Consider the following 125,926-nt stretch of genomic DNA (forward strand, 5'->3'; position numbering starts at 1 on the left):
CATAAACCAAACCCAGATGGCCTGAGTGATGAGCAAGCACTCTTTAACCTCTTATCTTTCCCGCTTGGAGTTTCATCATCATGCTAAGTGCCTCCTATCCTTGCACTAGTCTAATAATTACTTTCTCCAAAAGGTTGAGGTGTGATTCAGAAGCAGAAAGGTGACTCCTCACATCAGATTGAGTTACCGTCTGTCTCTCACACACACACATGCACATTAGCTGCAAGTTGCCAAATAGCTTCCAAGTTTGAAAAACACAGCTGGCACCCAGCTTAGAAAATATGATGGCAGCCACCAGCCGGCAGGTAGGTGCCCCAGGATGGGGAGCTGCCTCTGCAGAGACAGGCGGCTGCAACTCATGTTTAAACTGCTTTTCTCCAGAACTAGAGCTCTGTGGTTTATTTTTTTTCTAACTATATATATATATAAAATACTATATATGACACTCTAAAATGCTATAGAAATGTAGTGCTTTTATGTATGAATGTTAGATGTCATCACTACACACATTAAAAAGCAGTATTGTGTCAAAGCTGAGGAGGCTGTGCGGAGAACCACTAAGTGCCACCATTTCATGTGCATGCGGGTGGTTTAGTCAGGAGAGAAAAATGGAAATGTCAGGAGGAATGAGTGATGGGGGCTGCCGGCACCCAGCAGAGCCCCAGACGCAGCCTCAGTGTGCTAGGGGGAGAGCAGTGTATTCTCTGCTTCATCTGCACTAATTTAGTCTCCATGATGGGTGTAAAATGAGAAAAAATGGAGATAGCTGGGTTAAGGCATCAGCTTGGCTCCCATAGAGTATAGGTAGAAATGCTTCAGCATAGCTAATACTTGTGAAACCTTTCAAAGACGTGAACGAGATGCTAAGTAGGTTTATTAGTACGCTCCCTCAGGATGCAGTAATGTACCTGCTTGCAGGCATCTCCACTCACACACGGCACCCCTGAACCGCTGATTCCTGCTGTGACCGCACTGTCACCTGTAAAGGGTCCTGGTGCCCCAGGGAGGCAACTCCTCGCGGGAAGCCACTGAAAGTCCCTGGAGACCTTGGGATGGGTGGAGGTGGCCTGCCTGTCCCATGAGGAGAGGAAACTGCCACCCTGCTCTGATCACAAGCAGTTCTTTAACAGACAAGGCATCCATACACAGATGTCTTGGAGCCACCAGAGACTTGTACCTGAGCAGCATGAGGGGTGGTCACAGCCACAGCCACTGCTGGGGACACTGCTGTCAGTGGTGGCAGCAGCAAAATACAGGTGGCAGTAATCGTGTTTTGGAGCATGGTGTTTGCCTGCCACTTTATGTGAAAAATGTGTCTATTTGGGCTCAGTCTCTCACACACGTGCATGTAGATTCACATACACATACAAAGCACTCTTCCCAGCACAGGGGAGGAAGCAAGATGTGGCTACAAGAAAAGTGAAATGGCAGAGTTCCCCAGGGGTGCACTCTCACATACCTGTGGTCCCTGTGACACTGTCATGGAAGTGTCACCTTTTGAATTTGGAGATTTTGGATTACAAAGAAAGCTTCATAACTGAGCTGGAGATTTATCTCTAAAACCAAACGTTAATGCTGTTCCATTAGCCAAAATACAGCCATGCCACTAGGCTGGGCTTCTACCCCCCAAGCCAGCCAGGGGTGTCCCCAAAGCCTCAACCAGGAAGGTGGCTGTCCATGCAGCACTCCCCTGCCACTGCCTCCTCTGGAGATCCTGGGGTCCAGGAGCCTGCTCTGCTGCCAAAAGGTGACAGAAGAGGCCAAGACGTGCACAGCCCCTTCTCTGAATGAGCAATAATTCAGTTGAAGAAATGTTTTATGTACTTTTTTGTATTTCCAGTGGGGAGAACTGGCTGGCATAGCAGCAGGGGAGCTCTGAGGTGGATATGGAGACGTTGGAGCTGGGTGCTCCAAGCTTCCCCACTGGGTTTCCCATGTCTCTTTGGGATGCTGCCTGGAGAGGCAGCCCCAGGGCATGGCCCTCTCTCCCCTCCCCTCAGGTGCTGCAGTACCACAGGGACCCTCCTTCCCCACCACCTGGCTGCAGGGAGGAGGAGGATTTCACACAGGAACTTCATGTTTTACCTGCTCTATAGAGTTAACTGTGCTTATTTGCTTTCAGACTTTGTTTCATTAATGTTATAGGCAGCTCTTAGGAATGCAGCTGCTGCTGCAGGGAGGGATGGTGCTCGTCTGAGCCTGGCCACATTTTGTGCTGGGCATCACTGTGGGAAACACCATGCTTGGTCTCAAAAGCAGCATGCAAATAACAGGAGCAGCAAAGCACAGCAGTCTCGGCTAACAAGCATATATGTGTCTCGCATTGGGCAGGAGCTGCATCCAACCCTGAGATCAGGCTCCTCCTCGCCAAGAGTTCACGCTGCCAATAATGCTCTTAAGAGGAGAGTGATTATGGTTCATGCGTCTCAGCCTCGAGGCAGCTATGACTGAACCAAAACCATGCACTAAATCAATTTAAATAGATCAATGCTAACTTGTGCAAGCACATGCATATGATTTATCTATACACTGACATGTTTCCAAGATTTTCAGTCCTTGGCAGCCGAGCCTCCCTGTGTGAATGCAGCTTTCCTAGCAAAGCTGTTTAGTTTTTTTTTATTATTATTATTATTATTATTTTATTATTTTTTATTTTTATTTTTTTTACTCTTAACACCTGAGCGCTGGGGATGAGCCCGCTCCCCTGCCCATTGACAGGGACTTGGCACGTGCTTGGTGAAAGCGCGGGACAGCAGCAGGATGCTGTGCGTCCATGGTGGGGTTGGTTCAGTATCAACACCGTGGGTGAGGTTTTGGGGTGCAGAGCAGTGTTTGGTTAGTGCAGCCCCCCCTTATCAGCAATAACACACACCACTGTTAAGCACCTCCCTTCAGGTATGCTTATGGCTGCAAGAAAGGTTGTATTCAAACAACTATTTTGGCAAAAGAGAAATCAAACTCCAAGCCTAACTAACTGAAGCAATTATATTGCTACCAAACCCCAGTGAAATCAGGTTAGAACAGCCTACTGCAGCTCAGCTTGAACCGAGGCTTGCCAGGATTTGGCCAAATCAGTCTGCTTCAAAGGCGTGGCTGCACAGATTTCACACTACCTTAATTAAGAGGTTTCAGATCAAGGTGACAGTTAAATCACTGTAAGATGTCATGTAGGCACAAAATTATTATAATTGAACACGTAAGAAACAGAGGTAAATATTTTAGCTATATTAACATTGGTCATGTAATAAACTATTCTACAAAGTATAACGGTTATTAGAGCTGAAGAGAAATATTTCATTGCAAATAGTATTTAACTATTTGTTCTGAAAAGAAAAGCTCTGAAAAGAAGCTTGCATGATCAAAAACTTGCTTATTTTTTCTCCAGTAACATTAATTAGTTTAATGAAAATGTATTTTCTCCCTACAACCCATGACTTCCTCAAATTCATAGGAATATTTTGGCTACAACTTACTAATTGCTACATGGTAAACAAGGGTATAGCCATGTATGTGAAACAATAGTGGTAGAGTTAATATTTAGCTGGGAAAGCTAATAAAATGAAACCGACCCACTGATGGACATTTATGATCTGGAAAGACAGAGCTGGAATGTACCCATAAAAGCATATGACAATTCTCCATCTCACAGTGTTGCCTAACACAAGCTTTATCAGGACTCATGTCCACTGCTTCCCCAACATGGGGTCCTTTCTCCCCAGGTTTGTCACCTGATGGCCTCTTTCCTACCCTCCTCCATAAGCAGGCAAGCTTTTCCTGAATGTCCCAACACCCTGAAGAAGGCTAGAAGTCCATAAAATTGTCTTAGGAAAAGGAAAGCTTTCTTCTTTCATTTAGTTTGGAAAGGTTATTCTGAACTTTTTGCTTTGAGAAGGTATTTCTAAAGTGGTGAAACCCTACTGCTAAGAAATGCCATTAACTGCTGGTGCTCAGGATTATACAGATCCTAATACTGACAGGGCAATTGATGATTTCTTTATGGGTACCAGGTCCTGGCGCTCAGAAAGAACCATTCTCTCTCTCTCTCTCTCTCTCCCTCTCTTTTTTTTTTTTCCCCTCTCCAGGTCTCTATCTAATAGTGTTTTAGACAAACTCTGTTCGCCTTTTCTTAAGGAGAATTTATTATCTATTTTTAGTGAACTACAGGTAATTATATCAAAGTTTGTACAAAAGGTAACTCTCCCAGATCAAGATATAAGGCCTAACTTTGCCAGCTTCACAAGATGGTTGTGTTTTGCCTGGAACGCCAGATTTATCTCACGTAATTCATATTTCAGATATCTTCAAACATTTTCCCTGCTTTGGTTAAGCTATTGACACACGTAATGCTTTTCTGGATTGAAGCAGAAAATTCCTGAGTAGAGAGGGTGCCAGATTAAAAAGCTGTTTTTTAAAAATACTTAATATTATTAGGCTATTAAAAGTGAATGAATCTGGCAGTTTAATTGCTATTTCATAATACTCCATGTTTACTTTTTGGATTTTGCCTAGATTATGTAAACAGACATCAGGTTAATTTTTACTTGCAGCTGAACTTTTTTCAGTCATTGCCAATCCTGGCTCACTTGCCTTAACACAGTATTTCAGTATGAGCATTTGTAAGCACAATAAAGATTGTTAAAAGGAAAGAAAAACAACATTTCCACTAATCACATTTTTTTTTTCCAAAAGCTCATACTGACACTAAATTTTGTGCTGCATGTCCTTGCAATGTTTGATTACACAGGGCAGTAAGATTAGAAAGATAGCCAACAGAAACTAACTTTCAAATTAAAGAAAAAATATTCAGAACAATGTCTTTTCTGTGCATTTGGAGTTTAATTTTTCACCTTGACTTCTGTGACAATTGAGTCAGAGCCTATGAAGGCTTATTTATTTATTTATTTATTTATTTATTTATTCCTCTGAAAAAGATGTGATATTTTAAAATCAGAGCTCTCCCAGACATTAAGCAAAAACCTCTTATCGAAGACTAACTGCATCTGTAGCAATCCTACATTATCTTACGTCTGTGCAGTCGCCAGCAATCTCATCCCACACCACCAAAAATACTCGCAAAAAATGTTAGTGGTGTTTATCATGACCAGGGAGAATAAATATGAAGAGCATGACAATTAAAGAGGATTAAGATTGCTTTTGCAGAGACACTGCTGAACAATGCCTTTTACTCATATTACATATTTGTAGCAGAGCATTATCATTTGCTGGACTTCTTTGTGGCTGCATGTCTTTATCTAATGGAATGCTACTAACTATTTCCTTCTTGGATGGATACCATGGGACATTATACCGGGACATTACTCTGTAACTAAGGATGCCCCATGAATAGCAGAGTACTTAGACATTTAGTCTTCCTCCATATTACTTGCTTCTTGCATCAGGTTTCAATAACCAATAACTAAATTATTCATCTGCTTCATTTGCTCAAGTGCAGAGCTGTGGATTCTCGTACTGAGTCTAGACACGTTGGAAAACTGGCGCAAACTGAGTAAACATTTGCTGAATCCACTCTGCTTTCCACCTTGTATAACCGAGGGGCTGAAGAAGGAAGGGTTATAAAAATAAATGTTGACATTAACCCATCTGTTAGCTTCTCTCACCCAAGCAACATCACCAGCTAGACTGTTGGGGTGAGTCAGAAGAACAGGGGTGTAGCTAATAGTCATGTTCTTCAAGTCTTTGCTTCCAAAAACAAAATTGTGCGGCACTAAATAATAATAATAACAATAATAAGGTTTTCAAAGAAGCTTTATTCATTTGAAAACATCTTCCCAAACCTATTCATTTCTGGCTGAGGAAGGCCAAATATCTCTGATGCAGAATAACTGTAAAACTGGACAAAGAGACATTGTAGAACAATGGTTGGACCTGAAATTTGACGGCACTGAATGTAAAACTAGCAAAATTGGTAAAAAAAAAAAAAAAAAAAAAAAAAAAACAACTTCATAATTTGACATGACCTTGTATACTCTGTTAGCAACAAGATGTTCTCTCTGTTCGGATAAGAAAATTGTGTGTGTGTCACAAAGAAACATTTTGAGCATTGCTGTGCTCGTTAGTCTCCATATTTATGGATCTGTCAACTCTACCACTGTGAACATCAGTGCTAAAGATTAGATCTCTGCTGTCAAGTGTGTCTGTGGAGTGAAATGCCACCAGCAACCTCCACAGACAGAGCTTGAGGGCAGTATCTCTTTCTAAAACAGTTTGAATTGGTTCAGCATTTTTTTTAAGGTTAAGCAAAGTACAACAGAAAGAAAAATTAGACTGTTCAGGTTCTCAAAAATATCACGATGTTTTTGGGTTGCTATGATCAAAGTTAATTTAAGGTATATTTACAAGCTATAAGTAAAGGGTTGCTTCAAGACAGGCCAGCATCTTTTGTCAAAACAATCTGAAATGGTTTTATTGAGGCTGAGGTTCAGACTGGTCTGCATGCATGTGCTTGGGAATGGAGCCCCAGACATGCAAGTGTAAGAACCCTTTTGGAGGACTGGGATGGAGTAAAACAGCCACTGGGACATCCCAGTTAAGACCAGTTGCCGTTAGTTAACTGGTGAGAAAGTCGAGTTGGAGCACTGACCAGGCATGATGGAGCAGCTGTCCCTGCCAGAGCTGGGCACAAGAGCCCTGACCTCTCATTGCAAACCAGAGCAGTGCTGCAGGGAAATGGAGCTTGGAAATGCAGCCTGAGAGCTGCCAGGAGCATCCCTCTCCCCTTCTCCAAAGCTCTGCGAGCTGCTGTGGGCAGACCCCAAGACTCCTGGGTGCTTTGCAGGCACCAGGCTCCACCATGGGGTGGGAAGGAGTTATTTTAGGAAGCTGCTTAAGCATAACTATGGTTCAGCTGGGGCCGTGGATCACATCATCTTTAACTATCAGTATAAGTATAGTTATAACCATCACACGCATCTCCCAGTCAGTGGTCTGCATTTACTCTTTCGTGCAGTATTATCCTGCAGCCACAAAGATATCACATAACTAAACTTCTCTTACATCACACAGAAACCAGTTCTTGTAAAAACTAGAGGCCCTTCTCCTCCCCTCCCCCATAAAAATTCCCAAAGCTAAAAAACAAACAAAAAGACACAGCTGAGTGCAGTGCAGGCGTCAGACGCTCCCAAGCCTCACAAGGACACTATGTGAGAAGAAACATGCTCACATGAGAATAATTCAACACCTAAAGTGCCACCAATGCTGTACCCAGTTCTGTGCTGGAGAATGGGAGCACGAGAGAGCAGGTTTTGGGGAGAGGGCAATCTTTTCCCAAAGGGAATTTCTGTCTCTGCACCACCAAATACTACATCCTTCCCTGTGTTTTTACTGATAGCTTTAAATATGGTCAAGAGAAGAAAGAAATAAACAGTGCCACAGGGCCACCCAAGCCTCCATTTGCTTGAAAGGGTTCAGAGAGTCACGAGAAAAACCTCTTGGGACAGAGGAGCAATCTGAATATGCTTGATACTGCAGTGTGGATGTCTAGACAGAAAAAAATTATCAATTAGCTAGCTTCAAGCCACATCTCACATTACTTTTTGGGTATGGCAGGTGGTTACATTATTGCATGCTTTGGGGTAAATGGACGATGGATTTGAAATTAATGTGCAAAGCAGTTTAATCAGATCTGGTGCTCACTGAAATAGAAATTAAAATGACAAAATCATAAGAAGAGATGGAGGGTGGTTAGAACCCTAGAAGACATTACCGCTTTGTTCATTGCCAGGTTTATTTCCTGACACCACAAAAGTACAAACTGGAGTAGACTCCAGATATATTTATTGTTTCTGGAAATTGGATTGAAAATAGGTAGTAAGATAGATAAAATACTAGAACATCCCTTCATTACCTCAGAAATATATTGGCCACTACATAACAGAGCAAAACACAACCTACAAAATAGGAAGCTATTTCATAAGCATCCATGAAGGGCTCACACTGTGCAAACACATACAGGGGACTAGCCCATCACTGCTAGTATGTACTCAAAAACAAGCAAACAAAAGGATAACTCAAAATCTTTGTCTTTCTGGTGTGCCTAGCACTACAGACTTGAAAAGAACAGAATATTTTTAAAAGGCAGCCTTCCTCGAAAAAGGCATAACTTATCTTTGTATGAATTGGGTAACTCTGCTACGTGAGGACAGGAGCCCCAGCCCTGGCGGGGAGTGCCCCGTCACTGTCTGTTTGGGAGCAGAAGATTTAGGTCGGTACTGGCTACTTGTGAGAGCAAATGTGATACAACCCACCTGGGTTTTGCTAGCAGCCTTGCTAACTGCCCGTGTTGGTAACGCAGCTGCTCGCCAGCAGCCAGACGCGGTGCCTGGTGGTATTTACTGAGCTTCTGCACCACGCGGCTTAAATGCGAGTCAAGGTCTGAGACTTGGGAGCAGAGTTATACAAAACAACTGTGTTTGAGCTTTGCCAGAGGGCTCATATTCTGCTGACAGGATGGTTTTTTATGCCACGATCACAAGACGATGCTCGAATCTGAACAGCCACATGCAGCAGTGCTTTACAGCTCCTGAATCAACAAGAAATATGCTATGGAGGAGCTCCTGTGGTGAGGAGTTCTGTCCTCCTGAGAGGGCTGCTGACATGCCTGGGGTATGCAGTGTGTCCCTGCAGAAAAAGCAGCCACGCTTTGATAAATCTTGGTCCCCACATGTGCTCCGGGTCTGAGCCTACGTGCTTTGACCCCACCTCAGATAAGCCCCATGTGCTCAGCTTTGTCACCAGAAGGACATCTTGAGAGTGCTCACTGCATTTGTGGAAGACCTATCATCAACAAGAGCACTATCTTCAGCCTGTAGTCGGAGCCAGGCCAGATAAATCAGATAAAAATGCTGATTTCTGTCAGCATCATCTCCATCTGATTTCTGTCAGCATTATCTCCATCCTCTCCCCACCATGAGCGAGGAGGACTCAGCCTACAGACTGCTGAAAGACTGCAGGTGCACAGGCCAAATGACAGCTCCTGGTTTTGGCCTAAAAGTGCCTGTTGATACAACTAAAGCCATGCATCAGAATAAATAAAAGATTTGGGATTATCTTGCATTGGTTTTGCAAACCGAGTAATACATTTTTGAAAAAATCTATGGAATACTTCTTTTCCCCTAACTCCTTAATCCTCATTGGTACCTCATTGCTCCTACTGATTTTCTTTGCTTCTCTACCTGCCCTTTGCTTCCTCTGTCTTTTGAGTCCTTAACCTCCAACCCCACCCCCCTGCTGATTGCAGATCTCTCTTTGGCTTTCTCGTCTTAATTTCCCTTTTCTGTCATGTTTATGAGATGCACAAAAGTTGATTTCCAGCTGAGAAAGGCATCCCACAGAGGGAAAGATAACCAGGGAAACATTTCTTCCCATTTATTTTGAGTAGCTGCTTTCACTGCTGCAGACTGTCACTAGAGGTGAAAGGGGTGCAAGTCCAATCCCTGACATGTAAAGCGGATGTGGGATACATACATGGGAGGCCAAGTGACCAAGCAGAAAACTCTGGTTAATGCTGATCTTCAGTACTTTGAAGTCACCTGCTCTCTAGTACAATCACCTTTCTTTTCTGCTACTGTACATCTTTCCCAATCATCTTCCTCACCAAATCTTACTTTGCCAGCCTGTTCTAAAATAAAGAGATTTTTTAAATTTATGCACCCTTTGCTTTCACATCATGCTCTTTCAGCACTATGTCATTTAGATCTGTGCTCGAAAAAACTGTGGCTCTTCTGCATTCTGGCATCCCATTACTAATTCTGGTGGAGCTAGACATTTCTGTAAACATGGCTGGGAAATGGATATTGTGCTTTGTTCCAATTGCCATAACAGACTTCTTCATGACCTCTGGCATGCCACTCAAACGATGTGTCTCAGTTTCATCAGATCGGGATTTTCAGACTTTCCTTTCTTGCTTTTTATTTGAGGGAACCGGAGTTTTAAAAGACAAGGGGGGAATACATTATTATTATTATTTTTATCCTTTGCCTGCCCCTCTGTTTTTCCTGCTGCCTCGCTTCCATGCAGCTGTTGAACATTTAAGAAAAACATGTCTCCCACTGAGCAAGTTCCCTACAAATGTGAATTGAGCTTCAGGCAAGAGGAAATGTGAGTCCTGAGGTCACTCCTGAAATAAAGCCCTCGCCTGGCTGCACATAATTCTGTTGTTGTGTTTTAGGCATGGTTTAAGAAAAAAATATTGCATATTTCCCACAAACAGCATAAAGAGAAATGAATGCTGGTGATCATGAGATGATCATAAGATCTTTAAAATCTTGTTATGTCTTTCTGGTATTTTCAGTTGTGCTTTTAGAGTCTGCTGCTTAGATCCAAACAGAAAGTGGGGGAGGTGGGATTAGGGAAAGAAGATGACCTGCTGGTGCAAATCAGAGTGAATAGAGAGGCCTCCGCGTCCTCTACACTGCTGGTTTGAGAAGACAGAACTCTTTTTCCACGTTCAAGATACACCCCCTGTTCACAGGGGAGCAATATTTCTGTCAGATATGAAAGCAGTTTCTAATCTGCTCTGACCTTGGTGAGAAATTCAAGTCCAAATGTAGTAACATAGAAGCTGACAGGTCAGCCTGAAGAATTTGACGTGGGGGAGGCTTTCTTGTTGTCTTTCTTTCTTCCTTTCTTTCACTTCAAATGTTATCAAGGATCACTTCAAGTGCTGTGGCAGCATGGCTAGCCATAGAAATGACACCAGCTGTGTCATTGTTCCTGCTATTACAAGGAAGGTGCACGAAGCATTTACGGGACCAGCTGAGAATCTGCTACTATTGCCAGAAATGGTTAAAGAGGGAGACCTATCAAGAGAAGCATTTTACCTTTTCCTGTACTAAAACTGCAAAAGTTTATTTAAATTTTACACACATACATGACTCTTTACAAAAAGACTTCTGGCTCTACCCCAATGGCTTTGTATTTTTTGTTTTCTGAGCTGAAGATGAATACAATGACCCACACAAAGACCATAGGTAATTCTCACCATCCCTGAAGGTTTCTGATTGCCAGGTGTATCAATGCCCTCTGGTACAATGACTAAGACAAAACTTGACTGTGGAAATGATCTATGCTTTTTCTACTTCCCGCTTTCTTCCCGCGTCAGTAATCTTCTTATGTGCCTTGACAACAAAAGGGCTGGAAAGGTTTTGAGTTAGAGTCCCAGCTCAGGAATTATTCACAAGCCTGAAACATGATGGTTATCTTTCAGGCTATCTTTCTTCCAGTTATTTTTCTGGAATCAAGTTTATTTTTGATCACTGACAGGTTAAAAGCTTTTGGTTAAGATTTGGGTGCTTCTTTGTACTTTGTCAGTCAAGCAATGAGCCTAACATTTCTACTCACTGCTCATGACAAAATATATAAATTATGAATAGCTAAGGCCTATTTGTTATTTGTACTGTTGGAGAAACAGCTCATAGACTGAACCCCATTATCTTCAGTATTGTGCCTACCAGACAGAACAAAAGTGCTCTCCAGCCACTAGAGAATTTACAATTTAATTATGAAACAATGTGAAGAACAGATCTCACAGCTTCCCTCCACTCAGAGACCACCCAAGGACCACTGGGTGGCTCTGCCTGCCCAGATGGAAAGGTTCACGTGTTAAGTGGGTGGCCTGGAAACCCAGCTGCTGCCCAGGAGTTGTCCCTCTGGTGGGATCTTCTGCATCCAGAGGTGATGGTGGGACCCTGTGCCACCAGCATGGGGCTAAAGGAAAACAGGAGGCAGCAGCACGAGCTCCCTGTGCCTGCTGCATGGAAGCGGGAGGGCTCCTGGTGAAGAAATAGCGCTAGGGCTCAGAGGTAAAGTCTGGTAAACCTGCACTAAATTCATATGGACTGATACAGGAACGTGAGGAAATGAGGAAATAAGGTTGCTCAGCATGCCAGGCAGTGATCGTAGATCAGCCACATCACGGCGGCTGTCCCATTTTCTGTAGATGGCATGTCAAAGGCATGATTTAATGAAGGACTTGAAGGACGTTTCGTCCAGCACAAGGCAAAGCACAGTTTCTTGTTTGAAAATCTCAAAAGCAGACGAAGGAGGCAGGTAGCCATGACTGTCAGCAATACTGAAAGACAGATTATAAATATGGTGGGGTTAGATGAGGAAAGCTCTTGAAAGCAAAGACAAGTAAATTGTGCTCGATGGAGAGCCAGAGGAATGCTGCAAAGAGAAAGGTCAAGGTAATGGGCTGGGAAAATCATCCCTGCAGCAGCGCTCTGGGTGGGCAGTGGCAGAGCAGCACAGTTCTTGTTTGGGCCAGAGGAAGAATGTGACAGTACTGAGACATGATCCCGGTAGTCTGCACGTTTCCTTCTAAAGTTGCTTTCCTGCTCTGTTTGCTGGCTTTATGATCCAGAAAGCATCTTGGTGCTTCCCACCTACAGCGACAGAAGTATTCCTGGGAGTGGAGTACAGAGGAAGGATTTCATGGCCTACACAGTCCCACTGAGAAAATGTCTCTCTGCTTGTCCAAGAGCCATGAAACTTGATGAGAAATGGCCTGAGGGGCAGGTAGTCTCTCTGGGGTGATAGGGTGAAGAACAATTTCATGTCCTACTTCCTATTTATGGGACAGGGCTCCTGAGAGAGGAGGTGGCTGCCTGGGTGGTGGGCAGAGCTGGATGCCTCTCAGGGCGGTGGTGGCGGCCACACATCTCAGGAGGGGAGCTGGGGACACACGGGCTTGGCAGAAACTGTTGGGTGACAGGCAGAGGATGGGCATCTTGGGGCTTCACCCAAGCTTGTGGAGGGTGGGGACTCCCTCAGCAGCGGAGGCTGGAAGTGCATCGCCGCAGGCACTGGCAATAGGTGAGGAGGAGCAGGAGCTCGCCTGAACAAAGTCCTGAGCAACCTCATCTAAGGTTGAAGCTAGCCCTGTTTTGAACAAGAAGGTGACCTCCAGAGGTCTCTTCCAACCTAAATTATTCTCTGAGTTCACTCTAAATTAAAATTTAATTTTCAGAGTGGTGTCCCAGCACCTGCTGCCTCTGAACCCTGACATTCTTCCCAGCTGCCATGACAACACCAGCGGTGCCAAGGGGTTTCCGAACAGTCACCGCTCTCAGTCCCAGTCCTCAGAGGTTTCCTCCTGAGGACAAAACAGCAGGGAAGTCACTCACCTGTTGCTGGGACAATGGGGCAATGGCATTACAGAGAGCTGCTCTGCCTCCTTATCTCTGTCCCCTGGGCATTCCTTCCCTGATGAGGAATTTCCTCAGAGCGCTGACTGAAAGGCTCTGTGGGTCAGATGCGTTTATCTATGCAGCAGATAAAAGGCTGCAAGGGAGGACACATTCCTTCCCCTTTGCCACTGTCACTTGGGCTTGCCTGCAAGCTGGGCTCCACACTGGTGCTCCAGGGTCCATGCATCTGCACACCGCATTATTTATTCTGCTGTGCTGCACAATTGCCAAACTAAGACTAGGGAACCAAACTACAGCCTGGGTCTAGCCTTCCCCCATTCACAGGAAAGTATTATAGGAACAGTATGAAATGGATTCCTTTGAGCTTTTTTCTTCTCACAAAAAAAAAAAAAAAAAAAAAAAAAAAAAAGCAGTCATAATAGTGAACTTTTATTTTTCTTTATGAAGCCAAGCTTTTTTTTTTTTTTTTCTTTCCTCTACTGAAGAATAACTTTTCAGCCACTGTCTCTTTTAAGCGTGGACTCCAAAACATTGTCTCCTGGGAACCCCAATATTTTGATAAGAACAGATCAGAGGGCTGTCCAGCAGCCAGAGCTCTTACAGGGCTGAGACCGCACCATTTGGGCAGTGACCTGGCCATGCTGTGCATCTCTTCAATAAAACTCCCAAGGAGGTGCACTTCTGAAGTCTTCTGCCCTGTCCCATGCCCCTGTGAAGATCTGCTTTCAGGCAGGTGATGACGATTGGACTACTGAAGCTTAACATGTTTGTCAAAGTCCTTCTGTGAAGAGCAGGATAAATGAGGAAAGGGTGAGGAGAGAAACTAAACCACAGCTGGGGACAGCTCTCCCAAAATGGCTCCAGCATGTTGAGCAGTGGCATCTGGGACCAGCCACTGTGTGCGAACGTGCACTGGGTGACACACTTCTTATTCAAATTGTATGGCTTTTACTTAAATCATCAAATTCAAGACTGAAAGTCATCTTCTGCTACTAATGCTATTTTTTTTAATGGAACTCGTATATATATAATATATATATATACCTATGAGTCTTTACCCATTAATAGGTCTTTTCTGATATAGATCTGCATTGGAATTAGAGGCTGTTTGTGTTTTTGTTGTTTGTTTGTTTGTTACATTTTTAGTTTTGTATATCAGCATGATTTTCTGGGGTATTTTAGCTCCTGAGAAGTAAGGAAAGGATAATTTTGAAAGTTTTATTCCTTTGCCCTTCATTGTTTCTTCCTATGGCTTCATCAAGGTTGCTTGCAAGCAAACTATTTTCACATGGCTATTTTTGTCATTTTCTTCCTTCTACACACATTGTCAGTATTTTGTTAGGCTGATACATATTAGCTCCTTAGGGATATGCATTTATTTCTAAGAGCATCCTGGGATTTCCTATCAAAACTGGCCAAAAAGGGGTGTGGGGTGGGGGAAGCTGAAGATAAATACAGCTGAGGTGAAATCAGAGTACTACATTCTCTATCCAGATCTAAGGTATGTTCTCAAGAGCTTCCCATTTCAAGAACACTTATATGATATGTTTCCACTTAGCTTTTATGCCAAAAATATCCCAGTGTGGCTCCCGCTGATAAAAGCAGCAGGGGTGTCGGTGTGAACAGGGCTCCAGGCAGCTGCCCGGACTTCCTGCCATGCTCCTGCACAAACCTGCGGCCAGACACCCTGGGCCAGAGATGGGGAGCCCATGAGAGCCAGGTGGCTCCGTTCCCCATTGCAGACACAGGGGACCAGCCCTCCCAGGCATCCCGCTGCTCCTCAGGCACAGACAGTGTGGGTGGCAGTGGCAGAGCTCATGGGCAGCATCACTTGCAGGGACACAGAGTCAAGACCACAAGGAGTGGGAGGGGAAAATCACAGATGGGACAAAAGATGGCAAGAAAATATTTCATCAGCACTGGCTGAGTCCACTGGTTCATGTCTTCTTTACAAATACATCTGCACTGGTGACATCAGTTATAAACCTATTTAGAGAAGTAAAAAAAAAATAAAAAATGAAGGAATTTAGCCTCATCCACAGACTGTCTTAAATCTTATTATGAAATTTACTCAGAGTTCAAAGAATTTTAAAGCAGTTACATGTTAAGGACAATGCTAAAAGATTGTCGAGCCATTCTGAAGCATTCTGGTCTGGTTAAAGGTCTGGGCAATAACCCTTCTAGCACGTGGAAGATAACGAATCACAGGACAACACACACCAGAGCCAGACCTGTCATTCATCATGATTCCTTCTGTATAGACTGGGTACAAAACATGGTGAAAGGCTAAAAGAGAACTGACCAGCCTCTGAGCCCAGGTAGAGGACAGATCTCTTGAAGTCCCTGTGCTATATTTACCACAGGAATGGCGGAACTATAGAAACAAATCAGCAACAGAAGAAAAAAGGAAAAAAAAAAAGAAAAAAAAAAAAAAAAAAGGAAATGAGACACTACCCCATTGCTGTCTGTGCCACAGGTTTGCACAAAGTTGCTGGTTTGGAAGGGGAGGAAGTTAAATGTGTATGCGCAAGTCATTCTGCACTGCTCAGCCTTAAAACCAGAAAAGAGCATGCTTTATTTTGTGATACTGAAATTCCATTAAAAAGGAGGAAATCCAAACTTGGAAAATGATTGGGGTATAGGCACTGAGGTGCTCTCACACTGCTGCAGATTGCAGCCTTGCAGTCCATGTTGCAGGGGGTGCAGTCATGAGCAGAAGGCCTCCAGAGCACTTTCAGGTGGGGAAAAGCAGGTTGCATCCTAGCTGCTCTCAAAAGAAGCATTTGGTGGTCATTCAGCACTGGAAAGAGAAATGGTGTGGCAGCTGAAGGCAGGGAGAAAGGCCGGCTGGTTGGGGAATGGAGGTGCTGCTGGAGTTTATCCTCTTCCACCGCAGGAACATCCTTTGAAGGACGATGGTGAGGAGAGGCTGGGAATGGTTGTGGGTGCTGGATGCTGGGTGCCTATGGGAAAGTTCCTCTTCAGAGGCACTGTTAGATGCTGAGGGATGCTCAGACATAACCATTCAGTGGCTCTTCTCTCTGGAGCTGCTGGGCATCTTGTCTGATGAAGGCTTTTCTTCTGCCCGCTCACCTGAACCACCAGGAACAACTCAGATGGCACACAGGGGCCATGACACACCACAGGCCCAGCTGATGGCCCCGTACACGTACACGGTGCTATGGGCAGAGGCACATCAAGAGCCTGAGAGCAAGCTTTGCCCTGGTAGCAGGGAGACAGAAACGTGCGCTGCAAAATAGTCCTCAGAGGCTTTCCCGTGTGGTTCTGTGAGTTGCTGTAGGCCTGTCTCTGCATATATACTGGCATATATTTGCTAGTATTTCACTGCAGAAAAGATCCCGTAGGCCCACTCTGGAATATATCTGTATCTGCTGCTCTTCTCAGTGCAGAGGTGCAACACGAGCAATAGATGCAAGAAGGGCTTGGCGGCTCTGGGCTCAGAGGCCGTGTGGAGGCTGGAGCATGTTCAAAATGGCTCCTGCAGCGAGGATTCGAGTGCTTTGCTCTCCAGGGTGCAGCTCCCCTGCTTGGATCTTGGGGATAGCCATGACTTTGGGCAGGCTTCACTCCCACCCCCCTGAACCAACTGGCCACACAACCAGATTTCCATCCCTTCTTATTTTTCCTGAGCTCCCTTAAAACACCAATTTCCTATGGATGAGGGGGAAAAAAAGATAAACAATTAAAACTGTTGGGCAGATAAGTGGCTTTAGGACAATGTGGTCCTGCTGTGACACACATCTATAGGGAATCTGAGGAGGAGTGGGACTAATCAGCATGGGAAGGGGTGCTGGTTCTGCCTGCACCATCCGTGACAGCAGTTCTGTTCTGCTGAAGGCTCTGGTAGGTTCTCGTACTGGCTGAAGGGAGTTGCTGCAGTGGCTTTGTCACTCAATGACTTGGTATGGCTTGATTGCTTTAGGAAAAAAAAAAATGACCATGTGCAGAGATCAGACAATTTGTAGAATGGATTTTTTTAAGATAATTATGTCTTTTTTAATTTTCTTCCCTGAATGAAGCAGTGTCTTGATGAGAGCGGATTGTTTTAATTTTTCTAATGGAAATCGTATATGGCTGCTGAGTACCTGATATCTGATTTGAACTACGAACCCCACAGAGGGTGGGTGGATTTGAAGCACATGGATCCACTTGGCGCATGGCGGTTGGTGTGCTTTACTGTGTGTCATTTCCCGGGGGATACTTTTGGACCGGAGCATTCCTATGTATGCGTTGGTCCTGCTCCTGTGTCGGGTCAGGAGAGAGACTACCGCGTTGCTTGCTTTGCTTGTCGTTTAATCTGGCAAGAATTAATACCTGAAGAAGAAAAAAAAAAAAGGAAAAAAAAAAAAAAAGGAAAAAAAAGACATTTGTTGTTGTTTTTTTCTCCCCCCACCCCGAGGCGGCCTGAGGCACAGGACCCCGCTCGTTTTGCATCGGCTGCAGCCAGGATGCGCCCCCGGCTTCCCGCACAGGGCCCGGCACGGCGGCGGTCGAGCCCAGGGCGCCGCCGGCCCGGGGGTCCCCGGGGACGGGCAGGAGAGGAGCCCCCCGGCGGTGCGGGGCAGCGCGGCCGGGCGGGGGCCCGACTCCCCCCGAGGGCGGCGGCTCGGTGCCGGTGCCGGTCCCTGTGCGGTCCCGGTGCGGGCGGGGGGCCAGAAGCGCTGAGTCAGCGTCGAGGGGCGGCCGCCGAGGAGCGGGGTCCGGGGGTCGCCCCCGCCCCGAGCGGCCCCGGCGGTGCCCGGCAGAGAGGGGCCGGACCCCGGCGGCGGGGCGGCGGCGGGCAGGGCGCTGCCCCCCCCGGCGCTCCTTATCAGCCCGGCTCGATGCTGCAAGGCGTGTCTGGGGCTCTGCTCATGTGATGGAGCAAGAGGCAGACGGGCGGGGGGACCAGGGGCGGAGGTGATTTTCCTCCCTCTCTCTTTTTTTTTTTTTTTTTCTTCCTCCCTTTTCCCTCCCTCCCCTCGCTCCCTAAAGGAGTTCGCGGACAGCCGGGCTCCTTCATTCCCGGCTGCGCCGCCGCCGCCCCCCGAGCCCCCTCCCGCCGCACGGCCCGGCCCGGCCGCGGGGCAGCGCCATGGGCGCCGGCAGCTCCACCGAGCCGGGGGGCGACGGCGCCGCCGGGACCCCCGGCAGCCCCCCAGCGCCGGCGGGGGAAGCGGCGGCGGAGACCGCCAAGGTAAGGCAGGGGGCGGCCGGGGACGGGGGACGAGGGGAAAGGGAGGAGGGGGGTAGGGACGGGCGGTGGCGGCTCCCCCGGTGCGGGGAAAGTTTCCTGCGGCCCCTCGGGCACCTGCCGCGGCCGGCGGGGGGGCTCCGGGCCGGGACTGCGCCACGGGCAGCGCCGCAGTCATAAAACGGGGCGGCGGGGGCCGGGGGCGAGGGCGGGGGGCGCCGCTTTTGTGTGTGGCCGCGGGGGCTGCGGGGGGAGCGGGGCCGCGCCCAGCCGGGGGGAGAGGGCAGGGGCTGCGCCAGCAGGGCTGGCTGCGGCGGTACCCGGCGCTCCGCAGCCGCTGCGCTCCGCAGCCTTTTTTTTTTTATTGTTATTATTTCTTAATTTTCCCTTTCTCCCCCCCCCCTCTTTTTTTTTTTTTTTTTTTTTTTTTCCCCCCTCCCTCCCATCTCTCCCGAGGGTGCGGTGGGAGGCGCGTCGAGGCGCAGCCCAGCCTAGCCCAGCCCGCCCGCGGGGGCTGCAGCGCGGAGCCCTCCCCGCGCTGCCCCAACTTCGTCCCGCCGGCCTCCGCCCCGGGAGGGTCCCCCCTTTCTCCCGACCCTTCCCCCGACCCTTCCCCCGGCATCTCCGCAGCCCCCCCGGGGCTGGATGCACGGCGGCGGGCGGTGGCGCTGCCCGCCTTGGGCGCTCCCCGGTGCCGCGGCGCACCGGAGCGGGGGGCAGCCCCTAAAAGCGGGCTGGGGGGGGGCCGGGTCCGCGCTATTTTAAACGGAGCCGCCGAAAGAATTGAAAGAAATTCTTTTAAAACATGTCTGGGGGTTAAAAATAGATTATGAATGAACCCATTTATCCCTCTGGAATAGGCGTGTTTAGGGGATTCTGGGACTGAAAGGGAGGTTATGTCCACCGGCGTGTTTACACAGCATCGCCGTGGGGTCAGACGTGGGTTTGTTAGGGGGGGAATAACGCGGCGTTATACCCAGGCTGCTCGGAGTTTGGGTCCCCGGAGCACGGCTACTCAGAAGTTTCTCTGAGCTGGCGTGTGGGTGTGTTAGAGCTTGAGAACTGGTTATGACTTTGTTTCTTTGACCTTGTGGTTCAGATTTAACTTTCAAGTTGAATTTCCCATAGTTCCTGGCATCCCCTAGACCTCCTTGTGCGTGTTTTGACAGATTTGAAAACCACATTGAGAATGAGCTTTAAATTAACTGAGATTTATTTTATTTTCTTTTTAACCAAATAAGCGTGAGGGATTGGTGTTGGCTAACAAAATATTTAGCAGTTACATTGAGTGGTTCTAGAACTCGGATGCTGAAATCTAGGCGGCGGTGAATTTACAGAGGGCAAGCATTTGGTTACCATGATTGTTTTAAAATGAAGATAATGTGACTCTCAAGAAGGGACATAATGTTCATAGCCGTGTTTATCCAGTTGTGAGAACCAAGACAAAAAAGAGAACATCGCCGATGTTGTTCTCGACTACAGACTATTATTGTTTTTAATGCTGTGGTTTATATCTTCCACTCTTTAGGAATCATGCTTTCGAATAATTAAATTTTGTTATTTAAGTCGAACTGGTTAAAGGTGGGGAATTTTTTGCATTTCACTGCTGTAAGAAGTTGTATTACTGCCGCTTTTCTAAACCAGCCATTTTTGTCTTCCATTACATTAAATAAAAAGAAAAGGAAGCTTTTATGAACTTTAGCCCTGCTATTTTTTTTTTTTTTTTTTGTATCTCACTTAATCTGTTCTTACTCCAGTGAGAGAGCTTCATGTGGACTTGAGACATAATTTTTCATAGTTAGCCCTTTGAATTTGAAAATCACCAGATCATGCTATGCCCCTGGAGAAATCTATCAATGAGCTAATGTGTTTGCAGAATATGCAATAGAGCCATTTTAAAGGATGGTCATCTTTCTTATGCTTTTCAAGTTAAAATGCTCATCACTACCCTCTCTTTTAGAATAAAAACTCTGAAAACTGGCTTCAGTGTAGTCTAATGTGAGTGAGCCTTGGCAAAAATCAATTACAGACGAATTGTCTAGGCAACTGTTCTAATGTGTAATGTAAAATCTCAGCAGTTGTACTTCTTAGTCACTTAAAATTCCTCAAAATATTTAATCAAGTGTCTTTTGTAACAGTTGTATTTTGTACAAGATGAAAACCTGTTTGCTTTTTCTTCCAGAAAGACCAAATTTACAGTCTTCAAGTCGCGTCATTATCCCCCTGTGACTCTTTGGCCAGATACCAGTTCCTGAGGTGCCCTAGTTACTGGAAGGGGGGTCCAGAAACTGTGTTTCTCACTGCTGCAGCCTGGGAGATGTCAGATGCCCTGTTAAGCACTTGGGCTGCAGTGCTAAAGATGCTTGGGAGCCTTGGGCATGTTGGCTTGGAAGCACTGCAGGTTAAACATAGGCTCTAGGAGCCAGGACCTCAGGTGTTCGCCCCATCCTTTCACAGGTTGCTGCTGACTTATACCTGCAGCAGCTCCAGAGTTTCCATCCCAACACGTCAGTGGGACTTGAAATTGGTGGTGTGGTTTCTTGTTTTTTGCTTGCTATAACAGATCCTTATCGTGCATAGCCACCCTGCTGTGGGAAGCCCCCTCTGCAGGGAGTGGGACGTAGCTGGAGATACCAACCCCTCCACATGTCTGAACCAAATCCATCCGACCTGTGAATCAACATCCAATGTCCTGCTGAAATCTGTGGGCAGGGTGTGGTCCCACAGAGGGTTGATCTGATCTAGATATTTCCTGACTGTTTCGGCAGCAATACTTCTTCCCATCCTCTTCTTCCTCCCCCGTCCCTCTTTCCTGCCTTGCCCCATATGATGCAGCCCCGCCTCACACTGTGCCTGGTGCTCACCGTACATTTCCATAAGCCAAACAAACTGGCTAAGTCTTCAGGCCAGTCTTGATGCTGGGCTAGTTCCCTGATGGATTCATTTGCCTCATACAATGTCCAGGTGAGACCTAAAGCCAGGCCAAGGCAAGCACCTGTGGCAGGCAGCCAGGAGGGGAAATGAAAACATCGACACTGGTGGCAGTGAGCTGGTAGACCATGGCTGAGATCTCCCTGCCACTCTGTCCTGAGTAACACTGAGGACTGAAGCTTGGTCTGAGAAGGAGTTAACAGATTTCAATAATAATAGTGCTAGAAATAGGAGCAGGATCTCTTTAGAGAGAGCAGACAAAGTTCAGCTGTCCCAGGCTAGCAAAAGCTTTGAGATGTCTGCTGGCATGGGTCCTGTACTTCTGCCTCCTCTCCAGCCTGGGTGCCTGCAGCTTCTCTGGGCTGTTTCTGGCACTCAGCAAACTCATTCAGTGAGTTAACCCCATAGGAAGCTGTTCAGCTTCTTCGGCAGGACTGATTTTTGCCAATTTGTCAAGGTCCAGTGGGTGGAGGGAGCAGACCAGGCCTGGGTGACACCTCCCTGGGTGGCAGCGAATGGCTAGATTGGTGCTGTCACCTTCACCTTGTGTGCTCATCTCTGCTCATAGCAGTGATGCCTCTCTCTCCCAGCCTCCCATTCTGATGTTGAGAGCCAAAAGAGAGACTGGGAAGAGGTGAGGTGCTGGCCTGCTGTCCCTCAGGGCGGTGCCCTCTGGGGCCCTGTGGGGAGGGAAGCAACTACGAGCTGCAGGGTCTGCAAGGAAAGCCGCGTCATGCTATGAACATCCGAGCCAGAACAAGTGTGATCCACCCCGTTTTTATCTTACTTAGAAGTCCAGGGCACCAATTTAAATACAGGTACTTTTCTGTGGCCCTGCTGAGAAAGCAGAGAGCTGTGTAGGAACAGCTACCTGCCACTACGTGGGGAAACTTTTAAAGGTAGGATGCAGGGGAGGAAAAAAAAAAAAAAAGCCTGGCAGAGCAACAAGCTATTCTTGCAGCAAAATAGAGGTTTGGCAAAGATAGCCTTCTGCGGGAATTTTGATGGCTTGAAAATTTTGTGTGGTGAATTCCTGGCTTGCTCCCATGCTAGGGCCCCTGCTCAAGAGCAGCGATCATTCAAGCCGTGTTTTCTGGATAATTCCTATTTCTGAGTAGTAACTTGATTACGCTACCTGCCTTGTAATGAGAGCAAGTGTCTGCTAGACAGTAAATATTTGGAACTGTCTCTTCTAAAGAGGTTACCAGCTGAGATGTCAGAATGTCTTATTGTCTGAATGCATGACAAATAACAGCTGTGACAGACTTACATCTGCTGTTTAAACAACTGTGTGCTGGTGACAGGGCTGAGTCAGCCTGCAAATACAAGCAAGTCGTACATTAGCGATTGTAAAACTCAGCTTAATCAAGTACCAGAGGAAAGTCCCTAAACAGCATCTCTAAGAGCTCTGGTTAAAAAGCACTTGAGTTTGAAGCCTTTGGTCTGAATGGTGGACGCGGCTGCAGGGCGCTCCCAGTACAGTGGGGGCTGATCCCTTCCGAGTCCTCTTCAGATCTGGAAGGAAGACGGTCATGTCGTTTTGTGGTGATGTTTGGAGTTGGGCCCATGCCTGCAGAGTGGCTTGAGAGAAAGCATAAAGGCGCTTAATTGAAAAAATGCACAATGGAAATTGATGCCATGGATCTACTGAAAGTGTGAAATAGCCCTCTAATCATCTAGGAGATAAGAGGGAGGTGGTAGAGGGAGTGTCCAGGCACTTTGAAGGCCAGGGAAGGCAATTAGCTTGTGTTTGATGTGACAGAGAAGCTAAAGAGATGCAGTGAGGAGCAATGCGGCCTTTGAAAGTCACTCTGGTTGGAAATGCAAGCCATGTGTTTAGTTACTGAAACAAGAGTAACCTGCTTTGTGCTCTATCCTCCTGACCGTGTTGTGGTGGTGTCCTAGGATTGCTATGCAGAGAGTTGAGAGATGTGAGACTGAGGAAGGAGCTCGTGTTGGTTCTGGCTTAGGGTACAGATCTGAATGGCAGGCTAGAAGGAGGGCTTTCTTCACAACTTGCAAAAAGATCATGGTGATGGTTTGGGAATAAAAACCAGGCTTCATTTTAGCCAAGTGGATTTCAAGGTTAGTCATCCTTAAGGAGACGTCACAACTAAGTCAGAGAGAGTTAGGACAGAAGAGGCAAGATCCAAGAGAGTAAAAGGTAAGGAGAAGGCCCTTGGCTTTGTCTGCAGGAGATATTACCAAGAAATAAGATACTGAAGCTAAGTATGATCTTATGTGCCTTGACAGAAGGCCCTTATTCTGTATCTCCACCTGGAATTTGTAACGTCCCATGAACCTCTAGTCCTTAGCTAATGCAAACCAAGACAAACTGCTGTGAACAAAGAACTAGAATGACCTAAATTCACTTTTTTTTTTTTTTTAATGTTGCTGTTTGAAGATCTTTTTAATGAAGCAGTGTGTGTAAGGAGCTGACCTCTTGAGCTGACCAGCGGTGCTCTAAGCTTCCCAAATTTTTGAAATCCAACTTCAGAAAAAATATTAGAGATGTTTACGTTAGTTTGCTCAGTTGTTCAGACAGCTGGATCTGGCTATTTTAGTAATCTCACGTAGAATCAGTGTAGCGGGATTAACAGAATGAGGCAAAATTAACCCTGGTGCATTTGGGCCTGGTATGAGGAATCCTTGGAATGATTTGGGACTGGTACAAGGAATGTTGGGAATGACGGTGATTCCTGGTGGGGGAAGAAGCTGGGTACTGCTGGCCCCGTGGTGAATAGTGAATGAGCGTATGAAGCATGTTCAAACGTACAACAAGCAGTCAGGGGCCTTCTCTTAATCCACATCTCATGTGGTTCTTTGTGTTATCTTTCTTTATACGTTTATAATGATGTATGCATTTATTGAAGTCTAACGGTTGGGCTCAAAACTACCCAACAAATGGAGCAGAAGCTGCTGTAGGCATGGGCAACAAGCGGTATGCATTTTAGTCTCATTAACTGCGTACCAGCGCTTGGCTTCCACCTTTGCAGTGGGTATGAAGCAAGTCTTTAAAAATTGCTTGCATGATTTATGGCGGTGGCATGACAAGAGCAGAAGTGTTACATCACTGATGGTTCTTTGTTTTGAGAATGATCAAGCTGAAGGACCAGTGAACTGGATAACCAAGTCTTTTCAGTTTCTCCTGCATTTATGAGACAACACATTCATAAGTTAATTCATAACCCAAGGAGGGAGCTATGAGTGAATGCCACAGAAACCTGATAAATACTGATAAATGTACCAATGTAATGTCTCATTACCTGTAGATAAACACAGAGCTAAATAATGAGACTCCCAATATTGTTAATTTTTGTCTTTGAGATTTTCACCCATCTCTCTAAACTTTGACTTTATATTTGTCGAAGCTTTATAATTATTCTCAATGGAATTAAGAACACAGCTGAATAAATTGGACATAATTGGTCTAAACTGTGGTTCAGGTCCCTTCAGAGAAATGAAGCAGTTAATGTGAGTGAAAATTGAAATTAGTTCCTTTCACAAACTAATGCATTGGGACAGACTGCAATGACCCTCATAAAGAGCCTGAGCAAATTTTCTTAGAAAAGTTTTTTTTTTTTTTTTTTAAACTAATTATGCTGTTGTATCCCCTAATGTTACAAATGCCCCAGCCCCTGAAAGTGCATATTTTATTCTCCTTTATATGCATTTTAATTTGTAAAAAAAAAAATAATAAAAAAATACTTTATTGGTTTTGATAATTATTCAATTATTTAAAGTAGGACACTTGATATTAAAATTTAAATTTGCCTTCCTGTGGCCAAGAATCACATCGAATTCTTGTCCTAGAGATTGGGCTAAAACAGTCACTGTTCCCTGGAAGGGCTGGGCTGTACTACAGATCTGGTCAAATTTCAAAATGCTAAATTTTTTGTATATTTACAGCTTTCTTGGTTTTGAATGCTGTGTCCTGCTTTCTAAACTGAATTTATGGACAGCATAAATACTGGTTATAATTCTACCAGCTGATAGTAAAAACAGCTTCTAGTCTTACATCTAGCAGTGTTCATACATTTCCTTCTGTTCTTCACACTGGGAAGTATCATAGCATTTACAGATCTAAAGCATAATCTGCTTTAGTCACTGATTCAGTGATTGCTGGATTTTGGTTATGTATCTCTGGGTTAATACATAGTCACTGTTTTCCTGAATGCATTGTGACTGTAGAATAAATTCAGGACTGGGGAAATATTAGCTATGGTAATAATTAATATTTCCTTGTTACACCGAGGGATCAATTTAAGAAGGAGACAATGGCACTGCATTGGGGTACCTGGTTCCTTTATACCACATCATCCTTACAGAGTCCATAGATTGTAAGTGCCTATTCATGTTGTTAGGCACTTACACAAATGGTAAATTTTAAGTATATGTCTATCTAAGTGCATTTGTCAATATGACTCTAGCTTTGAGATGGTTTGACTAGGGGAAGTTTGAAAAGAAAGGGAAGGAAGTTTTTGAACAAGGTGAGGAGTGCTAAAATATTCAGTGCTGTTGCCTTTCTTGTGAGTTCAAAGAGCTGTTGTTGCTAATTCTGAGGTTGTCACCTCAAAATAACCATCCATGGATGGCTAGCTAAGTGCCCTTAGAGCCAGTAAAGCTAAGGTTGTTCCTGTGTTTGCAGGACTAACAGTCTTAAAAGAATGAATGACTACAATTTATGATATGTATTAAAGGAAAAGTCCTTTAATAAGTTTGTAATGAAGAATCTCAAAGTACTTTTTTTTTTTTTTTAAAAAAAAAGGGTTGTTATTTTCTGTGTCGATTTGTTATTAGTCTTCAACTGTTTTTTACTGTTTGATTAATCCTGTGTGCAATTGTAGAACAACTCAGATTTTACATCCCTTTGTTCGGTTCTGTGGCATTTTTATTTCTTCTGAGTTCCTGTGTTTTAGATTTATGAAAAGGATGATGTGAGAAGTGGGAGCACAATCTGAGTGTTGAGCCATTCCGTATTTCTTCTATTTAATATCTGGTCTCAGCATGTGAAAACTCTGAAGCCAAATTATTCCATCTGTGGTATTGGCAGTAGAGCAGAATGGTGTCCTTTTTCGTGAGGTGGATTATGTGGCTGTGAAAGGCAGCTTTGAGGAGTGCAGCAATGCCAGGTGGAAACAATTTGGCTTAATTAAGGGCTTCTGAACTGGAGATTGAGAGCCCTAATGCAGACTCTTTTGCCTGTGGAAGTAGGTGCAGCGCTTCCCTCAGATCTGACCTGGCACGTGAATAGGTAGTTGAAGGATAAGAGGGAAAGGAAAGCCTTTTGCCTGGCACTTTGCATGTTGATTTGGAATTCCACTGCAGCAGGCTAATTGCTAATAAAAATAAATAAATAGGTCTGCCCATTCAGAAGCTTGTTTTAGTGGCTTTTTGGAAGATACTCATCGAATGTGTCATCTTTCTGATCCCAGTTTGGTGCTTCAAGCGTTTGGATGTTGCATTACATTGGAAAATGGGATGCATCTGTGGTTCCTTCATATAATTAACAGGTCTTCAATGCCAGTAGTTTGGGAATACAGCTGAGTAATAAGAAAATGATATGTAATTAAGGTCTGCTGTCCCACCAGAGGAACTTTAAACTTGCACTTCAGGAGCAGAGATTTGAGATGTGGTTAATTAGTTGAAGCAGCTTCTGTTGGAAGGGAATGTGATCAGTTGGAGAGCTAGTCAATTAAACAAAGTGTAAGGAAGCTTTTTTTTTTATGACCACAATGTATTTCATACTTCTGGAAGGACATTTTTATTTTAAAAGTATCTCCCTTGTTATATGGCAAGCCTATAGACATTCTGGAAGTGATTAAAATGTATCAAATGTAGAAGTTGAGAGCTTTTTCCCTGGTATTGGCACATCTAGGAAAAAAGTTTGAAATGTTATAGTGAGGAATCCTAAAGTATTGCAAACTTCTTTCTCCCCTGTAAAAATAACCTCTACCTAATAACCAAGGCCCCAAAGCTCTAGTTCTAACCCTAGTTTAATTGAATTTCCTCATGGGATTTATATGTACATGTTCAGCTTTCTGTCCCAAATAGTTAATTTTCTTTGCAATTGTACTGTTCATGATCACAAGATAAGCATGTCAGCAGAGGAGCCATACCAAAAGCCAAAATACAGATAGGATTCCTGTGCATATAGGAGGAGTTGTGCCAGACACTTTGAAGAATGAATCTAGCTAATGGAAAGATATTTTTCACATTATCCCGAAGCTTTCCTTCATGCTAGAAGGAATGTTAGAAATGTATTTTTACACAAGGTTATAGGCCATTGTCTGTAAAATGTTCTTCATCCACACATCTCATGCAGTAGAAGAGTACAATAAATAGTCCCAGATTATATCATGTATTTTTTTTTCTCACAGAAGTACTTTGATTTATTAAAGTTAATAACCTTGAGAAGGAGCAATGCTGCACAGAAGTAATTACTTCCCCAAATGCTTGCACGTATATAAGTGAAATGAGAACAAAAGAACAATGTTCTGTGCAAAAAGTGCTGACCTGGTACTGATGTTACGTTTCTTTATCTTTCTCTCTTCTACTACGATCCTTCATCCAATACTTGGCTGCCCAGGTTTTAGATGCAAATTCACCAGTACCTGACGTTAACGAAGACAACTTGGAGCTTGATGCCCCACCGCAGGAGCCCCAGCAGCCAGGAGCTGCCACAACGCCTCAGGAGCTGAATGGGCAGCAGCCAGAGGTGGCTTCACCAATCCAGGAACCTCCTGGACAGCAAGCAGAGGCCCCTGGAACAGATGGTAAGTAAAAATCTGGGTTCAATGGACTGATCTTAGAGGTCTGGATGCAAGGTTGAAATGGGACTCAGCTGGCTGTGTCATAGTGGATGGGGAGTTGCTCAGGTGATCTGTTGGTTACTCAAGTGCTTCCTCTAGGGTGTTTTATTGGGATGCATTTTCTTTATAGCAGAATTTAGGCAACAAATGAGTTGGGGCTGATGCTGTCAGTGGTACAGGATGATATCTTTTCTGCCTTCAAGGCAGCTTCATTTCCGTTAGTGGGAGCCTGCAGTTTGCTACCTGCTTGCTTGCTACCAATTGCTTGAGCATTCACCTGAGGGAACAGTTCATTTTTTTTCTTCCTGTGTTAGGAGTTTATGCTGCATAGGCTTATCCCTTCTTTCATAGGGTAGAAATCCTATTATATTCACTAATGATATTAATATTGATCACAGACTGGCTGAGGTTGGCAGGACTCTCTAGAGGTTACCTGGTCCAACCTCCTGCTTGAGCAGGGCCATCTCAAACAGGGTGCCCAGGAACCATTTGAACTCCTCAGGAGGAAGGGACAGGCTGCTAATCCATTGGCTCTGTTTTGCTTAAAGCTGTCTTTCAAACTGCTTTTAATCAGGCTTGCATTTTGACCCTCCAAATCTTTCTCACAGAAGCCCTGCCCTTGCCAGCCTCTTACTCCTGCCCCTTCCTGGCCCTGGGTGGCATTGGCTGCAGAGGCCCAGCAGCAGGCTGACTTTGGCGTTGGTAGAGGGGTGCTGTAAAACCGATGTGGCATGTTTCATCTTTCACTCACTCCTCTTTAAAACTTTACTCTTGAGAGGATAGGTATAAGAAAGTATACTCACAGTCATGAAGGAGGAGAAAATACCTGATGTTTTGAAGTAGATTTTGTGTTGGCATTCAGCTTTTGGATCAATTAATAGGAAAGGCCTTTAAAAGGGTGTGGTTTCAAGTTAACAATCAAACTAATCTTTATATATAATTATGTGTTGTATCTTTAGTTGTACTGGAATTGTGTTCCTAAGGCGTATAATAAAGGAGAAGTGAGAAGCTCCCTTAGATGTAGATGAAATGCATGATGCTTTATGAACACAGATAGTATTAGGAATTTGTACCTGAATAGATTGCCCCAAAAGGTTTTACTTTCTTTAATCTCTCTCATGTGGTTGCATGATGCTGCTGTTCTATTTGGGATTTATCTTACTGTTGTCAGTGGAACCAAGCCTAGACAGTAGCATAATTTATATGAAAGGGAAACAGTTCCATAGGTTTGATCTTAAAGCATCTTTTTACTTTTTATATATAAAAAAACAAACAAACAAAACCCAACAACACCAAAACACCACCTTTATGGAGGAAATACAGTATGTATTTTCTCGTAGCAATAGCTGAAAATGACATCATCCAAAAGTCAAATAAAAACTGTCTGGTAAAGCACTGAAAAGTTAGTCTTTCAAGTGAAAACTACATTCGGATATCCATAATTGTTCGTATCACTCGTCTGGATCTTTCAGCGTCTGGTCCACATGTCCCTTAGGCAGATGAGTAAAGGTGGGGATGGTATCTTTTAAATGCTCTATGAGGAGAAATCTCTCCATCCAAGGAAATAAATCATCAGTTCTATATTTCTTCCCCAAAGTGACTGTCAATATGCAAAGACGCAAATGATTCACTATGGATTAACAAGTGTTTAATACTCTTTTTTGTTTATGTGGGCTAAATTACCTAGTGCTATTGACTAGCACCTATTGAAGTATCAGTTTGGTCTGGATGTCTAGTGACTGCTTCAAAACCATTTCAGAAGTTGGGAATGAAACAGTGTTTTAAAAGCAATTGTTTCTTACTGCAAAGCTGACGTTTCCTCTCTTAAGGAGGGAAAAAAAGAGCACTTGAATTGAAAGGTATTAAGACAAATACTTCAAAGTATAATTTTTTTTAATTACCAGCAGTGAAGCAATGGAAAGAGAATAGTTAAACTGCATTTTTGCAGCCTGCGAACACTTCCAGAGCCTCGCATGAGGTCTGGTAGCCAGCAATTGGTGCTGGAGCAGGCGAGGGGAGGGATCCAGGTCCTTATGGCACATCACGTGCGCCCAGCCCACCCCCAAGTTGCTTTTTGCTCCCTTAGTTGTGCAGCAAACAGCTGAGGAGGGAATGGTCCACCAAGAGCAGCTGCCAAGTGAGAGTGGCTGTGGGAGCACAGCTTCAGTCTGCCTTTCTCATCAGACGGACAAGGCTTCGTGCACTCTCATTGAGGCAAGAGGCTGCTCTGCTGCACGCTCCCCACACTCAGGCTGCTCCAGAGGAATAAATATCAGGAACTTCATACTGTGAGAAGGAAGTTTCTTATTATTAGTGTAATTTAAAAATGCTGGGGACCATAACAATCACGGGTAAGGCAGTGTGGCATTGCTAAAACGTAAGCACATTCCTTTTTTTTTTTTTTTATTTTATTTATTTTTTCCCCCCTTTCTGCTGGTTGGTGCCTGGCTTTGCATGTGTGACATCTGGTGACTTTGTGCTGCAGCAGTTTTATGACTTGCTGGGGTGGGGCGAGCTGTGGTGTGCATGCTAGAACGCTCCTTGGGCTCTCAGAAGTATTGTTTTACTTTCGATAGATTTCCTGGTGGTGTAGTTGGAGTTAAAAGGTCTGCCTTAAATATTTCATCAGAATGAGAATCATTTCACAGTGAAGGCTGCTGAAATTTTAAAACTTCTTGTCACTTCAATTGCATGCTTGAAGTGGCACTTGTATTGCAAGACTTTTATAAACTAGAGGACGCTTACTTCTTTTTTTTTTCCTGCAGTATTGGACTGTGACATAGGGTCTGAAATCTAGTAGCAACAATCAAGGGCTACAATGCTTTTTATTTCTTGATTAAGAAAAAATATCATAATGCGGTCAAATATCTTAGAGGCTAAATACAGTCAAATGTAAGGAAATGTAGAAGTAGGCATCATTTAGGTATTGTAAAAAATTTTGCATGAGAGAAGTTAAGCTGTTATTCTTTTTTACTAATTATAATGAATCAAAAATCCAGAGGAGATCAACACTGTGGTGTGGAGGTGGGTGTTTGGGTCCCAGTAGGATTCCAGCCTGGGATTTTAAAATCTTGATGTTACATGCATAGGACTCTGCATCTTGTTTAAGAAAGTAGTGCATGAGCCACTGAAGTGGTTGAGCTAACACTATAAACTAACTGGGCTTTCTGAAAAGATATTACTATTTGCAGGATTGAAAAGCTAAAAGGAAAAAATACTTTGCGCTGCTGCTTTTGCACAGGCTTTTTTCTTTATCTGGAAACTAAGTGGTACTACAATTTTTATACTTTAAAAAAAAAGAAAAAAAAAAAAGGTTTTCCGTAAAGGTAACTAATTTGCATCAGAACTTCCCTCAGATTGATGATGTCTCTTGTAATTTACTAAGTCTTTTTTTATTGCCTTGTATGAATATTTGTTTGTTTGCTTTTATCTTATTTGCTGGCATTAGTGAACCAATTCAACAAATAGTGGGGGCTTATTCATGCAAAGTACTCTAGTGTTACAATGCCTACTGACAACAAAGCCTGCAGAAGTCCAGCTCCATTTGGAGCTGACCCTGGGGAGGACTGTACGTGATTTGAATCAGTTAGTAGGGGAGGAGATATCCTACTGCTGTTTACAATAGGGTTTTCATTAAACTCGATGTTTAATGAGCTTATCACATGCTGAGTCTTTTTCCTCAAGGGTTCTCTATTTTTTTATTTCCTTTTATTGTTAGTATTTAAAGGTTAAACTGTTTTTCAATAGCAATTTCTTCGTAGGGTTGCACAGTTTGATCATCTGAGGTTTTCCTTATTAAATAATTCTTGTGGAAACTTGGGTTTTCACTGTAGCACAACTGCTTCTGTAGTACATTTTGCAAGAAGTGCATCTAGCTCATGGTATGCGTTATTCTTTGAAGGGACGGGGTGCATTTCCTTATTGGTAAGCGGGAGTGTATTAAGCTATCATTTGTCTAATTAGTGTAGCTCAAGCTAAAACTCCTTTGTTTGTGTGTGATGTCTGTTATCCTTTATGCAGATGCTTTGACAAAGAAAACTTCCAATCTGTTTCCCATTGTGTGTTTTCATTAGTCATTAGGGGCTCTCAAAAATGTCACAACAACGACTAAGCCATGTTGCTTATCCCTTCCTTGCTCTTAGCAGAGCAGCTATTTTTCTCAAATACCCAAGTGCATCTGTCTTAGGTTTAGTGATTACATTCTATTTTAAAAAGCAAAACAGAGTTGCAGAACATGAGACGCGGATGGTATGGATAACCATGAAATTTCATAAATATTTGCAGCATGCTGGTCTGGTTCACAGGCAGAACAGCTGGACTAGTTTGAGAGCAGTTTATTATTGTGAATTCGTTTAATGAAGAATCTTTAAATACAGTAACTGTATATCCAAGCCACGGTTAATGACCTTTCTGTTAAAAAAGAGAATAATTTTGTTGGGTCTTAACTACTGGTTTTTGAACTTCAGTGCTGTTTTGTGAAACATTGAACTGAATGAAGAAATATCTAAAAACCTTGAATGAATGAAATTTATAACATCCCACGCTGGAATCTGAGAACTTAGTCTCTAGGTTGGAGCAGACAAGTACAGCTAAAGCACAAACTTCTAAAAATAAAAGGTTTATGAGGAATGTTTTAGCATCACAGCGGAAATGATCGTGCTTTCTTTTAGTTTCTTTCAATAGAGGTTATGTGTGATGTCCTTTTCTGGGGACATTGGTTTTGCTTTCTTAAGTCTATGCTATGATAAATTACAGCTGTTTTGTAACTTTTTCCTCCTTTCTTTTTTAAACGAGACACACAAGTATGTGAAAACTTAAGACTTAACTTTGGGTGCCTCCCAAGTACCAGAGAATTGACGACTGAATTTAAGGGGACTTGTTAATGCTTTGACAGAAGAACAGGATTAGAAAGCTCATGAATTGCAATTATGCACTGTGAAATTTATGTGAAATATTTGTAAATCCTTCTGTTTTATTTAATTTTTCTGAAAGAAACCCTTCCCCACAATTAACACTGAGTCTGACCTTAGAAATAATTGAGGGAATAGAATCAGGAGGGAAGAAGTGTGTGCTTTCCATTAGAGAAATATTTATACGTTGAAGCAGAAACATAAATACCATGAGTAGTAGGGAAAGGAAGCAAGAATCTGAAATATTGTCAAAAAGCAGCAGTTGTACAGATTTTGGTACATTAAACTGTGTAGTTAAAAGCAACAACAAAATCCCCACCTTTGTTAAAAAAAAAAATATAACACCTGGATATATTCCTGCTTAATTCTGTTACTACGGGGGGCTTTTTGTTTGATTTACTGAAATTCATCACCTGAAATTTGAGGTCGAAGGAATTAAGGAATAAAGTTCAGTTCTTGCACACTGTGATGAAAACCCAAAAGCACAACTTTTCATTGTTGTTTAAGTTTCACTAATAATCCCCAATAGATGACTTGTTCCAAATAAACCTGTTTAGGGTAGGTTTTCTGTAGCTGTTGTTGTTTCAAACCATGTATTTTAATTACTGCTTCTCCATTTGTATTAGTTCTTGCCTTCAAATATTTCTACTAATAATTAAAGGAATTGTGCCATTAAGGGAAAATGTATTTTATGAACGAAAGCTTGGTGTTAAATGCGAAATATCAAAGACACTCGGTTAAAATTCTTCTTTAAATTACATTCTCCTGTGTCATTGCCACATGAGCTTTAGAGCAGTAGGTGTTCTGCACAAGTTGTATTTGTGGCAAATCCAGGTACAATGGAGGCAAATGATTCTGAAATCGCCTCTTGGCTCTGCGGCTTCAGTTTTCCTTCAGGCTCAAGCAAGCCTACCAAGGATATTGTGTATGTGACTACAAGCAGGATCTGGCCACAAATACTTAAACATCGAATAAAACAAAACAACAACATGAAAAAGTCTTCTGGAGTCTCTCAGTGGCCAGTTGGGTTTGAAACACGGGGCTCAGGGTGTGTGTGACATCCATCTGATAGATTTAGAATGCAGGGAATTTATGGAAAAAATCCAGCACAGCACTGCAAATCCTTAGGGGGAAAAGTCAACCAGCTCCAGATGTTGACATGGTTGACTGCGAGCACATGAAGTGCTGCGGATTTAACTCTTGCAGTCAGAGAGCTGCTTTTCCCTCTGGCGCCTACCAGCAGAGGAACACGTTTGCACTTCAGAAACAGGCGAGATGGTGGGAGCAGTTAAGTCATGCTGCCACAGTGGCTCTCAGCCTGCTAAAACAGGAGTGCTATGAATTCATTTCATTTTTAATGTAACGAGTTAGAAAATAGTCTAAGAATATTAATTTTCCAACATCTGATCAGTATACTGCTCATAAAAATGCAAATAAACTCTCACTGTGGACTAAGCGACTAAAGAAATTTGGGGGATGGGGGGTAGGGACCAAGCACTTCTCATTACCCGAGGCCTTCAATATCATATGTTTCCTTTGGGATAAAGGAGACCACTTGCAGTGATTAAAACACAAACAGCACCTTGATTTAATTTTAAAATATTTGGTAGTTTAACTGGTACATAAGCAGTTAAAATAGAATTTCAGCTCTAGTTCTTAGCCCCAGTGGATTTAAATAGCGAAGTGGATCAATGTTATGATATGACCTATGACTTTTTTTTTATCATTGCCTCTGGATATAGTTTTATTGCACTGTTTTCCTTCATGAGCCCGTAGCTCATGCATCCCTACCCCAGGACAGACCTGAAGAAACTGTGTTCATAAGTGTTTTACTAGGCTTTTTTCTATTAAAAGAAGTATTTTGATGAAGATCTCCTGTGTTTCTTAAAGATACTTTCGAATTCAATAAATTCATTAACAAAGAGCTAGCTGCCCTGCCAAAATACCTGTGGCAGTGATGTGCTGCAATGCTCTGAACAATATCTTGTGTGAGTAACTTCCGAAGTGGAGTTACTCATTGTTTGTTTTGCATTCAGAAGTGCCCTGAAATGTTTGAGCACCAAGAATGTCATTAATAAAACGTCATTAAAGAATCCAACTGCTAAAGAAAGAGCAAGTTCAGCATGTACGGTTGGCTTCTCAGGTCTTCTGTTTACTACATGTATGTGCCCATGGGATGGAGAAGTATCCTTTGTCACCTTGCAGAAGCATCACTTGGGTATGCATCTCCCTGCAGTTTGCCACCAAGCAGTGGCAGCAGCCCCCTGGCAGCACGCAAGGCAGCCATCTGGAATGGCATTGCCCTGCTCAGTGCTGAGGAAACACATCCAAAATGGACTTGGTTGAAAGGGGCTGGTGCAGTGATCTCAATGGGATAGAGCAGAAGGAAGCAGGTGAAGCAGAGACTGGGAACAACAGCAGCGTGTCGCTCGATAGCTGGCATCCAGGCTCTGTGTTACCTTGGGGTGCAATACCCACTGCCTGTGCTACAAGGGAGTGATGCAAGAGTGATGTGTGTAGCATAGCTGCAGCTTTTCTGACTGGTATTAAAAGTACATCTTCACTTTTCTTTATTTTTTTTATTTTTTTATTTTTTTATTTTTTTTTTTACCTTTTGCAGTTTGTTTATAAAAGTATTGCAAGGCGGTGTGTTTGCTGGACCCACAAAGGAGACCTACTTGCTGTCAACCTCCTTTAACGGTTTATAAAAGTTTACCCCAGTGCCTCTAAACTTCTGTGTCCTCTTTATTCTTATGATTCCATTTGCCATCTTACTATATACTCACTGGACATGCAGGTTTTGCAGTAGTTTTTTGGCTCTTTTTGCCTGCAAAGCTTTTAACAGATATCTACTCACTGTCCTAGTATGTTATTCTATTTGTAAATCAATGCATTCATAAGCAAAAAATATCGACTACTTATGATTTTGAAGAGATGCCTTTATAAACTCTTCATTATCTCTTACTTCAGATATAACTCATTCATTTACATTCTGTATCATTCCCCTCTTGCAGTAAACCAGTTTACCTGTAAACCTCTGAAACTCCTCTTAAACACTAAACTTGTGTTCTAGGAATTAACAAAAGAAAAACGAGCAAAAAGAAATGCCGTCTCAACTGTAACTATAAACTTTTTTTCAAAGCTTTTTTTTGTTTGTTTGTTTGTTTTTTTCTGAAATAGTAAATATGCCTTCCCCAGGACTGCTTGCAAGAGAGGAGAGCCCTTACAAAGATGTCTTCAGCTGCTCAGCAGTTGCCCACAGTGATCCATGACTGTCTCTTTACCTCTTCTCTCCTCCCACTGTCTTTCTGCTTCTCCTCTTTCCTGCATAGAGCCAGCATTCCTGGCTGGCTCACAGCCCTGGTTTTTGCTCTACCTTTATCTGAGTCATGTCAGATGGAGACAGAGCGTCCCAGATGTGAGAGGAAGCGTGCTGGCATTAGTGCAGGATTGAGGAGTAACAGGAGGGAGGCTCTATAGACCTTGTTTCTATAGGAGATAGTAAAAGGTTTGGCTCATAAACAAATCTGTGTTTAACATTAAATGATAAGTGTTTAATTTCATAGCTGGTTGACCCAGGGGAAAAACAGACATAAAAACAAAGCAAACAACAACAACAAAAAAAACTTGTAACTTACACAAAGGGAAGAAATATCACCTTCTCCATGCAGGAAAAAAAGAGGAGTTAATATGTTGCTGTATTGAAAACAGTGGTATTTGCAAGCTTTGTTGTCATAGATACATACATACATGTGTATATATAAATATAAACAAATATACATATATGTATATATCTACAGATGTCCCTTTATCTCTCTATATGTATATGGGGTATAGTCTATATATATATGGGGTATACTAAAGATCTAAAGTATGCCTGTTACTAAATATTTTTAAAATGTGATATGTACCCCAGTATTTGAAGAAATGCCTCTGACTTTATGAATCCCTATTGAGCCATGATAAGCTTCCTGTTAAATTACATAGTTTGATGGCAATGACAATGCACTTCTTTCTGGACCTAAGAATAAATGAACATAGATAGCAAAGTGGTTCCTTGCCTTTATCATTACGTGGTCTTAGTGTGCAGCTCTGTAATGTTTGATTCATAAGAGTCCAAGAACATTAGGAAAATAAACACAAAGTGTTTTCTTCCTTTGTTAACCATCTTAAAATGAGAAGTGAGCTCAAATGTGTTGTTGCTGCTTCGAGCTGTGCTTAGAACTTTATTTCCCTTCCCTACCCTGCCAATGACTGAAGTGTTCTTACAGTGAGTTATTTTTGCTTGTGGACTGTACTGATGTTTGCAAGAGGTTTATTACCAATGGAGTAATAATCTTTGCTTCTTCAAATATATACATATTTCTTCTTACCTGGCTCAGGCACAGATTACTCAATTTGAAAATTTCTATCATGGTTTGAAAAGTTCAGGGAGCTAGGGTGTTATCAGAGGTTAGATTTCTAAGAGAATTAGGAGTGAACAATTAAAGTAAATAATTTTAAACAGCTAGATAAGGAGAAAAAAAAAAAACAGCTTATGTCTGTTGAGAAGCAACAACCAGTAGGCTGCTGATAGTGAATATAAACATAATTTGCCCTCCATGTAGCTATTAGAAGGCAGTGTACTTGTAGATTTAGTTTTACTTATTATTTAGTTGTGTTTCAGCCTTACCTTAGCGCATGTTGTGTATACTCTTACAAAGATGCAGTTCTTTCTAAAGAGGTCGTAAGCAAACAGAGGCAGGGAAGCATCTAAACTGGAAGGTACTTCTAGAGCTCAGCTGGTCCAGTCCCTGGCAAAGGAAGGCTCACAGCAGTTAGATCCAACTTGAAGATGGTTCAAATAAAAACAAATTCATTTTGGGGAATGCAGTGATGCATGTACTTTTGAAAGTTGTCTCCTGCATGCCCTTGGGCATCAAAGTAGCACATACACAATGTAAAGATGAGGGCACTGCCTTCTCCCAAGATGTTGCCACTAACATTGGATTATTTTTTTTGGTCCAAAATTCTTTCAAACAAATGTTAAACTTGCATTTAGGCTTATTACAATAGTTTGTTAATAATTTGTAAGAACATGTTACTTATTTGGGGGTATGTAGAGCTTACAGTTTTGTGCTTTTAAATGGATGTGTGCTGGCTTTTTAACTGCTGTATTTCAGGGGGATTAATTTATATGCCAGTCTGTGAATTTAGGCAGCTCATGGCTAGAGGGAGTGATAATGCTTAAATTGTCCCAGCAAGACTGAGAGGCTGGCTGCCAGTGTCCTGAAGGAAAAACTCAAACAGTGCTCAAGAAAGCAGCAATGCAAACACAGACGTGTGAGAACTGGAGGGTAGAATTTTACCTGCTTGCATAGTAACAACTTCGTTATTTTCAGGCGGTGTGGAATTGCTACGTATGAGGTTTCTGTCTGGCAACAGCAGTGATGTGATGTATGGGAGAATTCCAAGGTTCACAATCTTTAAACCAAATACGTTGTAATGTAACTGTTCTGGGCTTTACAGGTTTTCAGAAAAATAGGGAATTTCCCATGGGCATTTTAACATCTTACCATTCTTTTGGGACAGAGCTGTAAAATGAGCTTTCCTTTTCTTGCTGTAATTTTAAGTCAACATTTCTCCACCACTCCCACCCCTCTAGGTTTCCTTCTACCTGGAAAGGATTCTGAGTTTTACTTCAGAAATGATTGCACATGTTGTTCTTTACGTTCTTTGAGTATTGATTGGAGAGAAATTAATTTTTTGTCTCTTAAGTTTGTGTTAAATTCCAAAAGAAGAAAAATACTGCAAAAGAGAGGAAGAGAATGAGCTCTAGAGGTGCATTTGCAAATAAACTTTGAAAGGATATTTACAATGAAGTGAGAAAGGAAAGGAATTACAGTAATCTTAGGTCAGAAAAACTAGTCCTTAAAAATTTTAAGAGAGGCATGCAGATAAAGGAACATGTATGTTTAGGAAAGCTTGATAAAACTGTAGAAAAATAGCGTATATCTGTACCTAAAGGTATAATATAACATTAAATCAAGAAGGAAATTAACTAAATTAACTTTTTTTCCCCCCCTTTTTTTTTTTTTTTTTAAACAGTTGAACAAACAGAACATTCCGGTGTAATTCTGAAGGAAGACACCCAAACTATGGAGACAAGTCCATCTGACTCAAGCACCAAAGATGGTGTAGATGCTGAGAAAGAGGATGCTCATGTAGTTAAACAGTTGCCATCTTTGGAAGAAGATGCAGAAGACCTTGAACAAGCATCTGAGCCACCGTCATATGATCTGGGCTTTAAAAAGGTTTTTAAATTTGTTGGATTCAGATTCACAGTGAAGAAAGAGAAGACAGGAAAATCAGAACCAGTTCAGCTGCTTACTGTAAAAAAGGAAACACAAGTCACTGAAGGAGCTGATGATCAAAAAGAAGTCAGCTCAGAAGAAACAGTGATGCCTGAAGATGCACCCTCTGCAGAAGACAACACCAAAGATGCACTGAAAAATGAAAAAACGGAAGACGAATCTCCTAAAACACCAGAAGCAAATGAGATTAGTTCTCAGTCATCTGCTTTAGCCAATGATACTGCATCACCATTAAGAAAATTTTTTTCTCAGGGATTGGCTGGATTTAGAAAAAAGAAGAGTTTTAGGAAGCCCAAAGAAGATGAACAACCATCTCCTACAAAAGAAGAAGAGCAAGAAAAAGAGGGGGCAACATTAACAACTGAAACCAGTGAAAAGGAGAAATCTGAGTCTGAGAAGCAAGTTGAAGAGAAGAATGTGACAGCAGTAACCATTGAAACGCATGAGAAAGAACAAACAGAAGATGAAAAACAAGAGCCTAAGACTGAAACAGCCATAGGAGTTGATGCAAGTGAGAAGGAAAAGCTACTAGAGCATGATGAGCAGGATGTAGTGACAACTGTTGCTACAGCAAGTGCAAAGGAGGAAAAAGCTGAAGAAGATCAAGAAGGTAAATTAATAGAAGTCACAGAAAATATTGGTAAAAAGGAAGAAAAAACTGAAGAAGGAGAGAAGGAAAGTGAAGTGACAGAGAAACCACTAATAACAATCCCTGTAATCACAGACAGTGTGAATGGAGAACTGAAGGCATCCTCAGAAGTCCTACCTGTAGGAGAAAATCTGGAGTCAACAGGAAAATGTAAAATAAGTGACAGAACTGAAATATCCTCTGAAGAGAAACTTGAAGCAGGATCTTCATTGGCAAGTAGTGAAGAGTTTAAAAAGTCTGAAGGAATAGAAGGAAGTAAACCTGTGTCACTGGTGAAAGAAATGTTTGATGAAAAATCAGAGAAAGCAGAATTGAAAATTTCACCCATGGCAGAAGATGCCACTGAAACACAAGGAGAAGCTCATGATAAAACCACAGAGAAGGCAGCAAGCAAAGGCCATGAGACAGAACTGACTCTGGAGGCTGCTGGATCAAAGTCCTTTTCTACTTCTGAACAGTCATTTGATACCGCAGATGATCAACGATCAGTCAAACCCACTGATGAAGGGCTACAAGGCAAAATTGGTGAAATTGTGACTGATAGTACTAAACCAGGTGAAATAACCACAGAAATAGCTCCTGAAGAAGCAGCTGGAAAGAGGCCTCCAGAAGGTATCACAAATGAAGCTGAACTGCTCTCTTCTCAAGAAAAAACTAAATTACAAGGCAGTCCTTTAAAGAAACTCTTTACGGGTACTGGATTAAAAAAACTGTCTGGAAAGAAGCATAAAGGCAAAAGAGAAGAATCTAAGTTAGGGGAACAGGGAGAACTAACTCAACACTTATCAGATTCCCCAGATAGCCCGGAAGAACAAAAGGTGGAGAGTTCTGCTTCTTCTCCTGAGGAGCTGAATGAAATTCCTTCTTTGGAAAAATCTGCAGATGGAATGCAGGTCTCTGAAAATGAAGATGCTGCAATTTCAGATGTGGAGAGAAAAAGAGAAAGTGTTACGCCTTGGGCATCATTTAAAAAGATGGTGACTCCCAAGAAACGTGTCAGAAGACCTTCTGAAAGTGATAAAGAAGAAGAAATTGATAAGACAAAGAGCACTGCAGTGCCTGCAACTGAAAATGGAGCTGAAGAAAGTCAGGTAGAGTTAAAAGAAAATGGAATAGACCAGAAAACAGAGAAAGTCACAGAAGAGCCCAAAAGAAAGGTTGACACCTCTGTGTCTTGGGAAGCCTTTATATGTGTAGGCTCTTCAAAGAAAAGAGCCAGGAAATCATCATCATCTGATGAAGAAGCTGAGCATAAATTTGGTCAAGATGGCCAAAAAATAGAAGAATCTGGACAGAGCAAAGAAACAGCAACAGATGCAATTCTTACTAGTTCTCAGGAGAGTGATCAAGGACAAGGGAATTCCTCTCCAGAACAAGCTGGAAGCCCATCTGAAGGTGAAGGTATTTCAACATGGGAGTCATTTAAAAGGTTAGTCACTCCAAGAAGGAAATCCAAAACCAGAATGGAAGAGAGAACCGAAGACTCTGTTGTGGGATCTAGCCTGGAACATTCAACATCGGATGGTGAGCCTGGAAAAGATGAATCATGGGTTCCATTTAGAAAACTTATGCCTGGCCGTAGGAAGAAAAAGTCAGATGGAAAGCCAGAACCAACTCATCTTAAACAAGCAAGAGAAGACATGGCAGAAACAGCTGAGGAAGATTCAGATATTCCAGCTGTTGTTCCTTTGTCTGAATATGAAGCAGCAGAGCAAGAGAAAATTGAAGCCCAGAAAGTGAAAGATGCTGAAGCAATGAAAAAACAAACCTCAGAGGAAGAAGGAGCAGAAAAATTAGAAGACACCCTAGAAGTTAAGCAACCCAGTGAAGGGCTGGTACATGCAGTCACTGTTACTGTTGTGGAAGGGGAAAGAGCTGTTACCAGTATTGAAGAAAGGTCACCATCGTGGATATCTGCTGCTCTGACAGAGTGCATTGAGCAGGCAGAAGAAGAGGAAGAGAAAGAAACTGAGAAAGCATTTGAATCAGAAGTTGTTGTAGAACAAGCAGTGGTAGTTGCTAAGACAGCGCCGGAGACGAGAAAGGATCTTAGTGATGATACCACAGCAAGTGAGCTAGAGTTAACCTCAGAGGCAGTGACGGCTCTGGAGGAGACAGCTGAAGCTTCCTGTGCTGAAGAAACAATGGAAGTATCCTTTGCTGAGGAGACAACTGAGATGGTTTCTGCTGTTTCACAGTTGCTAGAAACCCCAGATACTACAGAAGAAGTTACACCAGTACAAGAAGTAGAAGCCACTGAACAAAATTTGAAAGAATTAGAGAAGCAGACGCAAAAAGTTCTTCACGAAGTTGCTGAAAGAGTAAAGTCATCAGAAGTAGCACAGATGGTTAGTGAAAGAACCATGACACCAACTGTAGTTACAACAGTGCAAGAAGTTGAGTCAGAAGTGAAGGATGATGCTACAGATGAGAAAGTTGCAGGTCAGGAAACAGTTTTGCTTGATCAGTCCTTGAAAAGAGAAGAACACACAGAGGATGATGTCCAGCCCCCGGAAAGTGCAGAGAGCATTCAGGACAGAGATAAAATTGAAGAGAGAGGACATGAAGGTTCAGAAAGAAGTGAATTATCTGCTGCAGTGAAAGAAAGCACAGAAGGATATGAAAATGTGGATGTATTGAGAGATGAAAGGCAGTGGCAGGCATGTGAGGAAGAAATTGTAGAAGACCAAGAGATATCTGAAATGCAGAGGACAGTTGAGGAACCTTCATCACAAGATAGCAAAACTGTCACTCCTGAGGAAGAGCCATTAACAAAGCAGGAGCCTTCAGAACAAGAGAAACTGCCCCTAGCAGAGTTAACAGTAGATGAGATGAGAGATGAATGTATTCCAGAAGTCCAGGCTGCAGTAAGTATTACATAAGATACTAAGGTTGATCTGTCAAAGAAAAAATCAGCAAGTGTTAACTTGATTTAGAGTCAGGTTGTGGCAATAGTCCTGTCAAAGACCTTCCTTGTGCAACATGAGGCATCTGAAGTTTGTTTTTAGTGAGACAGACACGGATGTCCAGAAGGAGCAGCCACTGATGCTCATGTGCAGTGATGTGGATGCAATGACTGCAGAAAGGGGGTGGGAGATGGTGTGCATGGATCAGAAGGTGCTGAAAACGATTGCCACTGGGGCTCCTGCACAGCACTCTGTGACTGAAGATATTATATGAAAACATATGATGCAGCTGTGATGCATATGATACCAGACATAGCAGGTGGTATCTTTAGTCATAGGCAGAGATACAGTTGTATCTGAAACACTTCTGCAAAGGCAGGAAAAGAAATGATACCATTATCTCTATGTGTGTACAGAAGTTATTGTGACTGATGCGTTCCTATCTTCTTACCTACGTCTCCACCATCTTTCTGGCTGTCTTGGTTTCAAGTGCTGTCAGCTGTCCCTTGCTTTGAGCTGCCCTTTATTTTCTGAGCTGTGTCCCGACACACTGGATGTGCTGGGATCTTGGTAACCTGCTAATCTCAGTGTCCTTATAACATTCCTCTCCTCCTGGTCACCTCTTCTGGTGCTTTCACCCAGAACATTCTCAGTCTCTCCCTGCTTGTACCCTTCTTTAAGGATCTGTTACGATTCTCCACAGGTGCAGAACGAGACCGAAGATGAAACCTCTGCCTTGGGGCTTCCAGGTGAAGAGCCCGTGAAGCTTGAAGGAGAGGATGAAACTCTCACCGCAGGACCAGTGTGTACAGAAGCAGTTGTCACTGTGGTCCCTGTTGAACCTGAAAGACAAGACAAAATTCCTGAGCTAGACTCACAAGAGCAAACTTGTACTGAAAGAGTTCCTAGCAAGGCACCTGCCCAGGAAGAGGAAAAAGATGCTGCACTCCTTGGAGTAAAAAGCACAGAAGTCATTGCTGTTGAGGTCCCGATGCAGAATGAGGTAGAAACCTGTGCCCTTACCTCTGAAACCACAGCCTCAGAAGCAGCAGAAGCTGCTGAGCAGAGTGTGAGGGATGGGGATGTCAGGCAGATAGTGACAAAAGATCCCGTCCCCATCCTAGAGCCAAAATGCACAGAAACAACTGAAAGCCTCTCCCAGAGCGATGAAGTCAAAGGAGGCAAAATAGAAGATGCCATGCTTAAAACTGAAACACACTCCCCAAGCGGTAAGGCTCTTACTGAGGTCACCCCCCAGACTGAAGGAGACAGCATATCTAATGCAGCATCAGCGTGCCTAGGTATCACTGAAAATGGAAGCACTCCCCTCACTGACATAAGTCCTAAGACAAGTGAAAAACAAAGCAGCTTAGTTGAAGAAAGGTCTGCAGAAACAGCACAAGAACTTGTAGAAACCTTGAACTGTCAAGACCTTCAGAAAGTAGAAAGCATAAATGGGCAATTGATGGAAGGAGCCAAAGAAGTATTTGAATCTGGAGAACAGGAAGCTGTGAGGGGTGATGAATGTTGTTCAACAGATGTCCAGCAAGAGGTTTTAACTGCGCAGGAGGAGCACCCCGACTCAGCCTTCCTATCAGCTGAGAGCTCGGAGGCTCAGAAAATGCCTGTGCCTGTAGCAGCTGCAGCAGTCGAAGAGCATGTCGTGGCAGAAACCGTCACGCCCACAGACACAACAGCCGAAACTGCAGAGCCCTTGGCAACCACACCAGAGCAAATGGTTTCTGATGAGGTCCCATGTACCACCCTTGACACTTCAGGCAGTGAAAGTGCACAGTCTGGTAGGGCAGAAGCACCCGAGCCTCAAGTAAGTCCCGCTTACATGAATGGAATACCAGAGAGTCCCCAGAGCACTGGACTACCCGAACAGCATGCTGCTCCTTTAAGCGATGGTCTCTCCCTCACCCACACAGAATTTGAGGCGGATGTTGTTCCTTCTGGGACTATAGAGTCCCAGAGTACAAAAATTGTACTGAATGTCATCCAGACGGCCGTTAATAAACTTGCGGAAACAGAAGAGGCCTTTGAGTCAGAGCAGCACATTAAGACCGTAGGAAAAAGCCCATCAGGTACAATTATACCTGAACTTCTGGAAAACATGCATGCAGATCACCAGTTCCTAGTAAAAAAGGAAGAGATATCAAGTATGGAACAAGAGCTCCAGCAATCCAAAGTAGAGAAACATGCTACATTAATAGAGTCTGCAGAAATTCATGCAACTGTAGGAAAAACAAAAGACGTGCTGTTAACTTGTGAGGTGCTGGAAGATGGACAAAGTCAGAATTCTCTTCATATTGTGCCTACCCCTGACGACATTTCAAGGGAGAGTGTAAGACTTCAGAAATCAGCATTAGAGCTAAGTACTTCAGAAGATTCAACCAAAGATGTACACCCACTAAAACTGAAGGAAAAGGAGGTTGGGCAGGTTACAGAAATCTCAGACCAACATATAGGTCAGCAAACGTGTGCAGAAAGGGAGGAAGAACAACGTCACCTACCGGTGGAGGATGGGAAGATGCAGACGTGGCAGGATGATGGTTGCCAAGAAGGAGGCACGTCTTGTGATGGTGCACAAAGTCAGAACTCGTTGGCTCCTGAGGCCTTGAATGTAAGTAGCAATTTCAGCCAGCAATTTCTTCTTCTCCCCAAAGTAGATTTTGCACTCTCTACAACTGTTGTGTCTCTCCTCTCCCTTTTTTTCTTTTTTTTCTTTTTTTTTTTTTTAATTCCAGTGAAAGACAAGCACTCCCTGTTTCAACCAACAGGCCACGGATTTCCCTATATGCACCTACTCTACACCTTATTTGTTTTCTGTACAGCTGTGCTCACATTAAAGGCCTTTGTCTTGACCTGTGGTTTAGGGTGGTATTTCTGGGAGATAGAACATGTAGTTTCCAGTTTTCCAAGATACATTAAACATAGCCATACAGATGCGTATAAGATTTAATCCACAGACTTTTTTTTTATTTTTTTTTTACTTTATCTTAGAGGTGAGTGTTGCCTTACATGGTAAACTTGAAGTGCCTTGTTCCCAAAGCTCTTTATACTTCAGTGAAATCCAAATCAGAAAAGGTGATAGGTATAGTCTTTCTCTTTGCTATTTACTGTTTTTGCTTAACTAAGCCATGTGACTGTCTTCAAATCCATTTCTAAAACTGCTTGGGAAAGATAAGATAATTTTGAGAGTAAGTTGTCATTAATACAGGGTTTTCTTTGTACCGTCTTCTTACTTTCAGATGTGCTAAGTATCCATGTGGCATTTGGAGAGATGCTGGTCCTAGAGAACAACCGACAATCCTGTGACAGAACCAGGAGCTTAATTCACTACCCTTTATTCTTGGATGTTAACATCTGCTCTTTTGAAGACTTCACATTTTTTGTCATTGTCATTAAAAAACAATGCCTTTAATGTTGGGTATATCTACACGTGTTCCATTCAAAGGTCATTTGCCTCTGCCCAAAATATCCCATTTAGACTGGAGATGCACAACTGAGTGAATGGACAGACCACTAAAATTTGTGCCACAGTTATTACCGTCCCCTCACTTAACGTGTCCTGTCTGTGCCCTGACTTCCTGAATCCCTTCATTCATCCCCAAATCCCCTACCTCCTTTCTGCAGTCTCCCTTACCCCAAACATCTTCCGTAGCTGCCTTGATCTGACCTACAAGTGGCCACAGCTGCTGCTCCACTTCTGTGCTGAGGGGAAAGAGGAGAGCTGACAGATGAGAACACACGAGACTTCTGGCTGACTAGCAGACATGTCTAGCAAACAGCAGGAACTGGATCACGCACAAATCCTTGAGCAAGATGCTCAAGATTGCTGCCTTTCAGTCCCATTCAGGTATCTCCATCCATCCTTCAGTTGTGTTTGCGCAGGCCTGATTTAGTCAGAAATTACTTCTACAGCGTAGCTTGAAAGGAGATTGAGAATGCTCTTTTTCTGTTGTTCAAGACTTCAGGTTTCAGGACTGGACTGTAATGTGTTGAATATTTATATGTATGTCTTAAACCCAGTTCTGATTTTATTGTAGAGCTATGATACTTCTGTACTGTTTAGGCGTACCCTTAAAGGAATTTTGTAGAGTAGCCTGGAGAGGAAATGGATACTGGTGGAGTGGAATTTGATAACATGTAGTTTCCTATTTATTGTTCCAGGTTTTTCCCTTTGTAAAATCTCTCCAAAACTTGGCTGTCATGCTTTGAATATTTATATGTATATCCTAAGCCCAGTTCTGATTTTAATGTAGAACTATGGTATTTCTAAAGACAAAAGGAGAGCCCTGACCTGTGTCAGATCCAACTGTGTTGACCAACATCACTTCAACTTGCAGTCCTCCCAGGTTTCTGAGAACCCTTCAGACTTATTATTTCCCTGCTGTCTTACTCGTACAGCAACCCCAGCTGTACCACAACACCTAAATCGCACCCTGCTCAGTCCTGGTCACTACCCCATTCATCCCCAAGTCTTTCCTCCACCCGCACCATCTAACATCCAGGCAGGTAGTGAATTCTGCTTTGGATTGCAAAAGACAGAAGAGAAGTTTGGGGTGCTGAAATCCTAAAAGTCTTCACCTAAGGTGGATTGGACTGAGAACAGCTGCAGACCAGGGTGAGCTGGGTGATCTAAAGGAGAAAGAGGCCTCAAGCCTGAGAGTCCTGGGATGTCTGTCCCTAACAGGAGTAGGTGTTCCCTTTTGTTTGTTTACATTAAAATCAAACATGGGGTACCAGTCACAGCTCTGATTTCTAAAGTGAAGGTTACAGATCGCACTTTGTGAAAAGCGATGCCCACCAAGTTGAACAATAGCTCACTATCCTACCTGTATAGTAATTTATTTTAAAAACAACTTTTAGTGTACAAATGCTCTTGTTATGGCAGGTGCTTGCCTCTCCTCGGGGCTGCACGTACAGCAAGCAATGCGACTGATTGCACTGGTGTGATTGCACCATCTGGTGCTGCCCTGCGTGGAAGCATCAAAAGATTTTTCCTTACCTCAGAGCAAATTATATAAATATTTAAAGCCAAACAATGTGGTTTCAAACAATCCAGTCTGTCTTTGTCCATTGTTAGTGGCAGCTTTCCCCCTTAGCTTTGGGCAATTCCAACAACTTCGGTTGGTTTCCACAGGTTTAAGTTGGCTTGCAAGTTAATCATGCTCTTAATAACACCTCACAAGTGCAAACTTGGCTGAATTTGTACAAATTGTGTACCTATGTACGTTAAGCCATATTGCAATGACTGCAGCAGGTAAAATGAAATAACAATAGCATGACCTGTGTAATCCTGATTCTTATGTTTGTAGCTCCAAAGCTGTTAATAATATGTAAAGTTAACTCTTGTCTGAACCTCATTTAAATAAAGCTAGCTTTATCACAATGTAAATTGTCTGTTGGTAGTAATTGGGCAGGCAAGTGCTTAAACTTGCTTGTTTTCTCCATTAATCCAGGGCCTAGGTAAGCAATGCAACAACCATAACTATAAAACAAATACAAAAGCTTCTTGTAACTGACAGCTAAAAATATATATTGCACCTGAAACCATGCTAACGGTGCAAGGAGCATGACTCCACCTAAATATCCTCCTTTGTTCCAGCGTATTGCTTTGGCCTCTGAAACTCTCATTTGAGACTGTGACTTCTGGCTTGTGCTTAAAAGCTTGAAGCTTTCTTTAATCCAATGTATTGGGTTACTGAATTTGATTTTGTGTTTTTAATGTAGATTTTCATTGATTAAATAAAATACAACTACCAATTTGTTCTAATGTGTGTACGTGTTGTTTTTTTTTTCAGCTTGCTCACTGTAAATTACTTTTTGATGGTTGATTAATCTTCAGAGTTAGATTTGCTCATGATGATTGTTGTTAACGGATGTTCAGCTTTTCATGTGAATTAAAGGAGCTAATTACAGAATTAAATGGCAACTTGGGTATAAGTTTCTATAAAATATGCATGTACTATTAAGATACTTCAGAAAATTGTGAGGAAAAAAAAATCCATTAAATTCAAGATAGATAATAGTATTCAGTGAGCCAGGATGAAAAATCAGTAAACCACATGCTTTGTACAGACTCACACTTGAACTCGTTTTGTAAAAGCTACATTTGTGTTCTTGTCTCAGCTATGAAGCTGAGATGCTAAATTCACTATCAGCAAACACCTGCTCTGGTCACAGTAAATGCAGACACTGAAGTCTTCTGCCCATCCTTATGCAAGGTTTGTGCATTTATGATATCCTGGTACTTGGTAATGTGAAGGACCCTGAACAGGCATCAGTATAGGGACTGGCAACCGAGCCACCTGAATCAGCAGGAGGCTGTTTTGTTGGAAATAGCTTGAGTATCCTGCCTGTTAGCTCAAGCTCTGGAAGCAGACCTGGCTCTCCCCTTCAGACCTGGAGCATATGGGAGGCAGCTGTGCTCGCGGAGGAACCTGCACAGCCTGGATACAGCAAGTGCCTGGGGATGGGCCGGCAGCTTGCCAGAAACAGGATTCCTGAGACGGTCACATCTGGATGCCGAATTCTGGATGTTTGTTGGTCACGCAGCCACGTGGGAGGGGAGTGGGCCTGAGGAGGCTGGTGGCCGTGCAAGGAAAGGTATGGTTTGGTATGAGGAGCAACAAGGAATTGTGGCCCGGTGGGACTGGCAGCACAGGGTGTTGAGTCCTGGCTTTGGGGAGATGGGCGAGAAGTGGCAAAAGAAGGGGTGTGAACATATCTAGGGTGCTGCTAGTAAGGTGAAAGCTTAGCCACAATATTTATATCTAATTTAGGGCTGATGGAATTCCTAGTTGGATGCTAAGTCTAGTCATTACAAAAGTGAGAATGAAAGATAAAGAATCCACGATCTACTCATTGTTATATACAACATAAACCAAACAGACAAACAAAGCAATTCCACCACGCCCGCCCCCAGAAACCCCACCAAATTGAAGTGAGTTCCCTTTGTGTGTGTGTAGATAGAAAACTAGCTTTACAAGAAATAAGGTTGATCGATAAAACCTAACTGCTGCAGAAGGCCATGGTGTAACTTCTGTGATGAAGACCTTTTTAAAGAATATGCTCATACATACCAGCATAAGTACTAAGAATAATCTGTTCATATCTTTTAAGTTACACTTAGCAATGAATCGAAAATGCTGTGAAGCTAGTGATTTCCCTTTCTGCAGGAGATGGCAGGAGTGGCAGCTTTTACAATTTGATAAAAACAAGAAACATAAAAATATCTGGACAACCAATTATGACCTTTAAAGAATAAAGTTCAGTGTAGCTCTATTTTTCCCCTCAGGGTTATTTTCTTGAGTAATAGAAAGGGAGAGACTGAGAATGGATAATGGGTTTAGATAAAGGGGGTCTGGATAACTGAATAATCCACTATAGATAAAGGGCATGGACCAAAGTTTAGAAGGTTACATTTGAATTTTAAATGAGTTATACTGAAATATTAATGATTCTTCTGCTTAGAAGAGCTTAAAATAGGCTGTCGAAAGAGGAGTGCTGAGGTTAGCCTGTTTTAATGTTCCAGTGAGAAATCGCTGCTTGATTCTGTTGTGAGCTCAAAACGTAACCGAATCATGGGAACAGAGCGTCAGTAACAAACAAACAAAAAAAAAAGATACTCTGATTTTAAGCAGAGAAAATGAAGTAGGGGGAGTAGCAGTGATCGCAGATGGAGAATTAACTTTTTTTTACTCCAGGCTAGGAGAAGGTGACCTGTGCTGAAGTAGGGACACCTCTGAGGGAACATGAGTGAAAGGTAACTATCTACCAGACTCCCTGCCAAAAGAGGTGGTGTAAGTTTACATGGATGGGAAGGGAACACTGCATTAATTCATGGAAGAAAATCCACTGAGAGATTTCAAATATGCAGAAAGCACAGCTGAGTCAGGAAGTCCCAAAACTGAGTCTGGGAAAGTATAAATATAAGGGGAAGTACCACATGTGCTTGTCCTGTACTTACACCCTGCCTCAGGTACCCACTTAAAGCTACTGTCTGCAACAGGATCTAATATTACAGTTGTGTTTTGTAGTACAACGCTATTGTGCTTTTACTTACTGGAATACTTTAGAATCAAAACATGCCTGAAGTTAGCATAAGGCAAAAAAAAAATGTGTTTTGTTTTGTTTTTTCCTGACTCACTGTCCATGTTGTTTGTCAGACTGAGGCTGTCTGACAGTTGTGCTTTCTCCTCCCCTCAGGAGGTAGTTACTTTTGCTCTGCCTCTCGGGAATGGCAATGGCTGCTGGTTCTGCTGCTGTTCAGAGATTGTGCCCAGAAACTGAGGGAGTTAAGTTTTTCTGATTTGATTTGCCACCTGCCTCCAAAACCTCCTGTCATCAGGATTTCTGGCAGGTTTCTTCTCTCTCTGCCCAAGATATTGCATAGAGATAGCTTTTGGTCAGAGACACATTGATTTCCCCTAAAGGTAAGCCTTTTGTGGTCTGCTGAAAATGACAGTAATTGAAGCCCTCCTTAGATGTGTAACTACTTCCACCTACTTCTCAGAAATATCCCACAATCCTGGTAACAAAGCACTATTGCCCTCCATTTACTAGATCATGAATCAATTTTTATCCAGGAAAGCTATAAGAGCTCTGCGTCAGACCACAGCAACTGCTCCTGCTCCCAGAGAAGGAGGCAACATAATCTCTCTGTGTCCAACAGGAGTCCTCTTCTCTGCCCCAGTATTCCCTCCAAGGCCACCCCCTCAGAGAAGGTAAGGACACTAATGCTCACACAGCAGCTGAAGGTAGACCAACTCTTCAGTAGTTCTATAATTGAGGATGACTAAGGTACCACATGCACTACAGACAGCACAAGCTGTTCAACAGAGTTCAGAGGATAAGCTTTTTCTGTGCCAGGTGTTTTCAAGAAAGACATTACCATTGCTTCTGCAGTAATACTGCTGACACCAGGAGCATCTGTCTCTTCTACGGCCTCAGATGTAGCAGATTCCTGGTGCCATGTGGGCTGACTACAGCATCCTCTGTTATTCAAAGATTTGCAGTCCTCACTTCACACTTTGCCATTTGTTAACAATGCTTAATTAAACCAGGTGTGGAGAAAGGGCATTGTATTTTTACTTTGGCAAACAAGAAAGATCTGAGTTCCCTTTGTTTACTTTTAACCAAATCTACAGACATCTGTTAGTTAGCCAACTAAGGGCAACGCCTAATCATCATAAACACACAGACACGGGAAAATCAGAGAAACAATGATAGGTGGAGGAACCTTGGTAACCTAATCAGTGAAAACCTAATCAGTGATAATTAGAGCGCACTGAATTGGCTGTTTCCTAAGACCATCCCTGGAGGAGACCATTGTCCCAGGTGTGAAACCCACCAGGATGAGTCAACAGGGAAACTCCCCAGAAAACTGCCAGCTGAAACTGATAAGGGATCTATGGGATGCAGGAGGAAGAACACTTGGGGACTGTATAAAACTGACTACAGGATCTTTGAAGGGGGATATGGGAATGGGTTAAGAATTAGGGAGTGTTTAGAGGGCAGAACAAAGGTGAGGAAGGAAATAATTGAGGCAGATTGGAGAGGAACAGCTGTAGGATAAAGAGGGAAGAAAGGGCTGATTGAATGTAAGGGTGGCTGATCAGCAACTTGTCAGACTGAGCCCTGTGCTTGATCAGCACAGTCAGTCCCCTACCCTGTGTAAATCTGATTCCTTACTGCCTCCTGTGTGGCTGTGATCTCTGCATGTGCAGGTACGAACACCACAGGGCAGGAGCAGAGGTCTGCGTGCCAGCAGCTGGGTGAGCCACGACCTCGGGGCTCCTGGTGCTGCTGCCAGTGGCTGGAGCAGGGCAGGGGGCTGCTGCTGGACAGGCTGAGGGCCCAAAGCCCACAGCAGGAGCAACCCATGTGTTGTGGGGGCCATATTGCAATGGCGGACTCCAATCCTAAACAAGGGGAGAGAAGGAGCAGGATCAGGCCACCTGAGTGCTGTGGGTGTGCATCCGGGTGCTGGTAAAGACAGAGCTTTCTCTCTGTGTTAACCTCTGTGCCTGGACATTTATGTATTTGTGTGTGTATGCACACTGGCAGGATGTGCTCAAGCTCTGTCTCCACATGGGACCTGGGGATGTGGAGCTGCATCAGCCTCCCACCCGCCACTGGGACAGGTAGTGCTGGGGCTGAGAGTGGCCTCCCCTTAGCCTTGTACTTTCCTTGCATAGCTGGAACACAGTGTGTAGGGAACATTCAGCATTTCCCCCCAGTAAATCATTTCTGCTGCCCAGCTGTTGGCTCGTGTCTGTCTCCTGGCAGCTCTGCTGACAGTGAGGGCAGAACCCCCCGGAGGCTCACTGCCCCTTCCCCACCTGGCCTCACCCGAGGCCAGGCTGTCCTGTGGATGCTGTTTGTGGTGGCCTGGCAGCACCTCCTGCCTCCAGCACCTCTTTCTGCAGGAACTGGGTGCTCAGGAAAAGGAAAAGCTTCTCCTTCAGGAAAGGCCGCTCCCCTCCTGAGTGCTGGCTTTACTGCCCTTATTCCAGCTGTTCCAAGAGGGGGGCAGTAAGGATCCATTCTGCCCACTTGGGCTGGCCAGTGCGGCCTCTGGGCGTGGAGGTGCCACTACAGAAAGGCTCTGTGGGACACCAGGAGCCTGCCTCTGCCATGGGCTGCTGGACAGCGAGCCAGGAGGCCCGGGTGGCTGCACTGGTGTGACTGCACCATCTAGTGCTGTCCTTTGCATGCTTGCAGCCGGTCCTTCTGCCGGCAGGAGGCTCGGCTGGTTTCTCACAGGTCGACACTGTACCCGTGGTGGTTTTACCCAGCTGGGCAGCTGAGCTCCACCACAACTGCTCTCCCACTGCCCCTCCTCAAAGGGAAAGTGGGAGAAGATACTATGGAAAGGACTTAAGGGTTGAGATAAGGACAGGGAGATCACTTAACAATTATCATCACAGGCAAAACAGACTCAGAGTAGGGAGGTTAATGCAATTTATTGCCTATTACTAACAAGCCAGAGCAGTGAGAGACTAAAAGCAAATTAAAACCACCTTCCCCCCGTCCACCTTCTTCTACATCCTCCCTGCAAGCTGCACAAGGGAACAGGGAATGGGGGCTGCGGTCAGTCCCTGAGGCTTCATCTCTGCTGCGTCCTTCCCCAACTGAGCCTGTGGGGGCTGCCCACAGGCAGCAGCTCTCCAAGCACTGCTCCCACACGGCTCTGTACCACGGGGTCCATCCCCCAGGAGCAAACTGCTCCAGCATGTGTCCCCCTCGGGTGGGCGGCAGCTCCCCCCAGACCCCCTGCTCCTCTCCACGGGCTGCAGCTCCGGCCCAGGGCCTGCTCCTGCGGGGGCTCTCCATGGGCCGCAGCCTCCTCCAGGCCACATCCACCTGCTCCACCGGGGGCTCCTCCACCCATGGGGGGGCTGCAACGTGGAGATCTGCTCCATGTGGGACCCATGGGCTGCAGGGGGACAGCCTGCTCCACCAGGGGCCTCTGCACAGGCAGCAGGGGAACTGCTGCTGCGTGCCTGGAGCACCTCCTGCCCTCCTGCTGCACTCACCTGGGGGGCTGCAGGGCTGCTGCTCACTCCTCTCTCCCAGCTGCTTTTGTGCAGCAGTTTTTTTTTTTTTTTTTTTTTTTTTTTTTTTTTCCATTTCTTAAATCTGCTCTCACAGAGGTGCAAACAACATCACGTACTGGCTCAGCTCTGGACAGTGGTGGGTCCCTTATGGAGAAGGCTGGAGCTGGCCCTTATCTGACACAGGGCAGCTTCTGGCCTTGTCTCACAAAGGCCACCTCTGCAGTGCCCATCTACTAAAACCTTGCCACATAAGCCCAATACAACACCTCCAGTGCACCTAGAACTGTATCTGAGGCATCATTGCCACAGAAATCAGGCCCCGGACTCTTGCAATGCTATTGCTAACATGGAAACCCAACCAGAAGCCAACATTCAAAGCTGCCCAGGCAGGAATGAGGCTGGAATGGGCTCCCCGGAGCAGAGTGACTTCTGCAGCCCCAGTTAAAGGGGTCCTCTTGGCTGTTTCTGCAGGAGACCTCCTGTTTCATAAATAACCCAAAAGCTGGAGAAATTGATGTTGCAAAGCAGCTACTTCAAGCCACTGTCTGCTGTTACATGAGCTTTCATCCAGCTTGGAAAGTCATTAAAGAGGAAAAAGAATTACAGTGCTAGCTTGCATTGGTGATGTGTGCATAAGATGCACATGTAGAATAACAAACTACTTCAGTAGTTTCTAGCAGAAAAATCCAGATTCAGCTCTAGATTATGAGCTGTGCTCAGTACCAGTGTGAATCAAGTCAGGAATAAATAAGGCAGTGGTGGAAATAAATGTCTGTGGCTGTTCCCGCAGCTCCTGTCAGGTGTTGCCCTAGCACACAGCTCCTGCTAAGGCCTGGTGCTGGCTGGTAGCAGCCCTGTTTGTCTCAGTAAGAGCAGCACGTGCACGGGGTACCAAGGGCAGAAGAGGACAAGGTCTGCAGTCATTGCACCTTTACAAGAGTAACTCCTTGATAGTTTCTGATCAAAGCCTTCTGAAGTGGATCCATCAGCTGCTAGGCTCATGTGCTCAGAGTGTCACAGGGGATGCCTGCAGTGTGATGGAAAAGGAAAGATGAGCATTCTCACTCCCAGCTAGGCAACTGTTTTGTTCATAAGTGCATGAGTTAGTGACTTTGTGAGTTAATGAGAGGGTGAATTAATGAAGCAACTATTTAGAGAATTAAGAAGTTGGACTAATCTATCAAAAGGGGATTGTACCCTTGCTAATGAGCTCATGAAAGAAAGCTTGATTCACAGAGTATGTTGCTCTGTGAATGTGAGAGACCCAAATGAACCGTGACATTTTATCAGTGTCAGAAGTTGGATCTCTCTCTGACACGTCTGTTGGCAGGGACGAGCTGCTTCACCATGCCAACTGAGGCAATTGGTTAAGTGTGTGTGTGTCATGGTGACAAATGAAAAACTGAATAACGAGTGTCAACAACCGGGAGATAAATTTGGGAAAGAGGGACTGTGAAAATCTAACTGAGATGTATCTTCGGCAGAAAGCTGTTGCAAGGATGCTAACAAAATTTGGCATGAGTTTTAAGATAGGCTTCTGGTAATTTAAAGAAGGGAAGAGGGAAAGATGCTATGTGTTGGCTACTAGGCCGTTGTTTAAGAGCAGCGACAGACGAGATGAAGGGAGAGATTGCATGAATGAAAGAGGAAAATGAGGAAAAGGAAAATGGAAGGAGTAACTGGGAAGTAAAGTACAGACAGTTAGAAATGCAAAATGAATTTCTAGAATCAAAACTTCAGCCCCAGATAATTGCAGAACCCAAAGGGCACAGTAGGAGATTGCTGGAAGCCACTATGTTAGACCCACTTAAAGTCTGTTGGATATTTGGGATTTATTGGACCCTGGTCCCCTGTCCTCAGGGGGAGATGATAGCAGGGATGATCTTCCTACCCCCGTCCCTCTACCAGTAATAAAGACAGGACAACAGAGCACTCCCATGAGCGTGTGCCTGCTTCAACCTGTAATAACTACTAGACACCAGCCTTATTGCCTGGCTGCTGTGGCAGTCAGACTGAAAATCCCCTGTTTTAGCTGAATTGGAGGAAGGAGCCCCCATTTTCCCAGGTGCCAGACAAACATCCCCCACCCCTACCCCCCTGGCAGAGCCAAGTCTCTGGGCAGTTATTAGTGAGCAGGGACACCTCAGTCCCATAGGAAAAGGAGTGGAGGAAGCACTGGATTCATTAGCCTTAGCCAGGTTTAAGTGATGATACCTTCCAAGGGAGTTCCCAGAATATGTGATATATACTAGTATATACCACAAATGACAAAAGAACAGGGGGAACCTCAGCTAACATAATGGAAAGGAGGCCTGTCTCTATGTGGAAGTGAAAAGCAAAATGGGGAAATAGAGGAGCACCCCCCAGTCAATACTGGGTGTAAGTGGTTATGGAAAATGTGTTTAGATAAAGAACTCTCCCTGAGTCAGTTAAATGGGCTGACAACCACTCTTTTATGTCAATTGGCCAAGTTTTTCTTATCAGCTCTCCATGATAGTCCTCTGGGATCTGTACCCAGGGATGGTGGTGACACTGTAATTAAAAATGTAATGACTGAGTCAGGGGATGTTGGGGATGCGAGCTCAGGGGTGTTGATATCTACCTGCGCTGCCCCTAGACCACAGATATGCAGGCAACCAGGGCTGGGGCTTAACCTGGTGGCAGTCAGAGCAGCTGCTACTTGCCCTGCTGAGGATCCAAGTACCAAGATGATGGTGGCAGCTAAAGCCCACTACTTTACAACAACCCTTATCGACACAGGAGCCCAAATGTAGGTGGTAGATAAGGACACTGAGCAAGGACAGGCTCCAGTTAGCAAACAATTTGTTTCTATTGTGGGCACCCGTGGGGAAAGTCACGGGCAAGGACTCAGGTATACATTTACTCGTGTACCCAAGGCTCAGCACACGGTCAGTCCTCCCACTCTGCTGACTGCGTTGTTCTGCAGAGCTGGAAGCATTAAATTGCCACAAGAGGTCACTGTGGGGCAATGCATCAGTGATGCCTCCAGAGCCGGCCGCCTGGCGGAACCTGCGGACACTTGTCTGAACACATGCCCACTTTGCTGGGGTAGAGACCGAAAGAAAAGAAACCCGGACCCAGGCAGGAATTGATCTGCTGTGGAGTCAGACGGACAGCGGGGAGAAGAACAAGAGTTATGTGCTGTGCTGGGGACTTCAGGATCTGAAGGCACCTATTCCAGGGTGTAGTGTGATAGCCTAGCCACTCTGTAACCTACTATAGTAAAACAGCCTAGGAATGGACCCCACGACATGATGAGGGCCCCAAAACTTTTAAAGAAACATGTAAATGTGTGCCAGCCACTGGGGCTCATCCACCCTAAGCAGCCCCTCTCACTGTACATTCAGCTGGGAGAGAGAGGGGATCCTGGAGAGGACAAAGGCAACAGGGGCCAGCCCCTAACACTGCTTTCCAAAGCATGGCAGATTGCTCAGCACAATTATTCATCTTTTAAAAGGTGTTATTAACAGCTTACAAAGGGCTGGTAGCAAATGAACCTATGACCCAAGCAAGTAGATGTAAAAGTGCATGTGCTACTACTATCTATTCTTAAGTTTATTCTTGCTGGCAAATCACTGCCTTTAGGTGTAGCATGAGCTTTCTGAAGTGGATCCACCAGCAGCAGAGCTGCTGAGGCTCTCATGCTTCCCACAGAGACACAAGGGATGCCTGCAGTGTGACAGAGGAAGAAGGACAAGCACTCTCACCCCCAAGCAAATGTTTTGCTTGTAAGCTCACGAATTCACAACTTTGTGAGTTAATGAATGTTTGAATTAATGAAGAAATGAGTTAGAAAATTGATAAATTAGACTAGTCCATTGAAAGGGGATAAAGCCCTTGTTTGATTTTTTGTATAAAGAACACAGGAGTTTTGGTTTCTTCCCCTTCCCATTGCCTACTACTGATCATCTTATATATGCCACAGCCCCCTTATTTTCTGAGGATGGACAATTATCCCTACAGTACCAGACAGGCAGAATTCAAATTAAACACATTGCTGCGCTGTCGTCTCAAGGTCACTTCTGACGGGGCGAGACACAGAGCATCATTCTCCAAAACAAACTCAGTAATGTCTGGGTTTGTCACTGTCTCTCAAGAGAAGCAGGCTATGGAGACAGAGACATGTTTCAGCACAGCTGGTCAGCAGATATACTCTCTGTGCTTCTTTTTAGGCTGAATGAAATGCTCTTTCAGGAACTGCTTCCAAGAAGTACAGCAGAATTTACAGGGAGCCAACACAGAAACTCACCCTGGTTTTGTGTTGGAGATCAGCTTTGGAGTTTTCCTTCACAGAAGCTGTCTTACATCCCAGTCCTCAGACACAGTTTGCTCTGCTGAATCACTGGTGTAAAAAAACATGAATTTTCAGGTGGCACAGAAAACAAGACACAACATTGCTCAAACTTCTGCCTTTCAGAGCTGCATCTAGGAGGAGGACACAGCTCTGCAGGTCTCCTTCAATGATCTGTGCCACCACAGGTCATCAGAGGAGCAGTGGGAGGAGCAGTACTGAAGGAGGAGCTGGCAGCATCTATGCATAATCTGGTTGGGATGTAAAGGTTCCCATGAGAGTGATGGCTGGAAGCTTGTCCCTTGTGGTCCCTGGAGGGTGGCCCCTGCTGCGCCTGAAGACTCGCAGCCTCCAAGCACATTCAGTGTGCTGGGAGCAGGCAAGAGGCTGGGAGCTGTTTCAGATGAAGCACCCGTGTACGCTGAGCCTGAATCCTGCAGCAACACTGGAAGAATCGAGTGATAAAGTGGGTGACTCCTGCTGCAGGGTACAGACACCCCCAGCTTTCCACCTCACCGGATATCTAGGGACGGCTGGAGCCTGCATGGGGGTCATGGTGGGGTGTTGTGAAGAGACTGCTGAGGCTTGTCTGACCCTTGGACAATTACCCTGTTGATTACACATGTGTTTGAGGAGGCGGAGCTCTACTAGAAAATGTCATCCTGATGACATTTCAATGGAAATAGCAAATTTTTGAATTCAGGATTGGGAACAAAAGATTTCAGAAATTCATTCATAGAATTCCTTGGAAATGGACCCAGCAGAATTAAAGAAAAAATAAATTGGGCAGATTATGGATATCCTAGATCAATGTACAGGCCAACAAACACACACAAACAGAAGAACATCCTCTGTCAGTGGAAAATGGGAAAATAGACATTGGAGGATGATATTTGCCATGAAGGCAGTTGTGGCAGTCCACAAAGTTGGAACTCAGTGGCTCCTGAGGCCTTGAATGTAAGTAGCATTTTAAGAAACAATATCTTTCTCCTTCCAGAGTAATCTTTGGGTCCCTACAAGTCTTGTCTCCTTAGCTGTTACTTTATTCTAGTGAAAAGGAGGTTAGAGGCAGTGCTGCTCACCAGTTTAATCATCGGGCCATTTTTTTTCTTCCTTCTCCTTACTGCCTCTCTTTACCACTCAACTCCTTGTTTCTTTCATGTACCACTACCCCTTGCTTTAACAGTGTCTCCCTTTATCTTGGCCTCCAGCCTGTAGTTTAAGGCAGTTATTGTGAGAGGTAAAGCATATAATTTCCAGTTTTCTTAACTATAGGTATTTTACCTTTGAGGGTTTAAGGGATTTGATCTGCACTATACTTCCCCTCTAGTAAAGCTTTTTGAAAATTCAAGAGGACATGAGTATTGCTTTCCATGATAAACATGGAGTGCCTCATGCCCAAAGCTGTTTGCATTTCAGTGAAATCTGTATCAGAAAAGATGATAGGCACTGTCTCTCCCCAAGCTATTTACTACACTTGCTTAAGTCAGGGGACCTTCCTTATCTCCATCTCTGAGAACTGTTTGGGAAAATAAGATGTTCTTGGGAGGGTAAGATGTTGTTAACAAAGCCTTTTTCTGTTAGATGTGCAAAGTATCCATGTGGTATTTGAAGCAATGCTGGCTCTAGAGAACAACTGGCAAGGCTGTGGCAGAGCCAGCAGCTTTATCCATGCGGCTTAATTCAGGGATGCTAACACTCGTTCTTTTGAAGACTTCACCTTTTTTGTCATTGTTATTAAAAAGCAATGCCTTTACTGATGAGTAAGATGCATGTGTGTTCCACGTGAATGTGGTGCAAAGGCACCACTGCCCTGAGATACCAGCAGACCTCACAGGGGGGCAGGAAGGAGTCCCCCTCCTCCTTCACCCTTTTCTTTTGGGGAGACAGGGACAGAAACAGGGGCATCTCCTGCACATGCTCTTGGGTGAAAGGGAAAATAAAGCTGACATTTGGAGAGAATAAATGGAGAAAGACATGTAGAGAAACATGTTCAGTTTAGTTCTGCAATACTTGAACTATGTGTTTGGTGTCACTCCAGCTGAACAAGCAGCGTCCTGTGCCCACACTCCCCACCACAGTCCTTACACAGTCCTTGAGCCACCCCCTTCCTTCAGCAGCCCCTTTGCAGGTTTGTCTATGTTTCCCTCCCAGTCCTAGCCCTAATCCTAACCCTACACCTTGGTTACAAGTTGAGCCTTCTCTGAAACCCTCAGCCCTCATTAAAGATGAAAAAGTCTTGGGGAGGGCAGGCTGTGGCCCCTCAGCCACATTTAGATGATTTTTTCTGGATTGTGGCTTTTCTGCATCAAAACTGCAGCCTAAGAGAGTACTGGGCTTGAGGCCTGCTTGGCAGGTCATTGGTTTCTGGCTGCAGTGCAAGTCTTTGCCACAAATGCCCCTGTCAGCTGAAGAGGCAGTGTCATTCCTGGACCTAAGCGTCTCCTGAGCAGGTGTTTGACTTGCTCTGGTTACTCCCTGGAGCCTCTCATGGGTTTCTGAGTAGCCAGAGCAACTTGTTTGTGTAATCTTAACACGTTTCCTCTTGCAGGCTGATACCAAGAAATGCCTCCCTGCTGATCCCTTCAGACACTGAAGGATTTTGCCACTCAGCTGGCAAGTTTTAAAAGCAAACTGAGGAACTGCCTTCTTATATACAGCTTGCAAGCTGGTGCTTTTGCAAAATTGTCTGCTTCATTTCAACCAGAGCAATCCATAGCCCTCAATGCTATCCTGGAGACAGCTTAATGCCTTGAGTGTCACGCGTGCAAATGACCTCTCTCCCTTACGTTGAGCAGCAGAGATGTCAATGCTAAGTGTCAGTGGTATTGTATCCCTATTTCTTGGTCCTCAGAGCCACATTTAATCGTGTTCCTTGGCAGCAGGAGGAAATAAATGTGCTCGTTTCTCATTTCAGTATCACCACGGAGGTGTGGCACTGCAAGTTAGTGCCACTAGCAGCAGTCACACGCCAGAGCAAATAAATCCACCTGGCAGCAGCAGCTGCACTTGTCTTCTCTCACTGCGCAAATGCTCAGCGCCTGTAAGCACTCTGGAGGAGACCACCATCAGGGCATGGCCAGATTTGGATTAAGCCACCATGTCCTACTCTCTTTCACCAGTATGAGAAGGAGGAAAATGTTTCACGTGACGCTGCCACAGTAGGTGACTTTCTCACGGGTTTTAGCCCTTCTGTATTAGGGACTTGTGCTGCGACACAAATACAGGTCTTGAGGACTTCTGATTCCTGTGTGACAACTTCCTTTGGGAGCAGAAAACAACTCCTTTAGGAAGCTTTCTAGCAAGAGGATCCATCTTTCACAATTTTTGAAGGGGAAAAAAAGTATATATCAACTCCATCAACTCCAAATCCCTAGTATGCTCTTCTCTTTAAGACACACCTGGTGCTTAGGGACATGGGTTAGTGGGTGACATTGGTGGTAGGGGGATGGTTGGGCCAGATGATCTTGGAGGTCTTCTCCAACCTTAATGATTCTCTGATTTTATTATTATTATTTTTCTATAAATATACAAATCCTATGCTAAGAGATCTCTGACCCTCAAGCCAATGAGAACTGAAGGTGGTGCTCCCATTCCCTGGGGCAAGAACACTGCATTCAACATCACCTCCTGTTCTCTGGCTGGCAGGGTCGAGAAGAAAGCACCAGCCCTCAGAGAAGCACTGTCTCTGGAGTGCCACTACCCTCAGTTGACACAGCAGGAGCCAGGCATTCTCAATTCAGGCTGAGAAAGACATTGAAAGGCACGAGCCCCTAGATCCATGCTTGTTCTAGGACTGGGGCATGGTCTGGCTGCATGGTGAAAACTGTTGTCATTGCCAGCTGCCCATATGACATATCAACCTTACAAAGTTATCACAGAAACCTCTACAACGTCAAAAAATACCTATAAATGTAAAATACCTCACTGTTACATATATGCCTTGTATGTTCCTATTGTCTTAAAAGGAAACAGAGTAAAAATACAAACAAACAAACAAAAGCAAAACCTAACAGCACTTACCCAAAAGAGAAGAAACCAAACCAAACCAAACCAAACTGAACCAAAAAAACAGGAAAGGTGGTGTCCTTAGATGCATGGTCACAGTTTTGCAGTGTAGGTGACTGCTTCCTGAGTGCCTAACTGCTTAGTCATCTTTCAGGCTCTCCCCTTGAGATCTGAGTTGCTGTTTCAACATACTTCTGCTCCCCGTTCTCCATCGCATGTCTCTGTGCACAGATGAAAGGCAGCATAGCTCTCTAGTCTCTTCTGACTCCTGCAGCTGATTTTTGCTTTCATTTTGCTTGCGGCAGATGGAGATCAGAAAGGAAAAGCGATACTGCAGCCAGTCTCTCTGAGACACACCCTTGCCAGCTGAGATTCCCCGGGGCAGCCACACTCGGCCCTTAAAACCCCTCCAGCCAGCTGCTGGCAATGACCTGTGGGGGAGTTGACTCCCTGTCCTGGTCAGCCATACAGACATCATACTTATGGCTTCTTGTTTGAGGCAGGATCCCAGCGCCTGCACTACTCAGGAGACAGGTGAGCCTGTGTTTCCCTCCAAAAAAATCTGTCATGAAAGGCCTCAGATTTGGGTCTTGTTGGAGATGCAGAAGGGGTTGGCTTTGCAGGCTTTGCCCAGCTCTACGGCTGCTGCTGGAAGGATTTTTGAGCAGAGACAGAACCACTCTGAATCAGAGGAGAGCGGTGTTCAGCCTAAGACTGCAGATCTCCAGGGTACAGAACACAAACTACATAAAAACTTCCAAAAACAAGGGGATGCTGCCTTTGAGCCAACACAGCACGCAAAGCCCACCCAAGTAGGCCCCACCAAGTAGGAGAAAGCCCACCCACCAGAGACATACCTGATCTTCTGGAAGGAGCACAGGCGGGTCATCTGCTCCTTGTGGAAGAGGAGGAAATACCAAGTGAAGAACAGGAGCTCCAGCAATGAGCCAGAGTGAAACACGCTACCTTAGCAGCCCAGCAACAAGTTGTGCAGATGTAGAAAACAAAGCAAGAGACATGTTGTTGATTTCTGAGTGTGGTGGTTTTACTGTGCTAGGCAGCTAAACACCACAAACACTCTCTCACTCCCCCTCCTTAGATGAGGAGGGGAAGAAGTAAAGTAAAGAACAACTCACGGGTTGAGATAAGGATAATTTAATTAAAGGAAAAAAAAATATTAAGGAAAGATTATTATTAACTAAACAATTAGCACCAGCTTAGCTCAAGTCCTTGTTGCACTTGCCCGGTTCCTTGCAAAGTTGACCTCTTGTTGATCCTGCAGCGTCTTCCTCCAACATATAACTTAGATTACAGATTAGTTTTCTCTCAGGGTTGCATCTCCTTGAGGCATGCACTTGATATCCCCATTCTCTTGCATGACCTACCAGGTATACCCCGGTCCTTGGGCGAAGACAATCCCATGAGTGGGTTTGCCTTTTCCCGAGGCATGAGCAATCCACACTGCCTTCCCCATCCACTTTCCTACATGCACTATGGGGACTTTAGCTCCTTTCACCGTGTGTAGGGGTTTTGCTTTAGCAGGACCAGCACGGATGTCAGACCCCCATTGCACCAAAGGAAGGACAAAATCATCACACAGGCACAGGATGAGCCATGGGACAGATGTGGGAGTGCTGCCTGCAGCACCAGCAGCGGGGGCAAACACCCCTGTGGGATAGGGAGCCCAGAGCTCACCCTGATGGCCTGGTGCCCAGGTGGTATCAGGGGGCTTGGGATGGGGAAGGTGAACAGGAGGCAAAGCGGAGGTGAGCGGCTGGCCTTTTCCTTTGCAACCCTGCAGCTACCTACCCTACCGCTACAGAAAGGCTCTGTGGGACAGCAGGAGCCTGCCTCTGCCATGGGCTGCCAGACAGCGAGCCAGGAGGCCCGGGTGGCTGCACTGGTGTGACTGCACCATCTAGTGCTGTCCTTTGCAGGGTCACAGCGGGTCCTTCTGCCGGCAGGAGGCTCAGCTGGTTTCTCACAGACACTGATTACACCTCAAGTGCACCTAGCACATAGATTGCTAGCACATAGTTGTCCCAGAAGGGATACAGGAGGTGGCTGCACTGTGGTGGAGAAGGAGGGATGAGTATTCTTGCCCTCAGACAGGCAACTATTTTACTCATAAATGTGTGAGTTAGTGACTTTGTGAGCTAATGAGTGGGTGAATTAATGAAACAGCAATCTAGAGAATTAATAAATTGGACAAGTCTTTTGAAAGGAGATTGAGACTTTGCCAATGAGCTCATGAGATGGAGCTTGATTCACAGAGTGTGTTGCTCTGTGAATTTGGGAGGCCCAAATGAATTGTGACAATCCACAAAACAATTCTCTGATAAAACTGGAGTCACGTGATAAAGTAGTAACAAAATGGAAAATGCTTTAACCACGTGATTAGCAGATTAAGGTACAGGACTGAAGGAAACATTGGATTTATCAGGAAGCTTCTTTAGAAAACTTGGGGAGTGCTTTGAAGCCAGGCCTGCTGCAGTCAGCAATTTGTGGCTCCCTCCCCAGGCACTCCGGGGCAGAGGGCTGCCTCCTCCATGCCCCGCAGAGCCATGCAGCAGCCGGGCACTTGAGTTAATTCGCGTTTGTGGCTCAGTTTCTCTCTTCTCCAAGTAGATTTCCTAAGGTCCCAGGAAAGCACAGTCTTTGGCTAATGCAGTAAACATGATGTGAATACGAGGAAGTCCTACTCGCAGCTTCTTTGGCATAAGCGCTACAGCAGTGCTACTGCGAGGAGTGGCAGCAAGCCCTTGACAGCTGAGCACAGAGCACGCTGAGTTCTGCATCCTGGCGAATGCGGTCTGTCGCAAAGCATAGCTGCTCAGCAGTGAGGCTGCACCGCAGAGGAAGTGAGTTCTGTGGTTTTGGCCAAGTTCCACTAAGCCATGCCCCTTTCCATGGCAGGCTTGTCAGAAGCCCATGTTTAAGGACAACAAATTTTCACAGATCATCTGGCAAATATACGTTAATGAAGTGAAAATACTCCTTGCTTCTTTCCACATTTTGTTCTGGTCTTGTTACAACTGAGATTTCATTATCCAGTGGCAAAAGGCATCCTTACAAACAGAAGTAAATGAACAAAGCAACAACCATAGAAATGGAAATTTCTGCCTCAGGTGGGACAACATCTGGGCTATTTAAACAAACCACTTTTATCCCCACTGGTAGCGTATCACCTAGATTTCATTACAAAAGTATGATGCTGTAACTAACTAGGAGTGTAATATTTACAGTGTTGAAGTACAAATGCTAAATGGATTTTTTTTTTTTCTTTAGTACCTAAATACTTCTAATCATGCATAGCCATGAAGTATCTTGCTGCATGGAAACATTTGTTGCCTTGTAGGAAGGAACGAATTACAGTCAATGAAAGAATCTAACTTACACCAAAATGAATCCTTCCTTATTTGTGTTTTCCTTTGAAGATTAAAAGGTGTGCAAAAACAACCAATTAAAAATACTTTAACTTGATGAATGGATCATGTTGGTCTTTGGTAGCTTGTGTTGAAGATAAACAAAGCAATATATTACTTTCCAAAAAGGCAAAGTACCTAAAAACATCTTCTAATAAATTCCCTCCCTGCAGAAACAGAACGATTTTAGCAGACCGGTGACTAAGAAGATATTTGGTACAAAGCTGACAAAAAGTGCTTTTTACAGATGGCTGTAATCTTCACTTTCAGAAGCAATAATCATCTCTCTATTGACCAAATAGATTTGTAGGTGCTTAGTACTTCGGAGGTCAAGGCAGAGGTATATGACATACCAGGGAAATTAATTTCCAAGTTACTCCTCTGGAAATATACTGGGGACTACGGTCCAGACTTGAATGATGACAGATTTTCATTCAGATTTTTCAGTAGTTTCTGCACAATTGTCTTTCTTTGTTAATTTGGTACAAAATTTGCAAGCGAGCAGACTGAGTAACGAGCAATGCAGTCATGAATTTGTGTCAAAAAATTAAAGATAAAACCTGAAGTCATCTCTAACTGTACTAATTCAGGCAGGATTTAACAGAGAAGCTGGGACAAAACTGCGATTATGCTGTAAATACCTAAATTCTTGTTTCAGCTGTTAATACCTTAAAAAGTATATATATGTTTTTAATCAAAACACGGTGATCCTGCCTTTTGTAATGTTCCTAACTCATGGGTAGAGGAACACTGCCCAAGCAGTGAGAAGCAAGGATTCAAACACCACTCTGGAGCACCACACAATAAGGAGCATTCGCAATAAACCATGCTAACAGCTGAACACATAGAAAAATAATCATCTCTTTATTGCATTTTTTTTTTCTCTTTACCAGACAGCGTTGTTTCTTAAGAACAGATAGTAACAGGTGAAAGCTGCTGAGCCTGCAGCTTCCCGTGGCTCGCAGCGGCAGGGCTGTCACTGCCAGCTTCTTGCCGTGGCGGCTCCCTGCCCCATGTCACCCTTCTTTTTGGCAGGGCCCCGGCTGGTGGGGACACTGCCTACACTGCCCTCCTCGCCCCACACACTGCCAGCAGCACCGCTGGTTTCGGTGCTCCTCCTCCCTGCTCATTTCTGCCCTTGCACAACCCACGAGCCATCTGAAACCCTCTGCAGAGCTCAAATGGGATTTGACAGAAAAAACTTTTTTTTTTTTTTTTGACTCATTATTTCCAGACCAGTTCATTGAGCCCTTTTGACGTGTAACCAAGCAAACGTCATGTTCTCCAAACGACAGAAAAAGAGAGGCAAGAGCAGCAATAAGGTAAGGATCGGGAGCTGATGGATGTCTCAAAAAATGGTGTGGCCGTGCATCTATTCCTGCTACAACTTGGTCCTGGGGGAGTTGAGCTAAACCCTTGTACTTTGCATAGGAGCTGACCTGGAGCTCTTGAAAGATCATCTGAATATGTAGTAACTCACAGCTGAGATGGCAACACTCAGCAGTAGTAGTCATTTTGGAAATGAACTTGTGACTATCCCCTAAACCACAGCTACCTCAAAACCCTGACCATATCCTCAATAAGGAAAGATTTATTCTTTTTTTTTTTTTCCTTTTTTTCTTTTTTTTTTTTTTTTCCCACTGCTCTGAGAGCATTTCAGAGTAAGTGAGACGAAATAAAAAACACATTTAAAGAAATTACATTGGTAGATAAAGATCCTAAAAGAAAGTTTTAAAATGGGCAACACTAAAATAATTCTGTAAGATGTTGTATTTTTACCTCAAAATACTTCTATACCTTGATGTAAAATCAACTGATTTTAGACCTATTAGGCCAATAGAAGACATAATAAACTCAACGCCACCTACAATAAACTTTACAATAATTGTCACATTATAATAATAAACTTGAAATATGAATAGGTAGGGACCCTTTTGTGCAAAATCCACTGTTTTAGGCTTTAGTAAGCTATTTGTTCATATGCATGGAGGAGGTATTAGTCTGATATGCAGAGTACATTGCTTGGCTTTTAAACTGATTCAGTAAGAATTCTTTCAGGAGGATCAAAAGAACCAACAACCTTTCACCTGCAACTCAATAAATCATATCCCATTTAATTCAGTTTTTATTCAATGAAATGATGTATAAAAACTTACAAATTTGAGAACTTAACTATACACAAAAAAGATGATATTCAGTTTAAATGTATACACAGAGAAGAGCTGTGGTTTGTGACTTGCCCTCTCCCACCCCTCCCCCCCGAACACCCAGTGTCTCCATTTACGATGGGGCACTTAATTCTGTCCTTCAAGCCTTCTGGCGGCCCAGTAATCGCTAGGCGGGCTTCCTCCTTGCTGTCAGTTTAGGTTTTGAGGCTACCAGCAAAAAATCCGGGCACTTTAATATAAAATAATAAGAATCAACAACTTGATTTTTAACACAAAGTTGCAGTGCTATCATCAGCAGTAACTAAAAACTACCGAATTCATCCTTTCAGTTTTTGCAGACTTTGTCTTGGCTTTGAAAATAAAGGGACTCTCAAAGAGCAGAATTTGCCAGTCAACACTACAGATTTGCTTTAAAACAACCATGATCCCCTGTTGCTAGAACGGCTCTGCACCACTTTTTCTTCATCTTAACTCATGCAATTAGACCAAATGAAACCACGGGCATTCCTTGCCTGAGTAAGGCAATAAATACAGTTTTTCCCTCTCATTTCATCCAGAATGACTTGAAACTATAGCTAACAACTCATGCACGTGCTGCACCGATGATGGTACTGTGCTCACCAGGATGTCACTTCTCCAGCTTCCTTTGCATCTTGGGTGACAACACTTACCTAACAGCTTCTGTTCTACAGGCGAATAAAAATGCACACAGCTGAGGACATTTTAGATTTGATTTAAAATAACCTGTGCAATAACAAGTTTTGTCAAACAACTAGAATACTTTCTGGGCTGAATCTGAGAGCAGACTGCCAGTTGCTTAAAAAGGATGTGTGCATTTATTTACCTGTATCAAATATACACACAAACACTTTCCATATATATATAAATCTTTATACATATACAGTACTTTTATATATATATATATAAAGATTGCCATCACATTATTATTTCAGCTACCCAAGTCAAAATTTGACTTAGTAACTTCTTTGCTTGAATCAATCATGCTACCTGAAACAGATACCCAAAGGCATACTTGAAGGAAAACGTAAGGCTAAAAGAAACCCAATACTCACAGCGATTTTTACCTCAATGAACAATTTTTGCATTCATTGAGCAAAAAGTCTGAGGGTTTCAAGTTATAATCTTAATCAACTTGCATGTGGAGTTCTAAAACGCATGGTGTTAAATTTGCCAGATTTTCTCAAAATGCCTTTTACCAGGGAAACTAATATATATACTCTTTGCTTACCAAACTGATACTCTGTTTCTCATTTACTTTCATCATCGTATCTAAATACACTTTTAAGCAATCTAAATTTTGTTTAAAATCTATTAAATTTGGATTAACTAATACTATCCACATAGTTAGCTGGATTATTTTCACATGTTCCTTTGTATTAAAATCAATTATGTTGCGGTTCGACGCGAGAGCTTTTTGTTTGTTTCGGTGGGAGAGGCAAAGTCCCATTTCCTAATGTGCCAGTACAGTTCTGGTTGCTGAAGACAATGGGTGGGAAGGAGGCTGGTGGAAAAGATGGCAGGGGTAAGTGAGGCAGCAGGGGGTGGGGAAGGGAGGGTTGATTTAATAAAAATGAGTAAAGAAACTTAAAAAATTGATACAGGTTTCACATTCAGTCTAACAACACTGCTTCCTGCTCCTTTTTGATGGAGGCTAACACTGAGTTTTCAGTCTCTGTGGCTTCTGTGTCCCCAGCACCTAGCAGAATGGAGCGATCTTCTTCTAGCGTAAAGACAGAGTTTTGATTTTGGCACGAATGTTTGACTACTTCATTGGGAGTTGAAAATGTTTTGTCACACAAGTTACATTTGTAGGGCTTGTTGGTCTGTACTAGCATGTTGTCCATTTGACTGCCTTCCTCAAAAGTACAGAGTTCCAGAGTCTGTTTGTCCACCATCGTGTACGTGTCCATGCTCTGGTTTAGGCACACGTGTCTGGCAGCCTGGTTAGCCCTACAAAAGCTTTTGTCACAAGTGCTGCACTTGAAGGGTTTGCCAGTGTGTATGTACATGTGCTCCCTCCAGTGGCTTTTCTGAATAAATTTGCGCCCACAGATGGAACACTCGTATTTCCGTCTTTTTACTTCCCTCTCTTGATCTGCCTGCTCCAAGTTGTCTATGTCTGCAATATCTGAGGGGGGCGGTGTCTCTGATTGCTGCTGCCCATCAATTATTGGAGAGTCTGAGATCTGCTGCAGCTCACTGTCACTAATCATCCCGGCTTCAGGCACTTCCATGGCATCTTTTTCAGCCGTGTTGTTACAGAGAGACAAAGAAATATTACTTTCTCCCTGCTGGCTCGACGTGAAGGGAACTCCTGTGTGGATCTGCAGGTGCTCTCGCAAACTACTGCGCAAGTTGAACCGTCGACCGCAGAGGTGGCAGGCATAGTATTTTGGGAAGCTCCCGTTCCTTTTCATAATGCTTGGCTTGACGTGTGCTATTGTGAGCGAAGAAGGCTGTTCATCCGAAGAAGATGCTTCCATGTTGGCCTCTTCTCCCGCAGGTGAATTATTACCGGCAGCGGATACCAATTCCGGGGATAAAGATGATGGCAAGGGGTCAGAAGTGGTCATATTTGTCCGGGTCACTTGTGGCATAGTTGTAGCTAACTGCGAGAGCTGCGAGCCTTCCGAAACCTGCTCTTGGGTCATCCGTGAAGTCTGTGGCCTTGGTTCTCGCCCGAGTTTGTCAGTTGCTGATGTAACTTTAGTGGGATGTCTTATCTGGTGATCTGCAATCTGAATGCCATATAATGAAGATGCTAATGGAAAAACTTGATCCGGGTGAGAAAAAGTTCCCTGACTTGCAAGGCTGGCCTCCTGAATGAGTGGATACGCATGCAGAAACTTTATTCCCTGTTCTAGTCGAACTGGGTCAATGAGTTGCGGTGCCATCTTCCCGGTGTACATCAGATGCAAGAGATAACTGAAGATATCTGGCTGTATGTCAGTCGCTTTCAAACGGACACATTCACTGAAAGGTGAAACAAAGTGATCAGTAACTGATAAGGGAAATGATGTTTTCAACCAGATCTAGATAAAGATTAAGCTGTCCCATCGCAATCTTCACCTTTCCAAATTGCTGTTGCGTGATAGACTTGATGTCACAGACATCAAAATATTTCATAAATTCTGAAGATATTTCCCCTCCCCCTTTTTTAATTGGATTCAAACATGTCTGCAGCCAAATTAAGACTTGCTAGCACAGGAGTATAAATTCACAGCCCTTTTTTGTCCGTTCTTAGCCCTGAGAACTCATCTGGCACTTACCTGTTTGGGTTCTACGTCCTACTAGTGTTTACAGTAACAGTTCTGCAAACGTGCGGTATCACCTCCTCTAAGCTGCACTATGACCCAGAAACATGCAGGACAGGGTGGGAATTCCCTGAGGATCTGGTGGAAAAGGTGTAGCCCGAGCACATCCAACCCGTGAAGGCCAGGCTCTTTATCAAGAGAACAGGAGCTTCTTTCCCTGAACAGGGAGGAAGGAAAGGTAGCACCAGTAGTATGCTTGGTCAGCACTAACAGTCCCTTGGTTAGAGTGTTCAATTAAGTGAGGCACATTGGTTGCGATGCCCTCTTCAGCCTAACGGGATTGAAACCAACAGCATCCTGAAGCTGGATCACGCTCTATGCATCCCCCATTAGGATGCTCTGGACTGAAACACCCCCCAGTCCTCCAGCTGGATCTCTGTGAAGGTGGAAAGGCGAGGTTCACAGAACAAGAAAGAAAATCAGGAATGTCTCAGTTAGGCCGCCTTGCAAAAGGAGAGGATCTGGGATTCTCATTGTTTTTCAGAGTTATTTGTAGCTCTCACATTAAGCAGACGTTAAATGAAAGACAAATCCAGAAGTGGACATGACTGCACTGTGGTCTGAATGCTCTGACCACAGTAGGCTACCAAGCTGAGGAGGAAATTATAACCAATTCTTCTTTTTCGTGAGGTGTACCCTTCTTGAGCTCCCTCTTACTGCTTCTGAACTCAGCTGTATTACTCAAAATAAACTGTGCAGTGACATCCTCCAGAGATGACCGTATGCTCCTGACGGAGCATCAAGACTGATACACCTGCTACAGTCCTGTCTCAGAAGTGCAAACGTACTTCTCTCCTTGATGTTTATTTACTTTTGGACAAAGACTATTAGCCAGAGCTGAGAGTTTTGCTCACTTAAACTTTTTGATACAGTTCAAATAATTGGGAAAAAGAGAATTCCTCAAAAATCTTTAAAACAGTCTCATAACTTATCTTGTTAATGCCTTCTCTGTTCAGCTCTCCCCTTCCCCCAAAAAAGACACAAACAAGCCAACAGAACAGCCCATCCTGACCCCAAAACCCAACGCAACCTTTATTTTCTATTTATTTATTATTTATCTGATTTAAAGAAAAACACAAAACATAATACCCTATTTTACACATCCATTTCTCAAAACCTCCTAGTAGATATTTATTGGGCTGCTTATAATGTTCTGGCAATGTCAAGAATACTGCCAAGACTGCGTAGAATATAGGGAGTGGAGGAAGAGAAGTGCAATGGTGAAGACAGGAGCCTTAAAATACTCAATTCCAGGCGTCCCATACTTTTTAAGGATGAAGAATATTCACTGAATTATAACATTAATGTTAATGAACTTCATCTTCCACTTTGACACTTTCAAACTGAGATTCTGGTCTGCACATATGATCAGATACCATTCACCAGGTCGCAGCAAGAAGCAAAAGGAACCTTTCAGTTTTCAAGATGTCGCTAGACCTCCCTACCACAGCTAACCGAACAACATTTGAACAGTCAAGTCAGCCTTCCCGTAGTTACCTGGTTTGGTGAACAAAGAGCATCTTGAAGTAGTTGGAGAAAGAAGCAAGGACCGACTTGTGTGCCTTGAAGTAGACATCCCCGATTGCAACCGTGCAGTCACACAGGAAACCAAACTCTCTCTGAGCATTTAGTTGCTGCAGCAGAATAAGTCCATGGTTGGCCAAATCCATTTTTTTACACTCTGAAAAGCAAACGACTTTCATGTAAAACTTAACAGTAGATACACAGGTGCCACAGTAGATCTCTCTGTGGTTATTTTCCTCTAATGTCTGTACGCCTTGCATTAATAACACCTCTTAACCCCAAACTACAACACCAATGACACCTCGCACGCAGGCAAGGACCGCTGCTTCACGACACGCAACACGATTCACAAAGGTGCAAGTGGTTTGCTCTCTCCTGGGAAATTCCTACTTTGTCCCACAAAGCAGGAACGCGGGGGGGTGACGTGTATGGCTCCATCCATCAGTGGGAACCCGTGCAACATCAGGCAAGCACCAGGGAAACGTGGCACCGACCTCAGCCAGCCTAAACCAGGGCTTGTGCAGCCTCACCCACCACATGCTCCTACAGAAGCATGCTCTCAAGGGTTCGAGGGCACCTCTGGAAGCAAGAATTGGCAACTTTGGGAAAAAAGTAGCCAGGGAAACACATTAGGAGGGTTGCGTATGGATGGACGGATGAATATATGGCCGCTACCATCAACAAGTGGGTATAAACTCAACCAACACAAGCGGAGCTGTGGGCAGAAGTGACAGCACGCAGTGACCAACGCAGTCCTGCCCACAGCCGGGTGAAACAGCACGGCGTGGGGCAACGCAAGCACCGGGCACGGGGCACATGCCCATGCTCTACAGATCCGGGGCACTGCGGATGCTCTACAAACAGAAAATAAAGAGGTGGTGGAAAATGGATCAAAACCAGCAGATGTACAGGGAGGTGTTTGTTTTTTTTTCATGAGTTTAAGGGGAAGTTACCAAGATTTTGGGTAAAGTACGAGCTGATTGTTTCCTTAGTGTGTTAGGAATGATTCTTTTTTTATTTTTTATTTTTAGGGAAGAGGACAAAGGTGTATTGCACACAGGGCAGCACGTTTCAAAGCATTTCTGCCTGCTGGAGGGCGACAGCAGGGCTCAGTGACCAATAATAAAATAACCAAACGATTATTTGCTCAGCTAACGCTCTTGATAGGAAAAATAATAATAATAATAAAAATCGGGCTCCGGCTCCCTTCGGCCCCCCCGCTCATGGGTGCCCGGCAGTTCTGTTTCACGATCTCGGTGCCGCCCGGAGGGGCTCCATGCGGGCCGTTGGCGGCCGTTGGGCCCGGCCCCGTCCCGCCGTTACAGGCGCGGCGCTGAGGGAGGGCAAATGGCCCCCGCGGCGCGCGCGCCTCGCCCGCTCCCTCCCGCTCCCGCCGTGCGCGCGCGCGCGTGGGCGTGGCCTGCGGGCCGCCCTCTCCCCCCCCCCCCCCCTTCCTCCCATCCCCGTGCCGCCCGCGCCCTGTGGCACCCAGCGGGCGGCGCGCTCCCATTGGCCGGCGGGGCGGAAGGCCGGGCGGCCGCGCGGCGCTCTCACTGGCTGAGCCCCGCCCCTCTCCCCCCACCTCCCCCCCCTCCCTCCCCTCCCCTCTCCTCCCCTCACCCCCCCTCCTCCCTCCCTCCCTCCCTCCCCTCCCTCTTCCCGCGCACGCCACGCGCACGGACGGACGGCGACGGCGCGAGACGCAGCGCGCGCGCGAGACGGGAGCCGCCGCTGCCGCCACCGCCGCTGGGGCCGGGCCCGCCCCTGCCGAGGAGCCGGAGACAGGCGGGGCCGCCCCCTCCCCCCCCCCACCTCCCTCCCCTCCCTCCCCTCCCCTCCCCCGCCCTTCCTTCCCCGCGCCGGATGCCGCCGGCCCGGGAGAGGAGGGGAGGGGGGGGGGGAGCCGCGAGGGCGGGCGCGTGCGAGCGGGCCCCAACCGGCCGGGCCCGGCCCTGCGGCGGGAGCCACCGGCGCCCCCCCCGCCCCCCGCACACCGCCCTCACCCACCCCGGGGCCGTGTCCCGGCTGGAGCCGCCCGGCCCGGTTCGTGAGGCGGCGGCAGGCGCGGCCCGTTCCCCCTCAGCGCCCCCCCGCCGCCTCCCTGCCCCGCTCTCTCCCCTCAGCCCCCCGCCGGTGCGGCGGGGCCGGGCCCCACGTGCTGGCGGCGCGGCGCGGCGCTCACCTGCGGGCGGCCGAGGCGCCGGGAGCCGCCGCCGTGGTCTCGGCGCCCGGCAGCGGCAGCAGCGGCGGCGGCGGCAACAACGGAGTCAGCGCGGCGGCGGCGGCGGCGGCGGCTTTTCCTGTCCGGTTACGTTAGGGTCACATGACCGAGAGCGGAGCACAGAGGCTGCAGCGAGGAGCCCCCGCCGGGGGGGAGGGGAGGCGGCGAGCGCTGTGGCGGCAGCACCAGCAGCACCAGCACCGCCACCGCCAGCAGCAGCAGCAGCAGCCGCCACCCAGCCCCCTCCCGCCCCGCCCTCCTCCCCGCCGGGACCGGCCCCGCCGCCGCCGCCGCCCGCCCCGGCTCCTCCGGGCCCCGGCGGCGGGGGTGGCGGGGAGGGAGCTCCGCCTGCGGGACGAGGAGGAGGAGGAGGAGAGGAGAGGAGGAGGAGGAGGAGGCCGCGCTCCCTCCCCGGTTCGAGTGGCGGCCGCAGGTGCGTCCCCGCCGCCTCACCGGGGCGCGCAGCGCCGGTGGGGGGCGCGCCCGGGGCTTGCACGGGGAGGGAGGGAGGAAACGATGCCGGAGGTGCGCGGCCAGCACCTGCCCGGAGCCCCCCGGGGTGGGCAGGCTGGCTGGAGGCTCCCCTCCTGCGCCTCGCTGCTGGGCTGGGCGCGGGTCTGCCGGGGAAGCTTGGCGGTGAGGAGCCCGGGGGAAGCAAGCAGCCAGCAGCGAGGTGTCGTGCAGCCTGGGTTCCTTCGGTAGGAGCGGCAGTGCCAAGGGTTTGAATGGGTCCGGGTCATTGTCACGGCTTAATTATTTATTTAACGCTCCTCAGCAATCTCTTTCTTGAATTAAGCCAGCTCGTGCGAGGCGCTTCCCTGACCCTGCTGGCAGGGCGCTAGCTGGAGCTGGGCTGATAGCTCTGCGATCGGTACATTCAGGTGTCCCGCGAGGGATGCACAAAGCGAAGCCCAAACCCTTCCAGTTTAGAGTCCTGGCGGCAACTGCATGGAGAATGGGCAGAGGAGTCCTGTATTTTGTCTGGTCTGTAAATCAACAGGCGACTGCAGTCATCTGAGTCTATTGTTATTTTTACAGGGTCTAAACCGAGCAAGGACTGGGAGAGCTTTACATGCGCCTGGCTCTGCTGTCTGCCACTGAAACTGGTGGAGGTCTTGATAGATACAGCTTGAGTGTGTTTGCAGCAGGTAGCTCATCAATATTTATTTATTTATCCTTGTTAAGCAGCACCCGAAAACTAACTAGCTAAGTCCTTAAACAAAAAGCACCAAACTTACTTTGCTTGGAGTAGAAAACCAGTGGTGTGTTTGCTGCTGTTGCAGTATTCAGAATAAAGAAACTGAACAGTGCTGTAGCCTCAGAGCCTCCTCGGATAGCTGTGCTGGAGACACGCTTTTAACAGCACTCATGGTTTGTTTGTGCTGAGGGCATGATATAAGTTGATGTAAAGGTATTTCACCAGCAGATTGAAAGGCTTTTAGTCTACTTGGCAGATTTTTTTTCCCCTTACCTTTCACTTGTGTTTCAGCTCTGCAAACTAAATACAAAGTAAAGAGAGTAGGTGGACGTTTGGACTTGTGTTGCTTAGTGGTGGCCAACTTGTCTCATTCTCGGGGAACATGGTGAGAGCGATACAGTTTTCAATTAAGTTTGAGAGGGCTACTTAAGAAAATCATGGTGTTTCTGGCAGGTACCTATCTGATGATTTTGCTTTTCGTCCTGTTTTTTCTCTTCTTTGTTGCCCTTGAGTCCTTCTGTGTCAGAATTCATGTGAGGTTCTCCTCTGTATTCTCTCTGAAACTGTAAAAAAACTAACTTAAGTGATTGTTTTTTATAAAAAACTCATAATTCAGCTTTAAAGCCTGTTGTTTGGACTGCAATACCTGAATCCAGCAATAATGCAATTCTTAATTTAAAAGTATCCTGTTGGATTCAGAGTCTGCTGGAATTGGTAGAAAGATTTCTGTGCTGAGTTTAATGCTGCCTAACCTTACATCTGCAGTGCTGGCTGGCACCTGAGACGTGTCATCTGTGTCACAGGGAGCCACGAGTGGTTCACCTGTTGCAACGGTTCACACCTGGCTTAAGATGTGAATCTAAAATTTTAAATCTAAAGCCCGTCTGACTTCTTAGTGTATTTTTCTTAACATACACTCAGTACAGCTGAAATTGTAATTTAAAATATATCTTTTTTCTCATTAAGTGGTATTATTGTGCTCTCAGTTTTTATATGCCAGCTTTTTTCCTCCAGTTTCTTGAGGTGCTTGTTCAGGATTTATTTCCTAATTTTATGAGTTTTTAAAAGGAATGTTCATGCTCTCGAGTACAGAGCAGTATTTGGAGCAGTGTCTTTAGTTGTGTTGCTGCTGCTGATAGGATCAGTCCCTGTGTCTTTGGTTTTGTTTTGATCTACACATAACCCAGATTAAAGGCAGGACTTCGGTAGGGGAACATTTTGCATCGTAAATGAGCACACTGCTGATGATTTAAGTGCTAATAGAACGATGAAGACATTTGCTAATCTGAGTAAAAATGCACTAGGGCAGTAGGAGGAACTAGAGCTAGGTGGCCCCAAGTCTGTCAGTGTGTCTCTTTGGTGGAGATCAGCTGAAGTTGGTTTGGGGGAGCAGATTTTTGTTGTTCTAGTCAAAACCTTAACAGCTCCGTTGACATCAGTCGGGTTCGAATTTAAGGTTTTCAGCACGTCTTCAAATTTTGTAGCGTTTTTGGAAAGCAGGAGAGTAGAGTCCCTATTCTGAATTTGCTCATTCCTTCCTGCAGTGCTCCTTACCCACTGCCCCAGGGCAGCTTCTGGGATCGCCAAAGCTGTCGGGGGCTTCCCATCAGTGCACGTCCTGGGCACTGTTTCCGCATGGGTACATCTGTAGTAAAATGCCAGTCTGTATCAACACTGTAAATCCATTTTATTAGCACAGCTGACGCTTCTGACGCTTTGGCTTCTGATTTATCTTGGTGACAAGGCTTGGTGGGAAGCGTGACAGCTGCGGTAGCTTCTTGCTGGATGAATAAATGTTGTTCATCTGATGGTCGCCTGTCTCTTTGTCCAGGGTTACCATCCCTGCTAGAATTTGTCTCACGCTCAGTCCAAACCTCACTTGTTGTCAAAGCAAGGAAGAGTGGTGCCCACGAAAAGCCCTCACGTTAGGGCTGTTCTGGTATCCTGATGTTGGTTACAAATGTGGAAACTTCGTGTTTTTACACCTAGTGAGCAAAGCTTTATCATCAGCTACTGAGTAGCTGCAATTTACAGCAGCAAAGCAAACAGAACACAAACCCCAAATCCTTTTGCTTGTAGAACATATGTCCTCAAAGGAAATGGTTTAACCATAGGTAGAAGAATTTGTTAGGAGTCCCATTTCCATCAGGAGTTGCTGGCGTAACCGAACTGACACAGCTTCTGCTGTGCAGATTAGCCCTTTTCCTACTGCCTTTGCCTTCGTCCCAGATGAGCCTGGTGCATCAGCCCTGCCTGCTTTTAACTGGGAAAGTTGAAGAGGGACTGTGCATTCCTGGCTGGAGTGACATTTCTAGTGTAGCACAACTGTAAAGCTACAGTAATGTGTACTTGCATGTTTTGTTCTCCCTGGGGGGGGGAAGATTGAAACTGCAACTGCACAGAGTCTATTTTTCAAGCCTATGCAGTTGAGGTTTCTGTCAAGAACAGTCGTGATACTAGCATTGACTCCAGTGCAGTTGGCAGAGTGTTAAAAAGTATTTGGGGGTGCAACAATAATCGGCAGCTACCATCGGTTGGCAACCCTGTTTCGCCTGTCTGGAACATGTATTTCTTGTGTGGAGCTTGAAGACTGACATACATAGCACCAGCTGGGAGAAAAGGTGATCCTGTCAACGTGGTGCCTTCGACAACTCAAAGTAGACTTAAGGGAAAAAAAAAGTCTTTTTGTTTTAAGTTTGTTTAGGTTTGCTTGAAAGAATCAGAAATGGGGGTGTGGGTTAGGTGGGGGGTGGGTTGTCCTTGTGCTGTGGCTGTGAGGATCGGGGTTTGCTTGCTCTGCTTTCTGGGTGTGTCTAGGTCTGTTCAGTTCTTGTTCTGTCCAGGCCTGTGGAGGACCCCAAACTGCTGGAATTACTTTGTTTTCTGAGATTCAGCCTCTGGGGTTTTATGTGTAGCAGAGAATATGTGTGTGATGCCAAGAAATGCGTCCCGGGTGGGCACTGGGGGGATCAGAAGTGAGCTACCTGGTGGAGTGTGTAGCTATGGCAAAATAATTGTCTAAGACTAGCACAGGTCTTTTCTCTACAACCAGCAGGAAGGCATTGCAGTCTCTTAAGATTATTTCCTCAGCTGGGGCTGTGTACTTTTCAAGGCCCTTCCTGTTCCCCTTAGCTAGGACACAGTTAAGCTTTCTCCCCCAACTCTCCACTGGATGAAAGTGTTTTGGGGTGTGGTTTTTGCTTTTTACATCCCTCTGTATTTTAGTGTGTTTGAGTAGCTCAAACTCTGTACTGTTGTCAGGCTGGTGCCATCACCTGCCTGCAGATGAGGATGAGACTCCCAGCAGAGGTGATCCGCTGCCCCGCTGGGGCCAGCAGGACCTCCCGCAGCGCTCATCTCTGGTCCCGAGGGCAGCTGAGAAAAGTAGGTTGGCACACATGGTACCTCGGTTCCTTTTTGCAGTTTCTAAATGGATCCAGGTGTGAAGGGTCTTAAATTGGAAAAAGGTTTGCCACAACCGTTATTACTGCCTAGGACACCTGTCTCCGTCTTTTGTGTCCCTGCTGGCTTTAGAAGGCAACTTTGTTACTTGGCTGTGAGTAAATAAACTCATTTATGTGGACACAGTATCTGGTTCTTTTTTACATTTTGAGCTTAACTTTTAGTGGTTCCTACCATTAAGGTAGGCTGGGGAAGGAAAGCAAATCTCACAGCATTTTATTATTTCCGTTTCAGGCAGATGCTTGAAGTTGGCAAGAAAGTCATACATAAGCTCTTCTGCGCTGGCTGGACTGAATGCAAGTTATCTTTGCAGAGATGCAGGGAGGTGTCATTTTATATGCTTTCATTTTTACATGTTATCACTTGCAGGGCTGATTTTCTGAGAAAACAGGGACTGACCCTGGCCAGCAGAGAGAGGTTCCCCTGCAAAAACTGGACTGGATGTCAGGACTCCTGACTGTTAGTGCTCGTAGCGGTTTTACAACCAGCTAGTCTCATGACAAGTTGTCCTTCATCTCATCTGGTGGAAAAAGCAGTTAGAAGCTGTCTGTGCAGTTGAGGTCTTCATAAATGATAGTCTAACGAGGTTCCATCTGAACCATTTTCTCGCCATTTGGTCTTAATTTGATTTATGTTAATTTATTAAAAAGATTACAATTTCAAGAGTTTTAGGTATAACAGGATTGTTCTCTGATTTTCCTCATATATACAACATTTCTATCACTTTGTCTTTCACCCTTGGACCCTCCCTGGCTAGAACAGACCCATTTTGGATTTGAATGAAGTAGTGCAGAAGGCTCTGCAGTTAAACTATGAGGGCGTGTGGTGGATGAGACAGATAAGGCAGATGCGTTCTCACAGTTACTGCAGGCTTTATTTGCTTCTGGAACTGGATTCTAATCTCGCCTGTGCCATAAACTCCCTGCTGATCAGGTCATGCTGTGAACTTGCACGGGGCCCCTATCGGCTGTCCAGCTTGAAGCAGAATGAAAAGTTGCTGGCGGGAGGAGTGTCCCGAGTCCTGCACATCAGGGGTTGCTCTGCTGTATGTTGTGCTCTCAGAGCTCGAGTTAGTTCTTGGTGCATTCAGCTGCCTGGCTTGGTCTCGGGTCTCTGCGTGTAACACAGCAAGGCTGTTCTGTCCGAGGCTGGATACTTCAATAAAACAACCCTCAGATTTGCAGCTGCCAGCAGGTAGGCTTTCAAAAAGGTGGCTACAAAGTTTAACGTGCAGATAGGGCTTAACCGAAGCAGCGCACCCAACAGCCGTTCCACCCAGTAAAGCAGGTCTGGGGCCGCACAGAACGAGGCATTTCACAGCTGCAGTCATCTGTGCAGACAGAAACTGATTTGGAGTTGCAGAAGTAACCAGGCTCCTGTTGTTTCAGTGTGTTTGGCTGGGTAACTCAGTCTGTGTGTTTGATAGGTGCATTTTGCCTGCAAATTTACACTTTAGCAATTTAATTGAAGTACCAAAATCATTTAAGTATGTGAGATGAATGGGAACTTATGTTTTCAGGCTTACTTATTGTATTCAAAGTGGGGGTGAGAAAGCCTGTTTTGATAAAGGAATGAAAAAATGTTTGCTAGAAGAATGGCAATTAAAATTTAACCTAATTCTCTTGCTGTAATTATGTAGAAAAACGTACCCAGCACCTCTTCACAGATCTAATGTAGTATTTCAGTGCTGAGGAACTGTTCTGCAGTTAATAGTAAACTTTGTCACCAAGCTGTTGTGCTGACTGGTTTGCTTCTGTGAATGGGGCTGACAGCTCAGACAGCCTCAGCAGTTCATAAAACTGTTTGCTGACCTCCAGGTTTTGCTTTTCTGAGGAGAAAAGGCTACTCCTCAAAGAGGAGCTGCTGCTTCTTACAATGTCTCCCCAAACCACTGGTAGCAATTTGTGGCAAGATGATGGGTTTATAGTCGGATGTTTTTTCTAGCTCTGCCCAATTCTATTCTCTTCCCCATGCACACGGCTGATGTATTCAAAAGAAGTCTAATACTAATACTCAGATTTTTCAGGTGATCAGAGAAATAGCATGTAAGCTCTTGCAAATGTAATCTCACTTCTAGCCTGAATCTAGCCATCACGGCTTGTTAATGATGTTTCATGGGCTTTTCATAATTCCTAGGTTATGTTACTGAGATGTATTTCAACTGACACTGAAGCAAGTCCAGTAGACTAACCTGATCTTGGAAAAGGTGACTACTAGTGGTTGCATAGTAGTTCCTGAAAATTCACGTAGAAAGTTGAATGCTGAAAAAACCCAGACCTCATTCTCACATGTACAAGTGGCAGTGTTCTGGAGACGGTAATCTAGAACACTCCAGGAAGACATTAAAAACCATTGAAACATTTACCTAGACTAAAATTAAGACCCTTTAACCTACGCTAATTCATTCTTTGTAATCTGTACTGTTATTAATCAGATAACAAAAGGGGGATAGCATAGTTACAGTGAAACTTTGTGAGCTTTAGTTTCTTGTTCTGCTACAGCTTCCTGTGACCTCAGATAAAGTCCAACTAGTTCCTAAACTTTATGTGCATGCAACTATACAAATACTTCGTAGTGACAGGGAAAGAATATAACATAATTAAAAAAAAAAAAAAAAGCCATCCCAACCTGCCAGATGTATTAAAGTCACGCCAGGTAGCTCAGTAAATTAATAAGGTCAGCACCGAAGTGATCCATCCTTCTGTCCCTGTTCGGTGAGGAGGAAAATGCTAGCTCCCTGCACCCAGCCTAACCCCTAGAATGTATCATTTGTATGTCAGCTTTACCCTAGCACATCCACAGATTAACACTTCTTTAACATCACTATTACAGGAGTTCTGAAGAATGTTCACAGATTTGTTTTTTATTTCAGCAGAATATGTACATATTTATCAAGAGGGACAATTCCACTATTTTCCAGAAGCATTTTCTTGGCCACATGGTCTTTATTGCTTTGTCAGTTTTTGTCCAGAGTTTCTTCTGTGGTCAGAAAACTACCCTTGCAAGTTCAAACAAAACCTGTGAAATAACAAACACATTATCAAATGATACATACTAATCTTTAAAACAAACAGCTTACACTTTAAACCAGATAATCTGGAAAATAACTATAGCTGCAACTCCAAAGTTACTTGCAAAGAACTAAAGAGTAATTCCATTGTACAGTACATTACACAAATAAGGTAATGGTGATTTTCAAGTTATAAAGTCTACAAATCGCACTTTTTACTGAATTCTTCAGTGTGACAGTGGGGAAAAGGAACCAACCTCTATGGTGATGAGTATTACTATCATCCACTCAAGGCGCAGAGCGTGTTTTTCATTCAGGTGATTTCTCATTAGGTCCGTCAACTCCATGCAGTGCTGAAGCTTTTCATTCATTACCTGAAACAGATCCCAAGCATGTGGCAAGGCTGGATTCCACAAATTGTATGACATAGCTAAAGAAACACAATCCTCAAAGAGGCTTACTGAATGTAACTGCAGAAAGGTGTTAATGCTTCTGCAAAAGAGCTAAAGGGGAAGTCTGTAAGGCAGCATGCACAAGCAAAGGGAGTTTTCATACAAACAACTTATTTCAATGGGTTTTAGATAGGCATCTCCAGGTATTAAGTAGCTACCAGGTGATTTCTAGTCATGAAAACGTGCAAGCGAGGATGACGCAGCTTATGGGAATGCCTCAAAGGTAACTAAGTCAATATTTAAGGTTGCTGTACCACTGGAAAAAGTTCATACACTTCTTACTCTGGTTGAGCAGCAAGCATTGCGCTGCCCTGCAGTGAGCTGACCTGGATCATCATGTCAGTAAGAAGACTGCTTCACATCTCTTTTTTTAAATCTGTTTTCTTGCACAAGTTTTAGAACAAGAATTAAAGCTCCTCCTTTCATAACTATTTAAAGCCTAATTGAGTGGCTTGGAAATAAGCAATTAATCAATCCATTCATTTAAGTCTAGATGGTTGAAACAAGGTCATTGACCTAAAGTAGGTAAAAGATTTGAGTGGGTTACAAACACACAGAAAAGGGAAGAGCGTATAGGATCCTACTGTGCTTTATTCACCTTCTACAGTTAAAACAGACACTCATGGCGCAGTCTGTAGCTCTGCTAAGCCAAAGACAACTGATTTGGGTATTCTTAAGAACAATAAGACACTTACCTTGACTCTGCGATTAATGTTGAGAAACTGGCAAGTTTTGTCATAAAGCTCTTCCAGTTTTTCTCTATCCCAGTAGAAGTCAGGTGTTATCAGCAGGTCGGAACTCAGATTTATGCGGTGTCTAAAAAGAATGGTTACTGCAGTATTTCAAAGTTCTTTGGGTGCATATAGGAGTAAATATTTACATAGTGGTTAGAAGAAAAATTATGGAAAGCTTTTCTTGCTAAATAAAATATGAAAACCTCTCCTTTCATAATAAAAATACTAACATAGTTATTGTTTAAAATTGGTAACATCTCCTGAAACTTTTCTGAGAACACTGTAATATGCATCGTTCTTTTCATTGTTTTTGCCTTGTGGCAACATTCCTTGACCTGAAGTTCAAGAAGGTGACAAGCTGAGGAGAGAGTCCTTCACTATGCTAGTACCTCACTGAAGCTGAAGTACGTGAATTAAAGTTACTTAGGCAGGTCTGTAACAGCTTGTTTCTATTTCAGAGCTCTGAAACGTGAATGACACCGCACACTGGGTATGTGAGCATAGCTCAGAATCAGGCTCCTGGCTGAGCATTATAAAGGCAAGGAGCTAAGATCTCCCACCCTCAGCCTACTGCTCACATAAATCTTTGGACTTTTAGACCATCACTGTGTGTTACAGAAGGGTCCTCCATGTAGGATGATAAAATACTGTTTAAGATAGGAAATGTTTTCTTCATTTACCTCTTTCTTCACTTTTTTTTTAATGCATACTATTGTGTATTCCTAATGGCCAAGATATGCTTGAGAAGGAAAAAAAAAAAACAACAAAAATTAAATCCTTGCAATGTACCAGTGGCTTCTGAGTGAATCTAGGGGAAGAACATAACTTGTAGAAGAGACCAAATCCCTGTAAAGCTTTAACTGTAGACCATAGTTAATGGCTCTACTTAACCCCCATGCTTCCTTCTGGTATCATTTTGCCTACTGTTATAATTGCAGGTTATGAAACGTGCACTGCTGTACCTAGAAAAGGAAAAGGACATGGAATTTGGCCATTTATAATATGCTGCCTGATGCCTGCCTATAGTTGAGACACCACAGTGAGAGTGGTGAGGCAGTGGGAAGCACAGTCCCCTGACCATGACAGCACAAACACTGCCTCAAGCCAGAAGGTGGCTGAGGGAATCCCACCCACAGGGTTTAGGCCAGACTGTGAACTACTCCAAAGCTTCAAGTGTATCCCAATCTTTGTACCATGCACAAGATGATTTTTAAGTTCCGTGTAATACAGTGTCTTTGGTGTAACAAAAAAAGTTACCTTAATGCAAAGAGTTCTCCAATTTTCTGCATGACATCTGCATGAGACAGTTTCACCTTTCTTCCTGATTTTAGTATCTGCAAAGTAACAAGTTTTTCACTGCTTGATCAAATAGCATGAACTGTAGGTTAAGAAGTCTCACTTTCTCATACAGCCTGAAGTAGGTATGAGCTAGAATCTGAATGCATATCATACTTGTTACAACACTTAAGTTTTGTTTGAATGGTGCCTTGCTTATCTAGCTTGATAAGGGTATCAATCACCATTCAACTGTTATTCTGGGTTTTCAGCAAGCCACCAAGTAGGGTGTCAGTGTCAATACAGGATCCTGGAATGTTTTCTATGAATGGTTTCCTGAACAAGAGATCATTTGTCCTCTCTTACTACTATTGCTATTTTTAAGTCATGACAGTGTTCTTTTACCTTGCTACTTATTTGTCCTTTCTTAGAGTTCTTCCTCACTTAAAGCAAATGATGTATTACCAATTATTTCTTTAATTAAAAATAAAGGAGGATTTGTCTTTTGAAGCCTATGAATCTAATTTTTAAATGCAACATGATATGGACTTTGTATTTTAATTAAGCCTCGTGGAAACACTAGTCTAAGTAACTCACTTGAACTCTTCATTACATTCAGGTTATAGCAGACTACTCTGAGGCCAAGCTGCCACACACAGTTTGGCCAGGTTTTTAAACGCTGCTTGTCCTGTTACGCATTAATGTCCCGCAGCAGCAGCTGACAGTGGCACAACATGGGAAACATTATTCCAATGCACGCTCCCACCCTCACCTCCCAGCCCTTTAAAAACTGCTTGTTTCTTGTCCCACCTCTTTGCAGGTTTTCTGAGCTTGTGTGTTAATGGCTTTGCCATCAAATGTATTAAGCACACAGTTGCTTTTGCCTATATCCTCAGCTATACCTGGACAGATCTTTTAACATAGCACAAGGAAAAGAGGAACGGAAAGGTACAAAGAAAACCTCACCTCAGGAATTGACTGGATTGACTCCACGAAATTGTCCAATAATGATTCCCAGATAGCCAGTTTTACTGTAACACAGAGGTGACAAAGCAGAATGCTGTGAGAGGTAGGTATATGCTTTCAAGTGATCTTAATTTACATCTACCAACACACTGCTTCAAGATGCTACAGATAGGTTTCTATCAACATGTAAGAGACCATTAGTATTTTATGATACATGTTCATACACCTACAGACAAATTCAGGTTTTGTATTGACACAGCTCTGCATGCTGAACCACCTCAAGCTCAGCTCTACTCTCCAACGGACTGGTTCAGATCCTAGAGAAGCTCTGGTTCAACTTAACAAGGTGTGTTTGAGTGCTGTGTGCTGCGTGTGAAGCCTTTGCAAACTGCATTCCAAGGAGGCATGCTGGAGATAATTAGCCTTGCAGGAATCAGGCTGGCTTCAGCTGGTGCCCCTTGAGTCTCCACTTTTTCTACACATTTCTACAGCGTCGTGCAGAACTTTAACTTCCTGTTTGTCCAGTACTTGATGCAGCATGCTCAAACCATGGAGAATTAGCTTGTATAGACAGACACACCATCACCTGTGTTTGTTGAAGCTAAATTTAAACTTAGGCAATCTTACATTTTGTTTTAGTGAATATATCATTCACTGAAAAGATAATTATCTTCAGTGGAAGTTGTTCAGCACACGCAATGCCAACACAAGTTCTACTCTGTCTCAGCTTGAGCCTTAAAGGATGATTTCTACAGGGAAATGATACAACTCAGGCTCTTTGTTCTTTTATCCTCAGATTCCCAGGCAAGAATGAAGTAATGACACATCAGTTTTAAAAAATTAACCCTGTTCACTCAGAAAAATTAAACAGATAAGGTTTATTTCTCAAAACAAACGCTTTTTGGTGGTAATTGTGCACATCATTTAGTCAGGACACACAGTAAACTCAATGCTGAGCATCTTTCATGGTCTTTTTTGAGTACAGAGGCCGAATCCAAGTCAGTGAGTTAAACGGCATTTAATTTAGCCCTTGAAAAGAGGCCAATAGGCATTTCAGCTATCTCTGATTATTTGACAGAGGTTGGTTTCTGCTGTGTTGTACATTTGACTTGGACTACACTTGCATCCTCTGTTATAATCACTGAACATTGCACTGTCTTCCTTTATGGTATACATGTCTAACACTACCATAAATTGGTACCAGTTATCTCCTGGGAATAAATCCCTTGCTCCGTTGTATGTGGCAGCACTCTTCCATGCAGTGGTTGTATGAATAGCAAAACTATAGAGAACTAGAGGCGTTTTTCCCCTCAGTGTTTCAATAGCTCTTTCTTCAACAGCCAAAAACCATTTAGCTATGCTGTGTGCCTCGATCAAGTGGTGGATCGCTTCAAAAACACACATTCTGGTTTTTGATATCTCTTCTGTTGAAAGGTGTTCCTCACATACTACATGAATTTTGTCATTCACCCTAAAAGCAGTAGAGGTAGTAGGATTTTCTTCCTTAAAGGTCTTTTTGAGGATAGCCTTATTGCTGCTGGCTTCTATTCCCACTTCCTACCTCACTCTAGGTCTGAAGCAGCAGAGAGATTTCCTCAAGCAGCAGCATCACTGCTGAGCCTGACTTCTTTCCAGTGCCTCCCGATGGAAGCACCACCTGTAGTACAGCCGTAGCTAATCAGCCTGGAAACCATTATCTGGGACTCCAGTCCACACACTTGATACTGGTATGCTTCCCACACCAAGAATCACTGCTTTACATTACTATCTGCTTTAGCTGGTATCTATTTTTTTATTTTTTTCTGGTAATGATTTCAGGATCAATTACCTAAGAGTACTGACAGCTTTCTAATTCCGGACTCTACATTTGTTGCTATCCTAGAATAATCTGAAAGATGGGCAACAGTATGCCCAGTGGAACATCTGTCTTTTGCAAAGTACGTTTCTTAATTTGCTTTGCTCATCCTTAAGAAGATTTACAGTGAGCTAAGTAATTCCAATTTACGGAAAACAAAGCAAAAGCTTTGAAAACTAATCCTCCCACTGAAGCACAATCTTTACACAGTTCACCAAACCAGACACTAAGTCTTCAACCTCTCACTGTCCAAATCCCATTTACAACGACATTTCACAGAATCCGTACCATAGGTGGATATTACAAACAGTATTAGCTTACCAGAAAGACAAAGGGCGTTTGAAAAGGCAAATTTCTGCAGAACAACTTCATCGATATCCAGCTCAGAATTTAACAAGATTTCTCCCTTATGAAGTTTTGACTGCCCTCTGTTAAAACAGGATTGAAGCATCTTCATTGACTAAGCCACCAGAAAAGGAACATTTAAAGAATAATCAACAATGCAGGTAAGGTTGGTTGTTTTATATAAATCATGATGTATCTATATGGCTATCACCCCCATCCTTGCATTTTACTCATGTTCAAACTGACAGTAACCAAAACAAATCACTGAAAATCAGTTCTTCAGTCTAAAACTATGTCAGGAATCACAAATGCCAGATCTGGATAGTACACAGTATTCAAAAGGTGGGGAAAAAAATAAAAGACCCCTTGAACTCTTACCAGGTTACCTTAAATAAGCTGAACTGATATGTAACAGCTTATGTTGTTACAGTGTCCTATTTAGGAGCAAAGTGTTTTTTTTTTGTGCTGTTAGAAAAATTACAGATAAATTACACAATCAGTTACATTGAAAAGTATTTCCATAGGGATACTTTGCTCCACAGGATGAAAAAAGCATTTAACAAGGCAAGACAGCTTGCCAGATTCATCCCGCCAATAGTATTCAAGTTGCACCTTTCCTAGGAAGCAAAGTATGTGCAGAATGCTTCTTTGTATATGAACCTACAGGGCACTGAAGAAAGCTTACCCAGAGAAGTTTTGTTCCTTCTTTAAAATCAGAGTTGGCTCAACAATGTGTATTTATTTTTCCTGTGAGGTACATGGGTTCTGTTTAGGATTGTTCTGTTGTTTGGCATGTTCAGTTGTGCAGACACAGACCTTCTTGATTTACAAAATTTAGTGGATAATCAAGTCCTAAAGGCCATTACTTGAAAGTTTAGCAGTTCAACAAAATTTGTGAATGTAGATGTACTGTTTTCTCCTTTCCCTATTTTTACTCATTTGAAATAAGAATTAAAAAGGTGTATTTCTACTAGTTACTTTTATGTGAATTTGTTGTAGATGTCTGTTGACTTTTAGATAAACACGAATGCCTGCAGATACTTACTCTCCTATTCTATAGTTCATCTCTTCATTCTCCCAATGGACTAGTGCAACTTCATATGGCTGAATTTCATGCTGTTCTAGCACTCGCATTATATTCTTCATCTAAGAAAAAGACAATTGCACACAGGAGCAGTTACTACTGTAGTATATTATCACTCTACAAAGAGCTAGCATGTAATGGGCTGATGAAAGCAACTTCCATGCTTATTAAAGTTATTTAAATAAAAATGAATAGGTGTGCTAGTAATTTTTTGTATTCAAATGAAGCAACTATTAGCAGCTTATTTCTGAAGCCACGTGGATGAATTTTGTGGCTGTGAACAACTGCAAAGAATCTATTAAGACTGAAGTATCATTTAATATCTACATTTATAAAATAAGGTAGGGATTAACCAGAGCAGCAGTAATGACAATGCAGAAATATTCAGTATTATAACAATGGGTTGTACAAAACTTCAGCACATGTCTGAGTGTGGGAATGAATCTTTAAGATACATACATCAGGTGGCTGCTGCTACCAAAATTACTAGTTTGCTAAAATTAGTTTTGTTTCAACTACCAGAGGTCAGGTCATGTTACAGAAGTCCTTTCCCTATAGAAATTAAAAAAAAAATAGTAATAGTTTCAGCTGCCTAGAGTCAGCCCTGTAAGCAGTTGAATGTGCAGCTCCACTTGGAGGAGTAATCTCATTGTCATTTTAGTCCCAAGCACACTAAAACCTGATGCAGGAATAACGAGCTCTTCTCTCTCACAAAGCATTTTCCTTTAACTCAGGATCTCCCATTCTTGTTCTTTTGTCTGCATTAAAGCCTCCTATCAGATAAATTGTTCTGCAATTAGAACAAATTCTGAACTGAAAAAACCCTCATCTAGAGCATGCACATACAGGTATCTAAAAAGCATCTAACTGCACAACAGCTACTAACACAATATACTTTTGGTACCTAAATTCTTTAAAGAGGTAAAGTTTCTACTTCGTGATGCTTAAAACAATCTCTTCAAAACACTGTACAATAGTTAATCTTTCAGCGTGTACTGTATGTCAATAAATTGTCCCCAAAGCACTTCCTCCAGGTTAAGTACTTTAAAAATCTGTTGGATCACTTGCAAGAAACATTTTTCTTTGCAGACCTTGTTTTCTTCATTACTTTCAAGAATTTCAGTGATCCTATCTAAGACATGACAACATTTTTCACTGAAAAACATACAAAAATACCCTTACATATGCAACTGCTTGTTTCGTACCCCTGAATGTAATACTAGCATGTCTAATGCCTGCTGTATATTCCCAATATTGTGGTAAGCAAAGGTATGAAAAAATACACATTTTTTTTCCTCCAGTGAGGAAGTGTATGCTGTTAGGCCAGTCAGCTTAGATACACTGCTTCGAGGCACAATTCAGCAATGCAAATCCTGCTAAAACAATGCCAGAGCTAAGAGCCAACCTGTAACATAGCATGCCAGATTTCAAGAGTGCACTCACTTGGGTCCAGGCAGCCTAGCTGGCATTGTGGAGCCTAGTATCAATATAGGAATAGTTATGCTGTTAATACATTATTACTCTTCCAGAACTACAACCAGCTCAGGCTTCCCAGCACCAGCACAGAGTAAGATTTAACAAAGCTTTACAGACCATAACCGATTCTGCAGAATTGATGTGTCTTGTATTACGCATATTTCCAAAGTTCTTCCATTGCTCTGAATAATAGGAAATTATGTTTCAGTGGCAGCTTTCTTTTAAAGAAATACATTAGTTTCCATTGACTGATGTGAGTTTATTCTAGGCCCAGCCTTATTTTACAGAAGGGACCACTTGTGATACAGTACATTTAATGAGATGTTCTGGATTCACTAAATGCAAGCCCTTCCTATTTGAGACAATTGCTTCACAGTTTCCTTTTAACGACATACATGAACTCCACCTAGTTTGGCTTTTTGCCCTTACTACTTTTGGTGGAGAAGCTAGTGCACAGCCTTGCTGCTCAGGTACTTGAGAAAAGTATTTTACGCTTTTAAGTCCTATTTATGATCAGCCTGTAGCTATAAATTGTTCTGTTAAGCGGCCATTTGTTTAAAATAGTTTTTCCTCCCACAACAATCATTCTGGAGTACTTTTAAAGAGCAGTTTTTTCCATTCACATTGTCTCTACACACTTTTTTACTGAATTACTTTCAGTTTCATTTCTACAGACCAGGTCTTTGTATTGTTGTGGTTCATTAACATTTATGCATAAAACATACCTCCTTGTTTAAGCAAGTTGTTTGGAGTTAAAACTTTGACAATGAGTTCAAAAAGCAGAAAAATGCAGTTTTCCTCCTGTATAAATAAGGCCAACAAAGGACCAACTGAAGTTACTTCTACTGACATAAAGATTGTGGTATCAAGTTTTCAAAGTTACTTAAGCATGTAAAAATGTACAAGAAAATGAGATTTTTCAGAGTACCCCTGAGGGCAGAGGTGCCCAATTCTATCAACAGGAGTTAGTCAGCTAGTCTTCAGAAATGCCAGTGACCCAGTAGCACAGTTACAGCCACTGCATCCCAAATGGGCTACAGGCAAGGTTTGAAGGGAAAGCTAGTATCTGTTTGTAGGCCTGCTGATGTACTGAAACTCCCCAAAACAGACAGGAAATTGGGCACATTTCAGGTCTGAAATGGAAAAAGCAAACTTGAATCCAGAAGTTGTTCACATCTGGAAACAACGGCTCTGTATTTTCATTTACCTTAATTAAAATCCTTCTATGAATGTCTGTGCATCTCCCTGCCATGTTCAGTATATGCCAACTACTTTCACAGACCCTGCCTACAGATAAGATCAATGCCTTTTCTTTATGTACCTAGTACTCAGCTTTATTTAACCACAGCAAACAAAATGCATAGCTACAACATATTTTAAAAGTGACTATAAATATATTCATAAAAATAAATATGTCTGTAGCATCCCCCTCCTGGTCAGCGAAGAGCACTGATTTATCCCAAGGGATATGTATGTTATTTTGGTATCTATGTATTTTAACAATTATTACCATCCTATAAAAACTTTCCTTAAGGAATATTGCTGTTAGAAACACCCACAAAAAAAAAAAACAAACAAAAAACATTTACAAATTTGGCATGTTTCAAGTTAACCAAATGTAAGCTTTGGATAGTAAGTTTTGCAGTTTTAAGATCGGACTTAAATGTCACTAGAACGATCCTTTTCTGCTGATTTATTTCCTGTTACATTAACTCCTGTTAAACAACCATTCATGCGTTGATTTTTCTGATCTACTTCTCCAGTACATAAAACTGCAAGAATTTTTTGTCAGTCTCACAAGATTAAAGTTTCAGATTTTTGGCCTTAAGTAGAAAATTTCATCCCCTTTGTATGTTATACATCTGTTCGCTTATTTTGTGCAGAAAGACGGGTTTCAAAGGTAATACAGCAGCAAGCCACACACTTGAGGGCAGCTGCACTCCTTAGGAGAAGAATCAGTCCTCCTCCTTTCTGGAGAGATGCAAACTCTCAAAACGAAAGCATGCTGGGCTTTGTGGGACTAACAAGATATCTCACTATGAAGCTTTAGCAAACAGTTGTGCTTTACTTACACTTTTCTCTTCCACATTCCAAAACACAACAGCCCCTTCCCTGTGAATTCAAGGAAAAAACTGAGGTGTAATTGCACTGTTTTAAGTATATGATCAATTTTGTATGATCAAGTGTATTATCATTTTTTTTGATTCATTCTGATTGAGCTACATGCAATGATCTAGCAAGCTGCACTTTCACAGGATTGCTATTAATAAAATGTTTAAAAGGTAAAAGGTGTAGTGTTTAACTTACCTGAAGAAAAAAATCATGCCAGCATCATCATCTTTTGCAGATTTCTCAGTACCAATCACCAAAACATTTGCAGCATCTAGTTTAAAACAAATAAGCAAAATAAAAGTTCAAAATGAAGAATTAATTACACTTCTAATCATGACAGCTATAAGCATATGATTCCAGCTCAACAGTTACATGCTAACACTTTCAGAGTCAGTCCCATGTTTTATTTTTCTGATTAAAGTGTGATAATATAAAACAATGCAGCTTCTCTAAAGTGCCACATGCTATACAGACTCAGCTGCTATGTTAAACTTTGCTATAAGCTGGAGTTAATGAAATATAACAGCTTTAAAGAACTTAGACAAAACCAATGCAGGGCATATTAAAATAACCAGGAACAAAATACAGAAGGCAAAAGTGGACATGAACACAAGTGGACTACAGAAGTTGGCCCACAGTTGCAGACTAACGACCACTCAAGTTCTGCTTGCCCAGAAGACCAAAATCTCTCTTTTCTATACAACAAGGGGCTAATTTTGCTGACTTTGCTTTGATAGTCAGAAACCTGAAAGAGCATACCCTCAAGGCAGCAGAGGGAACATCCGTATTTCCCTTTGGATCAGAAGCATGCTTTTGAAATAAATCCTCCAGTCTCCCCTTCTTTCACCACGCTTCGCAGAAGTGTCAGGGTGCACAAACTGGATTTCTTTTGCATGAAATTAAACTGGAAGATGAGCTCCAGCACTGCACTTAAGGTACTCCAGCCATGCTAACAGGCTGTCATTACAGAGGACCAGACTCTTACACCAGCCGGTGCAAGCAGAAGGCCCCCCAAATGTACTCAGTGTGGGTGCTGGGTGCTCAAAACAATTCCACTCCCCCACCCTTCCCCTGTAGCTGCTCCCCTGTACTGCTCTGCCAGCGCAGGCATAGCTTTAGAAGCCCTGCTGTGGTTATGCCAAGGAAAGTTCACTTTCCAGCGTGACTCATTTTACCATTGGTAGCCAGACCAGCAAAACCTCCCACCTCTATTGTGAGCTGAGACTCTGCAAAGACAAATTTGCAAGGCCTAACACCTAAGCGTTAAAAAGCTCAACCCCTTTGCATAAATATCACAAAGCAATCACCAATGCACCAATTTAGGTCTGGGTATGAACTCCTTCATTTGCTTTACTGCTGAAGTCAGAGAGGCCAGGCAGCCTAAGCAGGCAGGAAGAGATGACTGAATACTGGCCATACTTTTGCTAACACACAACTCAAGACCATGCAGTTAGTTGGTCTGTATGAACTCTTCAAAGATCTCTCTTTCACTTGCTATTCCAATTCAGAAACATATGACTCGATGAATCACTGGAGCGAGCTTTGGGTGTGAAGTGGGAGTTCACCACAGAAGAAACATTTGTCTGCATTTTCCTCATTTGCCTTTTCAAATATCACTCTTACTTTATCAATCCCCTCCAGCTAGAACATGTACAGTGAATGTGAATTTGGTCCCTTAAAAATAGTGCTACAGTGTCAGACTAAAATGTTTTTAAAGGGGTCAAAAAAAAAATAAAAATAGGGAGAACGCTACAAAGCAACAAATCCACACAAAGTTTTCTAATTTAGGTTTCTATGTGCCAGTACTTCTCAAGTTTCCAAGATGTAACATTCAGCTTGGTGACTTAGCACTGCTACATACACGTGTCAACCACCACAAAACGTCACATCTGCTGGCACAATCAAACATCCTTTCCTTACTTCCTCCAAACTTCTGGCAGAGTGTCTATTGTAAGGAGTCAAAAACACACCAGGAATAAATGAAAGAACTGGCAAAGCTCACACTTTCAAGGTAAAGTACCAGCAACAGCACCATTTGCGTTACAGTAACTCAGTCGTGCTGAGGATTGTACAAAGTTTCTATTCTGAAGCAGTGAAACCAGTGTTGCTTTAACACAAAGGAACTAACTACAAAGGAAAATGATGCCTGTATTATATAGCACCTTCTCTTTCCACATTCACCTTTCTGAGAAATACAGCCATTACTAAATCTTGCATTTAAAAAGATCCACTGGATTATTATCACAGCTGGTTTACTGGGTGTTTGAGAGTCAGCCAGGTATTTGATAACCTCTACTGAAATGCACATAAACAATATTTGTCATTCCTCTTAGCTTTATATAATCTGTTCATTCACAAAAAATAAATAAATCTACTGCCAACATATGAAAATCGCAGCTGTTCTGGGGCATCGGGTTCGTTAAGCTATAAAAAGCTCCATTTGTTTTTCTCCTGGAGCATCCTGCAGCTATTTCCACGCCATACTTTCCCAACTCTTCAGAGATACTTCGAACAGAACCAGAACCAATTACTTTGCTGCAGGGACTCATCCAGCTAGAGTATGCTTGGCCAGTATGAAGTATCAACTGCGTTCTCTTTACCAGAATTAAATTGGTATGTGCATCTCTTTTACATTGCACTTAGTCAGCAAGACTCGCTCTTGCGTGCCTCCAACCGTCAGTGATTTACATTAATAGAAGTTTGGGTATGGAAAGAAGGTGCAACACTTCCAATTACAATGTTGCTTGGCAGACGAAGCACCATGGCATCACGTACTGAAACACTGATTAAAATAAACTTTCAGAAAATTTTCAGTTGGCAGATTTCTTGAAAAGCCATATTTTTAGTATTAAAAATTTTCAAAAATATTTTTCTTGAATGCATTTCTAGGACTAAGTTTTCAATAATTTAGTGTAACAGTAATTTGAGGAAAAAATCATCATATGGTAATAGCAAGAGCTGGTTATACTGCTATTCTGGAAGGCTTATTTATTTATTTTTAAAGTAAATGGAACTTTTAGATAGAGCTACCTGTATATTACAAGTACCAAGATGTATTCCAGGTTATTAACACAATAAGAATATGTGAAGTTGTAAAAATTATTTACCTCACCCGTATTTCATTTAACGAGATATAATATTGTTTTTAAGATGTTTTAAAAATCTACCTCTAGGCAAACTTGTTATTTCAACATATCCATGTGAAGTCAGGTCATGACACAGATTACCAAGATGATACTCATCTGCTGTTGCAAAGGCTGTGCACTGCATCAGATTCTGTGCCAAAGGAACAAAGATTTGAGTTAGGGAAAGGCTGAAGCAAGATGTTCATAAGACACGTTCACGTTTGCCTCAAATTAATCACGAGAGTGACACTTTTCATTTATTCATTCTTTTCTACTAATCAGCATTGCTACGCTGTCTGCTTCGTGTACAACTACTAATGAGGTTACTCCCTGCTAAGTGGGGAAGAAAACCTAGCCAAAGTTCACAGAGAGACCAAACCACGTAATGTGAGTCAGTCACACCAAAAACCTGTGTGACAGAGCCACGAACTGAGCCCTTCTGCCCTGAATGCCAGAGAAATGCTCTAACAGGAGAGCTGCAGTTGCTCTCGCATCCTAAACCCTATGATATACATGGTCGACCATCAAAACCAAAAGCAAGACACCCTCAACAGCAGCTTAAAGACCTGCGAAGACACTTGGAGCTGAAACACCCCTGCCTGCCTAGGAAGCACCACAAGCTCCCAGAGCAGCAGTCTGGTCCCATCCTGCCCAGGATGGAGCTGGCTGTGCAGGCAGCTCTGGGGACAGCACAGAGCCACAGGTCAGGGCCAGCTGCGGATGCTGCAGATCAGCAACCCCTCTCTGAGGGGAATCCTGTGCTAACAACACGGCCTCGGCTGAAACCACGGCCGAGCTGAATGCAACAGCCAGTTTGTCTCAGGATCCCACAGCCTAAAAGAAATAAAATGCTGTAGTGGAACAAATAACTGGCACACTGCAAGAACGTGAGGAAAAGGGATGCTGACTTGCAGCAGGACTGACTCATGCATGGCAAAGGCATCAGAAAGTCATCTGTGTAAAAGCTTTCCTGATTAATCCGACAGGTCACCATAAACCGACCTACGAACTCTACTCCTCATTTTAAGGGGATTTCTTCGTTCTGATACCCTGTATTTCCCATGATAATATTCTTCAGTACACTGCAATGGAAGATATCCAGACAGCAATGCTTCTCACTGCGGGTCCGCCACTTTCCAGCTTTTTGTAACTAATACAAAGGGGGATGTAACTAACAACAAACCAACAAAAGAGCTGTTCCCATCTGCAAGCATTTATACCCACAATACACTTCAAATCTGAATGACTTTCTCGCTGCACTCATACACTAAACTGCAACACCTGAGGAGGTGTTTTGCCCCTGAAGGGGGCCCACCACCACTGATTGGGAGCAAGGCCATGCACTTAACTTCATTTTCTTTTTTCACGTTAACTTTCTGTTATAATTTCTACAGTTTGGTTTACATGTCATCTTAGTTCAGTGACCACTAACAGAAAATACACTTTAAAACTAATTCAGTATTCAGACAGCAATTTTGTAGACGTATTTCCATGACTAGGCTGAGTCAACAGTTGAACAGAAATGTATTTTCAGTTTCCTTGCTGCAGTACTTTTGAAAAGTTACATTATTACCATATCATCTATAAAAAAAAGCAACCAACATTCTCAGTATCTACTCAGGAAATATACTGTAATCTAGCTAGTAATAATCTGAAAGTCTTTATCCTGCTCTATACTTTTCCGCAGTTAATTTTGTTATTGTTCATTTCAAGGCAGATGCACTAGAGGACACACTATATCTACTGCTGTGATTTTAGTTTCCAGGCAAAGACTGTAGTTAGCATCAGAAGCTGGCTGCCAAGACTAGGTGCCTGAATCAGCAGTTTGAATATGCAGTATGTTTTTTTTTTTTTTTTTTTTTTTAAAAAAAGTAACAGTGCACTGTTTCCCGTTTACTAAACTCTTGTTTGGTGGGGAACATTTGGACTGGTTATAGAGTTTAAGGTACCTAAAATTTGTGCATCCACAGACACTCTAGAAATCTACTCTCCCATGATAGTTGATGGAGATGGAACAGAGATGTCTGTAAGCTAACGAGTGATTCAGCTAATCCTAACATTCAGGTGTTGACTTGTTACCCGTAGGTTGTGGCTGGCGAGCTAGGCCGGTAAACCTTCATCCCGTGCAGCCTGTTACACCCTCACCTACACGCTTGCCTGAACAGAATGGAAAGTCTGTCCTGCTGACACCAACTCCAGCCACTTGCCACCCCCTGCTTCCTGGCTGTGCCTGGGGATTCACTCAGGTTCAACTCAGAGCCCCACAGCAACTATCACATTAGCCATCCTAACTACTTCAGCACCTCGTTCTCCATATCATCATGCCCCCAACAACTGCACAGGAACCATCATTCTCTGGTTAATCCATCCATCTCTTTCATTTTAAGCATACAGAAATTTTGAACAAAGAAAACCTGCAAGATGAACTTAACCCTCATGCCACCACAGGAATCAGTCTTTGCCTCCAGGACACCAGCAACCACATCTTTACTTGAGTTTCAAGCTTTTTCTAGAGTATATATGGCCATAGCATTAAAAATCAGCTCAAAGGCTTCTCATGCCTTCAGACCTTACAGTATCAGTAACTAACCCGAGTCGTGGCACTAGCCACCGAGGGACTGACTAAACCAGTTACCACTTTAAAGCAACTCTTCCACCTACCCTGAAGAACTGGTCTCCGACCATTTATCACTACTGGTGCTTGGCATTCCAGCTGCAGGCAGCACATGAAGGAGTGCAGGCAAGGGGTGGGAAGGAGCTTATTCACAGACAATTCGGCAAAAGGAAGGTGTTATTGGCCCTTCCCAACAGAAGCCAGAGATCCTCAGGGTTCATCTAACTGAAAACCTTCAGAGTGGGTCTAGAGCTGCTGTCTCCAGAGGCAGACTATGAAGGAAGGGACACAGCAGCCAGCTCTCAGGCAACTGCAGTGGAAATAGGGCCTGTGTTACTGGAGGGTTCTTGGTTCCCCCACCACATGTAGAGGAAGACAGGATCAGCTTTTTTGTGACAAAGGATTTAGAGAATAATGATGGCATGTTGAAAAAAAACACAGGGCCTCTCTGTTTGCTGTACTTGTATTAGTCATAGTACATAAAACGGTCGCATCTTTAAGTTAACTCTTTATACTAAGTACCTATAAGGAAGTACAAAAACAGGTTAAAAAAAAAAAATGCTTGTTCCAAAGTACTATCAGCCTGTGCACAGTCAGGGTGACAGCATGTCAAGTACCTCTGAAAATGGAGCTGTGTATTTGCCAAAACCACAAAGGGTTTATTCAAAAATAGAAAATGCTTTGTTAGGCCCGAGTTTATGCGATTTCTGTAATGAAATAATAATGATCTTTCTTATCAGGCAGAATTTTCTCCATCTCTTCACAGTGGAAAAAAGTAAAAATAGCAGTAAAAATAGCAGTGCATATTACTTCTACACATGTAAATGAAAATGTCAAACAAAAACTGTTAGCATTTCATACTGCCATTCAGAAACCTCAAAAATCTAATTAAGAAATGTCACTTCAATCCACCCCACAAAAAAGGAAGTAACCTCTACATATAATGTCATAGTACAAATAACAAGCTTAAAACAGCATGTGGTGATTTAGGACTAAAATTCTTCATTTTCTGTTTTCAGAGTAATAGGAAAACTCAAGTGGGAACTAAATTTTCTACAATGGAGCCTCGGTATCACATTAAATCTTACTCCTGATAATCATACAAAACATTAAATGGAGTTTGCATGAGTAGAAGGCAAGCATTAAGACCTCGGTGCTCACATTCAGCAGATATGCAATAGGCAGATTTTGCAATGCAGAAGCTGCTTCTGAAATCACAGTGCTGGTCCCAGTCTCGTCTATAGCACTATTTTGTTAACAATACCCTGGAACTCTGCTGTTATGGTAGCTCGAGGAGAACAGTAACATTTCTGACACCAGGATTTTTTCCTTGTAGATGTTATATTTAAGTACACTCAGTCTGCTTTGGCTAGTGGTAAAGGCTTTCAAAGACCTGTCTTAAGGATTAAGAGCTACAAGCATGCGCTGTTCCACTTACTTATCCTATAGATCTGAGTTTATCCCAAATGTTTTGTTGATGAAGTTACTCTGTAGTTCTAGTAGTCTGGTGATCCAGGTGCTATTTCTACACTTGGAATAATCTTCCTCAAGTAACGCAGGCTATGTCTGCACCTCAGTTCTGCCACTGACAGAACAGAAATGATCTTCTCTGAAATACTGTGAGGCTTCACATACTAAGTGTTATGATCTCCATCCAGATACTCCTAGAAGAACTTATTTTTATCACTAAGAATAAAATTGAAATAATTTTGCTGTAGTATTAAAGCTATTTCACTATAGTTTGAAATACTGTGACTGCTTATAAAAAAAAAAAGCAGCAATACTTGAGAATACAGCCTAAATCAAAAGCTTCTGAAATCTAATCTGAATATTTATAAGCTCTTTATTATCTACTTCCATCTTGATTTCTATTAGACATAGAACAAAGCCTTAGAACTGGACAGAATTGGGCAAGCAGGATGCCCAGGGAAAGTTGAGTTACTCCAAAAGCTGGATTTTTCTCCTAAATATTGAACTAGCTTAAAACATTTTTAAGGGTTTAATGTCTTTCCATTTTAATAACCAACTCTCTTCCTTCCACTTTCGTCCCATATTGCTAGTACGTCTCTATTTTGTCTTCAAAATACCAGACACAATAGTTTCTATCAAGTTTGTTCCTGTTTGTAGAGTTCTGACCTCTCTATGTGGCCAGAGTCAGGTAAACAACGAAATCTTCTTCACCAAATAAATATGTTAATTGCATTAAAATTTTAATCTAAACCCAAATGTGAACGTAAATGAAGCTGAGGAAGTTCCCTTAATATTATATAGAATGCAAATTGTATTCTTTACCTCCATGTCTGATGGTAGTGGCTGGTTAGCTCTGGATGGCTGCTTGGTCCTCGGTGCCTTTGGTGGCCTCTTAACTGCCTGGTTACTCTGTTTTGGAATAATTTTAGAAGCTGCTACAATCGAGTGAAATCTTGGTGACATGTTCCAAAGCCTTTTAATATGCTCCGTATTGAGCTTGTAGTTTCCCATTGCTGCCATACCAAAATGTTTCCAGGGTGGACAAAACATCTCCCTGCTCTGATAATGAACATTTTTTCCCAAAGCTGATACATTTCCTTGGATCAATTGCCAATTCTTCACTTGCACACATCGACTTGTCAAAGAAGAAGAAGCAGTTTTCAGAGCAAACAAATTCCCAATCTTCCTTGCTGTCCTGTCAAGTTCATTATGCAGCTTTGGTAGTGGAGGTCCAGTTCTATTAAAGGTTTGGTGTCGGCATATGGTTGTTAAAGAGTGGAAAGATCCAGCCTGAAGGCGCAGAAGTTTCAGTCTCATTGCTTCCCTCAGAACTGCATTCAAAAGAAAGAAACAAAATCCTCTATCAACCCTTTGGAAAGAAATATTATTATTTGTCCCTTAGCTAAAAGGTGACCCATACTCCTTTTGAATGCATTAGTACTCCTACACACAAACAGTGATGGCTCTAAAAAGCTTTTTCTCAATGCTATGGACATACTCTAATTAAGATTAAAGCATGTTAATGAACTGTGTGCTTGCAATACACAGTAGTAGCGTTGGTTGCTATGTCAGTATGTAACCAGGTATCCTTTCCCCTCTGTTGTTCGCGCTGTGTAGTGGTCTGTGCTCTCAGCAACTCCACTGAAAAAACGACTCATGGGCAAGCACTCACCTTAAGGGGAAGAAATCACCTCGCAGGGGAGACTGCGAGCACCATTATTTTAACACAGCAGAAACAACAATTAGATTGCTGTGCGTTCGTGTGGCAATGTCACCTACAGAACACGCATACTGACCCACAGCAGCTGCCACGACTACGCTGCTGACAGCCCAGCACGGATCCAGCTCCGCTCGCCTGTCACGACTGACGCGAGAGGCCCCTAAACCAGGCTGCGGCCTCGATCCCGCCGTTACACAACGGAGCAGCACGGGCTGCCTGCGGATCCACCTGCGCTGACGGAAACACGCACTGTTAGGCTGTCAATCCAGCACAAAATCTAGCTCCTGAGTGTATTTGTGCTGCGCTGTGGGTGTTGATTAAATGATCTCTGCGAGCGTCCGCAGGCTGGGCTCCTCCAGGGGCGGGTTGCGCTTGCTGAGGGCTCGCAGCGCCGCGTCCCTGCCCTCCCCTGCTTCTGTCAGCCAGGAGCGTTCCCCTGGCGACAGAGAATCCATTTTCAGGAAGATAGTAGCATAAAGAAAACCCGTGGAGCTCCATGATTTAAAAAAAAATGGGTCTGTTTAGGGATATTTTTCCAAACCCAGCGTAAACGGCCGCTAACAGCACCGATACTGCGTGACGGCCGAAACGCCCATTCTTTTGTCAGGAGAAGCTCCACAAAAAGGGTCACGGTGCTCCTCCGGGGTGCCACAGGACGGGTAATTGACACTAGGCATTGATGTGATTTAGGCATTTAGGATTTATGTGCTTGCTGCTCGGCACGTTACGGGGCCCACGAGGCGGTTACGCGCACGCTGCCCGTGACCAGCGGGGCGCTGAGGCCCCAGCGGGCCGCGCCGCCATCACCCGGCCCGGCGGCAGCGCCTCGCTGAGGCACGGCGGAGCCGCGCTCCCATTGGCTGCCCGCCGCAGGAGGGCGGGACATAGCCCGCCAGGCAGCCAATCAGACGTCCGGCGCGTAAGAACCGGCGGCGAGGCCGCGGCGCCCCCCTGAGGCGGCGGCTGAGGGGCGCCTCTACCGGGGGGCGCCTCGCCCGGGGCCGGCCGGGCGGGCGGGTACGGGGGCGCGGGGCGAACCACGACGCCCGGCCTGTCCTCCTCCAGCCGCCGCGGTGCGCGGGGAGCTGCGTGTGGGTGTGTGTGTGTGTGTCAGCGAGCCGCGACCTTGAGGCTTTGACACCGGGGGTGGGGGGGGCAGGAAACGGCCCCGTTCCCCTTTCCCCATCTCCCCCCCTTCCCCCGTTGCCTCCCCCACCGGCCCGTTCCCTCTCCGCAGCGCGGGGCGGCGGCCGCCAGCCCGCTCCCTCCCTCCCCCCCCCCCCCTCCTCTGCCTCCGCCGCCGCCGCGGCGGGCGGGGAGGGGCGAGGCGGTTCCCGGCGCGCGCCAGCACTGACCTGAGGGGGGGGGGGGAGGAGGAGGCGGAGGGGGGGGTGGGGGAGGGGTCGCGCCGCTCTCCGCCGCGCTCGCCGCGGCCCCGCCCCCCGGCCGCCGGGCCCCGCCGCCGCCGCCGCCCGCCGCCCGCCGCGCCAATAACGTCCGGCCGCCGCGCCCCGCTTCCGGGGGGCGGGACAAGATGGCGGCGGCGGGGACGGCGCTGCCGGTAACGGCCCTACCGGTGCCGCTGTCGGGCAGGTTCAAGGGGTGCGTCCCGTGGGCGGCGCTGAGGGGGGCAGAGCGGGGCTCGGCCGCGGCTCCCGGCCCCGCGGAGAGGCGGTGGAAGGGGCGGCGGGGCCGGCGGATGGCGCCGGGCGGGGCGGGGCCGGGCAGAGCGGGGCGGGGCGGGGCGGAGCTGGGGGGCGGCCCTCGGAGCGCTGCAGACGGGGCCTTGCGGTGAGGCGCCGGCAGGCGGCGCTGCGGGCTGGGCCTGGGCCTGGGCCTCAGAAGGCCTTCCGCGGGGGGGGTAAAGTTCCGTGTTAACGTCTCCCTCGGTGCCCTTCCCAGCAAACAAAGCCACCGTAAAACCGTTGGCACACAGGGAGTGGCCTCACGCTGTGCCAGGGGAGGTTCAGGCTGGCAATGAGGAGACATTTCTGCTCAGAAAGAGCAGCCAGGCACTGGGACGGGTTGCCCAGTAGGTGGTGGAGGCACCGTCCCTGGGGGTGTTCAAGGAGAGGCTGGACGTGGTGCTAAATCTACCTGTGTAGCTGTAAATCTATCTATTTATATATGAATTTATATATTGGGAGCAAGCACTGTGGATTTTGTGATTGTAAAATCAGTACAATTGCAGTATATCTAAACATTACATGTTGCTCTGGGCTCTTAATTTTAAATTTACCTATCTTTACATCTGCCTAACCACAACTAGAGAATGTATTTTAGCCTGGAATTGACTACATTTTTTACCTCTGTTAGGGTTAGTCAGTTAGTGTTTTCTTCCCCGAAAAGACTTCTCCAAAAGTCAACCTAAGAACCCAACCAATTTCATATCTTTTTTTCTAAATGTCAACTACTATAAAAGTACACAAACATATTTTTAAGACATTATGTTTATTTCAAAATAGAAGATACTTTCTCATTTCCTCTCAGTAAGGAAATTTTGATCTTTTCCTTTTCAGATCATTCGCATATTTTACAATCAAAGACAGACTGCCCCAGATCCTCACAAGAACTATTGATACTCTGCATCGACATAAAAATGAATTCTTTGAAGAACATGGTGAGGTAAGAGTAAGGTGTCTTTTTGCCTGATTTTTCCCCCCCTAACTGTTGAGACCCCTTCTATGGTTTGTTTTTACTGATTTATTTTTATGGTCATTGCTTGGCTTTCTTATTCTTTTTTATCTGTTATTCTTCTTGGCCACCTTTCTTGTAGCTTTCTTTCATACATTTCATAATTCACCTTCCTGTCCTACCTTTTTCCGATATTTCTGGTCTGCCCTTGCCTTTTTTTTTTTTTTTTTTTCTCCCTCTTTTTCTTTTTAATGATGCTATAGCTAATAGACTTAGCATCTTCTGACGATGGCAGTTTCACTTTTCTGTTGCCCTCTAATGACCAAAAGATCCGATCTAGAAAGAAGTCCAATGCGTGATTCGCTTTAGGAGCATATGCATAAAATGAGAATCATTTACCCAAATGTGTTTGGCTGAATCAAGCTCTGATTTTTCAGGGACTTGTATGTGGCAATTGAAGCTTATTGCTTGCTTATTCCTGAAAACCTGGTCTGCGTTTCTACAGGAATAAATGTTCAGAATAGGAACTTTTGTTCTTTACTTATTGCAGAAGGGCGTTGAAGCAGAGAAGAGAGCTATATCTTTCCTTTCCAAATTACGGAATGAACTTCAAACAGACAAACCAGTGACTCCATTAGAAGATGAGCTGCCTGACGCCACGCTGTGGAACCAATACCTTGACTACCAACGAAATTTATCAAATGGAAATGGAGGACCAAGTTGGTTTCAGTCTCCTTGGTTATATGTAGAGTGTTACATGTATCGAAGAATTCATGCAGCGTTAGCACAGAAGTAAGTATTTACTAGCTTGGTGTATTACTCTGCAAAACATTATTCTGCCCCCTTTTAATTTTAGGAGAAAGGAAGACACCTGGGGACTAAGATATACAAAAATAAAAAAGTTTTAAGTATTTCCATATTCCTTTTCCCTTGTTTTGCACCTCAGATTTAAAATTAATATTTATTCAGTAGATTTTGAGGTTTATTGTCATTTGTTATGATTCGGTTTCTGCAACTTAGTCAAACTTGAGTTTTCATGTAGACTGCATAGCTTGCCCTTGCAGACTAATGTAGAGCAGGGTCTCAAAGCGATTTAACATCTCTAAAAGGTTTGTTAGCTTAGAATTATCTCTTAAGGTGCACGTTCATCTAAAATACATAATAGGAGTGCCACCACCATGTTGGGCATTCTAACTTGTTCTGCTGCTTGAGATCTGAAGTTCTTACTGCAATGGACCCGTTCATTCTACACCATCATCTTAGTTACAGCAGGGTTTGCAGGCCATGTGTTGCATCAGACTTTGGGAGCTGATCCTGATTAAAAATAACTTTGAAGGAAAAGTTTGTTGTGCTGGTACTGTGGAGAGGTGCCAGTACAACGTAACAGGGTAGGAATGAACAGTTTAATTGCCTGCTGCTGTCTAAAATGAAATAAAATAAGAGGAGATACTTTATGCATAGTGTTCTTAGTACCTGTTCTTAGTATTACAGAGATGGAAACATAGTAATGGGTTTCCTTGTTTCTACTGCTATATCAGGCCATTGGAACTCTTGAAAGTTCAAATTTGAGATGGATGTTTTGGATTGTACTAAAACAAACAGATGCTCTTCATTAGTAAGCTTTAAATTTCTCAGTCTTTATTATTTTGCTGCTCTTAAGCATATGTTTGGATAGAGGTTCAATCATTTGTTAAAACATGTAACAGCAAATATGATTCTTATTACATAACGAGTTTCTATTTCTTATATAGTCCAAGAGCTGCATTATTTTGTCATCTTTGTCGTGTTAATTTTCAAAAGTCCTAGATAAAAGCTTTCATAAGAATGACATCACATTACTGTAAGAGACTTTGGTATGGGAAATATACTTCAGTAGGCACGAATGCAGTTTGGGTCAGCAATTCACTATGTTTGTTCACTTGCATATTATAATTTTAGTCCTTTGTATACAAAGAATGGAGTTTAAAATTGTTACAGCAGGGATTGAACACTTATTCACTCTCAGAATTGCTAAAAATATGAAGATGTCCTGTATGCTATTTGGTTTAGTAAGGTGTGTTATCAAGCTTTTATTCAGATGCCTAAGAATTCACTATGACAAGTTAAAACTGCATAATCAGTGGCTATTACGCAGTCTAAAACCACTGAGCTCTGAGCTTGCGTTTTCATGTATTTCAAGTGCTGTCTTGGAAAATGTGGAAAGTATGTTAATATACTCTTTCTCTGCTTACTTTTAGCCCACCTATTGACAACTTTGATGTATTTAAAGAAGGAAAGGCTCAAAATTTCTTCGAATCCCAAGGGGCTATTATTGCCTTATGCACTTACTTTCAAGAACTGCTTAAAAACATCAAAGATCTAGATGAGAAGCAACTTCAGGAGGAATTTTTAAAGCTACTGCAGGTAAACTTGTAGTTTACACTAGACTTTACACAAAACTTTAAAATATCCCTTCTCTGTAGCAAATGAAACCTTGAGGGTATAAAGAATCTGAATTTCATTGAGAATTTTTTTTTTTTTTTTTAAAAAAGAAGCTTTTTTGTTCTTTTTTGTTTGTTTGTTTGTAAGGGTGTGATGAAATCCTGATGGCCATACTGTATCACTACACTGAAAGTATTTGTTTGATGTTTTCCTTATACTGCTGGTCTTCATTGTGTATTTGAAAACCCAGCTTATTCTCTCTCAGGAAACAGTATCTCTAAAATAAATGTTACGTTGAGTTCCAGAGGGACTTTTTGTTGTTTAACTATAGAATTTTAAAACAGTTAATTTTACTGACACTTTAAAAGCTTTAGACTTTTGGAAATAAGCTAGATGTCAGTTTGGGCCAGAAGTGGTTTAAAAGTTTATAACTGCACTGTTCTCGGAAAAAAAATGCCTTTGGATAGAATACAGAATATCACAGGATTATGGTAAGTTCGTTCACTGGCAGCAGTGCACATGAACTATATGACAAAACTATTAGAAGCTCATTAGAGTGTACTTAAAACACTTTTATGTTTTCGTAAATGAGTACTAGTTCTAGTTCTTATTTGTCTTCATGTAATAAATCAATCATGTTTTATTACTGTTTTATTTTTTTTTTTATTCCCACTGATGTTTTCTGGAGTTATAGTGTGGAGAACGCAATTTATAAAGCTTTCCAATCAGTGTGTTTACATTATTCTGAATCTTCCATCTTTGTCAGTTCTGATGCATGTTTCTGATGCCTACATAAATCTACATAAATGCAGAGCCTTGTTTGGTTCCTTCCAAGATTTTTTTTTTTTTTCTGTGTTGAGATATTTGCACAAGAAGTTGATTTCTATTAAAGCTTGGAGGAAAATGTGGAGTCAGAGCCTTCATGTCCCTAAAAAAGAAATAAACAAAAATCTTTAAGTACTTGCAAAGTTTAGAATGTAGCTACAATGAAACTTACCAAATGTTTTTGTTTCTTCCTCATTCTAGGTGTCATTGTGGGGCAATAAGTGTGACCTTTCTTTTTCAGCTGGTGAGGACAGCTCTCAGAAATCTAGTCCTCTACAATGCCTGGAAGATATGGTACCTTTTGTCTTAGTGAATGATATGGAAAAGCTTTGGTCACTACTTAAAAATGCCAAAAATAGAAAAACAGATAAATGTAAAGTTCGAGTTGATATAATCCTGGATAATGCTGGATTTGAACTTGTAAGTGATTTTGTGTTAGCTGACTTCCTGTTATCATCAAAGCTAGCTGATGAAGTCCACTTCCATGGAAAAAGTATTCCATGGTATGTGTCAGATACCACAAAGAATGATTTTAACTGGACTATAAAACAGCTTCAGGCAGCTAATCATATGTGGATGTCTAGATGTGGGATTAACTGGGAGGGCAATTTGAAAAAGGGCATTTGGGTTTACCATGATCACATGTTTTGGACTTTGCCACATGATTTTTCCAGTATGGCTGAGGTTGCTCCTGATTTGTATGCTGATCTACAGAAGTCAAACTTGCTTCTTTTTAAAGGCGATCTAAACTATAGAAAATTAACAGGAGATAGAAAATGGGAGCACACTGTTCCTTTTCATCAGGCCTTGAACAAGTTTCATCCTGCACCTCTCTGTAGTTTGAGAACACTGAAATCTGACACGCAGGTCGGCCTGAAACCTGGACAAGCTGAACAAATTCAGGCTTCTGAACCTGAATGGATGATAAGTGGGAAATATGGGGTGGTTCAGTTTGATCCTGCTCTCTGACTCCAGTTCCTAATATTCTGGCAGATAGATTTAGTCAAAGTTTTAACTTTGTTAAAAAGTTTAACTTTCTCTGTTCTATGCTTGGCTTCAGCAAATTTTTGTTCTTGTTTGCACTTTTTCTTCCAAACAATTTGTTGTTGTTGTTCCACAAAAGACTTTTTGGTGTTCTGTAAAAGTTCACAGTTTACATAAATCACTGCATTTCAACATATTTTGTGTTCCTATTGTCCAATGTCAGCAGAAGATGTTCAAGGTGAACATTTGGTTGTCCGTAATTTTTTTCTTCATCATTGAGTATGAGGGTTTATGCCTAACAAGTGAAAAATCTGCTTTGGAAACAGTTTTCTCAACTGCATCTTTGCATGTATTTACTCACTTCAGGATATTTTGTTCTCCATGTGCCATGAATTGCATGAAAGCTAATGTTTTAGCAAAAGCACAAATGAATTATTTTGCATATGGTCATTGCAGGAACATATTTTAAAACCGCCTGAAAGAGTTTACTTCTACTTTTTACATAAATTGTTTTTTATGTGCTGCTTGTGTCAATTGACAAAGTACTTTCATTGTTTTTTAAATGGTTGTCTTATTTGAAAATAGCAGTACATTAAGAGAAGAGTTTTGGGGTGATATCTGGTAAATGTTGAATCTAAATTTGAAAATTAAACTTAAGTTTTGATTTTTAAAATAGAAGTGGATGTTGCTAACCATTTTGCTTGGAAGAGGGGAGTTATCCCATCTGGTAGTAGGAAAATGGACAATTCCATTTTAAGAGTGGGGAAGGTTTTATTTATCTAAGAATCTCTACCAAAAACAACAACAACAAAACACAGTTACCTTGCTAACTGGATTTTAGATTTAATAAAAACTTGAACTGAAGGTGGCCTGTCCACCACCAGTGTTGGTGGTTCAAGCATTGCTGCCTCTTTCAATTGTCGACATTCTTATTGTCAAATATAGTGCTTTGTATTTTTTTTAAGAAGGATGCCACATTTTTTATGGGGGAAATATAACCCCAGTTGCACTGAGAAGTACAATATATACTAAAGATACACATGCCATATAGGTTGCTGCTAATTAGAGTTGTGTCCCATTTTCTTTTCCTCCAACCCAGTCTCAGTTTACCTCACTCAGAAGTTGGGGGAAAATTTGGAATATTTTAGTGATTTTTTTTTTTTCAGAGTGACATGAAAGGGAAAATGCAATATCTGTTTCTAAAGGAAAAATTAAAAATAGATTCTATTGTCTTATTTTAGTTGTTTGAAATAGGGCCTTTTTAGAGGGCTGCGATGGCAGCGATAACTGCAGGTTAGTTAGAAAACAGCAAAATTTCCCATAGCATGTGTCTTTCTGTCTATGCTGCTGTCTGGAGCTGCTAAAATGAGTAGAACTTGCTGCTGGTAAACGAGGTTGTTATGTTATAGAGAACAGGAGTAGCCCACAGGTAGAGAAACTTCATCTTCTATTTTATAGATACAGTGAAATCTTACACAACAAAAAGGAGGGCACTGTAGCGGCCTTGCTTGGCTGCATTCTGGAACTGAAGAAACGTGTGCTCTGACAAAGGAATTAGAATGGCTGGATGGTGGAAGGTGAACTAAAAGAGACTTCTGCACTTAATGGTTAACCTAAGACAAGAGTAAACTTTGGTAGGTCTAAAGCTATTTTAGCTTTTGAAAATGAAGCTGGAATCCCTTCTGGTCAGTGAAATCACTGGAAAAAATGTCTCGTTTCCCATTCTGACATGCAGAGAATCAGCTGGTGCTATGAGATACTGTGTTCCTATAATAAAGATCAATATAATGGATAAACGTGCTCCAGTTGCTGATGACTTCAGTTATTTGTGTTCATGTTGTTCTTTCTTTTCGCTTCTGAAAGTATATTCATATTTTAAAGTTGCAAGGTCAAATAGTCAAAAACTAAGATGCTAGGAATTTCAGGAGGCAATACAATACTAAATACTGGTGGGATTCTAGTTTTGGGACCTGAACTTAGTCATTTCCTTTGTATCTCTGGTTTACTACATCTAAAGGATGAATTCACGTCCATCCCAAACCATTTGAATAACTGTAAGTTAGAAATCCAGTTGAGAGCTAAAGGTCAGATGGCCTGTCTCTGTCTGGAGAGAGCTCAGGGGGGCTCCAGCTGTGGTGCTTTGATCAAATACATAAATGATACGATGAGTCTGGGCACTGGAGCCCCAGTTTCTCATCTTTGAAAATGCTGTTAACTTGTTTCAAATGCACTTTGAAGCAACAGCTTTGGGTCAAGAGCAGAGAGGTGGATGTTGTGGAATAGGTGCATTGAAAACTTCCTGCCTAGTCCAAGGAAGCAAAATAATTAGCAGAAAGAACCTGATCTTCTCTGGATGGATTATTTTTGAGGTGCTCACTTAAACTGCTGGAGAGGTTTGAAAGTTGTAACTCATTTTGCAGTCTATTAAGTCAGCATGTCTTTTACCCCTCACAAAGGAAGGTTTTGTAATTATTAGCGTGGCGACCTAATTACATCAAGAATACACATACATAACTTCCAGATACCTGATTGCTTGGCTTCTAGAGCTGTAACTGCAAAGTGTCATTTACAGACAGGGTGGAATATGCATTACACTTTTCCATTTGTTGGTTGGCTGTTACAAAAAGTTTACAAAAATAAAATTCAGATTTCCCATAAAGAAAAGAAGCGATGCTGAAATGCCGGTGTTGTATTCTCCCGTGCTACAAGGTAGGAGCAGGACTGGTACTCTGGTGAGGCGCTGTGCTCTGCTTTTGGGTTAGCTATAGGTTAGTTGAAAATAGTGTATCTGTTTAGGAAGTGCTTTCCTAGGTATTCAGCATTAACTACGTGTATAAGTGCAACTTCATGAAAGGGAAGCCTGTGCCTACTTTGTTCAGGTGGAATATACTGTTATTAGACAGCATAAAGCATATGTTATAATAATAGCATACGTTATAGCATAATTATTTTCTTGATTGACCAGGAAAGTTGCTTCTGTACATCAGTTATAACTAATTGCCCAAAATGCTTCTACAACATATCCCAGGAGCTACTGATTCGTATACCCAAATTCTTGAGGTTTTCCTTTCATGTGCCATTTGAGTATTTATAGCAGAAATAAGGGCATTTTCAGTAATTCCAAGGACCACCACAGACCAATGTCTTTTGACACATTTTTTTGTGTGTGTGTGCTACCTCTTGAGGAACTGTATTTGTAAATCAGTTCTTGAGAGATAACAATGACTTCCATCTGTGATGAAACAGTGGGAGAAGTAGGGTCACTGGCACAGCAAAAGCTAGTATAAAAACCAAGTACTTCATAATTTGTTACGTTAAGATATGTACAATAAGTCTGTATGTATTTGAGGCTGTAAGATGAGCTGTTATAAAATAAACTGATCTAGAAAATAAGTTGATGGTATGACTGGAAACTGATTGAAGAATAATGAAAAGAATACTGAAGAATATTGAAAGCTTATTTATTCTGTGAGGTTTTGAAAGAAATAGATGCAAGAGTACCAACATTTTTTTCCCTAATACTGCCATGTCTCAAACTTTTTACCTTGTTACAATACCGATATTCTTGTTAATTTCAAAACCCTAAAAAGCATTGAGAATCTGTCGAAATACATATGACAGCTACTTACTAAGCCTAGTGCAACTGGTGTAATTGTTATGAGGATCATTTCCCAAACCAATAGGTGCTCCATATGTTCTCAGCAAAAATGGAAATACTTAACTGTTTGGCTCGGTGTAACTAAAATATTTCTAAACCACTTTGTTTTACATGCACTACTAATGTTCCATAAAACTTAACTGTTGCTGTTGAAATAGTTGCTTTAAAGTTCATAGTGTATTTGCATTCATGGTTGAACTACTTAATTTGTTCTTTGATGTGAAGCATATTTATCTCTAGTACTCTGTCAGCATAGGAAAATGTTCACTCTGTTGCCCAGGGTGTACCACTATTAAATGTTTTCATTCTAAAAAATTAAACTGTATATAAAATAATAATTCCAAAGTGGAATTTTATACAGAATTGCTAGTTTTCGTGAAATGTTTTGTTTGCTTAGAGGCCTTTTGTTTATCTAAAATACAGAGAAAAAGTATAGAATTATTTTCATTTAAGGCAAAAATATAAGTTGAAAATCACCTCTGACTTACTTAAGGAGTTTAAGAATAAAACTGTGAAAATCTGTTGTTTAAAATGTTTCTTTTATTTCTTTACAATATGGCAGCAAACAGAGTGCAGAAGTTCTTCCTACACCATGGGCAGTTTATATTTCTTGGTTGTGAAAATAAACGGAGTACATTTATGTCATAAATACATGTAGACAAATTAATCCAGGTTCTGGCTCAGCTTCATAGTTACGAATTCCAAAGATAAATTGTGAGGAGGGGTTTTATTTATGTGTCAGGCTTTGGAATGGGTTACCCAGGGAAGCAGTGGAGTCACCATCCTGGGGGGTGATTGGACATCCTGAGTTTGAAGGAAAGATTGGACCTGGTGCTTAGGGACATGGTTTAGTGGATGGCATTGGTGGTAAGGTGATGGTTGGACCAGGTGATCTTAAGGTCTCTTCCAACCTTAATCATTCTATGATTATTTTTTTGGTTTGGGGTCTTTTTTTTTTTTTTTTTTTTTCCTTTCCACTTCCATTGGGAAAGATGTCATTATGATCATATAAAATGAATAAACATTCAGTGTTTATATGCTGCTTTTATCACTTTTCAGTAAACTAAATGGTCATAATTTTTAAAGCTTATGTTTGAAATGTGATTTTTTTTTTTTTAATTTTGAAACGTGAATTTTCAAAAAAAAAAAAAAAAAAAAAAAGTGAAGACATTTCCATGCTTGTAGGATTTTTTTGTTCTTTCTTGGGATCCTACCTATTTTTTCCAAGTCTTTTACGGCGTCAAAGATTTGGAACTGAGCAGACTAAAGTAAGATATATCAAGGTGCATGTTAGGGGGTTTAATGATCCCACACAATGCCTCCATGGGTTTAGCTGAGTTGTGCAGGTTCACATGGGCTGAGGACAGTTAAACTCAGTATTTCACAAAAAAAAAAAAAAAGCACTGCCATTTTGTTTAGGCAGAGGAACAACTAGTCTTTATCAGGTTAGTTAATCTTCAAGCTTGTCCACTGTCAGATTTCCGATAGTAACTGGTATCAGACACAACTGACACACACAGACATACGCCCATAATCCTCTTAGTTTGTGTTATTGTCTCCTTTTCCCATGAGTCTAATTTTTCTTTATAGTTGTATTAATACCTTTTTCACCTTCAAGTCTGTAAATGTATTATGAAATTGCCTCCAGAGAGGCAGTATCTTCCTTTAATAAGAGTCATACTTTCAAGTATTTGCTCTCTACATCACATTGTCTGCCACTAGCTGTGATTTCTGCGTCAACTGACAAAAGAGAAATGGAAGTAAGTCCTGTCTTCATTTCTTGATTGTTTTTTGAAGTAGGTAAGTTGAAGATAAGGCATTCCAAGAAAACTTCTGTGCCACAGGATGTGATACTGGTGATCTGGTGATCTTGGGGGTGTGTGTGACGTGAGGGGGACAGTGCAGCTTGGTGTTGGGGCACACTGCGCTTCTGGAGCTGATACCTTTGGGAAGGCAAGCATGAACCTTGGTATGTCATGCCCATGACTTATGTGCCCAATGTTTGTAAAAATGTGACTGTTTCAGTTATTCTAGCTGAATTTGAAGACCATTAGGTCCTAGGGATTAAATGTACCCTGAGACTCTTTTGGGGAAATAACAGTTCATTTTCCTTTTTAATGTTGCTAGCATAATAGTCTTTTCTACTTCAGCTATAGTTGCCTGTACATGAGTGTCTGAAATGTGTATATGTATTCAAGTCATGTTACCTTCTCAATGTGGTATTGATGTCAGTGGCTTGAGGTCAAAACCACTTATTTCTATACAGTATTAATCAAAAATGCATCTTTCAAAACTAAAATATTTTGATTCAATCTTTTAATCAGTTATTATGATGTATTTTTAAAAGATGATCTGTGAATAGAATTACTAAATCAACAAAACTTTCTATTTAGAGAGTAGAGCAACTTTAGTAGGTACATGAGTTCAAGAGATTCTGTATGGTTATTTTCTCAGGCTGAGGCTCTCCCTGTAATTTCTGTAACACAACATGAAGAATTCCATTCACGTAAAAGATTCCTTGAAATGATTTTTAACTAAAAATTCAGAATTAATCTTTCCTAAGTTTTTATGTCCTCACTGTTAAAGAAAAAGAAACACTTGAATCCTTTTAAGAGCTCTACCTGTAGTATTTAGCAAACAAGCCTAAAACATTTTTAGTGTTATCATGCTGTACTAAGATATGTTTCGTGGTTGAATGTCTTGAAGTACTGTACTCCCTCAAACTACCACATTCTTTTCCAGTGTTAAACGAAATTTCTGCTTTTCTTCATCCTCTTTTTCTTGCCCCTCTTGTTACTCTTGCTACAGTTCAGCATTTGTTTTTTTAAAGGTGAATAATTTTGTAGCCCTACTCTAAGGTGCAGTTTTATAAACATTCTCTCAGTATCACAAAGGGCATAGAAGTAGCTGAAGTTTGGCTCTTGAACCAGCTGTGGCACTGCAGGATTAGTGATGAGGAAATGCGCTCAAGCATGTACTTAGCGTTAGGACAAGGTTTCACAGTCATTTAATCATGCATCTGCACACTGCTCTGGTAGTGGGACAGTTTGGGCTGCTGTCAAGATGCTGAACTAGAGATTTTTGATTTCAGGAAAGATGTTAAAACTTACACCAAATATATGCTGGTGTTTATGCAAGACGATCAATACAAATTTAACCTGTCAAATATATTGAATATTTTGAAGTTCAGAACGAGTTCCTGTGGGCTCAGCACTTTGCACCATGTGGCTGTAGCACCTTTGAGCCAGTACAGTGAGTCCTGCACTGCTGGAGCACGGGGCGAGACTGACCCACGGCCGTCTGTGCTTTCCAGCAGTTGCTGACCCCAGTGAGGTCCTGCTGTTCCCTCGTGCTGGCTGCAGCGCGTACCCAATCCTGCGCTGAGGCCTTCCATGCATCCTGTTAGTAAAAGCTGCTCTCTGTTTCGGAGACAGTAAGGAGGAAGTGAAACACATCAGAGGGAGCAGTTGTCATCTCGGCTACTGATGGTCACTGTGGTTTTTCCCAGGCTGAGGTGGAGACTTAAGGCTCCCTCCGCTCTGTGCTGCCCAGACAGAGCCACAGCATGGCTCATGCCACTCTCAGCTCTGTTTCCCCTGCTCTATTCCCAGCTTTACTTTGTCCCAGTTAATCTTCTTTTTTTTTTCCCTCCTTTAATCAGTTTAGCGCACATTGCTCCACATGGCAGGTTCTATTTGAGGGATGGCATCACCTAGCTCTGTGCTTCAAGCAATGTCGCATTTTAAAATACGGTGTCTACACTGGCACTCCTGGGCATGGAGGAGGGGGGGGGAGATTCTCTGTTACTGGCAGAAACAGTGAAATAGCATCAGGTGCACAGAGGGGAGGAGGAAAAAAGGTAGCGTGGACATGCACATTTAGATAACAGCAAACAGTCCTTAGCACATTTTTTTTTTTTATTATATTGAGCTTGCAGCCTGAGTGTGGCAGTCTCTAAATAATGAATTGATCACTCAGATGTATTCTTAATACATAATAATAAAACAGTACTAGCCTTAGCTTTTCAATTTTATTCTCTGGGAAACACAAATACATCAGTATTCATAGAAACAGAAGAAAAGCTGTCATACTTTCTGATTTGAGTATAGAAATCACATACGATGGCACTGTTCCTTGCAGGTGTGTGTGACAGGCTCCAAAGTAAGTGATATACAGCACCAATATGCCTGCACATCTGAAGGTTTCTTTTCCTTCCTTTTTTCCCTTCCGCTTTTCCTTCCCTTTTCTTAAGGCTAGCTGCAGTTCCTCTGTTCCCATGTTTACCTACTTTATTTGGAAGGGACATGAAGAGGAGGCCTCCCCTGTCTGCTAGTGTTATTTTTGCTCTAATGAAGGCAGCCTGTTCTCCCTGTGCTGTGTGGACTGCTCATTTCCCAGTCTCTTGAAGAAGAAGAGAGGGAAACTGCCTGAGCAAGAGCATGGTGTCATTTGCTCCGTGGGCCTCCACCTTGATTTCTTGAGAAAAAAAAGGTCATTTTCTCAGATCTGTGAAGTGCTCTTGTTCGGCGTATTTGAAGTGGAAAAAAGCTTCTGTGAACATCCCTTCAAAAAGACGGGTCACTTCCAGGCATTTCCCAAATCAGTGGACATCTTGTGTTCTCCACCTCCCAATCACTGTTGCTGCAGTTCTGAGCATGAGGCTTGGCCCTCTAGTCTGGCAGAAAAGGACCTGAGGGTGCTGGTCAACAGGCTTCTGACCATGTGCCAAGAAGGCCAACAGCAGCCTGGCTTGTATCAGGAATAGTGTAGCCAGCAGGACCAGGGAGGTAATTGTCCCCTTGTATGCACCTCTGGTGAGGCTGCACCTTGAGCACTGTGTTCAGCTTTGGGCTCCTCACTACAAGGACATCGAGGCCCTGGAGCGTGTCCAGAGCAGGGCTATGAAGCTGGTGAAGGGCCTGGAGCACAAGTCCTGTGAGGAGCAGCTGAAGGAACTGGGGTTGTTTGGTCTGGAGAAGAGGAGGCTCAGGGGAGACCTCATTGCTCTCTGCAACTGCCTGAAAGAAAGTTGTAGTGAGGCGGGTGCTGATCTTTTTTTCTCAGTTCTCAGGTGGCAAGTGATAGCATGTGAGGAAAAACAGAGTACAGTTGTGCAACGGGAGGTTTAGAGTGGGTATTGGGAAGAATATCTTCACAAGAAGGGTGGTTATGCATTGGAGCAGGTTGCCAAGGGAGTTACCATCCCTGACGGTATTTAAGAGATGTGTGGATGCAGTGCTTAGGGGCATAGTTTTGTGGTGGGACTCAGGTCAGATGGATGGATGGGCTTGATGATCTTGAAGGTCTTTCCCAACATAAAGGATTCTGTGATTCAGTGGAGGTGGCTTTGTGGTGCAGCGTGCTGCTGTCTTGTTTACAGGAAAAAAAAAGAAGTTGTGGCTGTAAGGTCAACACGCCTGCACCGCTCCCGTTAACTCAATCTTCAGATCTCACATTTGTGCTGCTGGCCGGGTGTGTTTTCACTACTGCCCCATGGCGAGTGGCAACTAGCCCCAGCAGAGGGGCGAGGCAGCATTTACATGAGACTGGCCCCATGGTATGCGCGGCCTCCATACCAGCGAGCCGGGCCCGCCCGCGTTGCCTTGGGGACGGAGCCAGCGCGGCGGCCGCCATCAGAGGCCCGAGGGCCGGGAGCACCGGGCCCAGGTACCGGCTGCCGGCCGTGCTCCGAGCAGTTTTGGGAAAAAGCTTTCCCGGTCTCCAGGAGTTTTCTGTTGGCTGTTTCTGTGGAGGGCGGCTGGCTGGAAACCGCTCTCACCGGTTATCTTTTCGGTTTTAAATTTGTTAATACCTTTATTTTAACAGTTTCTGCAGCTGCAGGACTTTGCTTGGTGGTGGGCGTGTGCTTCAATCCCACCTCGGCAAACTCGAGCCGGTCGTTAGAGCTTATCTTTGCTAACTCAAGGACGAAATCTCTCCTCGTTAATGTTGCAGAAGGGAGGGTCTGTCATCTAGCAGGAATTTACGGTTATCTAAGAATTTCTTCCTCGCCTTTCTTGCTGCTTTGAAACTGGTTCGCTGGCTTTGATGTGAATTTAGAGGAGACACCCAAGGAGATTGCTCGGAAGAATCCAGCTCGTTTTTGCTGAAGATAGAGAAGAAAATTTGTAACAGTTTCTTTTTTCTGAAGGGAAAACTATTTGGTAGTGCACGAACAGCTTGGTATGCCCCTCGTAGTTGAATGCCAGTTGCGTAATTACACTATATAGCAAAAAATACAGAGGTTTTGTGTGTTGCAGGGTTGATTGCTGTTATATTAACCATGCTTGTTTTAACCTGGCTGCAGAGTTTTCATTAGCACAGCTTAGTTAGGGAACTGACAGCAGCTCTGTCCTGCGTCCCACTGACCTGGAGTCAGCAGGCTGTGAGCAGTTCTGCGGAGGCTCAGGAGCACGTCAAGAAAATTGTGTTTATAAATTGTGGGCTACAAAAGGCAAATCGATCCAGAGCACCAGTTGGTCCTAACTGTGTTTATGCCCACACACTCAAATATATCACAAATATCTGGCTTGTATTGCACATAGGTAAAACACAATAGGCGTTGTAGGAAAAGTGCAAGAGTGTTGGCATTCCTTGGTGTTCTGTTTTCAAATCTTTCTTTTAAACAAATCTCTTACAAAAGTCATATAACACTATTCAAGAATGATGAAGTAAAGCCCATAGAACAAGTGAGCTGCAAAAATCCCTGCCTAAGCACTTAATTTTGTTGTATTTTACCCCTAATTCTTGTCTTGGCAATTACCATTTTTATTATTTTGGCACTAAACGCATCAGCTCTTCCACATTATTCATTTTGGAAAATCAATGATACAAAGTGTCTTGGGAGATTTAAATTCCTTAATTTAGCCCTGCTGCCAAAGGGTAAAGTGGAAAAAAGAACATATCAAATGATATTTACAGTAACTGATCCTTTTGTTTCTGCCTTGAGAAGACTGCTGTCTTTTGTCATACTAAATTTATTGTTTACATTTAGATGCAAAGTCACCTCTTCCTAACAGAGAGAAAAATGAAAGATGTTGCTGCTTTAACTTCTGCTTGTAGTAGTAGAGGGTAAGATTAAAATTTTGATTGTTGTGCAACTTTCATCTCGGCCCATTACTCAAGCCTTTCAGTAGATAAACAACACCAGACAGTGATTTTTATCTTTTGGTAATACCTTTTTAATGATTACTGCAAAGGGAGAGGGGTAGGGCTAAGCAATACCCTCCTGAAAGGAATTTAGAAAATCTCTTTGCTAATTATTTGGGCTTTTGGGAATGTTTTACTTATTTTTGCATGTTTCTAGATCTATGCTAAGGCATAAAAAACCCTCCACAGGCATATAACTCCCCCACCACCCAACCCAACATCTTTAATATTACATGCAACTTTTAAGGTTGATATTCATAAAGCAGTATTAATGCAAATATTTTGAGATCTCTGATGGCAGGCAAATTGTGCAAAGTATTACTGATAAAGAAGGTAGGCTTAGCCAAAATATACATACAAACTGGTTAATTTATGAACTTTTTTAACTTTTTTTTTTTTTTTTTTCTGTAAGAGACTGGTTCGTTGTGGTCTGTTTTCATGTGATTTAACAAAATCTGACTTGTTTAATAGTGCCTCACCTTTCTCACACCCATGGGTGTGTTTAGCTGCTGTGGCTATTCTGAAGCTATGTGCATGCTGGCTGGCTGGCTGCTGTTGCCAAGTTAATTCTGCACTGGCCAAGTGTTATCTGCTTTCCCTTCGTTCACTAATGACTCTGAAAACTGTCAACTGCCTGATTTTCATGAAACTTGTAGACATTTAGCTTTTTATTGTGCAGGTTTTATGAAACATATATATTCTGATTTTTTTTTTTTTTTTTTTTTTTTTTTTTTTTTTTTTTAGTTAGTATAGATTCTTTTGCAAAATACAATAAAAGTTCAATGATCCCCTGAATGCTGAGGTAGATTTCTTTCCTTTAAAATCAATTTATACAAGAAAGTTTTACAAGTGGCCTTGTTAGAACATATTTTGATTGTTTTGTCAGAACATTAAGCTAATCTGGTTCTGGATGACAACAGACTTTTAATATTACATTTCTAACTGTAGTTAGAATAGTCACAATCAAAACATGGTGCTTAAGCTCCCTTTTCTGGTTGTTGAGCACATGCCGAATGAATTCCTATTGTTCTCCATTGTCCTGGGATTAAAATTTCCTTGTGATTTCTGAGGAAGATGAATTTTGTATTGAATTTTTTCAATTGCACGTTCATCTCAGTATTTTATATTGGATGTCATCTTCATTCTAGTTGCAACAAATAATAATCATCTGTGCTGCTGTGTTGGGAAAATGTATTGAATTTTCAGAAATTAGAACAATTTTTATGCATATATATACCCGTAAGCATAAAGTTGCATTAGGAAGAAAAATAGCTTCAGATTTTTTTTTTGTTTGTTTTCAGAATACAAACTATTATCAACTGTTTTCAACCTCTTTGCATTTAGAATCAAAGGAAAAATGGAACCAACAAAGGTTTGTGAGTCATTATTTTTGGTCTGCCAATCCAAATGTGCCTAAGTGCATGGGAAACAGGAAGACGAAATCCCTGCCCTGAGTAGTGTCCATCTGCTATGGCCAAGAGGCAAGGAAAGACTGTACTTGCAGATCACTCAGTGTAGTGGTTAGTGATTACTTTTTGAGGGCTTTCTATTTTTGTAGAGATTTAAAAATATATATATTTTTGAGAAAGAGGGGGGAGCAGAGGTAGCAGTGTTTGCCAGGGTAAAAATTAGAAGTGTGGCAGGAAAGGACATTGATAATAAAGGAAAAGCTGATAAAAGCAGAATGGGAGTGACTGACTTGAACAGCTGATGGATTTTGAAGTGTATGGGAAGGTATAAATCTAGTGAATATTGTTAATGTTCTGCCAATTCTGTATTAAGTGAAGTTTGCCAATTACAGGCCAGATTCCAAAATGGTGGAAATGGTTATCTGGTAAAAAATGAAAAAACAAAACAAAAAAAAACAACACAAAAAACACACCACGTAATAGCAATGATGTCCTTATGTTGTTCATCCCCTAAATAATGTCTATTGCTAACACAGCCAAAGGTTTAAGTAAATATTACTCACAAATATTGTAAATATACATTTATCTTCTGTTTGGCATTGGAAGTGAAGTGAAAGCTTATTTAGTGGTAAATGGCTGCTAAATGGGAAGGGATACAAATTTCATAATGTGAATGGGTGAAACATTTAAACCCCAGACTGCTCATTGAATTGTAATATATGAAGGTTTCTCCTGTGTACTGCCTCTTATTCTTTTAGCACATTGTTCATTTTATTCACTTAACTGTAATCAGTATAAACTATGTAGTACTCATAAGACATTACAAATCTGATTTTTTTTCCAGGGAGTGACAAAATCCCTACAGGTACGTTGTAAATCTTACCCCTGTAGTAGAGTCATGCCCAGTTAATGGAGTTGCTATATGAATGACTAATGACCAGACTTGTGAATAGATGCTGGCAAAACGTGGAAAGCTATTTACTTAAATAGTAAGACATGTATGCTCCCTCCCCTTCTCCCCCGAATGTGATAATTATAGCAGCTTTCCTAGTGTGGTGTCACAGTGATTAGTTTCGTATTTGCTAAGGCACATGAGAACTGCTTCTATAAATCTCACTAAAACCATAAACGTGTGAACGGTAATTCCTATTGACTTTAGCACCTGGCTTATTTTAAACCTCTTTTAAATCATTCTGAATGTATATCTTTACCTCTCTAAAATACTCGCTATTTTAAAATCTACCTTTGTAAAACAGATGTGGGTTTTATCAATTCCATCTGTAAAGGGCTTTCTTACATTGATTATTGCTGAGGAACAAGGTCCTTCTTCAGCTGTGATTTTATTATGTCATCAGTTTTGAGAGATATTCCCTCTTTCTGTAGAGTCAGAAGCAGTTGTCTTTGTTTATGGAAGAAAAAGAAAATGTACACCAATACAGTAATATAAATATAATAACATATACATAATGTAAACAGTGTTACTATTTGCTAGCAGTGGCTTTAGTTTTGGAGCCATGCTGTACCACAGGATGAAACAAAGCTCTCTACCTCAAAGAATTCCGTGTGGTTGTACAACATGAAACAAGTGGAATAAAGCAAAAAGAAGACAAAGTAGCAAAACGATGGCCCATGCCTTGCCTTACTCCCTCAGAATGATGATAAAGCATTGAGAAAATTGGCAGCCCTTTTATCTCCAAGGCTGTGCTCTGCTGTACATGACCGTGAGCTGTGCTGTGTGTATCAGTCTGGCTTGATGAGAGTGGCAACTCCTCTGTGAAGGAGCACTGCTGAGTGTCTTTGAGGAGATGAATGTGATTAAGCTTGATGGATGTAATCCAGTCTCTACTAGGGAACTGAAGAAAGATTAAAGAGTTGACGATATTATAAAAACTAATCCAAAGTAATTTACCTTTTGCCACAGTCCAAACTAGTAGTTTTGTCTTATTCCTCAGGGACTTTTGTATGTGTTTCTTGATAGAGGGTTATTTTACTACATATTCACCTGTTTAGAAAAATGGTTTTTTTTTTTTTTTTTTTTTTTTTTTTTTTTTATATATATCTATTTAGACTGGACAGGAGCTGAACTTCTAATTTATCTCAGCCTAGAAACCAGTGCCAATGCAGAATGAAGTAGAAGGGCTACATGTCACACTTTAACTTCAAAATAATATGTGCAAGAGTCTCTATTAACCTCCTGTAAACTCTGGATGCTCCTTTAACATCATGGTTTCTGGCTTAAGGAAACCTTAAAGAACTTGGAACTTTCTTATCAAACCATCAGATGACTGTCTCCATGCAACATGTAGCCAAAGGAAAGGCATCTGAGACACACCCTTTGTGCTCAAAAAGAGGAAGCTGCTGACAGGGAGTTCTTAGGTTCAGCCCTGCAACCCCATAGGAGGCTCTGAAGTTGAAGTAGCTTTTACTAGCTGTGGTGTGTAAGCTCTCACTTAAGACTGCTGTGGCACTTGAGGACTGAAGGAAAGCAAACATGATGCTTTTTTTTTTTTTTTTTTTTTTTAATTAGGAGGATATTTCATTTACATGTATTTATCTTATTGAGAAAGCTGTGTTGAAAGTGCAGTGTTGAGTGGACAGGTGGTTCTGTTATGTTTTAATAAGCTGTAAGCTCTAAATGCAAGTTTTGATGCTTTCAGTTTTAGTGTGTGTAGTTTTCAGCTATATACATACTCTACTATTCAGATAATTCCAGTTGCTGCTTATAGTAACCATCTGGCCTTCTCTTTTTGTGTATTTTGTAGCAGTCGGTCATGAACATAGTTGCACACTCCATAGGAAGCTTGTAAGTTTATGTCAGCAGAACGTGTGCTTCTGGCATTTTCTGAAAATGTTGTTTCAGAGAATGGATTTTGGTCAGTTAAAAGACACATGGGAGCTACTTGTTCTCCACCTGCTTATTTCCTTTTGATCATCTAGGTTGTGCAACTGTGATCATCAGGAAACTCAGCGCTTCCAGGGTTGCTGGGTAGGTTTTTGCTCCTCCTTCCTTCCCCTCATTTCAGGGGAACAAGGTAAAACAAGGTAAAAAACAAAACAAAACAACCACACACACACACACACACACACACACACACACACACACGCACAAACACAAAGCAGGGAAAGGAACAGAAAGCTAAGTGTTCTCTTTCTGGGACCTTTGGCTCTGTCAGCCTTAAAGATGGCTTGTGATTTACTTTGTCATCCACTCGTGGAGACAGATGAATGTACAAGAATGGGAACAAGATAAATATGTGAGAAAACAGTTCAGGCAAAGAGCTAATGGTGTGTGCTGTTCACTTTTGATGTGGGTTTCTCTTTTTAACTCTAAAAGCCTAGGTATGTCCAAAAGGTGAGAGAAGGCAAAAAACTATTTCTGCTCCCAGTTGTGTTAGTAAGGGTTACACATCCAGTTATACAGTCTGCTGAAGAGAGCCACCATTTAATTTCTTTTTTAATTGAATATGAATTGTTCCAGGTTGCTAGTTTCCTAGTCCTTACAACCTTTTTTTTTTTTTTTTATGTATATAGACTGGCAATCGAATAAAAAAAACAGGGCATTTTATGTGTGTATATGCATAAATATGTGCCACCATGCACCGACCAAACTATAAAAAATTATAAAACCTATGTTAATAGGATTCAGAGACAACTGATGAATCAGATCTGTCTAGTTTATATTAGCTTCACCTGCCATTCAATGTGTTTGGCTACACTATGAACAAAATCCCTACAGGCTTTTTCTATTGCTCCTCAGTGTTCATCAGTGCTACTTCTTCCAGTGGCCTGCCACAGAAAATTTTCATGCTTTTCTATTCAAATGAATATTTTAATCCATGGATCTTACTAGTACTTACCACCTTGTTACAGGAGGGTAATATTCTATTTAGAACGGAAATATATTTTATTACAGAAAAATATTTTCTTTCCAGGTAATTGTTCAGGAATAACCTTTGCATCTAAATAATGGTACTACGGAGAATGAATTTTAATTTTCAAGTACAACAAGCCTATACAAATTGCTTCTTTCTACATGGAGTTAGTACTACTTAATTACATAGAATGGCACTGTAGCTCATTAAAAAATCATGAACAGCTTTCAAAAATAATTTTAGCTGTAAATCTGCCTCCATATGTTGCTTGAAAATAACATGTTGCAGGTTGGCACCCCCTTTGCTGGCCATCAGGAATGGCATGGAGTGAAGACAACACCTTGTCTGTCGCCGCTGGAATACCTAGTTTCGAGGGCAGGCATGAACTGGTGGAGATTTGCATTTTGTGACACGTACCTAAAAGCATTAGTATTGCAGTTTTGTTTTAGTCCTGTGTGGGAGCTGATGGAATAAAATTCTCTTGTTCTGTCCTCTAACATGTGTGTTCCCAGTATCACCTAAATAGACTTCAATTCTGAAGATGTTAAATTACATCATTTTATACTTGTGGTCGACTGAAAAAATGCTCTGT

The 125,926-nt window shown here is 43.1% G+C and overlaps 4 protein-coding genes across 5 annotated transcripts; 2 read left to right on the top strand and 2 right to left on the bottom strand.

Moving 5' to 3' along the window:
• The first annotated feature begins 18,158 nt into the window (after positions 1-18,158).
• On the top strand, positions 18,159-48,325 carry AKAP12 (A-kinase anchoring protein 12). 2 transcript variants are annotated; one of them, XM_032184297.1, is made up of 5 exons: positions 18,159-18,363; positions 27,881-28,067; positions 39,101-42,882; positions 43,625-45,547; positions 46,176-48,325. In XM_032184297.1, the coding sequence occupies exons 1-5, from the start codon at positions 18,262-18,264 to the stop codon at positions 46,182-46,184; spliced, it is 6,003 nt and encodes a 2,000-aa protein (XP_032040188.1). In that variant the 5' UTR covers positions 18,159-18,261; the 3' UTR covers positions 46,185-48,325. The 2 variants fall into 2 exon arrangements, with proteins under 2 accessions (XP_032040188.1, XP_032040189.1); XM_032184298.1 differs by lacking the exons at positions 18,159-18,363; positions 27,881-28,067 and adding an exon at positions 30,363-30,454.
• Positions 48,326-68,500: 20,175 nt separating this feature from the next.
• ZBTB2 (zinc finger and BTB domain containing 2) lies at positions 68,501-73,702 on the bottom strand. The gene is made up of 2 exons (XM_032185762.1): positions 73,237-73,702; positions 68,501-71,398 (listed from the first exon to the last, which is right to left on the bottom strand). Exons 1-2 carry the CDS (start codon positions 73,521-73,523, stop codon positions 70,036-70,038), a joined length of 1,650 nt encoding a protein of 549 aa, XP_032041653.1. The 5' UTR covers positions 73,524-73,702; the 3' UTR covers positions 68,501-70,035.
• A 9,289-nt stretch (positions 73,703-82,991) lies between these two features.
• RMND1 (required for meiotic nuclear division 1 homolog) lies at positions 82,992-101,990 on the bottom strand. Its single transcript, XM_032183822.1, has 11 exons — positions 101,485-101,990; positions 96,621-96,729; positions 93,649-93,724; positions 93,414-93,453; positions 89,827-89,927; positions 88,758-88,864; positions 86,582-86,646; positions 85,598-85,674; positions 84,302-84,422; positions 83,412-83,528; positions 82,992-83,162 (listed from the first exon to the last, which is right to left on the bottom strand). The coding sequence occupies exons 1-11, from the start codon at positions 101,977-101,979 to the stop codon at positions 83,130-83,132; spliced, it is 1,341 nt and encodes a 446-aa protein (XP_032039713.1). The 5' UTR covers positions 101,980-101,990; the 3' UTR covers positions 82,992-83,129.
• Positions 101,991-103,905: 1,915 nt separating this feature from the next.
• On the top strand, positions 103,906-113,396 carry ARMT1 (acidic residue methyltransferase 1). The gene is made up of 5 exons (XM_032183821.1): positions 103,906-103,984; positions 104,902-105,007; positions 105,567-105,808; positions 107,254-107,419; positions 108,464-113,396. The coding sequence occupies exons 1-5, from the start codon at positions 103,917-103,919 to the stop codon at positions 109,229-109,231; spliced, it is 1,350 nt and encodes a 449-aa protein (XP_032039712.1). The 5' UTR covers positions 103,906-103,916; the 3' UTR covers positions 109,232-113,396.
• Positions 113,397-125,926: the final 12,530 nt, after the last annotated feature.

This window comes from Aythya fuligula, chromosome 3 (genome assembly GCF_009819795.1).
Source record: "Aythya fuligula isolate bAytFul2 chromosome 3, bAytFul2.pri, whole genome shotgun sequence".
In the NCBI taxonomy this organism is placed as follows: Eukaryota; Metazoa; Chordata; class Aves; order Anseriformes; family Anatidae; genus Aythya; species Aythya fuligula.

What these genes read in the sequence shown, in the direction of transcription:
- AKAP12 (XM_032184297.1), top strand. Translation starts at nt 18,262, where the DNA reads ATGGGCGCCGGCAGCTCCACCGAGCCGGGGGGCGACGGCGCCGCCGGG. An exon ending in AGAGGCCCCTGGAACAGATG is followed by an intron (nt 28,068 to 39,100) that starts GTAAGTAAAAAT and finishes TTTTTTAAACAG; the next exon opens with TTGAACAAACAGAACATTCC. An exon ending in TTCCAGAAGTCCAGGCTGCA is followed by an intron (nt 42,883 to 43,624) that starts GTAAGTATTACA and finishes GATTCTCCACAG; the next exon opens with GTGCAGAACGAGACCGAAGA.
- ZBTB2 (XM_032185762.1), bottom strand. Translation starts at nt 73,523, where the DNA reads ATGCAAGGCGTACAGACATTAGAGGAAAATAACCACAGAGAGATCTAC. An exon ending in CTCTTTGTTCACCAAACCAG is followed by an intron (nt 71,399 to 73,236) that starts GTAACTACGGGA and finishes TTCACCTTTCAG; the next exon opens with TGAATGTGTCCGTTTGAAAG.
- RMND1 (XM_032183822.1), bottom strand. Translation starts at nt 101,979, where the DNA reads ATGAGACTGAAACTTCTGCGCCTTCAGGCTGGATCTTTCCACTCTTTA. An exon ending in GGCATGATTTTTTTCTTCAG is followed by an intron (nt 93,454 to 93,648) that starts GTAAGTTAAACA and finishes TTGAATTCACAG; the next exon opens with GGAAGGGGCTGTTGTGTTTT. An exon ending in GGAATGTGGAAGAGAAAAGT is followed by an intron (nt 89,928 to 93,413) that starts GTAAGTAAAGCA and finishes TCTTTTTCTTAG; the next exon opens with ATGAAGAATATAATGCGAGT.
- ARMT1 (XM_032183821.1), top strand. Translation starts at nt 103,917, where the DNA reads ATGGCGGCGGCGGGGACGGCGCTGCCGGTAACGGCCCTACCGGTGCCG. An exon ending in CTGTCGGGCAGGTTCAAGGG is followed by an intron (nt 103,985 to 104,901) that starts GTGCGTCCCGTG and finishes TTTCCTTTTCAG; the next exon opens with ATCATTCGCATATTTTACAA. An exon ending in TCTTTGAAGAACATGGTGAG is followed by an intron (nt 105,008 to 105,566) that starts GTAAGAGTAAGG and finishes TACTTATTGCAG; the next exon opens with AAGGGCGTTGAAGCAGAGAA.